This window comes from Mesoplodon densirostris, chromosome 4 (assembly GCF_025265405.1).
Source record: "Mesoplodon densirostris isolate mMesDen1 chromosome 4, mMesDen1 primary haplotype, whole genome shotgun sequence".
Taxonomy (NCBI): Eukaryota; Metazoa; Chordata; class Mammalia; order Artiodactyla; family Ziphiidae; genus Mesoplodon; species Mesoplodon densirostris.
The window spans coordinates 109,089,658-109,218,722 of record NC_082664.1 but is presented as its reverse complement, the minus strand read 5'-3'; the positions used below and the strand labels follow the sequence as shown (position 1 = coordinate 109,218,722).

Below are 129,065 nucleotides of genomic sequence, written 5' to 3'. Positions count from 1 at the left end.
AAAATCCGTGTGACTCGCCTTGTGATATTTGCTTTATTGTGATCTGGAACTGAATCCACAATATCTCCAAGGTCTGTGATGGATTTACATACTGAGAGCATAACTATATTGCGCTGGTCAGTCTGTCATTAAGACAATCTGAAATGTCCTTAAAATATTTTTTAAATGATCCTTTTATAGAGAAATATAAGGAGACTGAACCTATCAGACATTAAAATATATTTTAAGGCTGTGTTAATCAAAACAGGGTAGTACTCATTCAGGTAGAGATGGGAAGATCAGTGGAACTAAACAGAGGATGGCTAATCAAAATAACAGATACTAATGTTAACCAAAGAGAAATGCAGAGGTCAAAAACTTGGTAACAGAGTTGGGGGTATACATTGGGGCAGCTTCTACATAAATTAAAAAGTATGTATCTTCAAGGATTTTCAATGCCACATTGTTTATAAAAGCGAAAGACTAGAAATAATCTGGTTAAGTAAGTCATAATATATATAATCATAGTATGTATGCTCAGTTATATATACTTGTGGAAAGAATGGGCTGTATTCATGTTTACAGAAATGAAATATCTACAGTTAAAAAAAATGAGTATACTGGGCTCCTATTTGTTTAAGAAAAGAAGGTGGGGAAGGAGTAATACACACACATTTATATATGCCTTTGTGTGTTTATAAAGTATTTATGTAGGAACATATAAGAAAATACTAATAGTGGTTGCCCTGGGAAACAGATCTGAAGTAGAAAATTTGACTTCTCATTATATATCTCTTTCTACTCTTACTTGTTTTTAATTGGGTACTTTTTTTTTAGTTAAATTTTTTTTAAGGAAATGAAAAAAACAAACCTGATTCTTTATGTTCCTAAGGGTACATAAATGTTAAGTGCATTAAAAGTCATGCTTATAAAGATGTGTTTTTGACCTGTGTTTCTCTATAAGGTTAATAAGGAACCATCAGTCCCTTGTTATATCTAAAATGAGGAAAAAGCAATCTCCTATGTATGCAGAGTGTTGGCATTTCAGAGACGCTACATATATTCAATATAACTAACCCTTAGGTGTAAGCCAATTCCTCCCACCCTCACTGAAGCCCTACTATTGGTGAAGGTGACTTGACTCTGGCCATGTGATAACTCTCCTGGCTGTTCAGAGTACCAGAGCTGTCCTGAGGTAGTCCATAAAGGAACACAAAACTAGTGATATTTGCACGATGAGTTTCCAGTCTGTAACTCCACCTCTTCTTCAAGTAAACGCATGTGTGTCCAAGTGACCACAAAGTGTCATGAATCTAATTTATTGTTTTAACTTAAAATACAACAAATGCAGCAAAATACATGTATACGACTTGATGAATTTTCACAAACAACATACCTGTGAAACCAGTATCCACATCAAGAAACAACATTACTGGCACTCAGGGGTCCCCCTTGGATCCCCTTCTAGTCACTATCCACCGGTAAAGGTAACTATACCCTAAATTGAGACAACATAGATTAATTTTGCCTAGTTTTGTCATAGAGTATGTGTTCTTTTATATCTGGTTTCTTCAACATTATTTGGAAGCGTGTTCTAATTTATTTTTTAAATAATTGCCAAGTAGCTGCATTTCAGCTATTAGTAACAAAATACTTATAACTCCTCAAAATTGTCTATGGCACTCCCAATGTGCTAGGATGGTGAAATTGACAAACAGTGGTTGAAACAAAATAGAGACTCAAACAGGTTATACAGGGCCTTGTGCAGTTGGCCCCAACCTGTTCCTGTAGTCTCACTTGTGGTTCTCACCCCACTCACTGTCTTAGGAGCACCACCTTTTGCCTTACATATTCATTCATCAAGCCCCATCTTTTTTTTTTTTTTTTTGGTCAAGCCCCATCTTAAATGTTGGACCTGTGAAGCTTTCTCCACCTGTTTTGAACCATTAAATCTTACATGCTTTATGTTCTCTTCACTGCTCTTTCCTGTATTGTAGCATTTGTCACATTATGTTTTAATAATTTGCCAACAGTCTCCATTTGCCATGCTCTTTTTACATTGTCCCTCGAGAACAGCATCATGTCTGCCCCATTATTATAAACACACCACAAATGTTAAGCAAATGAGAAGAGATCCTCTCCAAGGACTTGATAGTCTTCTGGGGCAGACAGGTGTGCAGAGACCTAAAATCTTTAACGCATATATCAGTCACACTTCCTATATGCCGGCTGCTGTTCCAAGTGCTCTGATAATCCTCACAATAATAGGTACTATGATGATCCCTATTTTGCGGATGAGATTAACTTGGTAAACTGGTAAAGTGGCAGAGCCGAGACAGTGGATCTAGTCAGTCTAGTTCCAACCTTCTCTCCATAACTGCCTGTCTCCAAGCAGAGGGTGGTACATGTGCACTGTTAAAACTAACGTTGTACTGTGTGTGGTAAGTGGTACGAAGAGAAGTCATGCTGGCAAGCTATGCTGGGGTCAGAGCATCCAAGACCTTGTGTGCTGTGCTAAGGAGTTTTGACTGTTTTGTAGGCAGTGGAGAGCCAGTGTGGTTTTCAAGTAAGTGACTGGTTTTGTGTTTGAAGAAAGTGACTCCATAGCAACATATTGGCTAGGCAGACAAGTAGAAAGATTGAAAAGAATCCTGGGGAAGTCCCACTGGCATCAGGGGCAACAGGAATGGAAGAGGGGGAGCAAGGCCTTCTTGCTGAATGCCTGCATCAGGCCCCCTCCCTCCATAGACTCACTAAGACATGAGTAAAGGAGCAGTGAGACACACAAGCACTGACTGAGCAGTCCAAGAAAGCCAAATCCTGAGCAGGTCTTTGGACTGAGGAACAGCAGGCACAGCTGAGGACAGGGCTACCACACTGAAATGGGATTAATTAGACACATACTGAATGTTGAGAACCGCCACCACCCCTAAACTTTTCCCCCAGGAAATTAGAAGAGAGTTCTGTGGAACCTGACACAGATTTAAGAAGAAAGATCTAAAGATACATTGTGGGGCGGGGGGTTCCCCAAAGAAATTACTCGGCCAAGTCTCCCAACTGTGAAGCCCACAGTCACAGACCACCCATGGGCAGAGTTTCTAGTTGGCATTTATATGCCCAACTCTTACATAGGAGTGAACAGCCAAGGATCACGAGGCATTTGCGGAAGGTCTCCTAACATGACAGAGGCCAAAACAAACAAGACAGATTAGGCAAGGAGGAGATTAATCTAGTAATATCCTCAGAGATAAATGGTTATAAAAGATAATACATAAAAAATATTCAGGAGAAACAAACTTCTTATCAATGAATAATGCAATAGCAGAAATGAAAAATTAGAAATGTAGTAAGTTGAGGAAATCTAAAAAGTATAACAGCAGGATGAAAAAAATTGGAAAATAAAGAGAAATGACAAAATTTGAGGACAGTTCACGAGGTTCAATAACTGAATAGCAGAAGTTCTAGACAGAAAAGTGGAAACAGAGAGGGAAAAGTACTAAAGTAATCCAGGAAAAATTTCCAGAACCGAAAGACTCAGTCTTTCAACAATGTGTGAATATTATAACTGGAAAAAAATATACACCTAAATTTTACAAAGGAAGGAGAAGATCAGCCTGAGACAGGAGCTGTTTTCTCACTCACACGTGCACGGTGGAGATGCAGCTGCTGCTGTTCACGGAAATAGGGGAAGTAGATCATTACAGTCCAGAGGAGGAAAATGAGCTCCATCTTCACCTGAGTGACTTGGGCACTGTCTTCAGCACATGTTGATGCCCAGCAGACAGATAGAAATCCTGTGTTGAAAATGAGAAGATCAGCGTTAGAGCAAGACTTTGGAGTCATTTGCCTATGCATTATGAAAATCACAGGAGAAGGTCTGATTTCCCTGAAACTAGGGAGAGGAGGGGAAAGAGGTCTGGATGAAGAAGGAAAGTGAAAAAAATTACAGAGGCCAGAGAACAAGAAATACTTTGCAGAAGCTAAGGTCAGGTAGGGCTTTGAGAAGGGAAATGTATATGGAGTTTAGTATCTGAGAAGACACTGGGCGTTTTGACCATCAGTAAGCTGTTGGTCACTTGTGACAAACCAGCTTTAGGTGGACCCGGGGAGAGGAGAGGGAGAGGAGGTAGAAACCACCAGGACAGTGATTTTCAACTTATTTGTGTTCTCTGTGCCATCTGAATACTGGGATTTGTTGTGGCACCTGTGAAATGACTGTGTCATCACTGACTTGAATGCCATCCCCAGAGGCAACATTGTGGTCACCAAGCACCTGCTGGGACTCTGACCTACCTCCTGACCTCTCCTCAGGGCACATGTGGCCCACTCATGCTGCATTTAGCCCACTTGGACTGCCCAGGGGTTTGGAAAAACTTGACCTAAATACTGAACTTTAATTGGTCTTTTATGAATTGTCATTTGTGACACCATATAGAGTTGTCTTGCTTTATATTAAAATACTCATTGAAAATTGTGGTTGATAAAATGCCTTTTCTGACTATATTATTATAGGTCAGACTAGCAAACCAACTGTAAGTTTTTCTAATTATTCTAAGGAAAGTGGAGCTAAACAAAGCAGATCAAAGCCTTTACAGTTAACCCCATGTATCCCCTCCTAATTATACAGTTCATTAGTATATTTTTTAAGATATAGAAAAAACAGGGATCCCCTTCTAAATTTGCCATTGACATTAACCTTTTCAAGTAGATTGACTAAACTGTAGTACAGTTACTCACTGTGTTGGGTAAAATACATGTTTATATATACCCTGGATTGTTTGTGGTTTTTTTTTTTCTCTTTGGGACTTTAGCTATTTTTTCAAAGAAAGTACAGTTTTCTAATACTTAGAAGAACTGAGAAATGGAATGTGATCAGGGTATGATTTCCTTTCCAGTAAGAAAAGTTCAGGTGTTTTTAGTCTGGTTTGAGACAAGAGTCTACCTAATCATTGAAAGCCGCAGAGTTTAAAACATGGGTTTACATTAAAGATATTGTCTAGGAGTGGGGATTGGGATTGTCTGTGGCATCATGATAGCATGTGGGGTTTTTTTAAAGTGCTTTAGACCACCTGCAAGGCACATTTCTCCCTTGAGGCCCACAAAGTGAACACACCAGCAGCACATTTATGATTGCTTATGACTTTGTTTTTTAAGTTATTTAACAAACTATAATAAGGAAGCACAGGTTTTCCTGCAGCTAAACTTTTTTTTATTTGCTAAGAAAGGAAGTTTATTTTCCATTTCTAAATTGCTGACTTTGTTTGTTCATTTCTGTAAAACATAAGAGTAGTATAGCCCACTACTGTAAAATAGAATTGGATTTTTGACTGCCGATTTTCCTATAAATTCTTTTAAATTTTTTTTTCTGATTTTGCTATTTTTTTCTGTAATAAAGTGGAAAGATTCCCCTTACTAGATTGTTGACAAGTAAATCATTTTTGGTGTCATGTAGCATTCTTTGCTTGAATATGGCATATGTCCTCTTGTGTGTCACTTTTAATATGTATAATGAATGATTTGATGGTTATATGGAAGTGAAAATGAGTGGTGAACTAGAAAATAAAATTGATTGGCAACAGCTTTATACGCATGAGTTTTATTAAAAACTAAGAGTGAAATCAGAGTAACATTTAGGAGTAATCACAAACAGCCTGATTCTCTGAAAGGTCCGTATGGACAAAAAAGTATGTCAGGACACCTTCAGATGGGGATTTGGAAATGGATCTTGAACAGCACTCTGCACTTCCTGGATCGGCATGGAGAGAGAAGAAACAACCAAGATTCCATCAGAAGTATTTCTTTTAACAGCATTATAAAAAGTTAACAGTATTGTTTATTTTGTTCTTTAATAGTCTGTTATAGAGGGTGTCAAAGGGCCACCTGCAGCAAAGGTGTGTCATTCCAGGTGTTATAGGTCAGTGGTGACATACCACCATGGGAGGTTGGACTCACAAACACAGTAGCATGCCATGTGGGACAGTGATATGTAGAAGATATGCTAGAACTCTTATGCCATCTGTGTTATACACCCGGGCTGTGCAACTTGATTTGTGAACCAGCTGATGAAAAAAAAAATCACTGTAGTATCTCAAGAAAAGTGCTTTGGGACCATCCAAGACCAAGGTTTGCGGTTCCAACTATATTATGTGACTTTTAATCTAAACCTTTGGGTATGAGTTCTTTGGTCTGGTCACGTACGAGCAGCAGACAATAAATAAATGGACCTTATAAACAATCAAAAAGTTGTTCCCTTTTAATAGTTGAAAAGTTGTTCCTTTTTATTGAAGTATAGCATACATAGTTATAACCTTAAAATGATTTTTGTTATCATAAATTACATTTTTGCCATTACAGTTTATTCTTTTTTGTTATTTCCTTTGTTTTCTCTTGGGCTGCAGATGGGTTGTTAGTAATTTGTACTAAGTCTTGTAGTTATTTGGAAAACATACCTACTTTTTTAACTATACAAGTCATTACCTTTTATGCTTTCAAAACAAATGTTTGAAAATTCCTTTTTCATCAAAGCCAAGACTGAAGCCATAAGTGTAGACTCCATTATATGCAAATTTAGTTCACTTTCACTTTTCCTGCCCCCTCCAGTTTTCTGGCCATTGTTAATTTCATATGAATTCATAAACCAAATTGCTGTTTCCCCAAAATTTGTACATTATATAGCTTCTCCCAATTTTACTTTTGCCTTTTACATTCCATTTTATTATCACCATTATATTTATTTATTACTTTGTCTTAACTCTGTTTCACAATCTGTCCAATGAACTAATCTCAATTTTGGTTCCTCTCGGGTAACGTTTCCAAGAAGGAAGTCTAGGGTATGTCTCTCCTCAATTTTTCTAGGAAGGGGGATATATTTTCTGAGACCTCGTATATCGGAGTGTCTTTTGGTTGCCATTCCTTTGTTGACCTGAATAACTTGTTTGAGAACAGTTTTTGTGTTACAACTTTTCTTAAACCATTGCCATTTTGCTCTTCTTTTCTATCCTTAGCTTCTGGAGAAGAAAGCTGAGACCATCCTCATTTGATTATTTTTAGGTTAACTGATTTTCTGATGGATGCGTCCAAACTAATTTCTTGTCCTTGAAATCCAGAAATTTCCTGAGGTTCTGACTGCATCTGGTTCTCTTTTGAGTATTCTTGCCTAGAACAAGATGAGTCTTACATACCATCCCAGGTATGTTTTCTAGATTCTCTTTTGCCATTCCTTCAGTATTCTTTACATTTCATTTTTAAATCATCATTTGTAGATTGAGTTTCTGCTTTCTAATCTCCATGCTTACTTTCCTCTCTTAACACCCTCATCCTTGTTCTTTTTTCTGAGTGTTCTGGTGGAATATCTGAACTCTTTCCTTCTTCATACCTGATTTGATCTTCTCCAATGTCAGTTCAGCTCATCATCACCTCCAAAGCAGGTGTTAAATTATGGTTATTTTTCTACTTCCTTGAAATCTCCTTTCATCCATCTCTATTCATATATTACCTTCATCCCAACTCCTTGTTTTCTTATCTCATCCTGAGCTCTCCTTGATGCCTTTTTGTTTTTATTTCATGGAGAACTAATTAAGACTTAGCACTTAATAAGACTTACTTAATCATTAAGTTGCTCATTATTAAGAACATAATTTTCTACATTTTCTGTGCACTCAAATAGTAAAAATAGCTGTCATTTTCTGAGTGCTTAATTTTTCCAGATATTATGCTAAATGCTTTCTAGACTTTTTTTCCCCTCATTTAATCCTCAGGACACCCTGCAAGGAGGAATTATTATCCTTATTTTACTCATGAGGAAAATAGCATTTAAAAGGACTATTAAAAAGCCCAAGGTCACACATCCCAAAGTTAATAAGTTGAAGAGTCGTAGTTTAAACCCAGGGCTGTCTGGCTCCAAAGCCTGTTTTCCTTACTACACTATACTATCTTCTCTATAAATGATTTTCATAGGTTTATATTTAATAAAATATTCAGAGGAATAATACCCCCCCTTTTACTGGAGGGGTATTGTTCATTGCCCCATTTTATCTATCTTCTATTTATGATCTACCTCTGTTAATTCAACCTTGTAATGAGAGATCACTGCAGACCTGGGTTTATGTAATTATTCTAGAAGTTTCCTCTCCCTCTCCCTACCCCCCCGAATTGTGAACAGTCTGTAGGCCAGTTACAATGTTATTTTCCCCCTAGAAACGTTGTGTAGTTGAGTAGCAAGGGCACTGGGTTTGGACTCACGAAAAACCCAGATTCGAGCCTCAGCTGTACTATGTGCGAGCTGTGTAGCTTGGGCAAGTTACTTAGCCCCTCCGTTACATGCCTGTGTTACGAGGTCAGTGTGCCTATTAGGAGAGGTGTAGGCCCAGGTAAATTCCTGCCACCCAAAGCAAGATGTTGTTACTACGGTGCAGCGTGGTGGCCTGTTGGGGCTCCCTCTCGGCCCCACCCAGGGTCCCACGCCCTCAGGCCTCGAGCGGCCCGCGTCCCAGGATGCACCGCTGCGCTAACCGCCCAGCCCGGCTTACGATAGGAGCCTCGGCCTCAGGACAAAGGAGGAGAAAGGTGCGTGGGAAGGATGCGGCTCAGGGGCCCTGCGGCCGGGTGTGCACCGGGCGGGCCCGACCTCACCGCTGGGAGACGTCACTGCGCAGGCCGAGGCCGAGTCTGGGTCCCTGTGCCCATGCAGGCCAAGGCTGTGCCCCTGTCCCCACGCAGGCTGTGTACTGGGCCCCTTCCTCGCCCAGGCCGAGGCCGAGTCCGGCTACCTGTCCCCACGCAGGCCGAGGCCGCGTCCTAGGCCGAGTCTCTGCCCCTCCTGCTGCAGCCTCTGCTTACCAGGCCTTGCAAAGTCGGTTAGGCGCGTCCCAGGGCTACAGTGCCAAGCAGGTTTCCATCTTTGCCTTTGTCTTTGCCTTCATGGGTTTTTGTGAATTGCTGGGTTGGCTCCATCTTATCAACCAGGTGAGTAGAGGTCAAACCCAGATTTCTGCCGAGTTCTAAGTAAGGGAACCTCAGAGCCTGTCGGGAAGTGGACTGAACGCCTAGACTTGATTCCACAGGCCACTGTGGGCTTTGTACTCCTGTCCAGGACATCTTTCTGTGTGGGCTTTTTCTCAGGTGAAAGTTATTATCCCTATGTGACTTTAAACAAACTCTAACAATACCCTTTTATTTACTCTAAAAATTCAACAGAATTTATCAAGGACCCAGTATGTGCTTAGACCCAGTATGAGATCTGGGTGCTGGGACCTCAAAAATGAAAAAGGCACCCATCCTATTCCCCATAGTCATAGTTTGGAGGCCTAAATCACCCTCTGATATTTGATGCTTACTCCAATTTTTCTTTTACCCCATCAGAAAATGTCTGAAATGAGGGGAGGAAACATATCTAAGTAGTATGTGGAGTTGTAGAAAGGGTAAGTCGATCCAGTTAGGTTGGTTTGGGCACTGTAAATTGTGCCTCATAATCCATTAACAGGTCAGTAAACAAGTTTAGTAAGTCCAGACCAGCATTTTTCTAAAAGATTAGAATAGCCAATAGAGTACATCAAAAATAGTATGGATAAGTACTGTTGTGCAAAACTTTGGTTTGTTATATATATATTTATAGGTGTATTTGTACTAGGTTGTGATGCAAAATGTATTTATTGTGAATTACATTTTAAAAGTTAAGTTACAGGTTTAGATCAGGACAAATATGTTACGTATATACAAAGTACCCTTGCAGTAGTAATAATCTATCTTGATAACAATTATTTGCCAAGATTGGAACTATAAAAGAGTCAAATGGTATTTCTGCCCTAATTAGCTTCATGTTTGATATTTACTTTACATGGTATTAGCATGGCATGTATTTGGGTATCTGATCCATCACATTCATTATAGATCATTGCTGATGTGTAAGGAATGGAATGGCAGAATTGCTCCAATATATGAGATCAGACACTCTGGTGGTTGCCGATTATAGAAGCCACAAGCCATCACTGTTACTGTGAAAATATGCATGATTTATAGGTTATGTCTGTTGTTACCATGTGTGACCATATGAAGATCTTTGCTTTACATTGTCCTTGCTAAAAGCCAGTGATGAAGTTTAACAGTCTGAGAGTTTTCTGGTCTGTTCTAGTTATGATGTTACTTTCTCTGAAAACTTGATGCAGAGCATATCTGAGGTCAAAGGGTTTTTGCTATTGAAAGATGTTTTTCTTTTCAGCTTTGATAAAAGATTTTTTTTTTAATAAATTTATTTATTTATTTTTGGCTGTGTCGGGTCTTCGTTGCTGCACACGGGCTTTCTCTAGTTGCGGCCAGCGGGGACTACTCTTCGTTGCGGTGCGCCGTCTTCTCATTGCCGTGGCTTCTCTTGTTGCAGAGCACGGACTCTAGGCATGTGGGCTTCAGTAGTTGTGGCACGCGGGCTCAGTAGCTGTGGCACGCGGGCTTTAGAGCGCAGGCTCAGTAGTTGTAGCGCACGGGCTTAGCTGCTCCACGGTGTGTGGGATCTTCCCAGACCAGATCTTGAACCTGAGTTCCCTGCATTGGCAGGCAGATTCTTAACCACTGCACCACCAGGGAAGGCCCAAAAGGTTTTTTAAAAATTTGTGACTAAAATTTAAAGCTCTTAACTCTTACTGTAATAATTACTTTTTATATTTTGTGTTTGTATTTATTTGTTGAATGATTAGTTGGTTGATTTTGATTTTAAGGATTTAAATAACTATAAGTTTGGACTATAGTTGTTGAAATTAATTTCCCAGTGTACAATTCATCCTCTAATGTTTAGGCCAGACATTTAATTGTAAATGGCTAGTATTTTATTTTGCAGATGGACCTTGCAGACAGTTTAACATGATCAAGCAAACTATTATATTTTTATTTTAACCATGCTTACTGGTGTAGTAACTGCTATGATAGGAATTCCATAAATGTATGAATGAATGAACACTATAAATTTTTTTTTTTTTTTTTTTTTTTTTTTTTTTTGCGGTACTCGGGCCTGTCACTGTTGTGGCCTCTTCCGTTGCGGAGCACAGGCTCCGGACACACAGGCTCAGCGGCCATGGCTCATGGGCCCAGCTGCTCCACTGCATGCGGGATCCCCCCAGACCAGGGCACGAACCCGCGTCTCCCACATCGGCAGGCGGACCCTCAACCACTGTGCCACCAGGGAAGCCCTATAAATTATTCATGTAAACATTTGGTGATACATATTATTAGTTTTTAGTAAAACAATTTTTATACCTGGAAAGGTTGTGTAGTTGAGTAGCAACTTTAAGAGAAACTGGTTTCTTTTAAGAGAAACATATTTGGCAGGTTTAGTCCAGAGAAATTATAAGGCATCTATTTTAAATGAGATAAGTGAATAGAAGTCATCTTGTCCTACAGGACACTTTCAAACAGCACCTAACAGTGAAACAAGTTATGTGACATCTGAATTTCTAATTCAAAACCAGCCTAACACAAAAGAGGTTAAAAAGGGGGGAGGGGTATTATTTTTCCTTATTTGAGGTCTCAGGAGAAGCCAGTGAGGGGCATTTTATAATCAACTTAGTATGTGGTATTTTGCTCATTTCCCTTTAGTCTCTTTCAAAGTGTTAGACCCCAGCAATTGCTGTGTAGTTCAGCTGATCTGTTGACAGTTTCCCACAGAGAGAGAGCAAATGAGTGTGGACATTCAGGGAATGTACTTGCTTTTTCCAGCCATAGCCAAAGCTTGAGACTCTTAAGTAGCTAGAAAGCAGGGACCATAGCTGCCTTGTTCACTGTGATTTGCTATTTTTAGGCACATAGGAAGTGCTCAATAAATAATTGTTGAAGGAATGAAAATACCATGGAAGGAGGAAGAGCAGCAGCAGAAGGTACATATAGCTTAAAACATGGGGGAAAGAGTATTATCAGATCCTTAACTAATATTTATTGAGGGTCTCCTATGAACCTGGTAGTGTTTCTGGGCTCATGGGCTGTTTACAGCCTAGGGGAGACAAGGCACATACTGATCAAGTTGTGTTACAGGAGGATTTTGTGCAGTGCTATTAAAATATGGGTCTGGGCCTTCCCTGGTGACGCAGTGGTTGAGAGTCCGCCTGCCGATGCAGGGGACACGGGTTCGTGCCCCAGTCCAGGAGGATCCCACATGCTGCGGAGCGGCTGTGCCCGTGAGCCATGGCCGCTGGGGCTGCGTGTCCGGAGCCTGTGCTCCACAACGGGAGAGGCCACAACAGTGAGAAGCCCGCGTACCGCAAAAAAAAAAAAAAAAAAAAAAATGGGGCTGCACATAAAGTGGGGCTAATGGTGTCATTTGGATAATAAGTGTAAAGAGAAAGAGAAAGGTTGATTCAGGTTGATTTGAGAGGCAAAGTTTCCCAGAGGAAATGTGTGGGGCTGGGATAAGGAGGGATCACAGGTGGGGCATGAGCATAGCCACTGGCTCAGGCCAAGGGGAGATTGGTATTGGGGTACAGTTGAGAGTAAAGTGGGATAGCCTGGGTGGAGATTATATTTTGGAGGAGAGGTTAGGAAATAGATAGTCACGGAAGTTAAATTTCATGTAACCAGCATAAAGAAGCCATAAGTTGTGGAGCAAGGAAACATTTTGTGTTTTGAGAGTACTTGGTAGCTGCAAGCAGGAGGGCAGCTCTCCCTCAGAGACCAGAAAGGGACAGGAAGCAGCCCCCAGGATTGGAACCTCAGCACCACTTTCAGTCACACCAGGATGTTCTGGTCACTTTGGATGCTTTGGTGGCACAAAAGCAACTGATGAGGGGAAATGCCTTTGGCCTAGAACTCCACTTTAGGAGGGTTTGGAAATGACTAAAGGGTGACCAAGTCTGCTCAACTGCCACAGAACCACACATGCTCACTCCCAACCTCAAGCCTGTGTTTCTAATGCCCTGTGGAGTAACAAAGTCTTTTATTAACAAGGAGGCAGAAGTGTGAGTTCTTGTTCTCGGGAATGAGTCTTAGTTGCTGATCTCATGAAATTTAGTCCAGCTTGTGTTTTCCATAAAGCACTCCATCCTGATTTTTAAAAAATTGCTCCCCAAAATTCATAAGCTGAAGAGAGGTACCTATCCTTGGGGGTCTCAGGTTGCCAAGCATATCTCCCAGTTCTTTGTCGGCAGGTGGCATGTAGGGTATAGGGTAAGAGGGAGAATGGGAGGGAAAAGATAGACCGTAAGCTCCTTGAGGTCAGGGGTCTTGTGTTCATCTTTGTGTTTCAAGCAGCTTATATAATAAATGTGTTGAATGAATGATAGCTGGATGGATAAGGGGAATTTTGTTTCCTTACTGTCTAGTCACACATAACATGGTATCAATGGCCCAGATATTTATTCAAACACTCATCTTCTTCCTACCTCCTCTTCCTTCCTACCTGTTTAGTGCTGATGCAATTCATAAAGCACATGGAATGCCCAGCACAGTGCTGGATAAAGGGACTGTAGATGTTAAAGCTGCCAAGTCCAGCCTTCACAGACTGAGATAATCATGGGATTAATGATTTTGAGGATGAAAAGTTTATCTGCCCACTCCAGTCTGATTCCTGATGCCATACTGTGTAGTCTGAGCTCCTCATTTAAAATCCATGGCTTATGCTTGCTTGCACAAAGGATATGAAATAATAAATTTTGAAGTCCATCTCCTTTATTGTCCCAGTTTGTACCTGGGTAGAGCATGTAAATATACCCACACCACATACACATGTGTCTGTTTCCCTCTACACTCTATAATAGGGTTAGTGAACAGTTCTGCTCATTTGTGTGAGTATGCATCTGTGTCAGTTTGGGCAGTCATGCTATATTATTATTCTTGAGATCCTTAGCTCCTTCAAAAGACATAATGTGATGTGCCTGGCACTAGTATGAACCCAATAAATACTTGCTGAATGAGTATTTATTCACTGACTAACAAATGAACAAATACTCTGTTCAGAGAATGGTAATGGGTGCTACTTGGAAACTTTATACAGTCCTTATGCTCAAGATTTAATTGGAGAAACTAAGTCTACGTGCAAGAAATAAAATCTATTAGAGATAAACATAGGAATAAAACCTATAGATTAAATATATTAATAATAATTATTATTATAATCATAGCTAAAATTCACAGAGTGCTTACTATATGCCAGGTACTCTCCTAAGTGCTTTGATGGATATTAACTAATTTAATGTTTTCCTAACTCTATAAGGTATTGCTGTTATCCTCCCCATTTTGCAGTTGAGAAACCTGAGGAACTGAGAGGTTAAATGACTTGTCTGGAGTCACACAGTCAATAAGAGTAAGATCACATATGAGCACAATGTGGCACTGGGGCTTAGCAACAAAACCTTTCTGCAGGAGGCGAGTTGAGATGTGGCCTGCCCCATCACTGAGGCACAGACCATCTGCTGGCCATCACTGGGGGTGGCAAACGAAGCTGTGGAGAGCCCGCTAACATGATGATGTGTGATCTGGCTGGCACGTGACACCACAGCCTTCCCAGAGAATGTGCCAGCTGGATTCTAAAGATCCTTTGCTTCAAGTACTCAATATGTGACAGACTTAAGTCTTCAGGGGAAGACTCTCCCCCTCTCCTAACAAGCTCAAAGTAGAAATGGCCATCTTCTCGACACACAAATGCCGACTTTCAATTTTGAAAAAGCCCAGTGAATTACCTTTGAGAAAGTAACTACCCTTTGTGGTAGAGAGGAATATACGATGGTAAATAGCTAGATAACTGAATGTACTCTCTCAGCACTGAGTGTCCACTCTGCCAAGAACTGTTTGGACTCCTGAGGACTCAGCAGTGAACAAGGCAGATGGAAGTCCCAGTCCTCATGGAGCTGCCATTCTAATGGGGAGACAGACAGTAAAACAAATAAATAAGAGATAGTGAGGAGTGACCAGGGGAAACAAAGCAGGAGAGGGGATGGAGCTTTAGGAAAGGGAGAGCACTTGAGTGCAGGAGAACCCTTAGTTCTGATGATTCGCTCTTCAGTTTCCTCACTTTCTCATGAAGTAGCCTCTCAAATCACCTGTCAGAGACCCTTGCAACACTGGGCCAGGGAAAGTGTGGACCCTGGTGGGTGGGGTAAGGGAGACACAATTCAGTTCCTACAGTCTGTAATCTACTGTGGAGATTGAATCGTGGAGGCAGGGGGACTATTTTATGTCAATATTCAATCAGTGTAGGTATTTGTGCAGACATTTCCTTGTTTCATTATATCCCACAGGAGTTTTCCCATATACCTATTTAAAGAATACACGGTTTGGTAGCATTTTGAGTTAACATTTCTATCTCTGAGCAAACCTTTGCATTTGAAGAATCTGTGAAGACGATGAGATGAAACATTACAAGAAAACAGAGTTTGTTGATAGCAAAAGCTCAGAAAATTGGACTGGTTAGGTTAAGATGGACATGGCCAAAACTATTCATTATGTTTCTTGGAAGGGATTTTCTCCTTTGAGGAGAAAAGCAGATCAGTTCTATTAAACTTATATTTTCTTCTCTGGAAAGTTAGATTAAGGTTCAGTGTCAAACATAACATGCAGCTTAGAATATCAGAAGCTGCCCCACTTCCCTTTCCTCCACACCCACACCACGTGCCGCTGTGTACCTCTGCTCCTTGCTAGCAGAGCTATGGCACCACGTCTAGTTGTCTGCTTCCTGCTGGGGCCCACAGTCCATTTTTCTGTGTCCTGCTTCCTCTGTTTTCCTCTTCTGAGATCCTAAGTAGCTTTCCAGAATCTTGATTGGATTTGCCTGAGTCCACACTGCTCTTTTCCCCCGCCCCTCTTTTACTCTGTGAAATATCCTTTACGCTCTTTCTTACTTTAGTAACCTTTAGTGACAAGATTGGTCTGTGTGTAAAAACGCATCAGTTTTGTAATGTACCCCTTGTTGCTCCCCTCGAAACTTCTCCACTCTTATCAGGCTTAATTGCCTAGATTTAATTGTCAGAGGTAATATTCACTTTTTAAAATGCAATGATCATTAAGATTTTAATAAATGATTTAATATCTATAATGGAGATTCAAATATATAAAACTGATTCAATGTCTTAACTCCTAAAGTTTTCTCATAAAATGAAACAGTTAAGTATTGCCTAGAAGTGACACCCACACATGCATCTTGCTCTATCATGCTTCCTTCAGGTTCTCTGTTTTCTGTTAGCAATGAACTGATACATTTATCATGAAGCACAAGTGAGAAAGAGAGAAAAAAAAAAGAGAAAAAGAAAAGCATTACCTTAGGAGTCCTGGAAAGAACCATGTTTATATTTATTTATCTTCCTCAGAGGAACTCCCAGACATGAGGCTTACATGTCTGGGAGTTCCCCCAATCCACAGCTCCCCCAAGTCACAACTAGCAAACCTCCAGAATTCCTCTCTTCCATTCCTCTAGCTGTTGTCCCCTGTTGCATAGGTTTTTCATCTGTCTCTAAAGAAGGAGGAACTACACCTTGACCTTGACTCAAAAAGTACAACAGATGTGAAATTCTTTTAATGATAGAGAAGGTATTGAGCTATGTATAAATACTTCATATTTGATTTGAACATTGTATCTCATCAGTAGGTGACATGTATTTAGTTATACAATTGACAAACAAAAAAATGTGGTCCTACAACACTCTTGGCTTGTTTAATTCTGAGAAGGGGCATCCAGAGTAGAGTTCAGGTGTATCCTCTTCCCCAGATATCTGCAGAGTGAAATTGAGTGTTTGATGCCCACAATTTAACTGTTGACAAGTGTTAACTGTTGACAAGTATTGAACAGCTCAGCACTGTGCTAAGCTCCAGGAATATAAGGATGTGTAAGGCATGTCCCAGAGGGATTCCCAGTGTAGTGGGGAAGCAGATACAGAACCAACTAAGTTGTAATAGTAGAGTGAACATTGTAATATAGGTATAAACACAGAGCAGGGAGGGCTGAAAGCTACAGGACTTGGCAGGGGAGTCAGACTTTCATCACTCAGAGAGGGCAGAGAGCAGTCAATGGAAGGACATGGAAGCTGCCTGTTTGCTTTGCCTGGAAGGTAGTGGGAAGGGACAAGAGAAGATTCTGGAGGAGTAGCTATCTCCTGTGGTAAGGAGACCTATAGGAAAAGGTGGCTGGCGGAGCTTTATCAGCAGGGGAAAGAGACATGATAAAGAAAAAAACTTAATTGGGAAGATAATGTTACCGAGTCCAAGCTCGTACTGCTTACTGTACAACAGGCCAATAAACTGAGAAATGAGTTGTTGGGGTGAGGAGTAGCAACTTTATTCAGAAAGCCAGCAGACCAAGAAAATAGTGGACTAGTGTCCCAAAGAACCATCTTCCCTGAGTTAGAATTCAAGCTTCTTTTATACTAAAAGGCGAGGGGGTGCGTTTGGTTCTGCAATTTCTTGGTGCCAGAATCCTTTGTTCTTGCAGAGGTCCAGTCACAATGTTCCTATAAACTTGCAACAAGACAAATGTTATTCTCTGTTCTGCAACCTTTTATCTCCATGTGGATGGAAAAGTGTTATATATTTAAAGGTCAGAGCCTTGTGAATGAGCTATCCTGTATATTTCAGGCTATAGGCAACATTCTTAACTTGTAGCCAAAGCAATAGAATACAAGGTTTAAAGAAAAAGAAACAGATCCAACATGAAGTTAGATTTGTTCTTCCCTATTACAATAAGTCTGGTGGCAGTTAGAAGACAATAGACTAGAAATGGATAGTGTGAGGTAATTCTGCATAGTCTCCTGGCAAGATCTGATGAGGGTCTGAACCACAGTCTGCGCATTTAGTGCCCACTCTGCTGGAAGTTCACCACCTGCCAGATGAACTTTAAATTTTATGACCACCTTAATAGAAAAAAGAAAGTCTGGGAAGAGAAAAACAGCCTAGGAGAATTGAGTGAGCAAGTGTTGAGTGAAAGGGCCTTGACCAGGCTTCCTTCTTTGAACTGAATTCATTAGAGAAATTTGAGAAACTATGGAGTTTCAAAGCACTTGAAACTGGCATTTCCCCTCCTCTGCCTCTAGTCAGATTTTAATTTGCTCTCAGCTATTAAGCTGATAGAAGAAAAAAGCTGTCTTTCAGCAGTTGAAGTCAGCCAATGAGAAGAGCTTCGAATCAGGCATTCAGAGGAGGCAGTACCTCCTGCCCAGACCTCCTGGGAGACAAGGTTCAGCTTATAAGAGGGACAGGAATAAACTTGTTGAAGTTTTCTTACTTGTCAAAGCACCTTTAAATAATCCACGCCTGCATTAGTTTCATCTTCAGGCAAGAGAAAGTGAAAATGGCCCCAAAAGGTGCAACATCTCAAATAAACACTATAAAATGAGGGACACTTGCCTTTAAAGTTGAAGTGCCTCAAGCAGACAAACAACATTTATATTGTGCTACTAAAAGGTTTGTCTTTCCTTGTCTGTGATGATTGTTCTTTGAGACACAAATAAAAACAAAGCGAATTGCATCCAATTATTCTAAAAATAAAAGATGATCTGATTTTTTTTTCTTTTTTGGGTCATTTCATGGTTCAAAAAAGGGACTTTTTTTCAATGGCTAGGAAACAGGTGGAAAAGTTGCCTTTCTGAGACTGATGCTCCTTGGTAATGAGTTTTGTGGTGCAGTGCTGGTGGTAGTGGTGGTGATTTAGTTAGCAAAAAGCCCTGCCTGTGTTCCAGGCTTCTGGAGAGTACTACGGCTGTCAGACCAGCTCGGAGGATAGTGCAGGGCTGTCATCAGTGTTTCAGGTCTCTTTCTGCCACATAAACCCCTTCCTTTTAATACAAACAGCAAGACTATCCTGTTCAGTAGTTGACTAATGACTGTGTGCACTGAAATGCAATGATGATGAAGCAGTTGATGCATTTGTGACTCGGTGTCCCACTGAATTCCAGTTTTCTCCTCTCCAAGTGGTCAAACAGGAAACAACATTGCATCAGGAAGAATCTGAAGGTGCCATCCGGTAGCTGTGCCTCACGTCACTGACTGCCCTCAGTCAGAAATCTTGACCTGCAACTTTAGAGGGTGGGTCTCTGAAAGAATTTCAGAGCTTACACAGAGCTGAGGTGTGTTGCTCTCTCATGAGAGCAAAGCTGGCTGGAGCACTGAGAGTCTGGCGCTGTCTCTCTTCACAACCAAGGGGCATCTTTGTGGACTGAAGTTTCAGAAAGGTAGGCACCACGTTGCGGATGTTGTTACTATTTGAGAACCTTCAAAACCAAGTTGGCCTTGGCTGTGTGTGTGTGTGTGTGTGTGTGTGAGAGAGAGAGAGAGAGAGAGAGAGAGAGGGAAGGAGAGAGAGGGTGAGAGAGAGGGAGAGAGAGAGTGGGAGAGAAATGATGAAAATGTTTGTTTTTGGCCTGATTGTGGGAGAGATACAGAAAAGAGAGTTTTGAAGCCATTTGCTTGATGAGTTTTTCTTCAGAAGTCTTTAGTAGTGGAGAGTAAATGTTGAATTCAAACTTCTAACTTGTATTACTTGCTCTTTGGCGAGTTTAAACTGATTCACTGAAGGGACAGGAAGAATTGTTCAGAGAGTGGAATCGCATGAGGCTGAACACTCAATCAGCATAGCTTGGTTTATTTGGAAAGCCTTGACTCAAGCTGAAATGCAAAGGGTGACCGAGGATCTCCAGGCGGCATAGCAAAAGCCATTTTAGAATGTCTTAAATTTGGAACAAGGCAGAATTTGCTCATCTCACAGTAACAAGGTTTTCTAAGCTGGTTCTGTCTTAAGGGAGATAGTCTAAATGTCATGTCCAGAAGACATTAGGTGATTAATTCTAAAACTGCCAGCTTTGTGCAGAAAAACGAAACAAAAACAAAACTTTATTTTTTCTAACCCATGTTTAGTGAAGATGTTCTTTTAAGAAATTTTATTTCCTGAAAAGCCTTACACAGGGCAAAGGAAAGAAACCTTTGGGACTCACCAGATGATGAATATTAATTTATTCATTAATCTATAATGTCCAAGGTCCTTCTCTACCATGAATGAGGATTCAGACTTTAAACACCTTTCATTCCTCTCCCCTACAAGCCTTTTTTAAAAAGGGGGTTTCCACTTAAAATTTCATCAGTAGAATTGCTGGACAAAGGGACAAATTCTTGAAGGGGAAAATAGGCATATGTTCATACTGACAGTAATTGTATAGTCTTCCCATTAAAAATATTCTGTCTTTTCTAAAAGCAATCAAATTAATTTATATAAGTTTGAAGATAATTCTGGGTTAGCAATAATCTGCACTTAGTGGGTTCTTGCTGTATGTATATGCATTTCCCATTTAATTCATTGAGACAAGACTCATCTTACGCAGTTTTCAGATAAGGAAATTTAGGCTCAGTGAGATTTTAGCAGTATAATAGGGAAGAGAGAAAGCCAGAACTCTGTTGCCTTCCCACACACAGATATATATACAATCATATATATATATGATTGGAGCCTTCTATTCTCCTATTGTATTCCATCAGCCCTTTACAGAGTCCTTGTCACCTGGAGGTGTTTCTGAATCCAAAATAATATGCAGATATGTTAATTTGGTATCATAGCAAAAGAACAAGAGCCAATCTATAATTTGCTTCTACTCTTGGGGTGAAGGCATGATGAACTGGACTGAACAGACCTAGATTTGAATAGCTCCTTCCTGGTTACTAATTATGTGACCTAGGCAAGTCAGTGAAATTCTTCAAACCTCAGTTTCCTTATTTATAAGCTATTTATTATAATATCCATCACATGGCATTGTTTGTTATAAGGAATAGAGAGACAAGTTATGCAGTGTGTCGTCTGCATGACTGAAAAATAGTAGGCTTTCGATAAATAGTAGTCATTTCCCCAATTATTTGTTGATGCTTTGGCATGCCAGATCCTGTTCTGGGCATGGGGGTATCAGCAGTGAACAATGGAGGCAAGAACCTGCCCTCATGGAGCTGCCTGGTGCTTGTTTATTATATCATCGTGTGATTGACTTTCTTTGAATATCACGTTGTAATTATTGAGATCCTTTATAGTGGATACCATCCAGCTTTGACATAGCCTCTGAAGCAGGGTAGTGAAAGTCCTGTGCCAAGATTCCCCTAAAGCACAGTAAGATCAGGCAAAAAGCAAGAACATCAGATACTTGTTTTACCAAAGTCAGTTTGTTGTGCTAATCATTTCAGAGTTAGAGGTCAGGAAAGATGTGTTTTTATGCACACATTCACACATACACACACACACACACACACACACACACAGAGTTCATCTGAGTTTTCCTGGGTTCCCAAAGCCATAGCAGAAACCTTGCTGGCAGGATGCATGTGGGAGGAGGGTCTGGCTCCAAGAACTCATGGAACAGAGAGTAGTGTGGCAACCATTCATTTGCTTTGGGCCCCAGGCCATCTACTCAGGAGCCTTGGGCTTTCCAAGGCCTCCACAGTGTGAATTTAGGTGTGGATTTATGCAATACAAAGCTTGAACTGGAGATAGTATACCTTTATAAAGACAGATTCAGGACAAGAGTGATTGATTTATTTGCTGGCTAAAAGCCTGGAGTTAAGTAGGCCAGTTGGCATCAAGAATGGCATTTCGGCATCTGTCTCTAACTTTGAATCCCAGTGAACTATAGATCATAGCAGAGAGATAGGAGAGGAACACAGGGAAGCTCCCTCTGGAATCAAATGCAATTGTATTCTTCCTTTTCCTGGAAACACCTGCGCACACAATACCACTGACCTCATTGGTCTTACACATCATGAGTTTGTTTTAATTTAGTTGGTAGACCCAGAATGATTGAAGAAATCTTTGTGTCATCCCAGACAGACCAGAAATTGGCACTCTGAAAGGAGACTTTCTTAAGTGGCAGGACTTACTTTCCTAAGCCCAGTGCAACAATCAATCTCATCATTTTATGGGCCATACTATATATTGCCTTAAGATTGTGTCTTATAGCAAGGATTTTAAATGATGAAAATATAAACTAAGTTAAAAGCCTAATTAGAATAAATTAGGGCTTAGGTATAAAAACCTCAAGCAGCACGTGGATGGAGAGATTAAGAACCTTTGACCTTGGGACTTCCCTGGTGGTCCAGTGGGTGAGATTCCACACTCCCAATGCAGGGGGCCTGGGTTCAATCCCTGATTGGAGAACTAGATCCCGCATGCATGCCACAACCAAGAAGTCTGCATGTCTCAACGAAGAGCCCACATGCTGCAACTAAGACTCAGCACAGCCTAAATAAATAAATAAATATATATATATATTTTTTTAAAAGACGCTTTGACCTTATACAACACTGTAACAGCCTAAATTTTCCCAGGGATTTCTGTGGATAGGGGACAGATGTTCCATTGTAAATGGACTTCAGCAATCACTGTATTTTTGAAACAGTTAAATTATTTCCAAATTTCATTATTGTCAGATCTTAAAGTCTGAGGAAGCCCATTAACAAGTAGAAGAGGGCTGTGTGAGAGGGAGTTTGACTTTGAGACACATTTCCCCTTTCCTAAGTGGGAGGATTTAAAATTTCTCAGGCAGGGAGTGTTCACATGCTGCTCAAATATAAAGTTAAAGGGTTTTGGTTCATTTAAAAAACCATTTCCTCTTTATTTTTTTGCCAACCTGGTCACTGGAAAGTCTGTGGAGGGTATCTGTACAGCGTTCTAAGGAGTGTGAACTGAACAGACCAGAGGCCTTACGCATAGCTGGCATTTGGTTTACAGAAGTTCCAATTCAATGGAAACTTTCCTTTTTTTTTTTTTTTTTTTCCTGAATTTATCTTCAGGAAATACCAGGAAACTAATACATTTAACCAAAATTTCCAAATTCATCTGCTCAGTATTGGTACACACAAACACACACCACACAGACACACAGATGCACATACACACACACGACATAGACACAGATACACACATACACACACTACACAGACACACACACACGTTCGTGTGCATGTGCACAATATAAAAACAAAATCAAAAGATACATGCTTTTTGCATGTGTGCAGCAAAGGTTTAGTTCTCCTGTCATAGATTGTGCTGCCTTCTTCCATCCTATAGCTCTGCCTTCTGAAACATGTAACGTGTGGTCATTGGGCCTGGAGAAGGGAGAAATGGAAGCAGTTTTCTAGCTTTTTTTTTTTTTTTTTGCGGTACACGGGCCTCTCACTGCTGTGGCCTCTCCCATTGTGGAGCACAGGCTCCGAACGTGCAGGCTCAGCAGCCATGGCTCACGGGCCCAGCCGCTCCGCGGCATGTGGGATCTTCCCAGACCGGGACACGAACCCGTGTCCCCTGCATCGGCAGGCGGACTCTCAACCACTGCGCCACCAGGGAAGCCCCAGTTTTCTAGCTTTTTTTAAAACTGAGATATAATTGACATATTATACTAGCTTCAGGTGTTGTTACATAATAATTAAATATTTGTATATATTATGAAATAATCACCAAACATAATTCTCGTTAATGGGAAAACTGTAAAATTCACAGCTAATGCATATATTTAGGTTATTTGAAGAGATAAAATATTACATTAAGGGACTTGAAATAATTTTTATTTATATTTCCATGTTCTAAAATGAAGTGATTAGGGAGGAAAAAGCATATGCCATAATCCATTTGTTCTTTATAGAGTACTTGTGTTCCAGAACAAGGCTTATTTCTTTTATTTTGATTCATTTGCCAGACATACTTTAGCAGGTAGTCAATAAATACTTGTTGGTTAGATTGATCCTGACACAGGCTGAACAATAATTATTTCAAGATTCAAGCAAAAATTCTGAGAGCATTTTCTTCAATAATGAAGATGACTTGACATCATTTAATAACTAAATTGTCTTCAATTTCTTCCCCTCAAATTTTGTTTTCTTGCTTGACATCTGATTAAAAATGTAAAATATGCTGATGCTGAACAAATCTCAAACTGCGCAGATGGGCAATTTTCATTTGTGATGTTCCCACGGGCTCACTGTCACTTCCGACCTTGGGTCAGCATTACGGGCTTATAAGGAGCTCCTCCTGTTCCATTAGCTGTAACTGGCTTTCCCTGACTTGTTTCCAATGGAAATATGCTTTCTGTGGAATGCTGGTCTACAACCAATTGTGGAAGAGAAAACGTCAGAGCATTACTAGATGATGACTGTAAAATAATATTCAAGTTGGATTTTCCTAAGTAATTGTTTCACAGATTACACTATTACAGTGGTTTTCAAACCTCTTTTAATGATCACTGATGGTAAATACTTTTAGATCTCAACTCAGAACACACACGCACATTAACTGGAATAAAAGTTTCCCAAAACAATACTTGATATGTATTGATGTTTTCTCTTCTATTCCATTCCACTCTATAAAATTTCTGGTCATGATCTACTAATTAATTTTGTAGCTGGTAGTGGTTCTCAATACTGGCTGAAAGTAAGAATCAACTAGGAAACTTTAAAAAAAATACTAAAGCCAAAGGCACAACAGACCAATGAAATGGACTAGAGATTCCAGAAATAAACTTCCACTTTACATATTGGACACAATACATTTACTCCAATACATATTGGACCCTTGATTTATGACAGTATTGATAATATAGGGAAAGAATGATCATTTGAATATCCATATGGAAAAAAATTAACCTTGTTTCTAACCTCAAAATGTATAGAGATCTAAATGTTAGTATGGATGTGACAGGTAAAATAATATAACTTCTGGATCTGTACTGTTCCGTGCAGTGGAAGTTGAATATCATAATTCTTTTGTTCACTTTCAGAGCATCTTTTTCTTTTTGGTCAACCTTAAGACATTTATAATTAAATTTCACTGACATGAATGACACAGGGGAACTCTGAATCCTCTCTTACAGCATATGGAGCCAGCAACCTGCCCTGCGGGTCAGCCCAACCCCAGTTCCACCACTCTCATCTAGGTTCACATGTGGTCCTGCTTTACAGAATCAGACTAGTCATTCATGGTAGCACTAATGGCAACTGTATGTTTTGGCAGAAAAAAATCTGAGGAAATACCCAATAAGTCTTAGTTTAGAGAAGAAGATTTTAAATAGAAGGCTTAGAAACCCATAGACCCCAGATCAAGATCAATAGAGGAATAGCCAGCAGATCACACTGGCACATGTTGGACCTCCCCCGACCAGGGAAAAGGGAGTTGGCTCTGTGCCTGACATGGAACTGACCTGGGACCTTGGTACGTGTCAGCATGGTGTTTTCTCTGATTCACAACAGCTAATGGCAGAAATCAGAGACAAATGAAAATCATATAAATATATATTGGACAGAAATTTAAGGATGCCCTTTTGAAAAGAATATATATTTGAAAAGTCTGGAAACCTAGGGAAATTTTTATTTTTAAATATGTTACATTTTTCATATAATATACCCAGAATGTTTTTTCTTCCAGATACTTTTGCATTCAAAAGATCCCTAATTTTTTATAAAATAAAATAAATAAAATATATTTATTTATTTGGCTGTGCTGGGTCTTAGTTGCATAACGTGGGATCCTCGTTGCAGCATTCAGGATCTAGTTCCCTGACTAGGGATCGAACCTGGGCCCCCTGCATTGGGCGCATGGAGTCTTAACCACTGGACCACCGGGGAAATCCCAAAAGATCCCTAAATTTAAAGCCGTGGATTTAATCATTAATCTCCCCCAAACGTATAATTAATAAATGAAATATTTTCTCTACATTGCAGACTTTGCAGATACCCTATATGTCTCTCTATGTCTCTGTCTCTGTGTCTCTTTCCCCCTATCTACTTAAAATCTGGGTGTTCTGCATTTTTTTTTCTTTAAGGGGCTTCTTGCATTAGATAGAGCTAGACAGGAATGACTAGTTCTTTTCAGTTTTGAGATCTTATGAGTTACTTCCTCTTGGTGAGTAAATAGCAAGAGCTAGTGGCCATGGACAGAGGGAGAGTCTGGGCTGAGGAAGGGAGATGACCCATCCCTGTTTGCTCAAAGGAGGAAACAGTGACTATCCCAGCAGGTGCCCAATTTCCTAATCTCATGCCAGCACTTCTTGCCAGGGGGAAATCTCCCCTTTTATTTATTTATTTTTTTAAATGATTTCTGAGTTAAAGAAGGAAACTGTTGGGAACGTGTAATTGAGATTATTTTTCTGTACTCCTTCACTGCTTCCCTGCCCTCTGCTCTAGGCTCTCACACCCACTGCACCCCACCCTCATCTGAAGATTATGGGAATCTTTGTCATCTTGTTCTTTTCTAAGGGATGTTTCCTTCTGCAGTGTCAGCAGGAAACATTTCATAAGCATATATTTTAAATATTAAAATTGGAGGCTTGCTTCATCAGTTCTCTAATAACACCAAGTCCTTCCCTAAGAGTAACTTTCTTCCTCTTTATCAGTGAGTGAGACAGATGTTCCAGATTCCTTCTTGATCAAGGTGTGGCTCTATACCCTTTTGTAGGTTTCACTCTCTTTTATAAGAGATTCCTTTGGTGACACTGCCCCCGACGGCTACCGTGTTGTAAGAAATCCTGCTGACACTGAGGAAATGAATTACCCTGTCAAGAAAATGAATTATCCCTCAGAAAAGCTGCTCCCCCACAAACACTTGGTCGGGTAACCTCAATACTGATCAGGGTATTACAGGAAATCAGTGAATGATGGCTGGCTGTTGTGCCACCTGGAAGTCCATAGTGCCATTGATGAGGAAATGTAAATAGTGACCACAGTACCAACACCTGCGGCTTACTGGGCACTTACTATACACCGAGCGTTACAAAGTGATTTAGACACATGACCTCATTTCATCCTGACCTAAAGTTTACAAACATAAAAATCATTATACCTGTTTTACAGATGAGGTCATATAGCTGGAAAGGGGTAGGGTGGGCATTCAGATTCCCAAACATCTATTCTTGACAAGCCAATAGGCCTTGGGTTCCTATGCATCCTGTCCTGAAATTCTATCCCAGTGTGTTGTGGGGGGAAGGTCTGGGCATCCCCCCAGGTGAGTCTGATCATTGGGAAGGTTGGAACTAGGTGACTGTATACAAGACAGCCTCTCCAGGACTTGTCTCCAGACTCTCTGTTTAGCAAAGTTTGTGCCCATTATGTGGGCTTCCTTTACTGAAAGAATATGAAACCAGTTATCTTTTCCCAGTAGTGAGAGATGTGAACATAGTGGCAGGAAGGCAGCTGTGAAGGAGCAGGAGATGTCCCATTCCTCTCCCTTGGAGAATCTTTTTAAACTTAGCATTTAATCTTATTATTTAAACCAGCCTGACATGGGATTCTTGCCCCTACCCAATAAAGTCAGGATAATAAGATAGTATCAATACATAACATTGATTCTGTACTTTACCGTATTCAGGTAAAGTACATACATACCTAGTCACTCTTAATCCACAACAGGTCTTTGCAGTAGGTAGAATTAGCACCATTTAATTCAGACGAAGATTCAGAGATTGAGTTGTCCAAGACCCAGCTATTGACAGGTCTGGCCCTTGAACGGGCTGTCTGACTCCAGAGCCAAGGTTCTTTCTTTTTCAGCTGTTTGAAAGAAAGTGAGCTACTTGAGGCAGTGTATGTAGCACTGCACTCTTTTAAAAAATTCTTAAATTGCAGGCTTGCGATTTGTATGGTGGTCTTCCTGACCTGAGACTAAGTGAGTGGGGAGCTTCTGCAGAACCTGCCACAGTGCGCAGGAGGACTTTGCACCCAGCCAATCCTCCAGTTTCTCCAGTGGGAAAACCTGAGACAGAATCAGGGCCTGGCCTCGGGTTCCTCTGTGAGTCACTAGCAGCAGCGAGGTTCTCAACTCCCTTGCTTTTGCCTGCATCAGTCCCTTGTGCCTGAGACTCATAACAGCGTAATTTATGAAGCAAGATGTGTGACTCACCAGGCAAGGGAGGAGAGCTTGCAAGGAAGGACACGGCGGAGAGGAGCAACATATTTAACGGCAACTGGAAAGGAAATGCTGACATGATGGTAATTGGGTTAAAATTTCTTTACATTGCAACACCATTGCCTGGTTACCCAACTGTTAATTTATATTTTATTAGACTTCTAAAGTTAACTAAAAAGGGGGGCGGGAACAGGGGAAAGAGGGGAAGGGAATTCTACCTTTGAAGGCAGAATTATCAAATCTATGTAGCTTTCTCATAGATTTCTTCTCAATCATCTTGGACCCCTTTTCTTTGAACCCCAGGATTTGCATTCTTCTAAAACTTATCCATTGTGTAACTTTGCTTTACATCCTTCTTATTTCAGTCATACCTGTTTTTCTGCAAGCTCCTATCCATGTTACCAGTCTAAATAAACTTCCTCAGTCACTTACCTCTCTTGTTCCTGAGCTGGCCTTTGGCAATCTTTGTCAGTTAATGACCAGGACAGAGATGAACCAGAGATCCGATAAAGGTGAAGAGGCATCCAGGAGAATTACTTTTTGGTGAATACTCCCTCCTTAAATGGCTTTTTCTGCATTATCTTTATTATTTCCAGAATCTAAAGTCAGTTTATAGATAGGTCACAAGAGCCTGTCTTCCTGTTGACCAAGGAAGCACATTTTAAATTTTCAGTTACCTGTTTGTGTGTGTAAAAAGGCTGTGATAAGTTTTACGTAGGTAGCAAACTTGCCTTACTTCAAATCATCTATTAGTTTTTGAATATGAAACATTAACTTAAAAAGTTAACTTAAAAAGTTAGCCTCTTAAAATATATTAATGTGAAATAAACCACCTTAATAACACCTTTTAGTATGGGAAGCTGGGTGCATACTGGGAAAACAATAATTTAAAATCTTAAATATGCAGAGTTTTACTGTTCTAGCATATCAGTTATTTTTTCATGTTTCTTTCTAGTTTTTGTCTTTACACACATGCTCACACACATATGTTTATGATTAAAATAGTATATTATACGAGATCATATACCATCATATGATCATAGTATAGATATAATTTTGAATTTTCTTTTTTAAACGTGTCATAACACTTTTCATGTTTATAAATTTTACAATTTTAGCATTAATTGATTATTATTATATAGAGTTAACATTTAAAAATGTACTTAAACATTCCATATTTTAAAAATCCATTATTTACTAATACTGAAGTGTTATTTATTAACTATAGTTTAAAAAGTTTTCTGTCCAATTTACACATATTTCTAGGTAAGCATGAACATTTTAGTGACTCCTAAAATTTATTATCCGATTCCAAAAGGGTGGTATCATTTACGTTGCCACCAGTAACATAGGAATGTACATTTATATGTAAATGATATATATGAGACATTTATAGCATAGTTAGCACTGAGTATTATTATTTTTTTTTTTTTGCTGTACGCGGGCCTCTCACTGCTGTGGCCTCTCCCGTTGCGGAGCACAGGCTCCGGACACACAGGCTCCGCGGCCATGGCTCGCGGGCCCAGCCGCTCCGCGGCATGTGGGATCTTCCGGGATCGGGGCACGAACCCGTGTCCCCTGCATCGGCAGGCGGACTCTCAACCACTGCGCCACCAGGGAAGCCCCTGAGTATTATTTTTAAATAATGTCTTCTAATTTAATAGGTGTAAATTATAGGATTTTAGGACCTGGAAGTTCATTTAGTTGCTCTCTTCTAATTAGAAGGGCAACCTGGTATTTGATAGCTTGACTCCAATTTGCCGTTTAACAGGCATGTAATACAGTGATTTACAAATATTTACTCACTTTGTTATTTTAACAACCTCATCAGGGTGGTACAATTATTATTTCCGTTTTGTAGCTGGGGAAACTGACATTAAGTTAGTTGTCGAAGGGCACATTGCTAGTTAAGTGTCAGAACACAGGCAGTCTGGCTCCAGAGTCCATGTGCTTGACGACTGTGTTATACTGGCTCCCTTAATATCTATTTAGCATATACTGTTTGTACGCTTTCCGTATGCCAAGTTATGGGTGCTATTGTGAGTAAAAACAATTTTAGCCCCTTCCCTCATGGATCTGGAAGTCTGGGGAGGGCACCAGACTTTAATCAAATCAACATATATATAATTACAAATTTGATACATGTTATGAAGAAAAAGGATGGAGTGATGGTAGCATCTAACAGGAATATTTCTTTTAGCTGTAAGAGTGATGGCGGGGCAGGGGTCATGGAAAGTCTTGATGAAGATCTTAGAGATACTTAAATTGAGGCTTGAAGGATAAGGAGGAGAGAGTAGGGTGAAGATGGGTGAAAAGAGCATTCTAGGCAGAAGGAATAGTCTATGCATATGCCCTGAGGCAGGAAAGGACTTTCCCTTCTGCTCTAAGGGTCATAAAGTTGACCGGCTTGCTTGTGGGATCACAAAGTGAGGAGAAGGGGATGCACAAGTGAGCCTGGAATAGCAGGCAGGGGTCCAGTGGTCCAGGGCCATGCCACAAGCTTCTCACTCACAGAAGAGTGCACACAGGGGGAGGAAGGTGAGAGCTGCCTCCAAACACAGCTGGAGTTGTTTGGGGCAATAAGTTGCCGGCAGAGCCATCCCCAGGTGGGGTTTCTTGTGCACACAACAGCAAACGGTGACCCTGCCCGTGCTTTTCTAGGAATTAAACTTCACTGGCTCATTATTTGAGTTAGGAAGGGGATATTTATGTTAGGAACCTAGATCAAGGCATATTGTGAAGTCTTATTATAGAGCCAAGAGAAACATGGCCTGAAGAGAACAGCACCAGGGGAGAGAGCCTTCGCTTGAGAGAGAACATGACCCCGTACAGATGCCAAGTGCCCTGTTGGCATTTTAGGGATTTATTCGTTTTGCTGGAAATTTTTCCATAATGTGTACTAACAATGAAAAAGTATTGTTCTAGAAGAAAGTGATAGCTGGCTCATGGGGACATTAACCTATGCTTTGGAATCAGTGGAAGCAAAAAGGCAGAAGCACATCTTCCTAAAATCTCAAGTCAACTTTTACTCTATAAGCGAACTCTACATACAGTATTAGAAGGGCAAAATGAGAAGGCCCTTTCTTCTAATTTCAATTTCAGAGGTCTTTTTGATTTGCTCAATATAACTTTAGCCTTTGTTAATTAGTATTAGAGTAAGCACATAAAGTTTGTTGGACTTTTCCATCAAGTCAATCAGGATTAGAGAATGAAGGATTGACCAGTAGGAAGAACTCTAAAGAGTATAGGAATCACAGCTATAGGAAGCAGTCACGACCCCTGGGGCGGAGATAGAGTACACAAGGAAGAGGCCCCCAGGGCTGATGTGCAGACCCTGATGAAGAGGGCACTGAGGGGTCACTATGGAAAACCAGCAGAACTGGCTGGCTATGGAACTAGCCCTCAGAAACTTGCGGGAAATCTGCCCTCTAGGGTGCTGTTCATTGAGAAGTGTCTCGCTGGAGACACTCTGGCTACAAAACTCCCCAGGAAGGTGCTGGTGGATTCTGCTGGCTGCTGGGGGCTGCTGGAGCCTTCACTGGGAGTGCACCAGAGCCAAAACCAAAACTTCTTCCTCCTGCAGTGTCTCTCCACCACTCCCTACTTAGAAAGGTCCTGGGCCCGCTGACAAAGGGAAATAGGTAAAGGGACCAAAGAGACCAGACTTCACAGAGCAGGCAAACAGGGTCAAAATCTAATGACTTACATGAAATAAAAGTTTATTTCTCTTGTACATAACAGTCCAGATATGGGTGGACCAGGGCTAATGTGCTAATTGGCTTCAAAAATTGCTCCAGTTCTGTCATCCCTATTTCCAGCTGTCAGGAAGGAAGACAGAGAGAAGCCAGGACATGCAGCTTGGTCTTTAGGGAGATTACCCAAATCAGTTCCCACTCCTGTGTCATTGACCCAGACATGGTCACGCATGGCCGCACCTAGCCGTGCTAGAGGGAGGTTGGGAAATGTTGCCTCGTGTGGCAGGGCAGCCACGTGCCAGGTTAAACTGGGGGTGGGGGGGGTCTGTAACTAAAAGGCAGAATCAATGGATACTTAGGACATCCTGACACCCCTCAATGGCATCTTTGAGGCAATACCATGTTTCTGCTACAGATCTTCTGAAATTTTCCTTTTCATCTCTAAATTCGTTCTGAATTTCTTTGAGGCTTTAAATTGGTATAATTGTAAAATTCAATATGAGGGAATTAAAATTGTTTTTATCTTGTTGTAAGTTAATTACTTCTTTACATAAAGTATAGGGGTTTTTTTTTCCTTCTCTTCAGTTTTCTAAAGTTATAAGCCCAGGCATTTATTAGCTTTTTTAAACTAACTTAGTCATAATAAATATCCTTCAGAGTTAAGTTGCTCTGTCATTTGCATTGTCTTATCCATTTGAAATGGCGCAACTTAAAATGCTTTCAGAATTGGAATTTACAACTGGCTCAGTGCTTACACTGTTCACAGGAAGCAAGTAGCTGCTCATGTTTTCTTTTGTGTTTTATCTTAAAGGCATAAACCAGTTCTTTTGGCTGAGTTGGTAGAGTTAAGGTAGACTAAAGGTAGATAAACATGTTTACCTGACCTCCTACACCAAATTTTAAAAATTGTTCTCCAACTAATGAAAATGAAGTTGTATATAGTTATCAATAAATTAGATATAATTTCTGGCCATGGTGTCACGCCTTTATTGTTCAAAACTCCATTCCAGCCTCAGTAAACCCTCCATCAGTTCATTCAGCAAGCACTTGTATAGTGTCTACTGTGTGGCAAACTTTGGGTATACAGTAGTGTATGAGCCACACAAGGTCCTTGCTCTTCTGGAGCTGACTTTCTCTTCACCAGAGAACCCTGGTCCCTCTGTAATCCAGCTGGTCACCCAGTCACAAAAACTCTCACCAACTCTCATATCTTCCAACCATAATAATACTCAGAAATTGTGAACACTGATTCAAGAGTGTCTCTCACTGCATTGCTCAGGAATATGCCTTTAGTTCAATTTAACTTGTTTTCCTAACTTCCCATTTCTCATCACTGTCCTCTATCTGAGAGATATTTTCTGTTCTGTAGAGATACTTTCTTGTCACTCCCCTCTATCCAAGAGATATGTTCTGTAGAGTTATCTTCTAAACTGATGTGATGTTTATAGTAGGGATTAGATGGATAGTTGCCAGAAGCTGTCCAAAGACTCAGCCTGACTTGGAGTTCTTACCTCAGCAATGGTTTGAGTACCACATTTTTTCAGAACTTTACAAAAATGTTGCTTCAAATAGTGATAAACCTGTAACCCAGATTATTTTATTTCTTCAAGTCCTAAGGTCAGATTTAATGGTGTGTGTCTGAGAAAGTGGCTCAATAGGCTTCCTTCACCCTGATGGGTTCTGTATCCATGAGGTCAGAAAATAATGAGTCATAAAAACCTACATTCATTAGATTGTCTTCCTGCAAACTACTGGCAGCTGGAGTTGAAAATAGGGTTTAAAATTTCCACAGTATTAGTGGGAAAACACAGCTGGGCTATGATGCCACCTCCATTACTGAACTTCCCCAAAGTAAAAAGAAATAACTCCAGGTACTTTTCTTGTAAATATTTCCTATTTTTAAAAATAGCTTCAGATTCTTTTATATAAATAAAAATTATAGTTCCTTCAGATTTTTTTTTTATGTAAGTAGGAATTTTGGTACTTAGAGAATGTACAAAGGATGGGAAAAATTGGAGTTTGAGTAGCTGATGAGAAAAAAAGGGATGGAGAATGGCCAAGGAGTAAATGAATACATTTGCTTCCGAGAGAACACTAAGCAGAGACGGAAAAGTTGTCAACACGGTTGGCAATTTTCAGTTGCCAGAAAGGCCTAGAGTTCAGCCAAATGAATCAAGATGAGAGATGGGCTATGAGTTTGATGTGGGAGTCAGTGAGCTTCTCAGAGTGTTTAAAAGTGACTGAGTCACAGGCAGGGCTCCTGAATGACTGATTCATTGTTGCAAATGCTCAGGATATATATATTTTTTTAGAGCAGTAACTTGTGAGGTTTTAAAAACACAGGTATCTCTCCATCTCAATATTTTCTAATTCTCCTTCCATCTGAGGATTGTTTAAATATCACAATAGTTAGTTAACACAGCATACAGGTACCATTCCACTCACTGTGTAGGTAATGTTTGTCATCCACCAAGCATCTTTTTAAGGCTGAGTCAGGGAAGCCAGCAGCCTCTGTTACACTGAACAACCAAGAAATCCTTAAGTAGTGACTGAGTGCCACTGTCGCATTTGAAATGTAGGCGGAACAGGAGCAAAAATGGGAGAGAAAGAAAGAAAAGGGGACCAACAAGTGTCCATTGCGGGCAAGATGAGATCCAAGGCTAACCAGAGGGAGAAACTGACATGCTACAGGCTGCCAGTCCCTCCTCAGTTACTCAAGGGAGTTCCTGCTTCCCCATTTAAACTTTAGAAGGAAATCCTAAGAACAGGCACTTCTGCTAAATTTAAGGTTCAGACAGCTGAATTGGAGCTGTCCGTTTCTCCTGAAGGAGAATGGGAATAATGCTAGGTGTATCAGTCAGTGCTCTGGATTGTAAGCAATGGAATCCACCTCTTTCTTTACTACCTTAAACAAAAGGCTTCACTGAAAGTGACTCACAGCACCAAAAGAAGGGTGATGGACCAGACCTGGGCCACAGTAGAAACCAAGAGACTAAGGTGATCAGGAAAGCCAGGAAGCCGAGAGATGACAACTGTCTTCTCAGCAGCAACAGCCTAGGCAGAATGCCATCTGCTGCTGATGCTGCTCATCCCGGTCTGGTCCAGATTCAAAGTCCTGAGTAAAGCCTCCATTTTGCCAACCCCAGGCCATCCCAGGCCAACGGCTAGCAGATGGAAAATTGTCCGTCTTGGCTTTCACAGTGGGAAAGGCATGGTACCAACTCTACACACATTGCTGATTTCCTCTGCTACTAGGAGGGCTGGAAGCTGGGCTACCTCTGGAACAGCACGTCCTGTACACTAGAGTCAGGGAAAGATGACTGTAAAGGATGCCAGAGGTCCTGGGACAGGCTTGTGGCCTTAAGACAGCTACTGAGAGGCTAAGAGAATGTGACTTGCTTCTTGCTACTAGACTGAAATGGCAGAAAAGAGGAGGAGAGTGCCATTCCCAGTTCTCTCTCTGCTTAGCCCTGGATCTCGTCTTGGGAGCAAGTATGGTAGAGAGGCTGGCTGGAGGGTTAGCCTGGATGAGTAAAGCCCACTGCCCAGAGCTAGACTGTTGACCTGTGGATGTCTACTGAACACTGTATACCAAAGTCTGTCATCTGAGAGAGCCATTTCTCCTTCAGAGGAGTTAGTCTGTTTTTACTTTTTAAAGCATGAAATATTTTTTTTCTCCCAGAAAGCCATTAACTTTAAAATCATGCTGAAGTCTGAATCTGTATATAGTCTTTCCTTCACTATTTTTTTGGGGGGGTTCATGAACACAATCCTTTTTTTTTTTTTTTTTTTTTTGGCTGCACCGCACCGCTTGCAGGATCTTAGTTCCTTGACCAGGGGTCAAACCCGCATCCTTGGTGGTGAAAGTGCGGAGCACTAACCACTGCACCGCCTGGGAATTTCCCATGGACACAACCTTGACTCAGGTGAATTTGGGAGGTAAAACTCAAGACCCTTAAATGAGATGATAGGAAGCTTTAGCATGAAGTTCAGGCTGAGTCATGGATTAAAAGATGTAAAGGTTAAAGGAGGATGAAGCTGAGAAGGAGACTTTTATTTATTTATTTATTTTATTTAAAAAATTTTTTAACATCTTTATTGGAGTATAATTGCTTTATAATGGTGTATTAGTTTCTGCTTTATAACAAAGTGAATCAGTTATACATATACATATGTTCCCATATCTCTTCCCTCTTGCGTCGCCCTCCCTCCCACCCTCCCTATCCCATCCCTCTAGGTGGTCACAAACCACCGAGCTGATCTCCCTGTGCTATGTGGCTGCTTCCCACTAGCTATCTGTTTTACATTTGGTAGTGTATATAAGTCAGAAGGAGACTTTTTAACTTTTTTATTTTAGATATAACTCACATACCATATAATTCACCCATTTAAATGTGCAATTTAATGTTTTTTTTAGTATATTCACAGAGTTGTGCAACCAGCACCACATTCAATTTATGAACATTTTCATCACCCCCAAAAGAAACCCTGAACCCATTAGCAGCCACTCCCCACTTCCCCCCACATCCCCGTGTACACCCTAAGGAACTACTAAACTACTGTTTGTCTCCCTATTCTGAACATTTCACATGACCGGAATCATAAAATATGTGCCTTTTGTGCCTGGCTTCTTTTACTTAGCATGTTTTCAAGAGCCATCCATGTTGTAGCATGAATCCTTTCAATTCTCTTGAGTATATACCTAGGAGTAGAATTGCTGGGTCATATGGTAACTCCGTGTTTAACATTTCAAGGAACTGCCGGACTGTTTTCCACAGCAGCTGCACCATTTTACTTTCCCTCAAGCAATATATGAGGGTTCCAATTTCTCCACATCCTGCCAACATTGTTATCTTTTTTGATTATAGCCATCTTAGTGGGTATAATGAAGGGTATCTCTGGGTTTGTTTCTTATTTGCATTCCCCTCATGGCTAATGATGTTGAACATTTTTTCATGTGCCTATTGGCCATTTGTATATCTTCTTTGATGAAATGTCTATTCCAGATCCTTTGCCCATTTAAAAATTGGGTTATTTGTCCTTTTATTATTGAGTTCTAAGTGTTCTTCATATGTTCTAAATACAAGTCCCTTATCAGATATATGATTTTCAAATATTTCCTCCCATTCGATGGATTGTCTTTTTTTTTAACATCTTTATTGGAGTATAATTGCTTTACAATGGTGTGTTAGTTTCTGCTTTATAACAAAGCGAATCAGTTATACATATACATATGTTCCCATATCTCTTCCCTCTTGCGTCACCCTCCCTCCCACCCTCCCTATCCCACCCCTCTAGGTGGTCACAAACCACCGAGCTGATCTCCCTGTGCTATGCGGCTGCTTCCCACTAGCTATCTACTTTACATTTGGTAGTGTATATATATGTCCATACCACTCTCTCACTTTGTCACAGCTTACCCTTCCCCCTCTCCGTATCCTCAAGTCCATTCTCTAGTAGGTCTGTGTCTTTATTCCCATCTTGCCCCTGTGTTCTTCATGACATTTTTTTTTCTTAAATTCCATATATATGTGTTAGCATACAGTATTTGTTTTTCTCTTTCTGACTTACTTCACTCTGTATGACAGACTCTAGGTCCATCCATCTCACTACAAATAACTCAATTTCATTTCTTTTTATGGCTGAGTAATATTCCATTGTATATATGTGCCACATCTTCTTTATCCGTTCAGCTGTTGATGGACACTTAGGTTGCTTCCATGCCCTGGCTGTTGTAAATAGAGCTGCAATGAACATTTTGGCACATGACTTTTTTGAATTACGGTTTTCTCAGGGTATATGCCCAGTAGTGGGATTGCTGGGTCGTATGGTAGTTCTATTTTTAGTTTTTTAAGGAAACTCCATACTGTTCTCCATAGTGGCTGTATCAATTTACATTCCCACCAACAGTGCAAGAGTGTTCCTTTTTCTCCACACCCTCTATATGGATTGTCTTTTTTTGTGTGTGTGTGGTACACGGGCCTCTCACTGTTGTGGCCTCTTCCGTTGCAGAGCACAGGCTCTGGACACGCAGGCTCAGCAGCCATGGCTTATGGGCCCAGCCGCTCCGTGGCATGTGGGATCTTCCTGGACTGGGGCACGAACCCGTGTCCCCTGCATCGGCAGGCGGACTCTCAACCACTGCACCACCAGGGAAGCCCTGGATTGTCTTTTAACTTTCTTGATTGTATCCATTGAAACACAACATGTGTTAATTTTGATGAAATCCAATTTATCTATTTTTTATTTTGTTGTTTGTGCTTTGGGTGTCATGTGCAAGAAGGCTTTGCTTAACCCCAGGTGTTGAAGATTTACTCCTATATAATATTCTAAGAGTGTTATTATTTTAGCCCTTATATTTAGATCTGTGCTCATTTTGAGTTAATTTTTGTATGTCCTGTGAAGAAGAGATTCTTAACTCTTTTGAAGCAGCAGTAATTGATGTTTGGTGGCAGCACATGAAGAAAGAGTAAATAGTGTAGATTTTTTTTCTCAATTTGAACTACATATTCCAGGGGGCCACCCTTAACTTCTGAGTTCTTTCTCTCTCCCCATATATGTTTTTGGTTGTTCGATGTTAAAGTTACTAGGCTTTCAACAAATCTTGTTTCATTGCTTGCATATTATTTAGCATGGCAACCCCTATATAACCATTGTAAGCTGTTTATTTAGTAATATTTCACACTGGACAAAATAATCTTTACTGCCTGGAGTTGCATTTTAGGAGTGAGCAAACTATTTTGTATAATTATTATAATAGTATCAAAATAACTCACTGCCATTGCTATTTGTTCCCTGAGTCATAGTCTATTAAATTTGGAGCTAATAAAGTAATGAACATGCTAAGGCAAACTTTTAGGAAGAAATGGATCTCCCCTTGCAGGAGTAGATCGTTCTGATGCAGTGAGGGACACAGGCATGGTACAAGGTTTGTCCGTTATAGGAGAGACTCCCATGACCTGGACTCATTTCTAAGATCTGTAGGAAGTTTGAATTTTAGCTGTAGTCTTGCTCAAAGAATTGTTCCTGCTCTTGTTCAGTCCCAATCTGGCTGTGCACTTCAATGCAGATTTCCTCTCTTAATTCCCTCTGGTCAGTTATGTCAGATGGCCCAGGCAACCAGGCTGGAATCCTCAGCTCCCTTGCCAAAGTGTGTTAATTCTTCCTTCCTAACAACTCTTTCATCAGTTCTCACTGTCTCCTCCCGAGTCCAGATCCAGGTCAGTCCTGACTCAGTTGTAAGCTCCCTGAAGTCTAGGATCATCCCTTTCCTTTCTGTAGACCCAAAGACTGATAGAAAGTATTCAATAAATATTTCCTGATGACCTTTATTCCACCATATTTGCACAATTTTGCGACTGTATTAATGCTACTTACCCTCCTCCAGGGTAGAAGTTACAGTAAAATGATTAATACATGAAAAAGAAGGCAGCCCCTCTCCTTCTCCACACAAGGCTTGCAGGTGTGGGTGTGACTGGTTTCCTGCTACTTTGCACACACATGTCTGAGCAGGAGATGAGAAATGGAATAAAGTAGGGAATATCTCACCGTGGTTAGTTATTTGGTTTTGGTGTGGATTTTTCTGAAGCATATTGATGTCCACACTCTGGAATTCTTCCTCATCTGAAATCAGAAACGTTGATACTCCACTCTGATCCTCACCTCTGATTGAATCTTTCCGCTCTCTTGGGTCCCACTCCTACCAGACTTGTTCTTTGGCCTCTGGTCCCTTGAGTTTCGTATTTTTTCCCCTCCGTCTCATTTCTTTCTTGGCCTCTCTTTATTCTCTACCCAGTTTGGATCTCATGTGTAATCTCATAAATGGCGTGATCAGCAGGTTCAGCTCCCTGATACCACTGCTCTCTGCAGCTTCCAATTTCTGACCATATTTAGTGCTTCAAACTCCTAATCGCTCTTCAGTCTTCCTGTGTCCTGAAATGTACTCCATATTGCTGCCAGAGAGTGGCCATGTGTGTGCCCGGCCGGGGGTTCTGGAGGCTGAAACCCAGATCTCATTCTGCTGGCAAGAAGGGCTGTGTCTGCCCAGAGGGGACACCATCCTCTAATCGGCACAAAGATACCACGTGGGCTCTCAGAGGACCTGGCTGCCCAAGCAACCTTTCTAAAATATCTGATTATTTTATTCCTCTGCATAATACTCTTCCTGGGTTCCATTGGTTAAAGCCCAAGCTCCTTAGCCTGGATTGCAGACACTCTGTGACCAAGTCTGAACTGTCTCACCAGCCTTTTTTTTTTTTAAAGAAGATGTTGGGGGTAGGAGTTTATTAATTAATTTATTTATTTTTGCTGTGTTGGGTCTTCGTTTCTGTGCGAGGGCTTTCTCTAGTTGTGGCAAGCGGGGGCCACTCTTCATCACGGTGCGCGGGCCTCTCACTATCACGGCCTCTCTTGTTGCGGAGCACAGGCTCCAGACGCGCAGGCTCAGTAGTTGTGGCTCACGGGCCTAGTTGCTCCTCGGCATGTGGGATCCTCCCAGACCAGGGCTCGAACCCGTGTCCCCTGCATTAGCAGGCAGATTCTCAACCGCTGCGCAACCAGGGAAGCCCTCACCAGCCTTTTGATGAGAGTTGCCGTATGATTTATTACTCAAACTGGGACACTTCTGAAAGGAAGGGGCACTATTACTAATTATGCCAGGACAATAAACCGAGACTCTGAGCACTTGTGTGTGACCCAGCATCCCACACCTTGGATTCTTAGGCTGTGGTGGAACCACGCTGCTGGTGGTGTTCCTTGGGCACCTGGTATTTACAAATCAAGAGGTTTTGACAGAGTTATTTTGACCACCCTGCTGTGAATCTGAGGACATTTGACTTCTTTCTCTGATGAACTGTTAAAGGATTACATCAAAACATCCTCAAGGTCAAAATGTCAAGATTAAAATTGTCATAACCTAAATGATGAGATTGGAGCATCTAAATGTTCTTCTGTGTTTCTGGTTACTTGATCAGTGTACTTTCTCTCCTTAAAACTTCTATTCCCTCTTTGCCACTTTCCTGCCTTTCCCTGGTTTACTTCCACTTACCGTAATTTAAGACATCTTGAACATTGTTTAAGATCATCTGCTCCAGTGGGCTTTCCCGACGCGTCTTGGCTGGGCTCAGTGCTGGTCACCTTGTTCCCACAGCACCCACTACAAGCCTGTTTCACTGTACCTGAAAAAAGTGTGTCAGAGTCGTCTGTCAGGCCTGCCTTGCCCACAGAATATAAGGTCCTTAAGGCAAGAACGCTGTCTTTTTAATCTTTGCATCCTCAGTGCCTAGCACAGGGCTTGACAAATAATAGAATCTCTGTAAATATTTGTTGACATGGACTAATTTGAATTCTTTATTGTAATACAAAGTTAAATATGCTTGTCCTTTATCTCCTGGAGAAGTTCTTAGGATATTAGCGAAGGTTCATACGTACTTGGAGCTTTCATGAAGTTGGCCTTTGGCATGTTGAAGTTGTAGAGATTATTGTTAGATTAATTTTCATATGATAGAAACATATAAGAGGAAGACACATACCCATAATATTAACACGTGTTGTGCCAAGAGTGTGAACAGTGGTATGTTAAACTTCAGTTTGCCATGCCACAGCCGAAATTCTTCTGAGAGTGTTGGCAGAGTAATTCCTGTTTAATGCAATGAAGCTCCATGAAGCCCGGTAAATAACAGTACTCCGTTCTGTTCAATAATAGTACCCTGTGTTCTAAACTCTCTGGTTTTAGGTATTTTGAGTAAAGGTGTCAATGTTGTCTCAATTTTAAGTCTTTGTTCTATAAGTCTAATGTATTCTTTTTCCATCTCTCTAGAATGTTTCAGATGTTTAAAGAATGGTTTTGGTTGGAAAGATTCTGGCTTCCTCCAACAATAAAGTGGTCAGATCTTGAAGATCATGATGGGCTCGTCTTTGTGAAACCCTCTCATTTATATATGACCATTCCATATGCTTTTGGCTTGATAATTATCAGACATTTTTTTGAAAAGTAAGTAGTGTTTGTATGTCTTTCCTCCCCATTCCCCTTCTTTGCCCCACCTCTAGAATAAAGAATTTTGGTAAGATTCTTAAAGAATGTGTTGTTCAGAGGTCACCACTAATGGGCTACAGATTCTTGGGGGAGTTCATGAAATTAAATGCACACTAAATATTATCTAGACTGAACAAATAAAAATTAGAAACACAATCTCCTCAAGTACATTTGTTTTACAAAGAAGAAAATTGAGATCAAGAGAGGTTAAGGATCACAGAGCTTATTAGTGTCAATGACGGTACAAGAACTCAGCTCATCTTCCATGTACCATGTTGTCTGACAATGGATATGAATCCCCATGTCTTTGTTGGCAGTATTAGGAGAGTATGACTAGGGGATGCATTATCATTTTAGAATGCCTATAAAATAGCAAAAATGGCTCATTAAAGACCAAACTTAATATTGCTTTATAGCATAGTTTACTTTGAAGGTTTATTGAAAGTTTTAATAGCAGGCCTTCATTCCAAGGTATAAGGAAATCAAAGAAAAATATCAATTTGCTTTCTCAGAAAAAGTAAACTTCTTTTCTTTTTCTTAATTTAATTTAAATAGATATTACCTCCAACCTTTTATTAAAACTGTACTAGTGTTACGATAACTGAAGATAAATGTTCATCTATAATCTCTGTAGTTGTCTCTATTTCAAAAAACTGTTATTAGCACATTAATTTTTTTGGAGCAAAAACAATATTCAAATGTCAAGACTTGGATAAACTTAAGACAAAATCTGATAAAGATCATTTTGTCCAAGACTAACTGTAATGCAGATCATATGTTTATAACCATTTGCAGGGTCCTTATCTCAAGAGTTAGTTTGACCAACTCTGTTTCATGGATTGTCCAAAAGGTTTTTATACAAATAACAGCTTCACTTGGGCCAACAATGTGCTATTGCTATTGGGAGGAAAAGAAAGCCCCTCAATACCACTAAGCTCTAGCTGAGAACATTTGAAAATGTTCTTCCTTTTTGACAGTTAATTTTACTTTTACTCACATGTTTGGATTTGTCAAAGAATGCCTAAATAAAGTAGCATTGTGCCACTGCACTTCCAAATTAGCAAATTACTCTGCTGTCCTGAAATACTTGCTTTTCTTGCAGAGTGTCTGGTGATCTTTGAACTTGTCATCCAGGTCCTCTGTTTATTTGCACTGCAGATTTCCTACTTTTTGGTGGACAGATCCATTTTTAACATTTCAATCAGGCAGTGAACTAGAAAAATTTTTGTTTGCCAAAGCAGCATAGTTGTGGAGGACCAACTAACTTGTTATGCCCTCGTCTTAGCCTCTCCAACAATTATCAGGAAGGAATCCAATCTTCTTTTAATTCCTAGGACCATTCTTGCTTCTTCTCAAGAGGTTAAGTATAGTCTTTCGTAACTCCTTATAACTTTAACAACTCCCAATTACTCACCCTTAGTTTTTTCCATCCCATGACACTACAGAAAACTATGTGTTGCTCCACTAATCTCATATCTCTCTTTTTTTCTGTATTTCTTTTAATGCAATAGAAGGAAGGAAAATTTAACATGGGAGCAAGATCACGCTTTTTGACGTGTAAGTTTATATTTTTTCAGGGCTTCTATATCATTTGCCTTAGACTAAACCACTTAGATCATAAATAAAATATTACTTTCACCTTGCATTTGAATAGAAACTTATATTTTAAGAGGTACAGAAAATCATAAGTGGTGTGATCTCAGTCAAGAAAATGAGAGGTAAGTGAGCTGGCCAAGGTCACATGGTTAGTATGTCAGGAGTAGATCTGGGACTTAAACCCCCATGGTATGACACCAGGTTCAGGGTTGCTGGGTTTTTATCTTCCCCTGTACCAGTACTTCTTGGACTTTCACAATGAAATACTCCTGGTGGCAAAAGAGAGTAAATTAATATCCTTTGGGAGTATAGAAGACATGGCCTAAGGGAATGATAGCAAATGTGAACTTTTCTGAGCTATCAAAAATTCATATAAATTTGACACAGTGTTTCAGCATATCCTATGGTATATATATCACAAGAAAGCTTCCTTCTTTTGTCCTGGACTGTGTTTGTGTTACACCTCCTCATTCTAGGAAGTGACCAGGAGTTGTGATTTGTCTGGCTCATTTTTATCTTTTAGTACTAACCACTAACCAAGGAGCCATTTAAGATGAGGAAGTAAGGGCCCTTCCCAGAAAGGAGTAGAGAGACAGATGGGTAAAGAACAAACAATTAGATCATTTGAAAGTGACTGACATTTGCTTTGTATTTAGAATTTCCTTTCCTTACAAGTTTTACCTTATGTTTTACTTTTTTTGGTGGGGAGGGGTCTAGAATAACAATTTCTAACTAGTATATCCAGACTCTTCTATACATTCTTTTTTGTGTCTGAAGTATGATTTAGAGAGGATCTAAGCTACTCAAATTTAAGCACTTGTGGACTAAGCACATTATCTCAGAGTAAATTATGGTCCTGGAAGAGTCCAAGGCAGGGATGGGGGTGGTAAAATCAGAAGGTAATCTTTTTGCTTTTACTTAATGGTACAATGAATAGATACCCCACCTCTACCATTTCCACTGAGCAACATGAGGGCATGATGGGATTCTTTAAAGAAGGGTAGGTGTAGCAGTTAACAGGAGTTGAAAAAGGATTATTGCTAACCGTCTTCAATTGAAACAGTCTCAAAATACGTACATTGGACTTAAATGTTATCTGAGACTTGCATTACTTCAGATATTTTGTTCTCTCATATAAAACCCTCTGATTAAATCTGGTGAAAGAGCCTTTCAGTCCTTAGGAAATGGGAATCAATCTTAATGGCAATAGGCTATTGTTTCTGTTTAGGAGAAGTATTTAAACTTCACATGCTTAATATCTGCCTAGGCCTGCCTTCTTTTTTATTCTATAAAACAATATTGAAAAAAAAGTATGTGGAGAGTAGTGCTCTGGAATTGCTCGGCTTTTGACTCACAGGTAGTGCTGTGACTCACAGATGTAGTGCTAAAGGAAGAGCGGGCCATGTGGGTGTCTGAATGAGGCCATCTGAGGGCTCAGTTCTGCAGTAATAGCAAACCTGAGACTCATTCCCTGGTAATTAACCTAACTTTGAACCATTTACATGGGAACAGAAGTTCACGTTCTCTTTTCTTCCTCTTGGACTTTTCCCTTCTATTCTGTATCAATAAAATGAAAGTTCAGGAAATTTCATCTTAGTCTAAGTTCCTTCTAGAGCTAAGATCTGTCATTTCCCTCCTCTTTTCAGTTCAGTTTATCAAATACTTATTGTGCTTCTTTATTCTCTCCTTTTTCAAAATAGGTTTTTAATTAAGTACCTATTCATATTTATTTACACTTACATAAGATGAATTGATTGATTTTCTAGATTTTTTTGAAATGAAAGGATAATGCTAAAGTAGAAAACTGCACTTAGATACTTCCTCTGTTCTACTGAAAATGTTATTTCTGTCCTTGAAGCCTGGACATGTTAACAAACAGGACCATTATTTCTCTTTCTTCTTTAAATTAATGCTTTGACTGTAGATATGATCCTCATCTCAGCAAATATGCTATGGATATGTATTTTTATCCATTGTGTATGCTTATCCACCCTTTATCTCTCACATGACTCTCTAGAGGGGAATGTTATACTTTGTTTGGCTTTGAGATTGGTTGTATTCCCTTACTGAATAAATCTTCTTTTCTTAATCCTGCTTTGCTTTTTTATTTTTGCTAATTTCTTCATTTCTAATATTTGAGGAGATAACATTGAGTGAGTGTGATTGAGAACCCTGCCATATTAAACCATTTTGTATTTGCATTATTCTACTAGTAAAAACGAGTGTTTTCTCCAATAAAAATTTTTAACTAGTAGGTTAGATAAGTGACCCAATTCTATTATTTATCCAAAATCCTGTCATATATGTTTTTTGAATCTTTGTTGGTTTTAAGATCATCTAAGTTTTTGTTTTATTTGGAGTTTTATGCAGAGGGGGAATTAATCATATTCCTTGAACCACAGCATGCTGTCTTTGGTCTGTATTAGATCTCTTTTGATTGATTGACTGATTTGAATTAACATTTTCATTAATTACCTTTTATCCTCATTTCCTAGTCCTGTTCCCATTCCTGCTGTATGTATTTGATGGCTTTTTGTTTGTATAACCCAGTAAAACATGAGTATGGACATAAAGTACATATATTGTTAGTTGACATAAATGGTATGGTGATAAGACCTTCTTCCAAATCTTCTTTACTTTAATACAGCACTGTGCTTTATGATCTATCCACATTGCTCTGTGTACATCTGGTGCATAATAAGTTTGTTTTTATATGTCTCTGAAATGTATAGGTCATTTTCAGGAGAACTTAAGCCATCTGGAAGTTGGATTGGCTTATATATTTTATCAGAGTATTTTAGGAAAATTTTTTATTTTTATTTTTTAATTTTTGGCCACGCAGTGCAGCATGTGGGATCTTAGTTCCCTGATCAGGGATCGAACCCATGCCCCATGCATTGGGAGTGTGGAGTCTCAACCACTGGACCGCCAGGGAAGTCCCTAGGAAAATTGTTATTCAACTCCATGGTTATAAACAATGAATTTAAGGGTTAAATGATCATTCATAACTAAAATTTCCAGCATTTAATTAAACACAGAAACTTCTAAGTAAGTACTAGAATAGCCTGACCTGGCAGACAATGGAGCCTTTGTTAGAAATGAAGGAAGAATAGGGACATATCATGCTTTTAAAAAATCATCTTTACTGAGGTGTGATTTACATACAAGAAAGTTCATCCAAAATTTGATGCATTTTGACAAAAGTATACAGTCATGTAACTATCACCATGATTATGATATAGGAGATTTCCATTGACTGAAAACTCCCATGTACCCTATTCAGTTAATCCTGTTCCTACTTGCTACCTCCTTGCAATCACTAAAATGCTTTCTGTCAGTATAATTTTGCCTTTTCTAATATTTCCTATAGATGGAATCATATAGATTATAGTCTTTTGTGTCTGATTTCTGTCACTTAGCATAATGCTTTTGAGATTTTTTTCATGTCATTATACATATCAATGATTCCTTGTCATTGCTGAGTAGTCTTTCAACATATTGATATATTGCAATTTATTATCCTTTAATTAGTTGATGAAATTTGGATTCTTTACAGTTTTTGGCTATAATGAATAAAGCTTCTCTGAACATTTGAATAGAAGAATTTGGGCATATGCTTTTATTTCTCTTGTTAAATTGCTAAAATGTTCTTCAAAAGACATTGTTAATGTATGTGCATCTATACAATAGATTATTTGACAATAAAAAGGACTGAACTCCAAATGCGTCCAAATACATTGATGTATCTCAAAAACATTAAACTCAGTGAAAGAAGCCAGGCACAAGCAACCACACATTGTATGATTCCATTATGTTAAATATCCACAAAAGGTGCAGCTATAAAGACAGAAAGTAGATTAGTGACTGCCTGTGACATGATTAACTGGAAAGAGGGATTAAAGTAAATATGTACTAGGTATTATAGTGGGATGATGAAAATGTTCTAAAGCTGACTCATGGTGATAATTGTACAGCTTGGTAAATTTACTAAGAAAGAAAAAAATCACTGAGTAGTATACTTGAAAATGGTGAATTATATGATATGTAAAAGTGCATTAATAGTTATTTTTAAAAGATGTCAATAAAATTAAAAGATAAGACAGACTAGGAGAAAATGTGAACAAAACATGTATCTGATGAGGGACTTAAATTCAGAATATATAACTCAATAATATATTAAATTCAGAATATGTAACTCAATAATAAACAAAGAAATATCTTGACTTTTTTAAATGGGCAGAATATTTGAGCAGAAACCTCACCAAAGGAGATATACAAATAGGAAGTAAACACATAAAAAGATATTCAACATTAAAACCACTATACATTGAAAGTTAACAAAAATGTCAGAGTAAGGGCCTCTAAAAATTTTCTCCTTCCTAAAATCAGAAAACTAGCAAAAATTGTCAAGATCAACTTTTCAAAATTTAGAATTAGCCAAAGACTTGCAGCAATCCAGAGAGTGTTATTTAAGAAAAATAGCTGACTGTTGGAAAGAACAGCAAGCTTTGTGGCATTTTAACTTGCCCTATTTCTGTCCTTACCTTTCTTCCTCTGTGATAGTCTTGAAAAACCAACAGCCCACAATTTCAGTGGAAACCAGTGCCTGGCAGCCACTGAAGGAAGCAGAACAGAGCTGGAGCTCCTTCAAAGCATTGTTCCCAGAGAACTGTCATTATCTAACCTGTCTGGTGGTTCCCTGGAAGGGCATTACTCACAAGCTGTCTTTATTTGCCTTTTTCCTTGGGGAGAGGAGGGGTGCTTGTCTAAAACAATTAGATGCAATTGATTAACTTTGGAACTGCCTGAGGTAATGGATAACAGTTGGGGCAAACAATAAACTAACAGCTTTTCTTTTTAAAAGATAAGCTGGGAAATGATATGTCCATAGGGGGTTTTGAAAAGCTCTGACTTATTCTTGGAAATTAGAAGACCACTTGAATTTGTAGAGCTTTGGGCATGCCCAGGGCCATCCACATGCTCAGGTAAGACCTTAGTAGACCTTAAGTTCTCACCTCTGGATGACCTTGAGGCTCTGTGAAAACAGGAAGTGAAGGCTAAGGCAGAGTTGCCCACTATCTTAGTGTTGAAGGTGTGCCCTGAAACATACACAGAGCCCCTTAGTAAACACTGGAAGACTTATTGGTTCCAGGCATTTAAGGAAGTCTCTGTCTAATCATTAGGAGACCACTAAGCTAACCTAATAGATACATTAGTGCCCACACATGACAAAGAATACAGACTTTACAGATCATTTCAAAAATGTAAACAAACAAATGGACAACAACAAACTCTGAGTATGGGGACAATCTGATTTCCAGAGTTGTCACATTATATTATTAAACTTGTCCACTTTTCAACAAAAAATTTTAAGACATGCAAAGAAACAGGAAAGTATGGCCCATACACAGGAAAAAAACAGCAATCAATAGAGAGTGTCCCTTACAAAGCCTAGATGTTGGACTTCTTATTTGACAAGACTTTAAGTCAGCTATTTTAAATATGTTCAAAGAACTAGAGAAAACCATGCTTAAAAACTGAGGAAAGAATGAGAACAATGTCTCACTAAATTAAGAATATCAATAAAGAGATAAAAATTATAAATTATAAAAAGAAATCAAATAGAAATTGGGACTTGAAAAGTACAATAACTTATATTAAAAATTCACTGGAGGGCCTTAACAGCATATTTAAGCAGGCAAAAGAAAAAGTCAGCAGTCTGAGGAACAGAAAAAAAAAATGTAGAAAAAAAAAGAGCCTCAGAGACCTGTAGCACACCATCAAGCACAGCAACATATGCATAACAGGAACTCCAGAATAAGAGGAGAAAATGAACAGGATAGAAAATATTTGAAGAAATAATTGGCTAAAAGTTTCCCCAAATTTGATGACAAACATTAATCTATATATCTAAGAAGCTGAACAAATTCCAAGTAGGATAAACTTAGAGAGATCCATATCTAGATACATCATAAGCAAAATGTTGAAAGACAAAGAAAGAATCTTGAAAGCAGCAAGAAAGGAGCATCTCATCACATAAAAGGGATCCTCAGTAAGATTGAATTGATTTCTCATCAGCAACCATGGAAGCCAAAGGCAATGGGAGGACAAATAAAAAGAAAGAAAAAATTGTCAACCAAGCACAACTATCCTTCAAAATGAAAGAGAAATTAAGACATTCCCAGATAAACAAAAACTGGAAGAATTTGTTGCTAAGCAGACCTACCCTATGAGAAATACTAAAGGGAGTCCTACAGACTGAAATTAGAGGACACAGACATTAACTTGAATCCACATGAAGAAATAACACCAGTAAAGTTACCTACATAAGAAATAAAAAGAAAATATAAATTCATTTTTTGCTTGTAACATGTTTTTCTCCTATCTGATTTAAAAGGCAACTGCATAAAATAGTAATCATAAATGTATGTTGATGAGAACACAATTTATAAATATATAATTTATATGACAGTAACAGCACAGAGAGGGGAGATCATGGAGTTTTTGTATAGTGCTGAAATCATTTGGCTATTAATCTGAGCTAGGAGGTTATAAATTAAGATGTTAATTGTAATCCCTAGATGAACCACTACGAAGGTAATTTTTAAAAGCAGTAAAAAAAAAAAGAAAATTTAAAAAGTATGCCAGAATATCTATTTAACACAGAACAAGATAGTAATAGAAGAAATGAGAAACAAAAAGGCATAAGCTATACAGAAAATAAATAGCAAAATGGCAGATATAAATCCTATCTTATCAGTAATTAAATGTAATTTACATTAAAAGTAAATGAATTAAATACTCCAACTAAAAAGCATAGATAGGAGGACTTGATAGAAATATATGATCCAACTATATGGTTTCGACAAGAGAAACACTTTAGGTTCAAAGAAATAAATAGGTTGAAAGTAAAAGGATGAGAAAATATATACCACGCAAGCAGTAGCCAAAAGAGAGCTGGAGTGGCTAAACTAATACCAGACAATTTAACAGCCTTTAAGTTGTTACTAGAGACAAAGGACATTTTTTACTATAACAGGGTAAATCTATCAAGAAGATATAACAATTATAAATATATATGTACCTAGCAACATAGTCCCAAAAACATGAAGCAAAAATGAAGAGAATTGAAGGGAGAAATCGACAATTCAACAATAACAGCTGTAGACTTAAGTACCCATTTTCAATAATGTATAGAACAACTAGGCAGAAAATCAACAAGAAAATAGAAGATTTGATTAACATTATAAACGAACTAGACCTAACAGACATCTGTAGAGCACACCACCAATAATAGCAGAATACACATTCTTCTCATGTGCACAAGGAACATTCTCCAGAATAGACCACGTGTAAGCCATAAAACAAATCTCAATACATGTGAGAGGATTGAAATCATACAAAGCATGTTTTCTGACCACAATGGAGTGAAATTAGAAGTCCATAACAGAAGGAAATTGAGAAATAAGCAAATATGTGGAAATTAAACAGCATACTTCTAAATAACCAATGGGTCAAAGGAGAAATCACACGGTAAATTAGCAAATAGTTTGAGATGAATGAAAAAGAAAGCACCATACGGAAACATGAGATTCAGCAAAAGCAGTGCTTAGAGGGACATTTATAGCTGTAAACACCTATATTTAAAAAGAAGAAAGATCTCAAATCAATACCTTCTACCTTAAAAAACAAGGGAAAAAAGCAAACTAAATTTATAATAAGCAGAAGTTAGGAAATAATAAAAACTAGAATGTAAAAGTCAATAAAAACCACCACACATGCAGTAGAATTGCTAAAATTAAAAAGACTGGCAATACCATCTACTGGCAGAGATATGGAATAACTGGAACTCTGGCACATTATTGATGGGAATGTAAAATAGTGCAGACACTTTGGAAAACATTGGGCCAGTTTCTTATAAAGTTAAACGTATACTTGCCATATAACCCATCAATCCCATTCCTAGATGTTTACCCAAGAGTCATGCCATTTTTCATAAGTTAGAACTTCAAATAGGGACATAATAATTTCTTGAAGATAGTATCACCAAAGAAAATCTTAATAACAAAACTATTATTTATTTTAATCCCTGGTAGTCTTAAAAATGAAACTCTAAGTAGAATGGCTTATCCCAGTTCCTGGATCTTGTATATAAATATATTTGGGTTTACATAAAATGGATTTTAGAACTGTGCAAGTACAGTTGACCCTTGAACAACAAGGGTTTGAACTGCAGGCTCCACATATAAGCAGATTTTTTACAATAGTAAGTACTATAGTACTAGATCTACAGTTGGTTGAATCCATGGATGTGGAACCTCAGATATGGAGGAACCACTTACACGGGGGCTGACTATAAGCTATACAAGGAGAATTTTCAACTGTGCTGCTGAGGGTTGGCACCCCTAACCCCCATGTTGTTAAAGAGTCAACTATATTTTATTTTCTTAAGTTATTGCGTGTATAAAAGTTCTCAAATTTTGCTCTCTTTGAGTTTCTGTAAGGCAGATATTGGCTTTAGATAGCCCAATGACTGATCTTTCATTTGGAATCTAAAATTACAGCTTGAGTTTTCTGGTGACATTGTGAATTCATTCTCAGATTTTGAACTTACTTTTGTTCATATTTTTGTAGGTTTATTGCTTCACCTCTAGCAAAAACAATTGGCATTAAAGAGGAAGTTCGAAAGAAGATTACACCAAATACTGTTTTAGAGATTTTTTTCAAACATTCCACAAGGGAACCATCTCAAGTAAGTACAGATTCTTTGTTTTTGGATTTTAAAATCTCCTTTCTTAATGTTTCAATCATCTGTGGTTTACCTTATCTGTGCAAAAAATCTGTTTCAGTTGAGCAGCAAATGACTTGAATCATTTGAATTTTTTTTCTCTATTGATAAGTTATACAGCATTCCGAGCATAATATAAAATGACAAATAAATATTATAATATAAAACTACAAACGTTGCTAGTGTTGAATGCCAACAATCAATGCCATAATTTGGTTGTATATGTCAAAATTTAATTTTTAATGGTAGGGTATATACAAAGTATACTAATGAAAAGAGATCATTGTTAAGTCAGAGTTGCCCATATCTGACACTTTTGATAATTGTGACACCATCAATATACACTACACACACTATGAAAGTGTCTATTGGGTGGCTTTCCTGAGCAGGACACTTTATTTTATCCAAGGCCTCGAAATACTCAGAAATATACTGTGCCCCTACCCACTCCCCAGAGACAGAACAGTTAGGAGAGTCACAAATCTCTTCTCAATATGAGATGTACTTGATGAAATGTTATGGTGCACTGCATGTTTACGCCATAGAAAATGGCTTTAACCTAAAAGTTATATTTAAAAATAATAGTGTCTAGGCAAGTCTAGTTATACCCCCATATTTAAATGAGAGATGAAATAAAAACTTCTCCAAAAGTGGCACACCCTCTATGACGAATACAGACATCTCTCACCAGTAATTTAAAAGTCAAAAGTATGTGCTAACACAATTTTAAGATAGATAGATTTTTAAGGTCCTGAACTTATCTGCTGAATTCACTTGCTTTTCCTATGAGCCTTTCTATCACTGGTCTGGTGGGCTCCCTGCACAAAGAAGCCATGTTGAGGTCTGACCACATAGTACCAGGCATCGTGTTCAGAATTGTTCACAGCTAGCCAGCACTGCCTCTAACTTGTTCTGCCCTCAGCTTCTGTATGTGCCTTTTTTTCTAAAATGAGGACAGTCTGACAAGCCATCTCCACGTGTTCTTTGTTTCCTTGTGCTCTAAAAGACTGCAGTCATTCATCTAAATACTGTTGTTACCACTGGTGATAATAATGCATCATTTCATGTTTTTCAGACAGGAAATTATTTAGCTGTGTTTATGAAAAGTTAGGACTCTTTCAGAGAGTCCTTATTATCCTTCTCTGTTTCTCTCTGAGAATAACTAACCTTGGTAATACCTTGCATAAAACATGAAGAACAGTGGTAGCTATGTTACTTGCTGTGCTTGCTGTACAGCTTTTTAGGATATTTTAAAATATGTAGAAAATTCGGCTCTTATCAAGTTTCTCTGCTATGGAGAGAAGTTAGCCATGTGACAGTTAAAGAAAAACTAAGAAAAGCTGAAACAGATTTAGAGATTAGGTCATCTTTTCTCTTTATGATCGAGATGAGGAAACTAAGGTCAACAGAGGAAATGACCTGTCCTAGGTCATGCAGCTAATCAGTGGCTGAATCCCCAGCTGGATCCTGGCCCATGGCTCCCTGTTGAGTGCTGTTTCTACTATGCCCAAATGATATCTTTATCTGTGAATAGAATGTTAAAAATGTATTTCAGAGTCTGGAGCTGTGTGTGTGAGTATTTGTTCTAACTCAATTGACAGTACAGCATGGCTTAGTGTAGATATAATTTGGACATTTGCATCAAGTAAAAGAAATATTATATATCAGCCCCAAGTGTTAGAAAGCTTCCTCTACTAAACCATGAAGATGAAGGGACATAATTAAGACACCTAATTTGTATTGCTCATAGATTACAAAATCAAGGCAGTATTTGTATAACAGATCAAGATGACAAGTTGGCCAGTAAAATGCCCATAGAATAAAAGTACTAGAACTTAGGAAGATAGAAGAATATAGTAAAGGAAGGCAAAGTACATGCCTTAATAGTGATTTCAGATGTGGAAACAAAATAATACCACAATACGTCCACACATTAACTTGGCCAATGTCATACAGATAGCATTTTTGCTTAATTTATAACTGAAATAAGACAAGTTGCTGGGAGGACTAAGAAAAAATTTTGTGCTGATTCAAGGGATGGGTGGGTATTCCGAACCTGTAATCTCAAGACACTGCAGTGGTAATACAGGTACCTAACACCTGACTTTATTAAAAGAAACTGAGGGGCTTCCCTGGTGGCGCAGTGGTTGAGAGTCCGCCTGCTGATGCAGGGGACACGGGTTCGTGCCCCGGTCTGGGCAGATCCCACATGCCGCGGAGCGGCTGGGCCCGTGAGCCATGGCCGCTGAACCTGCGCGTCCAGAGCCTGTGCTCTGCAAGGGGAGAGGCCACAACAGTGAGAGGCCCACCTACCGCAAAAAAAAAAAAAAAGAAACTGAGGACACAAATCTGAGGATGCTTCTTCAGCTTCAATAGACTGTACCAATAAAAACAAAAACATTTCAGTATATACAGTATCAATTCTGGACTGGTTAGCACAGAAGGGTATAACATGGTATTGATGAGGTCCAAAATGCTGTACATATGAACCTCCATTGGGAGTTTTTTTTTTTTTTTTTCATTTTTAAAAATTTTTGGCTGTGCCATGTGGCATATGGGATCTTAGTTCCCCGAACAGGGATCAAACCCACACCCCCTGCATTGGAAGCGTGGAGTCCCTGGACTGCCAGGGAAGCCTCTCCATTGAGAGTTTTGATCTGCGATTTCGCACACTTCTTTTGTGACTGTGTATGTGCAGCTATGTGTCCACTGTTTTTATATGTGTGTGTCTCGCTCTGTGTGTATCTCAATGACAACTTCAAGATGTACTGAGAGAGAACCATGATAACATACCAATATCTCTGGCCAGCATATCAGTTTTCCTGCTGTTGGTAAAATGAAGGAACAGCAGAACTTATTAACTAGCCCATTTCCTCAGCAAAATCACGATGAGAACTGCTGCAGAACAAATGAGTGTGTAGTTCTGTAAGATGTCTAAAGAAAATGTGGTGCCATAAGGCTGACATAAAGCAGGTATTGTGGTCCATGGGGCATTCCGGTTTGCTAGCTTGTCTCAACCACAGATTCAAACATTTTTAGGGCAAACAGCTCTCTAGTCCAGTTTATTTTACGGGTGAGAGTCAAAGAATTCGAGTGGCTCCTCCACAGTCCCAGAGGGTTGGTTTTTGCGTCAAGTAGCCAGGCTTCATAGCCCCATTTGGTGCTCTTCCTTCAGACCACGCTACTTCTCCCTGAGGTTCTGCTTGAGAGCCTTTCCCTTCTACAGACACACACTCTATTGTGTCAGGCTAAAAACATGGATTGTGAGAAAAGACTCTGTGTGGAGGCGGGCAAATTAACCACCCTGTGCCTCAGTTTCCCCTTCTGTGAGCTGAGCATGTTAACAGCACTTACCTCACAGGGCTCTCAATTCAGAGATTGAATTGAGTACTTAGAATAGTGCCCAGCACACTGTCAAGGTCAGCTGTTGTTATTTGTAGTCTGTGCCTATCATATAGACTTTTCCAGGAGTGTTCTCAAATATGTGTTTGCAAATATCCCAACTTAAATTATCCCAAGAGAATGTCATTTGTTTCCTATTTATGCTTGTTTGTATTTCCATAACATCCTACACAATTTTCTGTACATAGTAGGTGTTCAGTAAAATGCTTGTTTCATGTATCATTAACAAAATACTACTAAAGACTTTTGTTTGCAAGATGATTTCTATCCCAATAATATTGTAGGTCTATGAGGCCAGTATTCCCAAGACTTTCAACCAGATTCATCTGTGCTCCAAATCAGAAAAAAAAAAAAAGCTTCAGATCATGTTTGATCATTGTCTTCTAGAAGCATTTATTCAGCAGGTATCTGTAGAAATGATGGGATAATAAAATTGGATTGTTCTCAGATCTGGGAAAATTCCAGTGTGAGGACAGGGACTTTGCTCACTGCTGAACACCGTCTCCACCTCTGCTCACTCCTGGCATTTCATTCTTTACACCTGCAAGAGGGAGACTTCAAAATGCAAACATTCTGTAACCTTCAGATAAATTCCAGGCAAGGCCCTCCTTGCTGTGGCCTTAGCCACATCTTTCCTCCTCACCTCTCTGTATGTTTCCACCCTGCAAGGCTTCTTTCTGTTCCTCAAGTGCCCCCAGCTCCCCCATGCTCTCATCTCCAGACAACCTCACATGCTGCCAGGACACTTTCCTTCTTCATCTGCTCCTTCTTGGGACATTTTTCAGGGTTCAGCATAAGTGTAACTTCCAGGAACTGCCTATGTAAAGTTAAGTCCCATGGTACACTTATCCTCCCCTATCTCAGCACTCATGATATTTTATTAGAATCCTTTGTTGCATTTTCTGACTTCCTTGCCAGACAGACTTTACCCTGTGAAGGGGAGGCCCATACTGGTCTTGATCATTTAGATCTCCAATAGAAAGCAGAATGCCTGCAGGAAGTAGACACCAATAAATAGTTGCCAATTCAGTCTTGTCAAAAACACAAAAACAAACCAAAACAACAACAACAAAAAACAGCAGGTGAACCCTTGGCCTACAAAATAGTAGGTATTAGAGAGGATAATTTACAAGGAAACAGAGTATAATATGGGCTATATCTTGGTTTTGTTTTGTTTTGCTTTCTTTCTCTAGATTAAGTAATAGGCTAGCAGTTTAGTAAGTATGTAGTTGCAATTAGTCCTTTGCCTGTCTTCAGCACAAGAGCTTCTTTAGGAATTTTATCTACTGTTGTCCTGTGTGCCTGAACAATTATGTAAACTATACACAATAACATAGCAGAAGCTCCACGACTGATCACAGACAGCTGGCTGTGCAGCCAACTGGCCCATGGTCAGGCTTTGTTTGGCCTTCACAGTCTTGGTCCATGATTGGTTTAAATTTACTTTAAACTTAAACATTTAAATTTAAACGTTAAAATTTAAAGTAAATTCAACATTAAAAAAAAAAAACCTAGCGATTTCACATCAGATTTCTGGGACTGCACTTTCACTCTGGGAGCCATCAGTCAGAGCTGGGTCACCACTGTCCCTTTGGGATGGGCCATGTGCTTTCCTGTTTGCTACATCCATATGACTCCTGCTTATTTCCTCAAAACTGAGGCTGAGGGACAATTTTATGCAATTTTATTTTTCTCCTACTAAAGTTAGGAGTAAGCTGAAATATTTCTTGTACTCAACATAGGAAAACAAAAGATCAAGAAGACTGGTCTCAAAAAAAATTACAGAGCTTATTTCCTTGTGGAAGTGGGAAGTACTGTAGGTTTAACATATAAAGCATGTCTGTGTTGAAAGAATAAAACTTAAAATCCCACCATGAAGCAGACCTGGTCCTCTCACTCATTTTGTGTTCTTGTTTGGCCCTGGGAGAACTTCAGATCTGTGACCTTTGAGCTAATCCATCATCCATATTGTTTTCAATTTTAAATCATAACCTACAACTACTGCCTTCCAGAAGAGAAGCAATCGTCATTATTATAGTCAGCAATCCTTAATCCTTTTTCACAATTGGAATTATTTCAGATTAGTTTGAAATAGGCTGTACATCTGATTAAATGTGAAAGTTTTGGATCTGGTAGAAAGATTGTGTGAAATAACAGAACAGACAGGAGCCTAAGTTCTTGTTTTCACTTTGCTACTAGTTTTAGGTCTTGGACAAGTTGTTAAAACTCTTGGAGTTCCATTTTTTTCATAAGAAAAAATGAAGAGATTGGGCTTGATTGACATCTTACACTACACTACTCTACCTGGAACCTAGGAGGCCCTAAATAAAATTGGCTGAATGAGTGAGCCATGTATCAACTTGAATATATGGGTTGCTACCAACTTACAGAGAATTGGTCTTTCTTAACAACTCAGAGTTCTGGGAACTAACATTCTCTCTGTTTTGAGGTGTGTGATTCCATGAGCAAAAGAAGCAAATGCACTGGCTCAAGGTCTAATGCAGAACTCTCTCCTCTCCAGTGCACAAGCACTTGAAACCCAATCTCACTGTCTCTTGACTGCCTGCCACCCTGACTCTACTCTTAAGCACTCATTCATTTGTTTCATCCCCTTTCAGACTGATATTTATGGACTGGCAAAAAAGTGTAACTTGACAGAGCGCCAGGTTGAAAGATGGTTTAGGAGTCGGCGGAATCAAGATAGGCCTTGCAGGATGAAGAAATTCCAGGAAGCTTGGTAAGAAGGACAGTTAAAACTTTTGAAATGGTACCATTTTATATGGAGCAGAATAGTCATCTCAGAAGGAATCCTTAGGTTGCAGCAGAAGAAAGGTTTGAACCCTCTCTGTCACTTACCAATCAGGAGTTTGATGCTAGTCACTCATCCACCTCTTGTGCTTCACTTTCCTTCTCTATGAAACAAAGTAAGCTATGAACTCTCTTAGTTGAACAGGAGATGTTATGTACTTCTCTTTAAAGTCCAGAAAAATCATAAAAATGTCTTAACCTGGTGTTTATCTTTTCTAGGGTATCAGTTGGCCCTAGCTCATCTGACTATCACCTGTTTCTAATCACATTACTCCATCACATTATAAGAGCAGAGAATGTCTGAGAGGGTGCTGTCCTCCTCTCTCAACACTTCTTTCTGTCTCACTTGGCTCTTACTCCACCCCTGCCTGTGGACTGGGCAGCCAGTTCCTCTGGGTTTTCGCCTGGTTTAGTAGGGGGTCAGGATGGGCTGGGCAACACATAGGGTTTTTGCAGAGCTGACTGCTTCAAAAACGTTCTGAGTGCAGTGAGACTGTACCACACTTATTTTTGGCTTCATTACAACTCTGTTTTTTTTTTCCCCCTCTTCTGCAGAGTATTATAGTATTGATACTTTAGGTTACTCCCTTGGTGGCAAAAACTGACACCTGTGCCAAAAAGAGGGTCTAGGTCATTGCTCTTACTTTGTTCCTCTTCTTTACATCCAGACAAATGCCTGTTAGTTGGGAAATTTTGATGCCACGTTCTATATGCCAATAACATTCCTTCTTTTTGCCTGTTTCTTAAGGTCCTCACATTGCCTAGTGATTTTCACCAGATGTTTTTGTTTTGATGGTAAAATGGATAGGGAGCTGGCATAAGACTCTCAAATAAAGAAACCAAGCCTATGGAAGGTTAAACTTTAATGACTTTTTTAACTACCTATGCATTGCCGAGTACAGTCATCCAGCTGTGAGACTGGTGATGTTTAGAGGCACAGACCAAGTCTTCATGGTGTCTCAAGATTTTTTTTCTCATCAGCAGGCTTCCATTACCTTTCCCACAGTGGCTAGAGGTATATGACCTGGTTTGTTTTCCAACTGCTTCTCTCTGAGTTTTAGCTCTTGAGAGATTGGTTAATATTGTGTTACCACTATGTCAGCTTGGCCCAAATGAATCTCTCTGGACCACCACACTACAAAACACTACAAACTGGAGCTGTTTTCACATTACATCTTCCTGTTTTTCTGCTATCATTCATTCATTCTTTCTTTCTATCAAATGATTCTTATCTTAAATAAAGTCCCCAGGCAGGGACTAACTCAACCTCTGAGCTGAACCATACTGCAGTGAAATTCTGGGAATTTCTTATACATTATAGTGCCTTCTAGTTTATAAATAACCTTGGTTTGATCCTCCTAGCAACAGTGTGAGGCAGTCAGGGAAAGTGGGGCCTTGTTTGAGAAATGAGAAACTGCACATCATGTAGTTTAAGGAACTTGCTCAAGGTCGCCAGGCTGTTGGGGGCCTGTTGCCCTCAGGTCTTCTGACTCCTTTTCTGATACTCTTTCTGCTCACTGTACTGCCCCTGCCACCTAATGCTGACCTCTCAGAAGCAGGGGACCCTATATGTCAAGTAACTGGGTGAGAAGGACCCAACATTGGGAATCTAGCTGTCAGTGAGTCTGCTAGAAGTCAGCCACAGAGTTCAGGCTAGAGAAGGGAATTTCAAGTTGCTATTATCAATCAGTCAGGCAATGCAGAGGGTCGTGTGGACCATCTTCTTGGTATGTGGCACTATCCTAGATCATATGGACTCGTAGGTATTAAGAGGGAAGTAAAAGTGGAAGGTATGGTCACTGGCCTAAAGCAGCTAATCAGGGAGATGAGACTATCACTTATGAAACCACAACATCTGTTGTTGTTCCATCCCCAATGGCACATGGGCCTGTATACCTGTGGTCTACGGTCATGTTCAGATGTGCTCTGGGCACTCAGAGGAGATGGCGTCAGCAGAGTTGGATACATTAGACAAAGGCTTTCTAGAGGTCAGGCATAAGCTGGACCTTGAGGGGAGGGATGGGTCGCATTTCCATAAGAAAAGAAAGCATGGGGGCTTCCCTGGTGGCGCAGTGGTTGAGGGTCTGCCTGCCAGTGCTGGGGACACGGGTTCGGGTCTTCGTCCGGGAGGATCCCACATGCCGCAGAGCAGTTGGGCCCATGCGCCACAGCTACGGAGCCTGCGAGCCACAACTACTGAGCCCATGTGCCACAGCTACTGAAGCCTGCGCACCTGGGGCCTGTGCTCCACAACAGGGGAAGCCACCGCAATGAGGAGTAGCCCCGGCTTGCCGCAGCTAGGGAGAGCCCGCATGCAGCAACGAAGACCCAACACAGCAAAAGTAAATAAAATAAAATAAGTTAATTTTAAAAAAAAAAAAGCATGATTTGAGGGCAGCATGTTTTAAGTAAAGCAAAGGCAGGAAGCAGTACAATGTATTCAGACAGGAGTGAACCCACAATTTTATAATTTAACTTTTACATTATTCTTTAGCAATGTCACAAATGTCAGGGAACTGTTAAAAGTTATTATGGATCAAATAAGTAGACTAAAGCAAAGTACCAAGCTCTTTAATTGTATAGGGACTGCACTTTATTCCCTAGCTATGGGATGTGCTACAGGAATCATAGCAAGAGATACCTAGCCCCAGGCATTTTGGAAATCTCAGGAAACTTAGTCTCCAACACAGAACTCTTACAAATTACTCTCCAACAGGCAGACACTTCTCCATATCAGGATGAATTAGTCTCTGAACATCTTAAGTTCAGTGTATTGTTTCCTTGGTAACTTTCTTTAAGGATGACCCCTAAGCCCTGTTTCACAGAATTCAGGATTTTAATCCATAGAGACTCCTTTATTTTTAAATCAAATTCCATATTAGCAGATCACTTTTCTTTGTAAAATAAGCATTTCCATTTAGCAATGAAAAGTTTAATAAAAACACTGAGTAATTTCCAAGTATCTGTTGTATATAGGCAGTGGCGCCCCCCGGTGGTGGAGAGAGGCGATCTCCTCCCGCTGGGTGGACTGCTGCTTGCCCAGCTGGCCCTCGGGCAGGTCCACTGCCTGCTCCATCCAGTTCCCCCACCGTTGAGCCCCATGTCCGTCCTGTCAGCGTCTCTCATGTCGCCCGAGTTCACTCTATCCAGATCCTCCCTGATCTCACCTGGCAGTCTCATCTTTCAACATCACCATGTGAGTCTAACCAATCAATTTCTGGGTTTTTTTCCAAGAGTTGTTTTTTTTTTTCCCCCTTACAATTATGTTTGTGTCAGCCATTCCTGGAAGAAAAAAAAAAGGACATTTTACTGCCTTAGGTTCATTTGAAGCAAGGAAGATAGCATTGACAAGAACATCATCATTCAGCTCATGGTTAGTGAAGTGCAGCAGCTCCCAAGTTTTTGATTTCAGGACCCCTTTGTTCTCTTAAAAACTATTACAGAAAGAAGTTACACAGATTGCCAACAAACACATGAAAAGCTGCTCAGCATCACTAATCATTAGAGAAATGCAAATCAAAACTACAATGAGGTATCACCTCACACCAGTCAGAATGGCCATCATCACAAAATCTACAAAAAATAAATGCTGGAGAGGGTGTGGAGAAAAGGGAACCCTCTTGCACTGTTGGTGGGAATGTAAATTGATACAACCACTATGGAGAACAGTATGGAGGTTCCTTAAAAAACTAAAAATAGAACTACCATATGATGCAGCAATCCCACTACTGGGCGCATACCATGAGAAAACCGTAATTCAAAAAGAGTCATGTACCACAGTGTTCATTGCAGCTCTATTTATAATAGCCAGGACATGGAAGCAACCTAAGTGTCCATTGAGAGATGAATCGATAAAGAAGCTGTGGCACATGTATACAATGGAATATTACTCAGCCATAAAACGAAACAAAATTGAGTTATTTGTAGTGAGGTGGATGGACCTAGATTCTGTCATACAGAGTGAAGTAAGTCAGAAAGAGAAAAACAAATACCGTATGCTAACACATATATATGGAATGTAAAAAAAAAAATTGGTTCTGCAGAACCTAGGGGCAGGACAGGAATAAAGACGCAGATGTAGAGAATGGACTTGAGGATACAGGGAGGGGGAAGGGTAAGCTGGGACAGAGTGAAAGAGTGGCACTGACATATATACACTACCAAGTGTAAAATAGATAGCTAGTGGGAAGCAGCCGCATAACACAGGGAGATCAGCTCAGTGCTTTGTGACCACCTAGAGGGGTGGGCTAGGGAGGTTAGGAGGGAGACGCAAGAGGGACGAGATATGGGGATATAAGTATATGTATAGCTGATTCACTTTGTTATAAAGCAGAAACTAACACACCATTGTAAAGCAATTATACTCCAATAAAGATGTTAAAAAAAATACAGGATGCCCAGGTGAAGTTGAATTTCAGATAAATAACAATTTTTTTAGTATAAGCAGGTGCCAATATTCATTGTTTATCTGAAAAATTAAAATTTAAGTGCACACTCTGTATTTTAACATTTTAACTGGCACCTCTAGCCTTCACCATCAACTAGGAAAATATCTTGGGGATTTTGGTGAACTTCACTGATCCCTGAAATAAACAAGGTTAATGACAGAAAAAAAAAAAAGAACTATTACAAACCCCAAAGAGCATCTGCTTGTGTGTGTTATACCTACTGATATTTACTGTACTAGAAATTAGAACTGAAACATTTATAAAGCATTAGACTACACAAGCACATATGTCATCAGCTCTCAGAGCAATAATACCATCACAGGACATGTAGCCTCTGGGAAGCACCACTTTACACTTGAGAGGGAATGAAAGTGAAAAAGGCAAATAACATTTCAGTATTATTATGAAAGTATTTTGATATCAGGGATCCCTGACTTTGAGAACCCCTGGCATAGTGTAACAGACCTGGTAAGACTGGTCCAGGAGGATGTGAAACTTGGATTTTACTCTTGCATCTGGTTGTTACTGTACGGCCTTGGGTGAGTTATGTGATCTCTCTCAACCTCAGCATCCTTTAGTCTTCATCTTATCTACCTTTTAGGGTTGTCGTGAGAACCAAGCAACAATACATAAAAGGGGCTAATTATAGTACCTACTTCTTAAGCTTGTTTTGAGGAAGAAAATGTGACATCACCCAAGTGTGCTTAGCATAGTGCCTGGCACAGTGTCAAGAGGTCAATACATGTTTGAGAAACAAATAATATGAGATATGCCACCTAGACTTATGGCTTCCTTTGGGGCTGGCAAGTCTCATCATCTCTTTTTTGTGCTTCTCGTTTGGCCAGAATAATCAAGGACCAAGGAAATGCTCTCTACATCTAAGCGTGGGGCTTTGCTGGACCAACAGTAAATACAACAAGTGGGATCAGGTCCCATCCAACTCATTTTTATTGTTCAACTTTCTGAGTAACTGAACCCTACTTTTTTCCTTCATCAAAACAAGCCATAAAGAAAAACTGTCATGTAGCTTAGAGACAGTGACAGTGTTCAGGAAACACCACTGGATTCAGGGTCCAAAGACCTACGTTTCTGCGTCGGCTGTGTCATTGCTCAGCGGGGTGAGCTGGGGGACGGCCTAGCCTTTATGAGCCTGGCTTCTCATCTACCAAGTGGGGATAGGCCGATAGTCCTCTTTCTTTTTGATCCCACAGGTGTGTTGAGGAGAGCACTATAGGCATTACACAAATGTAGGGAACAAATGTTATTTTTAATATTGTTGCTTCAGCAATCCTTAGATAAAATAGCACTAATTTTTTAAAACCTTTTCATTTTTCCAAGTAGTAAACATATACAAAAGTAGAAAGACTAGTTAAATGAGCTGTGTATGCTATGATGTAATCACCAACTTTAATAATTATCAACTCAGGGCCATCCCGTGTCATTTCTGCCCTCGTCTACTTCTCTCCCCTACCACAGATTGTTTTTTTGTGTGTGTGGATAATAATTTTCTTTCAGTTTTATTGTGATATATTTGACATACAGCACTGTATAAATTTAAGATGTACAGTCTAATAACTTATGAATGTTGTGAAATGATTACCACAATAAGTTTAGTTAACATCCATCATCTCATATAGATACATAAAGGAAAAAGAAAAAAATTTTCCTTGTTATGAGAACTTTTAGGACTTACTTTCTTAGCGACTCTCAAATATACCATACAGCAGTGTTAATAGTCATCATGTTATACATTACATTTCCAGTACTAAGTTATAACAAGAAGTTTGTAACTTTTGATCACTTTCATCCAATTATTATTGAAGATCACTTTTGAAGCAAATATCAGATATCGAATGATTTCATTTGTAAGTATTTTAGTATGTATCTCTAAACGACAAGAACTATTTTAGATATTATCATACCTTAAAAATTTATTTAATAACAACAAATATTCAATCAGTGTTCAGATTTCCTTGATTGTCTTAATTTTCTCTGCAGTTTATTTGAATCAGGATCTAAATAAGACCTGTGCATTACAACTGGTCTTTTAAGTCCCTTAATCTACTGTATAGGTCCTTCTCCATACATGAGAAAAAAATATTCTTTCAAAATCTGCTTTTCAGAGACATGACTAAAGTCTAGTGACATAGAAACCTTTTCACTGGGAATTAAATTGGGATGAAATGAGTACTTAGATAATACTAATATCAAACCATCGTTTATCATGTATCAGGAACTAGGCTAGGCATATTAATAATAACAGTAGCTATGACTTATTGTTGCTTACTTTATACCAGCCACTATGATCAATATTTTTCATAAGTTATCTTTGATTCTTTTTACATTTTGAGGTAAGTCTTGTTCTTCCCATTTTATTGATGAAGAAATTAAGGCTCCATGAGTTAAGTTACTTATCTGAACTTATAGCCATCCAACGAGTGGCAGAATCAGGATATCAACTTAGATTTTTCTGACTCCAGAATGTGCATTCTTTCCAAACTGTTATAGCAAGTGTTTTTCTCCTCAGTTGTCAGTCACCTTAACAAGACTTTTCTTTCTTTTGGCAGCTGGCGATTTACATTTTACTTAATGATTACCATTGCTGGAATTGCATTTCTTTATGATGTAAGTTGTCTTTCTGATATCTTTGATTGGAATTTGTCTTTAATTTTTAAAATTCCTGCCTGTGAATTCCTTGGGATATAATACTTTCAATAAGGTAACCAGCTTTTAAACCTCTACTCACTCTAATGCCTAGAGAAATAGCAACTCCTCAGTCTGTCTTTCAAAGCTTTTGTGAAGTTTTGCATTTGTAATGTTAGTTTTTAAACCTAATATCTCCCTATTTTCACTCATGCAACCCACACACCAACTAAACTGGACCACTGACAATCCACTGAATATACCTGGCACATCCCCACTTTAGGATCTTAGCACATATTATCCCCTTTGCCAGAAATGTCTTGCCCTTCCCCCTCTATCTCTACCCATCAAATTCCATCTAGTCCCATATCAAAGGCCACTTGTTTATGAAGACTTTCATTTCTTGACCATTAGAAATCAAATATCTCCTTACCATATTCTCTTTGCATTGTCTGTTTAAATAATTATTAAATAATTACCTCATTAAGTGATGTATAAACTTAATAGTAAATTGTTAAGCAGAAAAAAAAGATAGCTAGCTTTTAGAGATGTCTCTAAAGATTCTTTCAAGATTTCTCTTAAGATATTTTATTGCTATGGATATTTCAAGATATTTTTATTGCTACAGAAGCAGTAATCTAATTGGTTCAGAAATAATTTCATTAGAAGAGGCACTTGTTTGAAATAAGTAATTTCCTTTGTGACACAGGACTATTATTGGTTCCAGATTCACTAGAAGTCGTGCATGTCACAGGGGTGTTGTATAGGAACAAGTAGAAACACCTGTGGAGGGAGAGAGCTGCAGCTGGAGCAGCAGGAATGTGATTAAAGTGCATCTTACTGTGCACATTTCCTCCCTATCAGTGACATAAGGAAGGGCTTATGTCTCTGCTGAAATCAGCCTTTGACAAAGTTTCTCTTGGTTCCTTGTTTTTCCAGAAACCTTGGGTATATGACCTTTGGGAGGTTTGGAATGACTATCCTAGACAGGTAAGTCACACTGATTTAGTCCCTTCCCTCCTCAGCAGCTTGTCCCCTGATTTAGGTCTGAGTCCCTTCCTGCTCTCCGTCCACTTCAGTGAAGTCCTTGGTTCTTTCTATACTGGAGCTTACTTATCCTTGTTCCTTATTTACCCTTCACTTGTCTCATTCCTTTTCTTTGTTCATGGTTAATGTAATTATGTATTTGAGTTTAAATTTACCATTTTAGTATTTATTTTCTGCTTGTACTACCTGATACATTTCATTTATTGTACTCTTTTCTTACTGTTTTATGGGACAGTGAAGTTTTTTAAAAATTATTATTCTGTTTCTTCCCTTATATTAGCTTTTCAGTTATGCATGTTTTTATTCTTTTAGTAATTATCCTAGAGATTACCATATGCATCCTTCAATTATCAGAGTCTAATGTAAATGAGTGCTCTTACCTCTTTCCAGTCACTGAAAGATCATCAGACTACTCCTATCCCCTCCTTCAAATATTTAAAACCCTACAAGTCACTACAATAATTGATTTGTAAATCAGTCAAATTGCCCTTTCCGTGCTGTTCCTTGGCATCTTGCATTTCCATGCTTCCATCTGGGATTATTATCCTTCTGGCCATAGAAGCCCCTTTGGTTTGCTTGTCTGGAAATGTTATCATTTTACCCTATTTTTTTAAAGGGTATTTTTGCTGGGCATAGAATTCTAGGTTAGTAGTTATTTTCCTTAAGCACTTTAAAGAAGTCATTCCATTGTCTTCTGGATCCCCTCAGTTTCTTTAAGAATTCAGTTGTCCATTTTATTTTTGCTTCTTCACATGGTGTCCTTTTTCTCTGATTTTAATATTTTGTATTTGTCTTTTAGCAATTTTAATATGATATGTATAAATGAGGTCTTCTGTGAATTTATCCTGCTTATTGTCCATAGTACTTCTTTAATCTGTGGCTTGGTGTCTTAAGTCCATTTTGGAAAATTCTTAGCCATTGTTTCTGTTCTTTTCTCTCTCTCCTCTCTTTCTGGAATTCCAATTACAAGTGTGCTAATATATTAGACCTTTATGCTAGGTCCCGAAGCTCTCTTATGCTTTCCTTAATATTTTCCATCCTTTTGCCTTACTGCTTTGGTCTATAGGGACACAGTTCTCCACAGACCTCTTGCATTTCTGCATGTCATATGAAGTGATACACGGACTGACTTTTATTCTGTACTGTCTTTTCAAAGATGTTTGTATGGCAAGCAACCTTGGAAGATAGAGAAAATGTCTCCTCTGGAGCAATTGGTATGCATGTCACTGTCCATTATAAAGATTTAGGTTCCCTACCTCAGTGTTCCTCTCTGGTAGCAAAACTCACTGCATGTGCAGATGTCACCTGACCCTCTTTGTTTAGCCATGGGAATTGGGATGGGAGAACTGGCCCAAATACTGATATTCTGGCAACTGTATTAGTATGAATAATAAGCTGTCCTTTATCTCTGACCCAGGAGTCTCATATCTTCTATCAGCATTCATGAAACTATGGCAAGCTAACTTGCAAGTAGGGTAAAATCTCAGACCCTTCACAGTTCTGGATATTTTCTACTTTCATGTCCTCCAGTTCACTAGTGCTTTTTTCACCAGTGTCTAATCTGCTCTTAAACACATCTTTTGAGTTCTCAATTTTAGTTATACTATTTTTCATTTCTCAAATTTTCACTTAATTCTTCTTTTAAGGAGTCCAGTTCTCTACTGAAAATTCCCACTGATTTTTAAAAATAACTTTAAATACCTGGTTAGTTTTTAAAGTTATTTTAAAGTCAGAGTCTAATAAATCCAATATCTTGCTCACCTGTGGGTCTATTTTCTTTCTTACTCCTGTCTCCTTATGCTTGATAACATTTGATTGAATGATAGACATTGCATATGAAAAATAATGCTTAGAAATGGTATTATCTACCTCCTGAGACGACTTACTTTCACTTCTGTTAAGCAGTTAGAGTAGAGACAGATCACCTTAAATTTTATCTGTGATTGAACTGATTTAATATAGACTCCAGTCTTTGTGAAGGCAGATGTATTTACAACTTACCCATATTCCTAGGGTATTCCCTTACAGTGGTTTTAAATAAAAGATTATAGTATTTACCAGGACTCCTTTTCCCTGGCTGGCCCTGAATACCAGTTTGCTTCCTAGCACTATGAGATTGCCAAAAGCCCTACTTAACTACTGCTTCTTAGTCTCTGGGCTCTATACTGCTTATAAATTAGCAAATGCAGACTTTATGCTATACATAAGTGTGGTTTTCTTTGAAACTATCCTGCTTAGGGTCTGTAGTACTTTTTGAATTAAGGATGCACTTGAAATAAAGGATTCCATTTAATGCATTTTTCTTCTCTTTGAAATCTTGGCTCCACAGGTTCTGGATGCCTTGGTTGTTCTCCAATGCCTTCAAACAGATATTTTTTTTTCTGTACTTTATCCATATTTTTAAGTAGTTCTCACTAGGAGGGTTAGTCTCATACAGGCTTGTTTGTGATAGAAGAAAGAAGAAACTCTTATTCTTTCTTGGCCTTATCAAGGATGATGAGTTGACCAGAAAATTATTCCATTTAATGTGTTAGCTTTACTCTTCACTTCTCAGGTGTGTCAGTTATATGCTGGTGTATAATAAATTATCACCAAAGCTTAGTGCCTTAAAACAACAACCATTTATTTGCTTATGATATGGATTAGCAATTTTGGCTAGGCTCAGCCGACCAGTTCTGCTCCATGTGGTGTTAGCTGAGTTCATTCATGCATTTTCAGTTAGTTGACAGTCTGGCTAGGGCATATCACATGTCCCTGGTGCCCTCATTTATATTTTTGTCAGTGGACACCTTGATGCTCTACTTTGTGACCTCCAGCAGGATAGCTCAGGTTTCTTACATGGTGCTTATGAGGTCTCTGATTGCATCATAGTTGCTATGTCCCCTTGACCAAAGGCCAAGATTCAAAGGCCTCCTGGTGATGTTAGAGGAGACTGTGCCAGGGCATGAATATGAGAAGGTGAGATTCATTGAGGGCATTAATGTTACAACCCATCACACCAAGTAATATAATGTCTCAGCTTAGCTAAAATAAGCACACCACCCCTCCTATTTTAAAGAAAATTCTAGCCATGGAAATTTCATTGTTTTTTTCAGGAGACATTTTTAAAGTACTTAAATAATTGTATATATTTTATTACTGTCCCATTTGAGAATGGGCCAATTTGGATCACCATCTTGTCACTACAAAAGAGGTTAGGACATCAGATTTGAGTAGTATTCAAGAAATATAAAACAAGGTATTTTGTGGGACAAGCAGAACAGCTTTTCCATTGTTCTTAAGTAAAGATTTTAAAATTACTTTTCTAATTTAACTCTCACTCAACTAAAAGAATGCTTTTACACCTGTTGTAGTTTTATTAAATTTTAAACAAAACATTTAACTTGACTTTGGAATTCTTGTCTCCCTTTTTAGAAACAAAATGCCTCAAAATATTGTCTCTGATTTCTTCTCAGAAGTTGAAATGTAAAACATTATTATTTGGGAGAATTTTGTGGAATATAAATAGGTATAAACAATAGTTTTAATCCTTAAAATGAGTTGTTTATATGGTGACATTAAAGTCGTGAATTACTCTCGTTTTCCTCAGCCCTTGCTGCCATCTCAGTACTGGTACTACATTTTGGAGATGAGTTTTTATTGGTCTCTCTTATTTAGCCTTGGCTCTGATATCAAGAGGAAGGTAAGTGTCTTATTTACAAAACTACTTATCCATTTTTTTCAAAAGTTTTTATCCCCCTGCCCCAAATCCTGATCTTTAAATCATATTTTTATATATGTTCAGTTCCAGTTCATAACTTTTTTGCTTTTATAACACAAAGAATAGTGCAAATATGCTCATACTTTGGTGCCTTGGTAAGTATTTGTAGTGAAACATTATAGAAACTTTAACTTTGAAGCTCTACACTTGTTCAATAAGATAAGAACTCTCCTTTATGATGTCTGTTTCTTTCTTTTGGTTTGGGAATTTAGTATTCTTCAGTGCAAAGAAGAAAAGTGCTAGTAGTTTTAATTCTACAGCCATGTCCTTTAGTTGATTACAGACCACTTTATATAATTCTTTTGATGTATTCAGTGACTTTGAAAACATTTTTTCCTTAATTTATCCAAGATCCTTGTTAGAAAACATCGCTTCAAGCACTATTAGCTTTCCTTTATTTGTAGGGAAACTGAGTCACAGGCATACTAAATGCATCCTCTGAGGTCACAAAGTGTGGTATTTTAGGAACTGTTTGGTTGTTACTGATTCCTATTTGCTGGTACAGAAAATCATATTATACCCTCAATGCAGTCACGGATTTCCTCATATACGTTAGCAGTACAGATCAAATGACAAATACTCTTGGCATGTACTTTATATGCTACGCTCTCTATAAAAGATTGGTTTGTAGCAAAATTTGGGTGATAAATAAAATTAAGTTGAATTCAGTATTAAGGAAATAAAACCAAGTTTGCTTGACTAAATGATGTTTGAGTGAGCGATGGTGTACAATCTATCACTAAGGGGCCCAGTCAGCTGCTCAACTGGAGATCTGAAAAGAAACTTACAGAATAAACCATAAGAACATACTGTGAAAAAATCTGATTGAAATGATTTCCTTTTTCAGAAAACTTAATAATAGCTATAGTTTAACTGTTATTAACTTAATTTAGGCTAAGAATATATCAAAATTTAATTGATTGAGTCATTTTCTCAAGGGATAGAATTGAAAATAATCATTATTTAGAAGGTCTTCATAGACATACTCAGGTAGGTTGATCCTGTAATGATCCTATCTTTTTCCCACTTTTGATCCTTTTATTTTTTTCAGTAGTTGCTTTCTCATTATTGTTTACAGGTGCATTGGACACCTTTTCAAAAATTAAATGTAGATATATGTCATATATTTGTAAATACACATCTTCAGAGACATAAAATTATTAGGAGTTGGGTAAAGCACAGGCTCTGGAGTCAAATTGCTGAAGTTTGGATCCCTGACTTCACCACTCATTAACATCTTGAGCTAGTTGGTTACATTTACTAAACTATATCTGTCTCCTCATATATAGAGTAGAGCTAAAAACAGTTCTTATCTCCTCCAGTTGTTGTGAGGATTAAACAAGTTAATTCATACAAAGCACTTTCTGGTGTATAGTAAGTACTCAATAAATTAGGCTGTTATTATTATCATGTTTATTCTTTTACTTTGGCTACAAGGAAACTGAAGTCTTTAAGTTTTTTTTAAACATTTTAATCAGTATATTCACAGACCATACAATTAATCTATTTAAAGTGCATAATGCAATGGTTTTGAGTATTTTGTAGAATTCTGCAGTCATCACCACAGTCAATTCTATTTCCATCACCTCAAATAGAAATCCTGTACCCTTTAGCAGTCACTCCCCATTTCTTCTAACCTCCACAGCCCCAGGCAACCACTATCTACTTTCTGCCTCTATGCATTTGCCTCTTTTGGATATTTCATATAAATGGAATCATACAATATATGTTTTTTTGTATCTGGCTCCTTTCAGTTAGCATAATGATTCATTCGTGTTGTAGCATGTATCAATAATTTTTATTAATGAATAATATTCCATTATATGGATATACTACATTTTGTTTATCCATTTATCAATTGATGGATATTTGGTTTGTTTCTACCTTTTTGGCTATTATGAATAATGCTACTATGAACACTGATGCACAAATTTTTGCATGAACATATATTTTTATTTCTCTCATGTATATACCTAGGGGTGGAATTGCTAAACTATATAGTAGTCCTATGTATAACCTTTGGGGGAATTGTTAGACTCTAACAAAGCAGCCATGCCATTTTACTTTCCTACCAGCAATGTATAAGGGTTCCAACTTCTCCACATCTTAGCCAACACTTGTTATTGTTTGTCTTTTTTATTATAGCTATCCTGGTGGGTGTGAAGTATTTTGCTACTGTCGTTATTCCACTTTCATTTGTTCCTTATTTCATATACAGTAACTCTTATTTTAATAGTTGTGTAGTTTTATTATATCTGTCTTAGAATTAGGCAGGGAATTAACAATAAATGTAACTGTACACAGGAATATGCTTGTGTGTGTATGTATGTCTTTGTGTGTGTGTGTGTGTGTACATATATCCACTGTAGAACAGTGGGAAGAATAGCAGATATTAGGACTTAGATGACAACTATTCAATGCTATCTCAAAGTTAAATGACTTAATCAATGAGGATAACACTTATTCTATCTCCCTCACAAGGATTGTGCTTAAGAATAAAAGTGAAAGCATTTTACAAAGTTCAAAATATGCAGATGTAAGTTGTTAGTTTTAAAATTATTATTATTATTATCTCTTCCAGTGATTGAGAAATAACTGCATTTGCTGAATGGTTTCCATTTCCCCTCATTATATAGGATTTTCTAGCTCATGTCATCCACCACCTGGCTGCTCTTAGTTTGATGAGCTTCTCTTGGTGTGCTAATTATATTCGCAGTGGGACCCTCGTGATGATTTTACACGATGTGGCCGACATTTGGCTGGAGGTAAACGTTTGCCATTAAAAAGCTAATAACAATACCATGTCTTGGGTTAACTGTGACTCCTCACAGGAAGAATTGTCTGTGAGTGATTTAGCAGAGCTCTCTGTCCTGAAAACACCCAAAGTCTGCAGATGTCTCTAGGTCCCCAGATCTTTCAAGCTCAAAGGAAGGAAAGCTTTCAGTTTTTAGTTTCTAACCTTCTTTCTCCATGGTACTCGAGAGAGAGGTTAATTTGTGGGATTCCACTTATGCAAGTTGCATGCAGATATTAGCTTAGGAAGTAAGCTGAGGTATCTGAAGAAGGAATGAACTCTAAGCTTGTAAATGGAAAACTTGGACTATGACATTGTAGATTTTTAAAGTTGATCGGCACTGTATATTCACTTAAGCAAAGCTAAATACGCACTGAATGCTTGCACCTCCCTGCGTGGACCCTCCTCCAGCTTTAAGGAATGAGAGCCGATGTTTATTTAAATGACATTTATTTTCTAAGGAAGGAATGTTTCAGAGCAGGGGACATTAAAACATGAGTCTTCCTAATCCCAAACTACACAAAATATAAGGAACAATGCAAAATTAAGATTGTTTTCTCTACATGTTTCTGATGTGCTTTGGTTCCTGTTTACCCTGAGGCAGTGGGTCCTGCTGTACTTAGAGCCACATTGTTCATCATTTAAATATACTCATTTATAATGAAGCCGGGGAAAATGATGCTAACCCATTTGCATTCAGGATTGCCTCTTCAAGGGCTAATAATTGAATGTAAGTTGATATGGAAGAAATTAAATTTAATTTAATAAAATCTTGTTCTTCTAGATCAGGGTTCATCAAACTTTTTGGTAAAGAGCCAGGTAGTAAATCTAGCTTTGTGGGCCTCATAGGATCTCTTGGCACATATTTTTCTTTTTTGTTGTTTTTTCTTTTCTCTTATACCCCTTTAAAAATGTGAAAAACATTCTTACCCTTCTTAACTCAAGGGCTGACCAGCTTTAGCCCATAGGCTAAACTGTAATTTGCCTAACCCTGTTCTAGATATAACCAGAAGTCATTTGAATCCATTTCAAAGCAACTGGCTGTTGTTAAAATATTAGCTGTGTACAGAATTGTATTTCTTGTATGTAATCGTAATTAGACATGTAAATACCATTCTAATGGTCAATATTATTTTATGTGCTTCAGGGCAGCACGTGGCTTAGCAGAAGAAGGATTGTGCCAGTTTTTCCATGTGTTGCTCTCTGAATGTAGACATCTCTGCTATAATTACCTCCTTCTCCAATCATATCTCAGAAACCCTGCCTGAAAATTAAGACCAAATTGGCCATGAGTTAAAAATTTTATGCTACTCTATTCTTCTAACCCTCTAGTTCAATTGCCTTTGGTGTGTGTCCACCGTAAAAACAGCTTCATTGTGTTACTTTAAAAGGGAGCGTTAGGTGTTGGGACTGGGAATAAACACCGTGTTATCCCTGTCTACCCTGCAATTGACATGACATAGCTCCCTAGGTGACCTGGACAAATCACTTAATGGTTTGTTTCTATCCTCAGCTATAGCATGAGAAGTCATATCTACCTCTTAGGGTATATTGTGCAGTTTAGCTCACTATCGTTTGAAAATGTTCTGAGGTCCTTAGGTAAAAAACAGAAGAAAAATGAAACGTCAAACTCAGGTCCCTACATGGGTAAACTATGAGAACAGCTTCATGTTGTTAATGATCATCAATAATTCTTGATTCACAAGTCATGATCTAACTTGAGGTTCAGTGAGCGAGGCCAGTACCCTCCATCAGCTGGTGGTAGAAACAGCATTGAATAGTGGCGTGGGGCCGATTTTTTTATATTCTCCAGGAATGCCTATTCCATAGCTTCCTCAAGTAGTTTGTTTTAGTGTTTGTCCTCTCAGTCAAGTTCTAATTGAACCCAGACATGGTACAACTTTTATGCCTGTTTAGACCTTCCTAAAGATGGAGACTATTAATCTTTCATGTTCCTTAAGACAGTTGTTGGGTAATTTCTTAGTTCTTTCTTTGCAAGGAAGAACAGCCTCAGCATCTACAATTTTTACTCATAAGCAACCTTGTGCCTTCTTCATGCATCTTCATGATCCTCTCTAGTTTTCTGCATGTTAAGTTTGGATCCAGGACCCAACACTTTAACACTATCTTGACTGATACTTAGCAAAGGAGAGGGGTTACTCTCTGATATCCATCTTTGCACAGCCCAGAATAGGCCACATGTGCATTTGCCCAAAGGAGTGCTACTTTACCATTAAAAGTGGGGGCAAAGTAGCACTCTTCATGCCTATGCACATCTCTAGCTTCCTGCTCTGGCCTACCTTCTGACCCTTCAAACAGCTCCCCACTCCATTCCAAGCCCTCTAAACTTCTGGCCTTTCTCCCCATACGCAAGTCCTACCCAGCTGGCATGCCAGCCTTCTGTCTCAGCAATGGAGGCTGTTCCCTTTTGGGCCCCTGCCAATCCCATAGTCTGATCGCATTCTTACCCCATGGTAAGTAGGGAAAATGCAATGTAAACCATTCCTGAAATGTAATAAGCTGCTTCTCTTGTTCTAGATGGGCACTGAGGTTCCTGGGTGATTTCAGTTCTGAAACTGGCAGGGCTGAGCCACACCACCCACCTGCCCACCTTCCACCCTCAACTTCAGTCTCTTTCCCATTCAGCCTTGGGCTCCTCTGGATAATGCAAGAGAAAATCCTCATTACATTAGTACCACATTAAACAACATTTTCTGTAATTCTTTTCACTCAACACAGATAATATGAGTATTACAGTCTAGCTTAAAGTAAGTAGGGAAAATCAAGTGCTTGAAACTTTACTTCAACCAGGGCATGGCCCCAAGGGCTGCCTCCTAACTCCACTTCTTCTGTCATCTGCCTTAAAGTAACTGCCTTGATTGCAACATGCCCAGCCCAGTCCAGGACTTCACTCATATCCCAGCCTTTCTTCAATCCAGCTCTCCTCCCAGTTAAATGGAGAAATTCAATAAATGCCCAGATAAAATACATGCTAAAATTAGTTATGCTAATTTGTAGTGCTTGTGAAATACAGGAGTAATATTACAGTCATTCTAACTAATTTTTTAAACATTATATTATGCAAAGTTTCAAACATATGGCAAGGTAAAGAGTATAATGGGCCCAATGGACCCATCATCCAGCTTTAACAGTTATCGTTATGGCCAATCTTGTTTCAGCTATTTCTCATCCATAACCCAACCCCCACCAAGATTTTGAAGCAAATCTCAGGTATAATTTAATTTATAAATATTTAATTTAAAATTTTTACATGAATATCACCCTATCTGAATGCAATTTCTTTCTATTTTCTCAGTCTGCTAAGATGTTTTCTTATGCCGGATGGAAGCAAACCTGTAACACCCTGTTTTTCATCTTCTCCATCATATTTTTCATCAGCCGCCTCATTATTTTTCCCTTCTGGTGAGTAGACAAGGTGCTGTGTGTGCCTTTGGTCACTGTGCTGAGGTGGCCTTGCATGTTGTTCAGGTTGGAGCATTGCCCTTTCTTTCTTTCTTACACTGATCTCCAGCTATTTGTGCCAAGTTCAGCTGGAAAAAAGAATGTGAAGGGGCCATTTTTATAGATAATTAAAACCACACCTTCCAATGTGAAAAGGCTTGTTACAAAGGGAGATTAAAGATGTGTAACCAATGGGAAGCAGCAACTCTTATTCTGTGTCTGGTTTCATGAATCTGGATCTTTCTTTGTGATTAACAGCTTTTCCAGTTATTCAGTGAAATGTCATTGGCCAATTATCAGCTCTTTAAAAGAGAGGCAAATTCTGTGTTAAAATTACAATAGTTATAACCACCATTAATTGAATGCCAGACACTGGATTAGGCCCTTTATACATCTTGGCACTAGCTACACAACAAATCATAAAAATAGGTATCATCACTTCCAGTTTGCAGATGAGGAAACTGATGCTGATTTCATTTTCCATGATCACTGGTCCTAACAGTGATTTGGACCACTGGCTCTTGGTCAGTCTGTTGATTTTGTTTAGCCAAGAGCTGGCAACGTAAAACCTATGTTGTGTCTCTCCTGACAATCATTCCTTTGGCAAGCATAATTTTCCATGTGTTGATTGACAGAAACCAGAGGAAAAATGTGAGGAAGACATTGATGGTTTGGAAAGAACAGCTTAAAACTAACTGTAGTTTGGGGATAGTCTAGGAGTTTCAGATATTCTCAACAGAAAAACTAGTGCTATTGGAGGTACTAGGTTCCAGCGGAATGAAATGGGGACCCAGGTTTCAGGCCTGATCCCTTGTGGGTGGAGGGCACCCTTAACTAGCAGCATGCAGGGAAGACTGGTAAGAGAGTGTGGGTGCTGCCTGCCCTGTGGAAGCCAGGTGCGTTCTTTAACCCAGGATTGGGTGTCTTGATTAGACATTTTTTTCTGGAGAGGAGCAGCATCATGCAGTGATGAACTTCACAGATGCAAGTCAGTCCTGGCTCCAGACTTACTACCTGTGTGATCTTGTACAGGTTAGATCATTTTTTCTGTGCCTCAGTTTCTCATCCGTAAAATGTAAATAAGGGTTGTCATGAGGCTTAATTGAAGTAATACATATGAAATAGCTTAGAACAGTGTCTGGAACATAGTAAGGATTCAGTAAATGCCAGCTGTTATTACTAAAATTATTAATGAGTCTCTGAGAATTTAAAGTTTATTCTAGAATCAAATCTGAGATACATTTTTAAGATACTCTTCTTGGTTGATGAATCATATTACCATCACTTTTGCTTTGGCTGATCAAGTGTGTTTATGAAATTAGAATATTGTACAATAGCAATTATTGATAGGGTAAGTATTGACTTGCAGATAGCAGTTGAGTTGTGGCTTTTCAGTGTGACTTTCATGGTGCTCTAAATCCAGCATTTGCCTGTTGGTGACACTTATTTTGTTCAAAAAGTACCATGTGTTCCAGTTATCTATAGCTGTATAACAAACCTTTTGAAAAATTTAGTGGCTTAAGACAGTAGTGAGCAAACTTTTTTATATAAAGGGCCGTAGAATAACCATTTTAGGCTTTGAGGGCCATATATGGACTCTGTTGCATGTTTTTCTTTGTTTGGTTCTGATTCTTTTACAACCCTTTAAAAATGTACCAAACCTAGCTTAGATCGCTGGCTGTAGAAAAACGGGCTGCAGGCTAGACTTTACCAACATGCCATGTTTTGCAGGGCTCTTTCTTAAAACAACAATACATTATTATTACTATTTCTTATGGATCTGGGAGTTGACAGGCCTCAGCTACATGGTTTTCACTCATGTGGTTACAGTCAGATGGTCACTGGGCAGTCAAGGTTGGAGTTTTCTTGAAGGCTTCCTCACTCACAAGCTTCAGGTGACATCCATGACATCAGCTGGTTGATGCTGATTGCTGGTTGGGACCACTGCTGGGCTTGTCAGATGGAACACATGCCCATGCCCCTCCACTGGCCGGACCTTCTCTTAGCACAGCCAATGGATTTCAAGGGTGAGCAGTTCAAGAGAGAGCTTGGCAGATGCTGTGTCTCCTTTTATAACCCAGCTTCAGAAGTCACAGCATGTCACTTCCAGCCTCATTTTCTTCATTGAATCCAAGTCACTAAGGCCAGCTCATATTTAAGGGAAGGAAATTTAGACTCCATTTCTTGATGGGAATAGTTTCAAGTAATTTGTAGAGATTTTTGTTGTTGTTGTTGTTGTGGTGGTGGTGGTACGCGGGCCTCTCACTGTTGTGGCCTCTCCCATTGCGGAGCACAGGCTCAGCGGCCATGGCTCACAGGCACAGCCACTCTGCGGCATGTGGGATCTTCTCGGACCGGGGCACAAACCCGTGTCCCCTGCATCGGCAGGCAGACTCTCAACCACTGCGCCACCAGGGAAGCCCAGAACAGGAGTTTTACATCACGTGTGTCTTTCCCTTTCTTCTCCTTTCCTTTTATTCCCCCAGCCTCAAGCAGATTTGCTTTCCCCTCATGAGTTTCCTTTTGTGTTCATACAACTGTGTCCCCAATTCTCCTTTCCTCCTGCTCTTTTCAGGGATCTAATTTAGCAAGTTTTCAGTCAGTGTCAGCAAGAGTGAATTACCTTGATTTTCTAAACAGTGTTACTGTCAACATTAGGTAGACATTCCAGTTGGCACTGGCCAAACTGCTTTAATCTAATTGCCTGTTTACCCCCATTTATTTGCATTTTTCTTCAAAAACATTTAAATCTCAGGCTTATGTTATTCACATTGTATTCCCAACTATTGTATCAAAATAATGACTTCTATATTTGTGAATTATTGGATGTATCTATCTACTTGAATATTATACAAATACCACCCGAGATCATTCGGTTAGAAGGACCCTCCAAAGGTCAGATAAACGGTTCCCCTGACTCCTGACAGTTTTCCTCCATAAATAAAAAGAGCAGATAATGATTTAGTCCAGGCTGATTGATCTGAAGGGAAGGAGCACTGTTTCAACCGAAGTTTCCGAGTGGCAGTGATGGCTCATTGCTTTGTTTCTTGAACTCACCACTGCTAGATGTTGTGAGGAGCTCATGGATGAGTGAGATGCAGCTCCTAGCCTGCAGCAGTTCATGATGGCAGTAGAAGAAATCTTTGTATCCACCACCTTTTTCATGTATTTGAAGGCCATTAATACTGACCCATATTTTTTGGATATTCCAAAAAGAAAAAAATAAAACATTTCCTGCAAATCAAAACTGCAATGAGGTATCACCTCACACTAGTCAGAATGGCCATCATTAAAAAGTCTACAAATAATGATTGCTAGAGAGGGTGTGGAAAAAAAGGAACCCTCCTACACTGTCGGTGGGAAGGTAAATCAGTGAAGTCACTAAGGAGAACAACATGGAGGCTCCTTAAAAAACTAAAAAATAGAGTAACCATGTGATCCTACAATCCCACTCTTGAGCATATATCTTGGAAAAGATGAAAGCTCTAATTCAAAAAGATACATGCACCCCAATGTTTATTGCAGCACTATTTACAATAGACATGACATGGAAGCAACCTAATTGTCCATTGACAAATTAATGGATAAAGAAGATATGGTACATATATACAATGGAATATTACTCAGCTGTGACAAAGAATGAAATAATGCCACTTGCAGCAATATGTATGGACCTAGAGATTATCATACTAAGTGAAGTACAATAAGACAGAGAAAGACAAATAATCATATGATATCACTTATATGTGGAATCCAACAAAATGATGCAAAGGAATTTATTCACAAAACAGAAATAGACTTACAGACATAGAAAACAAAGTATGGTTACCAAAGGGGAAACGGGGAGAGGGATAAATTAGGGCTTTGGGATTAATAGGTACACACTACTATATATAAAATAGATAAATGACAAGGACCTACAAAGGAATTATATTCAATATCTTATAATAACCTATAATGGAAAAGAATCTGAAAAAGAATAGATCCACTTATGTATCACTGAATCACTTTGCTGTACACTTGAAACTAACACAACATTGTAAATTAAATAGACTTCAATTTTTAAAATGGTTAAGAAAATAAAAAATAAAACATTTCCAATAGTGAATAATACTCAAATAAATAGCTTCCTTACCTCCAAGGGTACATATGCTAGTGGTAACTTTATTTTCCCCACCAGTGGTTCACAGGACTTTGGGCTTCATCTTTTGATGATCCAGGTCTCACTGGTATAGAAAAATGGTACCCTGAGAAGCCTCATACAAAAGAGAATTTTGTGGGCAATGAGGCCATATAAACCCTTGAAACTCTTAAAACCCATCTCCCAGAGAGAGGAGAGTTTTAAGAAAAGACGAGACACAACAAAGCTGAAAGCATACAGCAGTGCTCTTAGCCGATGTCCATCAGAGAGAGACAAGAGTGAGGACACGATGGTCCTTTCTTTCCTCCCAAGGCCTGGGGCCTCCGTTCTGAATGGTGAGTCATGGGCAGAGCAGGGGTCTGATGGTGCCAGGGTCAGCTTCCTCGCCCTCCTGGGATGGCACAGTGCCCTTCCCACAGTCATCAGAGGAGAGGAGGGGCTGCACCGTGCCAGAGAGGCTCTGTTGAAGTATCTCGGAACTGGACTTTCCAGTCACACAGCTTATAGAGGAGACAGCAAATGACACTGCAGGTGTTTGCTCTGCATCTCATTCAACAAGGAGCCCTCAGGGGAGCTCCTTCCCACACCCCACAGGCTTGGCACTTCTGTTGCTGCTTGTAAACTTATGAAAGACAGCTACAACAGTCCATAGAATTTTCGAATTTTAAATTCATAATTTAGTCCAACCCCTTTATTCATTTATGTGTTTGGAAATAATTTTAAGCTTACAGGATAATCTCAAGTATATCACAGAGAACTCTTACATATTGCCTTTACCCAGATTTACCAGTTAACGTTTCCCCCATTTGCTTTGTCATTTTTTCCTCTCTCTCTGTTTCTCTTTCTCTTTCTCTCTCAACACACACACACACACACACACGTGCTCACACATGTGGGTGTGTGTATATATATACATATATATATGTAAACATATTTTTTCTGAACCAGTTGAAAGTTGAAACCATCATGTCCTTTTAATCCTAAATAGTTCAGTGTGTATTTCCTAAGGACAAGGACATTTTTCTACAGAATCACAGTATAGTTATCAATTTCAGTTCATCCATGTTTCAGTTTTGTCAGTTGATCCGATAGGGCCTTTCATTGCTTTTTTCCCCTCACTATTGGATTTGGCCCAGGATCACATTCTGCATTCAGCTGTCATCTAACGGGAATGGTCCTTACCCCTTCTTGCCTTTTGTGTCATAGATATTGTTGAAGCATTGCAACCCTGTTTGTTTTTCACGTGAGAAGTTAAGATAGTTCCAGGATCACACAGCTAGTTATGAAAGAATCAAGATTAGAAACAGGACATTTGAAACACAAAAGAGATATGTTTCCAGTTAAGTTACTAAATTTGATAATTAAGAGCAGGCATCATTGCCTTACCTAAGTATTATTAAGTTTTCTTCAACTACTTGGTCACTTCAAAATATAAGCCATTTCTAGAATGTTAGGTGAGCAATTACGCACCTGTAGAACCAGTATTTGTTATCCTGAAAAGGCTTAATGCTCACACCTACAATTAGCAAGAAAAAAAGACCTTTAACTTTCATTAGAAAAATACAACTTTTGGTGGCTGCTTTATCCAGCCCAGCAAAACCAACTACTATTTATACCAACAATGTGATTTTTTTCAAACCATGTAAACTTTAGTGATTGAGTAAAGAGTAAAAATGGGGGGAAAAACCCAAAACAGGAAAAAGGCCGAGCTTTGCAATCCACGGGCACCATGGTAGTGCATCCGTTTGTACAGGTTAAAGGCCAGCGTACAGAGCAGAATGAATTGAGGAGTATTCTCTGTGAAAAGGGAGATTCCACAGGACCCACAAGGTAAATGTGCAAGTGTTTGTGGGTTCACTCGTGTGTCTGCACACTTGATACACAAAATTGAGAAAGGCAGATTTGTTTTTTTTTCTTTCCCATTCTCCTTTTAGCAAAGGACAAGAAGAAATCAAGGCTGAGAGATTGGACCATCTTTTAGTAAGGGCAGTGAGACCCATAGAAAGAGGCCCTGAAAATGCAACTGAAGCCCCATAACTGCTATCCTCCCTTCTGAACTCCACTTCTTGGGCCTCCAGTCCCCTCTGTCCTCCCACAGCACAGGGTCCCCACTCCTTAGCCGGCTCCTCCCCTCCAAAGCGGCCTCCTCCTTCTCCCTGATATGCAGAAAATCCAGCTATTTCAGCGGCACCCTCCCTGGGTGTTGCCCTCCCTGTGTTATTAATGAAGCCCTCTGCAGTAGGAAAGGGGGTGGTGGTGGAAAGCTATCTCATCATAATGATGGTAATAGTAATGTTATAACTACCATTTCTGAGTGCTTACTATATGCTAAGCTCTTCCCATTTGTCAACTCATTTAATTCTCACAACAACCTGACAAGGTGAGACCTGCTTTATTACAGAAGAAACTGAGGCCCAGAGAAGCTACGTAACTTGCTGCAGACCCCAGGGAAGCCATGACCCAAATCTAACGGGCTCCAGCGCCCATGCCATTGACCTCTCCTCTCTGCAGTGGCTTGGCTGTCTCTGAAGGCATTTGTGTTTAATGGCAGTCTCTTCTGTTTCTAGGACTCTGCAGTTTGCAAAGCTGGCTGTGTGTTTCTCTGGAGTCGCTCATTCAGAGATGTGGGGTTAGTTCTACCCAAGGAATGGGAGGTTGTGCAGGTTACCAGGCCAGAAAATAGCAGCCTTAGTCCTGGAGCCCAGCTCTGATGATTCTAGGCCAGGTGTATCGCTCTTCTTTCTAAAACTGGCAAAGCTTCCCAAAGCTCTTACAAGGAAGGCCACACCCTTGACCTTGACTTTCAAGGCTAACAGGAGATGGCTGCATTCACCAATCCAGCTTTATCTTCACCCCACCCCCACCTCCTGCCACTCCTCTCCCTGAAGCCACACTGGTCTTCTTTTAGCCCTTGAATTTTCCATGATGCCTCCACCTGAGAGTTTATATGTCGTTTCCTCCAACTGGAATCCTCTTTCCTGTGTCTTCCCTTCAACTAGAGGGAAGAGGGAAATCTCCATTCAGTCAGAACCCTGCAATATGCTCCCTGTCCTTTTCTTTCTTTCTTTGCATGGACCACAGTGAGTTTAATTTTATGTTTAGGTAATTATTCACATTCTCTGATAGAATGCATGAAGGAGATATTTTTTAGTAGATTCCTTTGTTAGTTTTGACACTGACAAATTCCCAGTAGGAGACCTTGTATGGGACCAGGCCCTGGAACAGGTGATGGGAGGATACAGAGATGAAGCCATCATGGCTGCTGCCTTTGGAAAGCTTGCTAGCTAATGAGGAGTCAACTAATATAAGAGCTTTTACTGCAAGGCAGGGTGAATCATCCAAATGATCTAAAGAAGCTGGTAGCAGGGGAGCCCAGAGAAAAGTTATAAATTCAGAGGTGATCAGAATAGCACAGAGATTTTGGTATGGAGAGGTCCATGCTTTGATAGGTGAAAAGAATTTCAATTGAAAAGGGGAAGGGCATTATAGGCTAAGTGAGTACAGAATAAGGTACACAATTGCTTAAGGACCCAGCAAATCAGAATAGCAAATTGGCTTTATATATATTATTTCCCTGTGGATGCAGGCACCAAAATGTAAGCCCTACTAGTTCAGGAATTTCAGTCTGTTTTATTCATTGCTGTATTTCTGGCTCCCACAAAGTTCCTTGTAGCACTTTGGTGCTTAATAAATATTTATTGAGGGCTTCCCTGGTGGCGCAGTGGTTGAGAGTCCGCCTGCCGATGCAGGGGACATGGGTTCGTGCCCCAGTCCGGGAAGATCCCACATGCCGCGGAGCGGCTGGGCCCGTGAGCCATGGCCACTGAGCCTGCACGTCTGGAGCCTGTGCTCCGCAATGGGAGAGGCCACAACAGTGAGAGGCCCGTGTACCACAAAAAAATATATATATATTTATTGAATGCATAAGGTAGGTACTCATTGCTTCCATTTTACAATTGAAAATATGCACAAATAAGTGACTCAAGATTACATAGAGCCAGAATTTTAAGAAAATATGGAAAAATATATTTTAAAATGTTGGGGGTGATAAAAACCTTTTAAAGCATAACATGGAGGAAACAATTGTTTCATATAAAGGAAACAATTGATAACTTTTGTTACAAAAATGTTTTAAAAATTGATTTGTCAAGAAAAATTATAAACAAAGTTGTAAGAATCAAAACCATGTGATGTTATTTAACATGATTAAAAAGTAATGTTATAATCCTTTAACATATAAAGAGCACTTAGGAGTCAACAGAAAAAGTAAACACCCCAAAAGAAAAATGGACAAATGGACAGATACCATGAAGAAGCAGTTCACAAAAGCACAAATCACAATAATTTTAAAAACTCATATATATATCTTCACAAGAAATAAAAATGTAAATATATAAATAGTGTGATATTGTTTTTGGTAGCAGCTGACAAAGTACAATGTTGGTCAAGATCCAAGGAAGCAGATACTCTCATACACTGGGTGCAAGACTATGAATTGGCACAGTCTTGCTGGAAAGCATCTAGCAATACACTCCAAAATGTAAACTGAGTATACTCTTTGATTCAGGATTTTAGCACTTCTAAGGAAATATCAAAAATTTTTACCAAAATGTCTTTACAAGTAATATTCTGACAGTGTTCTTTATTGTTTTCACTGTTGTCAATTTAATTAATACTTTTGCCTACATAATCTCCAAAAGAGTAGTTCTCAGTTTAACCAAAGCACTTTCCATGATGCCAAAAATTAACGTTTGGTTGCCATCACTCTTGCAACAAAAGTACTTGGACAACTGCCAACTGCAGAGCGCTCAGGTGGGTACCTCAGTATTACACAGATGCAGGCAAGAACTCAAAGAAGCCTTCAGGAAAACTTGTTAATTCTTTGATTTTCCTCAGCAACTTCTCCCCTCTTATTTTCTTTAGCAAATATCCAGAACCACCAGTAGTCTCTGTAAATCTACTATTCAACTCCTCACCCTCAGCAAGGGTTGCTTTTAATCACATGTCAAACAATTGGCTGGAGTGGAATTCTAACCCAATGCTTTCAGCACCATCTTGACTCCCTTTTTTTTTTAAATTCATTTTTGGCTGCATTGGGTCTTCATTGCTATGCACGGGCTTCCTTTAGTTGTGGCAAGCGGGGGCTACTCTTCGTTGCAGTGCATGGACTTCTCATTGCGGTGGCTTCTCTTGTTGCGGAGCACGGACTCTAGGTGCGCAGCTTCAGTAGTTGTGGTACATGGGCTCAGTAGTTGTGGCTCACGGGCTCTAGAGCACAGGTTCAGTAGTTGTGGTGCACGGGCTTAGTTGCTCTGTGGCATGTGGGATCTTCTTGGACCAGGGCTCGAACCCGTGTCCCCTGCGTTGGCAGGTGGATTCTTAACCACTGCGCCACCAGAGAAGTCCCCTATATTATTTTAAGTGGTGTCAATCCCTACTCTGTGTCAATCTACTAGGTTAACACTACCACCTCCCAAAGTCCTTCAATCCATTAGGTCCTTTCAAAGTCCTGCTAGTGTTAGAGGGTCTCCCGCAGAAGTGGGGGGGGTGGCTGTGGCTCACCGTGGGGTCAAGGACACTGGCAGCATAAGCTCTGGGAAGCATTCCCTGGTGTGAGCTCTCCCAGAGTCCACCATCAGCCCCACCAAAGAGCCGGGCAGGCTCCAGTGCTAGGTCGCCTCAGGCCAAACAACCAACAGGGAGGGAACCCAGCCCCACCCATCAGCAGACAAGCGGATTCAGTGTTCTTTATAATACAGTGAAAATTTGGAAACAACTTAAATGTCTATCCATAAGGGATTAGCTAAATAAGTTATAAGATCTGTAAATGGATTTCTACGCAGCTATTACATAGGATGGTATATAGTATGGGTTGGCAAACTGGCTCACAGGCCAAATCCAGTTCACTGACTGTTTTTGTTAATAAAGTTTTACTGGCACACAGCCACACTCATTTACTGTTATATTGTCTATAGCTAGTTTCGCACTACAATGGTCACTTGAACCTTTGCAACCGAAACCAAATGCCCCAGAGGCCTGAAATATTTACTGTCTGTCCCTATACAAAAATGTTTGCTGACCCCTGATCTATAAATATGTTCATTGTCATGGAAAGCTCTCTGTAACGTATTACTGAGTGATAAAAGCAGGGTAAAAAATCACAACCATAGTGTGATCCCTGTTATATGAAATCATGTGGTAATGTGGAAGGGGGAGAAACACCTTAAATAATGTATTTTTAGGAAAGATGTCTTAAATTATGTTCACCAGACATTATATATATTGGGTTTCCTGTGAGTTGTGAGATTTTAATTTAATTTTTACTTAACCTCTTTATATTTTTCTGTAATTCCTAAGTTTCTAAAAAAATTTACATAAGTAAAATGGATAAATGGCTATTGTTTTTGTTATATTGAGTTCAGAGTTCATATTATTTCTTTTTTAAAAAATTAATTAACTAATTTATTTATTTTTGGCTGCATTGGGTCTTTGTTGCTGCGTGCAGGCTTTCTCTAGTTGCGACAAGTGGGGGCAACTCTTCATGGCAGTGCGCGGGCTTCTCATTGCGGTGGCTTCTGTTGTGGAGCATGGGCTCTAGGCACGCGGGCTTCAGTAGTTGTGGCACACAGGCTCCGTAGTTGTGGCTTGTAGGCTCTAGAGCCCAGGCCCAGCAGCTGTAGCACATGGGCTTAGCTGCTCCGCGGCCTGTGGGATCTTCCTGGACCAGGGCTTGAACCCGTGTCCCCTGCATTAGCAGGCGGATTCTTAACCACTGTGGCACCAGGGAAGTCCCATATTATTGCTTTTTGAATAAAGGTCTTATACTAATAACTCACAAAGAAAGGAAATAGAGCTACTAAGCAGACTGTCAAAAGGAACTGTCAAAGGCTGCAAAAAATGCAAGTTGAAATTGTTTTGGAGGGAGGATGGGGCAGCCTGCAGGGGCAGCAGCTCCTGCCTTCTCTGCAGCTCGGTAGCCAGGGGTGGAAGGAAGCCCCAGGTGAAACCCCAAGTCAGCCCCCACACTGTATCCTGCTGTCTCATGTCTCCCCCCTCGTTTTTTTTTTTACCATTTGGTTTGGGGTTCTATCTGTTCTTGTTTTTTTTTCTTCTTCTTTTCTTCTGAGCCGTGTGGCTGGCAGGGTCTTCGTGCTGCGGCCAGGTGTCAGGCCTGAGCCTCCAAGGTGGGAGAGCCTAGTCCAGGACATTGGACCACCAGAGACCTCCTGGCCCAATGTAATATCAATCAGTGAGAGCTCTCCGAGAGATCCCCATCTCAATGCTAAGACCCAGCTCCACCCAATGGCCAGCAAGCTCCAGGGCTGGACGCCCCATGCCAAACAACTAGCAAGACAGGAACACAACCACACCCATTAGCAGAGAGGCTGCCTAAAGACATACTAAGTTCACAGACACCCCAAAACACACTGCCAGGAGTGGCCCTGCCCACCAGAAGAACAAGATCCCGCCCCACCCACGAGAACACAGGCACCAGTCCCCTCCACTAAGAAGCCTACACAAGCCACTGAACCAACCTCACCCACTGGGGGAAGACACCAAAAACAACAGGAACTATTAACCTGCAGCCTGTGAAAAGGAGACCCCAAACACAGTAAGTTAAACAAAATGAGAAGACAGAGAAATATGCAGCAGCTTAAGGAACAAGGTAAAACCCCACCAGACCAAACAAATGAGGAGGAAATAGACAGTCTACCTGAAAAAGAATTCAGAATAATGATAGTAAAGATGATCCAAAATCTTGGAAATAGAATGGAGAAAATACAAGAAACATTTAAAAAGGACCTAGAAGAGCTAAAGAGCAAACAGACAATGATGAACAACACAATAAACAAAATTAAAAATTCTCTAGAAGGAATCAATAGCAGAATAACTGAAGCAGAAGAATGGATAAGTGACCTGGAAGATAAAATAGTGGAAATAACTGCTGCAGAGCAGAGTAAAGAAAAAAGAATGAAAAGAATTAAGGACAGTCTCAGATACCTCTGGGACAACATTAAACACACCAACATTTGAATTATAGGGGTCCCAGAAGAAGAAGAGAAAAAGAAAGGGCCTGAGAAAATGTTTGAAGAGATTATAGTTGAAAACTTCCCTAACATGGGAAAGGAAATAGTCAAGTCCAGGAAGCACACAGAGTCCCATACAGGATGAATGCAAGGAGAAACACACCAAGACACATATTAATCAAACAATCAAAAATTAAATACAAAGAAAAAATATTAAAAGCAGCACGGGAAAAGCAACAAACAACATATAAGGGAATCCCCATAAGGTTAACAGCTGATCTTTCAGCAGAAACTCTGCAAGCCAGAAGGGAGTGGCAGGACATTTTTAAAGTGATGAAAGGGAAAAACCTACAACCAAGATTACTCAGCAAGGACCTAAATGTAAGACCAGACACTATAAAACTCTTAGAGGAAAACATAGGCAGAACACTCTATGACATAAATCACAGGAAAGTCTTTTTTGACCCACCTCCTAGAGAAATGGAAATAAAAACAAAAGTAAACAAATGGGACCTAATGAAACTTAAAAGCTTTTGCACAACAAAGGAAACCATAAATAAGGAAAAAGGCAACCCTCAGAATGGGAGAAAATATTTGCAAATGAAGCAACTGACAAAAGGTTAATCTCCAAAATTTACAAGCAGCTCATGCAGCTCAATATTTTTTTTTTTTTTTTTTTTTTGCCGTACGCGGGCCTCTCACTGTTGTGGCCTCTCCCGTTGCGGAGCGCAGGCTCCGGATGCGCAGGCTCAGCGGCCATGGCTCACGGGCCCAGCCGCTCCGCGGCATGGGGGATCTTCCCAGACCGGGGCACGAACCCGTGTCCCCTGCATCGGCAGGCGGACTCTCAACCACTGCGCCACCAGGGAAGCCCCATGCAGCTCAATATTAAACAACCCAATCCAAAAATAGACAGAAGACCTAAACAGACATTTCTCCAAAGAAGATATACGATGGCCAAAAAACACATGAAAGGATGCCCAACCTCACTAATTAGTAGAGAAATGCAAATCAAACCTACAGTGAGGTATCACTTCACACCAGTCAGAATGGCCATTATCAAAAAATCTACAAACAATAAATGCTGGAGAGAATGTAGAGAAAAGGGAACCCTCTTGCACTTTTGGTAGGAATGTAAATTGATACAGCCACTATGGAGAACAGTATGGAGGTTCCTTAAAAAACTAAAAATAGAACTACCATATGACTTAGCAATCCCACTACTGGGCATGTACCCTGAGAAAACCATAATTCAAAAAGAGACCTGTAACACAATGTTCATTGCAGCACTGTTTGCAATAGCCAGGACGTGGAAGCAACCTAAGTGTCCATTGACAGATGAATGGATAAAGAAGATGTGGCACATATATACAAGAAATGAAATTGAGTTATTTGTAGGGAGGTGGATGGACTTAGAGTCTGTCATACAGAGTGAAGTAAGTCAGAAAGAGAAAAACAAATACTGTATGCTAACGCATATATATGGAATCTAAAAAAAAAAAATGGTTCTGATGAGCCTAGGGGCAGGATAGGAATAAAGACGCAAATGTAGAGAATAGACTTGAGGATACAGGGAGAGGGAAGGGTAAGCTGGGATGAAGTGAGAGATTAGCACTGACATATATACACTACCAAATGTAAAACAGATAGCTAGTGAGAAGCAGCTGCATAGCACAGGGAGGTCAGCTCAGTGCTTTGTGACCGCCTAGAGGGGTGGGATAGGGAGGGTGAGAGGGAGGCTCAAGAGGGAGGGGATATGGGGATATATGTATACATATATCTGATCCACTTTGTTATACATCAGAAACTAACACAATATTGTAAAGCAATTATACTCCAATAAAGATGTTAAAAGAATTGTTTGATTTTTTAAATTAGCAAATTTTAAACCCACTTAATACTGGTTAGGGGGGTTCAATAAAACCCTTCTTTCATAAATTGCTGGTCGCCTTCTAAATTGTTATAATTTTGGAAAATAATCTGGTAAAGTTTTAATAGCTTTTAATATAACCTTGAACTTCTATACTTTTAATGTATGCCTTGGAATAGTATTCTCACCTTTAGGAACATACACATCTAAAGAAATAAACTTTGATTTGGGAAAGACAATATACACCAAGTTTTTCAGGTAAAATGTTTTTGATTTAAAGTTAAATGGAATTGAACATAAGATCCCACGCGTGCTACTTTTACTACAGTGTCAAAGTCTCTATAGGACAATAGTAAGTGCTGCTCAGGATGAGCAGCAACTGGAGCTCTCGTATGTTGCTGGTGGGGATGCAAAACAGCCACTCTGGGAAACAGCTTTTCAGTTTCTTATAAAGTTAAACATATACTTGCAGTGTGATACCCAACAATCCCAACCCTATGTATTTACCCTTGAGAAATGAAAACTTATGTGCACACAAAAACCTGTACATAAGTATTTATAGCAGTTCTGTCCATAATTGTCAAAAACTGGAAATAATACAAATGTTCCGTAATGGGTACATCTACACAATGGAATGCAACTCAGTAATAAAAAAAAAAAGGAGCAGAGTCCGCCTGCCGAGGCGGGGGACACGGGTTCGTGCCCCGGTCCGGGAGGATCCCGTGTGCCGCGGAGCGGCTGGGCCCATGGGCCGTGACCGCTGGGCCTGCATGTCCGGAGCCTGTGCTCCGCAACGGGAGAGACCACGACAGTGAGAGGCCCGCGTACCGCAAAAAAAAAAAAAAAGGAGCGTGCTGTTGATACCCACAACTTGCATGAATCTCAAAGGCTCTATGCTGAGTGAAAGAAGGCAGTCTCAAAAGCTGACACACTGTATGATTCCATTTGAATGGCCTTCTTGACAAGACAAAATTAAAGGGATGGAGAATAGATAAGGGGTTGCCGAGTGTTAGGCCTGGGGATGTGACTACAAAGGGACAGCACTGGTGTTTGGGGGATGATGGAACTGCCCTGTCTCCATAATGTGGTGGTAGTTACACAAATCTGTGCACATACTGTAATTCGTAGAACTGCACACCTCAAAATAGTCAATTTTACTATATTTTAATTTAAAAATAAAATTAAAATAAATATATGTAGGAAAAAATAGAAGATAACACACAAAAATTACAGTATTATTTGTTTAAAATCATGATTTTATGGGCAACTTTCTTATTGTTCCAATTTTATATGAATAAATTATTTTTATAATTCGAATAATATACTTACAAACAAACCTATCCAGGAACTCTAAAATCCTAGCAGTGTATGCAGTTTGGGAAGACAACAAACAGCCTTCATACTGCAATTGTATCTGAAGGCACTGTGCATTCTGGTCATTGAGGGCAGTTCAAATTGTGTCCAGGAGTCTGTTTATGAAATTAATAAAGTATGCAATTCACTTTAGAAAGTGGAAGTAGAAGTAATAACAGAATTTTTGCTTCCTTAAAAAGTCTCTTTTATCCACAAAATTTACTCTTGTAGAATTCCTCACTCACTCTTTTTTTCCCTCATTCACTTTTGATGCCAAATAAATGAGATTGTGTCAAAAGGCAATAATAACCCCATATACACATGCATTATCTCATGTTATCCAATCCTGAGAAGGTGAGTGGGGTTAGTGTATACTCATCTCTTTGCAGAGAGGAAACCGAGGTAGAGAAACATTGGAGTGTAGGCAGCGTGGCATAAAAATTCCATTTGCTTTAACTTTTCTCCCAGGAGGCAGGCTGTATTTTTTTGTGGCTTGCCAATAATGATATATAAGGTAATATTATCATATTGTTTTCTCTTGAGACTTTCCTGGACATCATTAGGAATGAAATAAGTGTTGTATGCCTTGGGAGATAAAGTATTTGTTTTCTCACTGAAAATTCACAAGTACTTTGACTATAATGAAATACTCTCATCTGTTTGGTTTTTCAGGATTTTGTATTACACGCTGATTCTGCCTCTGCAGTACCTTGAGCCTTTCTTTTCATGCATCTTCCTCAACCTACAGCTCATGGTCCTGCAAATTCTTAATCTTTACTGGGGTTACTTCATCCTGAAGATGCTCAAAAGATGTATATTCACAAAGGTAAGGGCTGTTCAAGTCTTATTGCTCTTAACAAATAGATTTCATTGCCAGATTAAAGGTGAGGCCCAGCTGGTGGAACATTCTACTTAATTTATAGTTAACCAGAATTTTTTTTCTTGATTTGATCATTCTTGATAAAAGTTTCTCCAAACTATAGATTTTTCATTAAGTAGATTTCTAAGGTGTTCTTAAGCAATTGCTTTTATTAGAGGACAAGGCTTTTTTTTGAAAAATTTCTGTCCAAAAATTGAATACGGCTTCTTAAAGAATGTCCTAATAAGTCTAAATTTGCTCCAGTTTGGGGCAAGCTTTATGGTGATAGCTGGGTACTGTTTCGGATCCTTGGTTTGTTTACCTTTGCTGAACATTCAATTTGCACATAATTCTCTCCCCCTGAGCTTTCTCTTCCTCTCTGAAACTTTGTCCATCATTTGCCTATACTTTTTTTCTGAAAACATCTTCTTCCCTAAGAAATTAATAATACATTTTAGACAATAGAAGGGGCTTTTCTGTTTGTTTTGTTTTGAATTCTAGTTTTTAATTTCAAAACAGGGGAGGAGAGGGCTTCAGAAATGAGTAAGACATAATCACTGCCTTTGGGGAAACAGCCCAGCATATAGTCGGGGAATATTCACCTACTAGCAACTTACATATATTGTACAGAATGTCCTGTGCTGAAGAGAGGTCCCAGAAACTTGCTGAGAAAGACAAAAGAGAAATTAGGGGACCAGGGAAAGTTTCATTGAATAGATGGAATTTGACTGGAGTCTTTAAGGCATGTTAAAAAAAAATCAAATCACAGCTCCTTCCTTGCCTGGAAATCATACATCCAAGGGAATTTTAATTAAGAATCTTTCAAGGTAAAAAGTTACAGCTGGACCACTTTGGGTGTTACCTAATCCATGTATAACACAGCATTGTGTCGTGACCAGAATGAGTGACTCATAGGTAACAGGTATGCTGGTAATTTATCAGATAAGCTCATTTTTTGATCAACTCTCTGATTAATTCATTTTCCTGCTTTAGCAATTGTGCCTCAAAGATCACTGAAGAGCTGACAAATGAAGTGGATGTGGTCATAATTGACCTCTAGATCTTCTAAATCTAGACAGAGGTATAGGAAATTGGGCTACATCTGCATTAATCTCAAGCCAAATCCTGAAAGTTTTTTTACTTTTTTAAACTAAATTACTGACTTGAGCTTGTTTTCCTGAGAGTAGATTCTTTCCTTTAAAGCTGGAGTGCCAAAAGAAAAAAAAAAAAAATTCATTGAATGGTTCTAGTTTATTAATGTTCTAAATAGTTTTTCTATGATCTCTGCAAAAGTTATTTTATCCCTAAGTGACAGATATAGTTCAAGTGACTGAGATAAACTGAAGAATTTGAGCAGTTAGACAATTTGCACATCCAGGGGTTGGACAGAAGGCAGGTCACTGAACTGAGCCTGCCTGACCTTTGGGTCCAGCCTTGCTGGAGCTCCTGTCCCTAGGCAGAAATGGTTCCCTTATTAACTGGTGAGTGACAGTAATTATGGGCTTGGAAGGGATCCAGGCAGAACAAAACTTGGAAACCAGAAAATACTCTTGTTTGGTTTCATCATGATTTTCATATTTCTGATCTCTAATGGGTTGTACCAAGCCTGATAAAAACCCAGTGGGTTGGGGAGCTGTGGACAGGAATTCCTGATTTCTCATGCTGTACTTTGGAAAAGCTGTTTCCAATTGCAATTTGACAGCAGCAGTGGAGGCCCCCGCGGCCCTAATCCTTGCAGTCCGCATGACTTCAGCTGGCTTGCATGTGCACTCTGTTTTCCACAGCAGTGGCAAATCTGGCTGTGAAATCAGCTTCTTCCTCCAAAGCCATAAAGCCGACTTTTAAAGAATGCTGTTTGAAGGCATAGTTGCATTGCAAAGGGGAGGAGAGGGACAGAGGCAGGAGTTGAATTTTTAGAGGAACAACTAACAAGTCAGTTTTCAATTCTATTTAATAAATATTTAGCATTTCATACACACCACAGTTGTTACCAAGGTGACTAATTCTTGATATTTAAAAAATGGAATTACAGAGGCTTGTAGGCCTCCAAAAAAAATTTCTTTTTAATCCTATAACAGCAATTGAGAATTTGTCTTTTCAAGTTCTTTATGTCTGACAGGGCCCTAATAAGTAATTTTGAAAATGTAAATGAATAAATAATTTGGATGGCAAGTTACAAAATAATTTATTAATCTGTTTATGGTCTCTATGAATTTGCATGGTAGACTGAAAAGACAGAAGTGATTATTCTTAAAAACAGCGATTTTTTGAAGTATTCACATCTTATTTTCCCTAAACAATAATATTGTCGCATGCATATGATGAGTGAGGACCTTCTACCATTTGCTACCTTAAAATAACAATATCACTGTAATTTCAGGCCACTAACATATACACACCATAGTTAGCAGTCATCTTGCTGTTTGAGAACAAGAGTTGACACTGAAACTTAACTGGTTCCTATAAAGTGGATGAATTTGTGATGAACTACCAGCCCACACATCACATCCGGAAGTATGACGGGCTGACATATTCAACCTGTCATTCTCTTCGCAAACATGAGAAGTGCTTTCAGAGGAAATTAGAAGAAGCATAGCATGCTTTTGTTTAATATTACTTAAAAGAACTTGATCATCCTTAAGCTTTTATTTTCTTCTTTCTAAATATCATACTGAGTGCTGGCCAGCTCGAGCATGTTTCTGTGACATCTTAGACTGGTTCATCGCCAAGACGTGGAGGTGGAGCTGTAGCCTGAAGCCCTTACAGCCAGGCTAGAGAAGCCAGCCCCTTGGCCACTGGCTCCAGCCATCTGCTCTCGACAGGCAGTGTCTCTTAAGTTCACAGAATGACATTTACACATGCTGAACTGTTTCAGTTAAAGAAAGGAACCCTCTAATAAACATGAGGAAACTGAGGCCTCAACCAAATTCACACAGTAATTGCATGGCAACGCCTGAGTCTCTTAACTTGTAATACTTCACCTTTTCTAATTATTCAGAGAAGAAAATTAATTTAAAATACTTGTATGGAGTAAAAAATAGTGAGTACAGAAACAAATTGAGTAATCAAGATAGTAGATTAAAAGACAGACTGATCCTTCAAGTTATTTTTGAACTTTTTAAAACCATAAAAACAGTTTTGTAATTATTTTTTAAGTAATTTTTTATTTTTAATAATTTTTACTTCCTAGTGAAACATTTAAGGTAATAGCTAAGACTACAGGCTCTGTGTAGATTCAAATCTTAGCTCTCCCATTTATGGCTGTGTGATCTTGGGCATATTATTTCTATTTAGTGCCTCAGTTTCCTCACCTGTAACATGGGCCTGATGATATTAGTGCCTCCCTTACAGGAGAAAGCCCTTAAAACAGCATCTGGCATCCAGTGCGCACATGATAAACATTAGCTGCCATCATCACTGTCACTGTTACAATATACACGGGTTCCCTGGGCAGAGACCTTGTGAATTCCAAGTGGCCTGACAGTTTGCTCTCACTCAAGCTCTCTCTTCCATTTGCTTAAATAAGGCTGCAGCTGATGTCAGGGGTCAGAGTCCTAGACTTTCTACCAGTGGCTCTAATGATAGTTTCCTAAGCTGTCTTCTGCCAGTTGACTTTCATGACTCACATTCTAGATGGTACTTTTTGACACATTTTCTCAGATATCAGCATATTAGGGAAGAAATACAAAATCTGTAACTTCCAAGAAGACTTCAAGTCCCTTTTGTTAGTAGGCAATAGTGGATGTAAAAACTGCCATTTGCTGAACAAGACATTATAAAAATACCACAAAGGCTGACTACTGAGAGTGTTAGAAAAATGCTATTGGTTTATATTTCCATATTTCTGGATATTTATATAGATTAACTAGATTAACAATCTATTCAAGAAACAACAGTGGAATTTGTAAAATTTGATAACAAAAATAACTTTGCAAAGTTGCTGGGCTCAAAGAATTTCAAATTTGAATATTCTATACTACATGTTCAGCCCAGCCACAAAATAAAGAATCCCATAGGATTTTAGAGCTAGAAGAAGACCACTAAATGTCTACCAGGACACCAGGACCCTTCTCACAGCCTTGCTACTGCGGCTTACCACTCGTGTTCATGTAGATGGTAGTCTCTCTTGTATGGAGGAAGAGAGAGCTGAGTGAGGAAGGGACGTGCCTTACCCAAGGTCACACAGGAGTGGGGACTCCTGAGACTAATTCTGTGCTCTCTGCCTCCCCAGGAATAGTGTGCATCTGTGTGTGTGTGTGTGTGTGTGTGTGTTTAGTGTGGCTTACACTCCATTCCCACAAACTTCATGATCTTATCATAAACTTTGCTTGGTTACCTTACAAATAATCAATTAATTCCAGCTCTTCATAGAGGGTTCTCTTTAGAAAATCTCATTAAGGATATTCCCATTAGGGGATTTTCTGGCTTAAATCAGTCATAAACCTATTTTGTGTGTTTTTTGTTTTAAATAAACCTGAAGTGTAGAGTTGTTTAAAGGAGTCATAGTAGACTAGGCAATCATCTGAATGGTTCTAAGATAATAAAGAAAGGGGGGAAAATGTATCATGTGTAAGAGCCAAGCCCTACAAGTAAACTGGCCTCTTCCCAGCTCCATGCCCCCAACGGAATTCTTGTTGCTTTGCCTTCGACTGGGAGGCCTCCGAAATAGACCCACAGGTACAGCCAGGGCACCAAGGTGGTTGCTTGGGAGAAGACCCAACCTCACACTCACAATGGAGATAGAAGCGGCCCAGAACTGGAAGGAGGGGGTCACCTGCTAAAAGGGAAAATGGAGGCTCAGAGGGAGAAAGGGACTTCGTAAGGCCGTGCAAATCAGGACTGGAACCCCCAGCAACCTTCTCAGTGAATACCTCTTTTCTACACCAGGATAACGTTATGCAGGCATTTTCTTACACTGGCATGGTCATAAAACAAGATTTTATTTCAGTTTTCTTCAATCCACCCTCTCTTCCTTTGGAGGCATGGAAAGCAGCTGGGTGCCGGCAGCTGAGTGGGGCCTGTTCCCTCTAGAAGATTTCAGATGCTCGGTGTCTGTTTAAAAATGGCAGACCTGGGGCTTCCCTGGTGGTACAGTGGTTAAGAATCTGCCTGCCAATGCAGGAGATACGGGTTCGAGCCCTGGTCCGGGAAGATCCCACATACCGTGGAGCAACTAAGCCCGTGCGCCACAACTACTGAGCCTGTGCTCTAGAGCCCGTGCTCCGCAACAAGAGAAGCCACCACGATGAGAAGCCCGCACACCACAATGAAGAGTAGCTCCAGTTTGCCGCAACTAGAGAAAGCCCGTGTGCAATGAAGACCCAACACAGCCAAAAATAAACAAATAAATAAGTTTAAAAAAATGGCGGACCTCCCTTCCCTGCAATTGCCCATGAATTATGTAATTTTACTACAGTGATTTTCCATACTTACTTTATCACATATTGGCTCCCTTTGTGTGTGCTCTTAACTTTTTTGTCTTATGTGTTTTCTAACAATGGTTTTCAAGATACTGTTCTTGGAGTTACTGGACTATGCAGGTCGTTTGATGGACAAGAGGTTAACTGAAGCTGTTATAAAAGGAAGGGACTTGTTCAGGTGAGAGCTGTCCCATGAAGCATTTTTGAGGATAGCAATGGGTACTTAAATCCTGCCTTTCTTTCCTCTGTCCCAAATGTTGACCTGATGCTCCCTTGATGGTATTTCGCTGAAGCTGAAAAGGAGGGTGAGCTATGGGTGAAAAGTAAAGAGGTAAAAGAAGCTCTGACATCTCTTGTACCCACGGTTTTAAAAATAATTTCACAAAGTGCAATGGGTTTTTATATATTCCTGAAAGGAATGGATATTCTTCATTTAGTAGAAAAACAGACACACAAGCACATGCACGTAAACACACATACACACACAGATGTTGTATATGGAACTTGAGTTTCTGTTTCTGTATCAGCCTAGACAAGGGGACAAGCACAATTCATGGCTTGTTAATAAATCTACTCATTCACACCAATATGTGAAAGCTTTATTAATGGCCTCTTGGGGCAGAGAGATTGGTAAGAGCAGGTGTGGGGGGAGAGTGTGCCCTGGCCAACACTGTCCCTGTTTACCTCCCAGTTTTCTGTGGCTGCACCCCTCCCTGTATGGGGCGAGGTCCCACCCCCCACTACAGAAGTCTCAGAAGGGAGCTTTATGTAACACAAAAGGAACCCTATTCCTGAAAACTCATTCTGTTTGTAGATATGGATAAAATTAGTTCCTTTTAAAAACATTTTCATTTTGATTTATCATGTGGGCTTTAGTGCTTGAATGATTTATGATGCAGATGGCTTTATCTGAGTTCTGTTTTGGGGAATAACAAGCGTGCCATCTGTGGAACTCTGACTCTCAGTGGGACTGTTTTCTGCAAATGGTGTCTCCTTGCCACACGCGGCAGACTCAGGAAATCTTAAAGCGAGCAGCACTGGGCACGTACCCTCTTCCTGTGGCTCTGAAGCACGTTCTGCAGGCCTGCCCTGAGACCTGTCATTTCCTCAATGTTGCTCGAAGCAGCTCAGGCCTGTAGGTATACTTCTGTAATGTTTTTGGTGTGAACCTGGAGACTGTGGTCAGATCTTCTAAGGGAATGGGATTGGCAGTTCTTACTCATTGGCTGGGTTGGGACCTCTGACCCAGTCTCTGGAGTACTGCGCTGAGGCCTGGCCACAATGGGGACACAGTCTAAAGTCAGTACTGGGCCCACCCAGTAGCTACACCAGGTGGCTACTTACATCATGATTTGACAGAAGCCAGTCAACCTCCCTGCACCCCTAACAATCAATTTACTCACTTCTCTGGGTGTGAGATGGTGTGAAGAGTGTAGAGAAAGTCCAGCCTCCTTGAGACCCCAAGATCTTGGCTGTCCAGAAAATGAATAATGAGGGGAGGGTAAAACTCAATGAATGCATAGAAGAGACTTAATCAAACTTTGTCTACTTTCTGTAGCCATTGTTTCTTCCCCATATCAGTTGTGAGTATTTGTGTGTGTGTGCACATGTGTATACACAGAAGGCTTTTAGGGGTACTCTGGGATTCCACACCTGTGAGGTAGGGGAAGAAGCTGGACTGGGCAGAGGGAGAAATTAAACTGTGGTGCAATTGCTACAAAGGCCTCAGCCAACCCTACAGAGCACTGTAGAGCTGAGTGGCCCTTCAGAGATATCCCAGTTGAAGCAAAGGGGCCAGACCTCTGTACCCCCATATTAGCCTGTTACTGGACGTGGGCTGCCCTGTGGAAAGGGGCATAACTCTGGTCAAGGGAGCTCCTTTCAGCCAAGGATAAGACCAGAGAAAGGACACAGCTGGGATCTCCCATAGCTGGGAGCTCCCATAGCTGGGAAATTAGAGCTGTGGTCCTGAAGGGGTTTCTGGGCTGTGCATCATGGTGTCCACATGGCCTCCAATCTCTGCCTGCCGTACCCCGAACCTAACGCCAGCCCCCACAAAGAGGATTGCATTTACCCTCTGTAGGGAGGCAGACTAAAGATCAATGGGTATGGCTTCCCAAACACTGAGATGTGAGGCCTTAGAGAAGTTATTTATTTTTTCACCCTCTGTTTTCTTTCTTTCTTTGTTTTTTAATTGAGGTATAGTTGATTTACAATATTATATTAGTTTCAAGTGTACAATATAATGATTCAATATGTTTATAGATTATATTGCATTTATGGCTATATTTCCCCATGCTGTACAATATATCCTTGTTGCTTATTTATTTTCTACATAGTAGTTTGTGTCTCCTGGTCGCATACCCCTATCTGCCCCTCCCCCCTCCCTTCTCCCCACTGGTAACCACTAGTTTGATCTGTGAGTCCATTTCTGTTTTGTTATATACATTCATTTGTTTTATCTTTTAGATTCCACATGTAAATAACATAGAGTGTTTGTCTGACTTATTTCACTAAGCATAATACTCTTTAGGTCCATTCATGTTGTTGCAAATGGCAGAATTTCATTCTTTTTTAATAATGGCTGAGTAATATTCCATTGTACATATATACCACATCTTCTTTATCTGTTCTTCTGTTGATGAGCACTTACTTAGGTTGCTTCCATGTCTTGGCTGTTGTAAATAATGCTGCTATGAAAATTGGGGTATATGTATCTTTTTAGTGTGTTTGTTTTCTTCTGATATACGATGGGAATTGCTGTGGGATTGCTGGGTTATATGGTAATTGTGTTTTCAGTGTTTTTGAGGAACCTCCATACTGTCTTCCATAGTTGCTGCACCAATTTACAATCCCACAAACATTGTACTAGTATTCTAAATGATAATCTTGCTGGATAGAGTACACTAGTTTGCAAGGTTTCCCTTTCAGCACTTTAAATATATCATGCCACTCACTTCTGGCCTGCTAAGTCACTGCAGAAAAATCAGCTGATAGCCTTATGGGGGTTCCCTTGTATATGACTTTGTTTTTTTCTTGTTGCCTTTAGAATTCTCGCTTTATCTCTAACTTTTGCCATTGTAATTGTGATATGTCTTGGTGTGGGTCTGTTTGGGTTCATCTTATTTGGTTCATCTTCTGTGCCTCTTGTACCTGGATATCTGTTTCCTTCTTCAGGTTTGGGAAGTTTTCAGCCATAATTTCATTAAATACATTTTCAACCCCCTTTTCTCTCTCTTCTCCTTCTGGGATACTTGATGATATCCCAGAGATCCCTTAAACTATTTCCACTAAGAAAAAGAATTTTTTTCTTTTTGCTGTTTTGATTGTGTGATTTCCATTTTTCTATCTTCTAGATAACTTATGTGTTCTTCTGTATCTAGTCTGCTGTTCATTCCTTTTAGTGTGTTTTTTACTTCAGTTATTGTATTCTTCAGTTCTGACTGGTTACTTTTTTTTTAATATAAATTTATTTATTTATTTTTATTTATTTGTTTTTGGCTGCACTGGGTCTTCATTGCTTTGCGCAGGCTTTCTCTAGTTGCGGCGATCAGGGGATACTCTTTGTTGTGGTGTGTGGGCTTCTCATTGCGGTGGCTTCTCTTGTTGTGGAGCACAGGTTCTAGGCATTCAGGCTCCAGTAGTTGCAGCACACAGGCTCAGTAGTTGTGGCTCGCGGGCTCTAGAGTGCAGGCTCAGTAGTTGTGGTGCACAGGCTTAGTTGCTCTGCAGCATGTGGGATCTTCCTGGACCAGGGCTCGAACCCGTGTCCCCTGCATTGGCAGGCGGATTCTTAACCACTGCACCACCAGGGAAGTCCTGACTGGTTATTTTTTGTACTTTCTAGTTCCTTGTTAAAATTTTCACTGTGTTCATCCGTTCTTTTCCCTGATTCAGTTAGCATTCTTATTACTAATGCTTTTAATTCTTTATCTAGTAAATTGTTTATTTCTGTTTCATTAGTGTTGTTTTCTTCAGGGGTTTTCCTTGCTCTTTCAATTGAGACAAATTCCTCTGTCTTATTTTGCTTATCTTCCTCTCTCTATGAAATTAGGTGAAATAGTTACCTACTGTGGTCTTGAAGGGATGTCCTTATGTGGGAGCATCCCTATATAGTCTGCATGTGCCCAGTGGCTTTGGTGGGAGAGTTGGATCTGCCATGAACACAAGTCATGTCTTTCCTCAGGGTGTACTGGCAGCTATCACCTTGGTAGGAGGTGGGCCTGGAGAAGGAAGGGCTAGGACCAAAGCCAGGTGTGAGGTAGGGCTTCGTCTCTGCTCAGTCGATGTCACCCCCCTGTTGGGGGTGGGGTCATGTCCCAAGTTTCTGGAGCAGAAACCCTGAGGGTCAGGTGGAGCTGGCACAGCTCTTTTTAAGTGTGTGCTGTACACCCCTCCCAGCACTGGCATACTCAGCCCCAGCGGGAAGCAGTGCTGGAGCAAGAAGGGCTGGTGTGGGTATTTAGTGAGGGGCAGGGCAGGGGCTGTGGCAATCTGGCTGCCATCAGAGATATAATCTGCCTCTGATGCACTGTCTTTGCAATCGCCAGGAATGGCTGCCTGCTCCCTGCTCAGATGCCGCTTAGGGTTTGAGCTGCCACAGCATCTCACAGCTGAGCTTTTTCCTTGGTTGTGGCTGCCTATGTTCCCATGTGGAGTTACAATGCAAGGCAAACAGTGCTGGGGTGTTGGGTCAGCTCAGGCTGGGGTGCGCACTGAGGTGGTCACAGGAGACCAGTCAGCCAGCCATGTGGTCTCAATCCACCCTTTCTGCCCTGCTTTGGGAGCAAGCAAGCATTCCCACACTCCTCATGAGCAGAGTCCAGGCTTCCCTCAGCCCTTCTGTTAGTACCACCAGCCCTCCAACTAGCCAAGGGGTCTCATCTTCCTTTTGTCGGACCCCAGAGCTGAGGCGGCCAGTATGTGGCTCAAACTGCTCACTCCCCAGGCAGGGTCTCCACCCATGTCATCTCCCTTTTCTCTGAGTCCCCTCCCAGAGGCACAGGTACCGACCCAATTGCTTCTTTTTCCTTCCTGCCCGATTTCGCATGTATCTTTCTTACAGCCTTGGTTGTACAGGACTCTTTCTGCCAGTTTTCAGTTAGTTTTCAGTGAGAATTTTTCCACGTGTAGGTATATTTTCAATGTGTTCATGGGGGGAGGCAAGTTCTGCGTCCTCCTACTCTGCCATCTTGATGTGAGTCTCCACCCTCCGTTCTGTAATTCGAGTTGATAACTGCCTTACCTTCCTTACAGGGTTGTGGCAAGGATAAAATGCTATGATGTAAATGAAATTACTCTCTAAACTGTGAGGTGTGGAGAAGTATGTGGTAGTGTCATAATCATGGAACCAAACATTCCATGGTTTCCGAGTCAGTCTCAATCCCAGTTGTATTTTCCTGTTCCCCCCTCACTCCCACGACACTCATTTCTCTCATGCTGTATATCCTTTTTGAGCTGCGGAAAATAGGTTACTGAACGCTAGCCCACCCACTGAGGCATTGAAACACTTTGCTTAGGTGCTTGGTGAGAAAACCTGCCACTTGCAGGTTTCTGGAGTGGGAAGGGGTGAGTAGGTGGTCACTGCCCTATGAAGGGGTTTGGAGTCAGGCCAGGCCTTTCCAAGAGGTTTCAGAAAGCTGTTGGGAAGCAGGTGCTGGAGGTGGCAGATTTGGTGCCTCATCTGCTTGCTCTCATCACCGGTGGAGAAGGCGGCCCTCCTGGCTCCCAGTCTTCACACAGGTCCCGGCAGTGCTGACTGCCTCTCTCCCCCATGAGGGATATGTGTTCCAGAGGCATCCTTGAAATCAGCAGGTCTGTCTCTGGCTCAGGGCTTCTCAGCAGTGAGTGGCACTAGAGACATCCTGTGCCAGATAATTATTTGTTGTAGGGGGTGTCCTGAGCACTGTAGGATGTTTAGCAGAATCCCTGGCCTCTACTCAGCAGATGCTAGTAGCACTCTCACCTACAGTATGACAACCAGAATTGTCTCCAGATGTTGCCAGATGTTCCCATGTAAAAATACCCATGATTGGGAATCACCACCTATATGCACATATATCCTTTTCCCCTTTCTGTAAAGTAAATCATGTTTTCTTCCTCAAGCACAGAAACAGTATTGTTTATAGAAGTTTCAAAGGCTTTCATTGCCCTATTTATTTACTTACTCTCTCCTGTCCTTTGGGCTATCGTTGTCATGCATTTAATTATATATAATAATATATAATGTTTATATAAAAATATAAATATAGGGCTTCCCTGGTGGCACAGTGGTTGAGAGTCCGCCTGCCGATGCAGGGGACACGGGTTCGTGCACTGTTCCGGGAAGATCCCACATGCCATGGAGCAGCTGGGCCCGTGACCCATGGCCACTGAGCCTGCGCGTCCGGAGCCTGTGCTCTGCAACGGGAGAGGCCACAACAGTGAGAGGCCCACATACCGCAAAAAATAATAATAATAATAAATAAATATATATAAATATTAATTATATATTATAAATTGCTTTTTTGCTTTAAACAACTAATTATTTTAAAAATTAAAAAAATTTTAATGTCTTTTATATTTCCCTACATGTATATCATTTCTGGCTCTCTTCATTCCTTTGTGTAAATGTAAGTATCTGTCTGGTATCATCTTTTTTTCTGTTCTTTTTTCCCCACGAAGACACTCATTTCTTATAGTGCAGGTCTGCTTGTGATTAATTATCTCAACTTTTGTTTGTCTGAAAAAGTCTTTAATTTTTCCTCTTTTTTTCTTTTTTCCCTTTTCTTTCACTACTTTGGAGATGCTGCTGCATTGTCTTCTGGCTTACATACTTTCTGGTGAGAAGTTGCTATCTTATTATTTTTGTTACTATAAATAATGTGTTTTCTTCTGGCTGCTTTTGAGATTTTCTCTTTAATACTAATTTTCAGTGATTATGACATGTCTTGGTGTGCTTTTTTTTTTGCGGTACATGGGCCTCTCACTGTTGTGGCCTCTCCTGTTGCGGAGCACAGTCTCTGGACATGCAGGCTCAGCAGCCATGGCTCACGGGCCCAGCCACTCGGCGGCATGTGGGATCTTCCTGGACCGGGGCACGAATCTGTGCCCCCTGCATCAGCAGGCGGACTCTCAACCACTGCGCCACCAGGGAAGCCCTTGGTATGCTTTTATACTTGGGGTTTGTTGAGCTTCTTGAATCTGTGGGGTTTATAATTTTCATCAAATTCAGATTTCAACAAAATTTTCAAAATTTCTTCTGTCTTTTCTGTCTTCTTCTAGGACTTCAATTACCAGTTTATTGGCCCACAAATCATTGGTGTTCTATTCATTTTCAGTCTTTTTATTTCTGATCAGTTTCATTTTGAATATTTTCTATTGCTACATCTTCAGTTTTTTAATCTTTTCTTTTACTGTGTCTAATCCACAGTTAAGCCTATCTAGTGTGTTTTAAAATTTCAGATATTGTATTTTTCATCTCTATAAATTACATATGGTCTTTTTAATATCTTCCATTTCTTTCATTATATTCATGTTTTTCTCTACCTCCTTGAATATATGGGGCTTATTTATTTATTTATTTATTTATTTATTTATTTATTTATTTATTTATTTATTTATGGCTGCGTTGGGTCTTTGCCGCTGTGTGCTGGCCTTCTCCAGCTGTGGTGAGTGGGGGCTACTCTTTGTTTTGGTGCACGGGCTTTTCATTGTGGTGGCCTCTCCTGTTGTGGAGCATGGACTCTAGGTGCGTGGGCTTCAGTAGTTGTGGCATGCGGGGTCAGTAATTGTGGCTCGCAGGCTCTAGAATGCAGGCTCAGCAGTTGTGGCTCACAGGCTTAGTTGCTCTGCAGCATGCGGGATCTTCCTGGACCAGGGATCAAACCTGTGTCCCCTGCATTGGGAGGTGGATTCTTAACCACTGCACTACCAGGGAAGTCCCTGGAGCATACTTATAATAATTATGTTAGCATCTTTGTTTGCTAATTCTGTCATCTCTGATAGTTCTGGGTCTGTTTCTATTGAATTTTCTCTGAGTTATGTGACATTTTCCAGCTTCTTTGCAAACCTGGTAATTTTTGATTGGTTGTCAGACATTTTGAATTTACTATGTTAGATGCTGTATATTGTTATATTCTTTCAAATAGTGCTTTTTTTATGTAGTAAAACTAGTGTATTTTGGTTTTGTATGAAGTTAACTTACTTGTAATAAGTTTGATCCTTTCAAAGCCTGCTTTTAAGCTTTGTGAAAATGAGAGTAGAATAGCCTTTAGTCTATGGCTATTAAGTGGAGTTCTTCATAGTATTCTCTTTGCTACCCATGTACTAAGAGTTCTTTCTACTCTGGCTGGTGAGAAGACAACAAATGGCCAAGCCAATGTGGGTTCCAGGGTTTTTTTTGCCAACTCCTTTCTAGTAGTTCTTGGCCTGGCCTCCAGTAGTTTCCTCATACACGTGCACAGATCAGTACTCAGCCAAAGACTGAAGGGGACACCACTGCAGATCTCTGGAGCTCACTCTCTGTGTAACTCCTTTTTTACCAGCAATCTGCCCCATAAATTCTAGCTTCCTTGGCTTTGGTGAACTCTCTGTTTCCTCAACTCACTGGCACCACTGGGCTCTGTTTGGGGTCTTTGCTGCGCTTCAACTTAGAAGCTTCCTCCAGGCAGTAACTGGGGCAGTTGAAGGGCTTCCCTTCTTCATTTTCCTTTTCTTAGGAATCACAGTCCCAAGCAGCTTACTGAACAGTATTTAAAAATTATAGTTTCATATATTTTATCCAGTTTTCTGTTTGTTTAACATGATAGAATAATCTATTCCCTATTTTTCCATAATAGCCAAAAGCAGAAGTCACAGTATTTTATTTTCTAAATAACAATACTTAATATGCTTCCTGAGATGTCCTGTTTTATTTTTCAAACAAGTACAACTGTTTGGTGATTCCTTCTTTTTTCCTTATTTTTCTCTCTAGGTCAATGCTGTCCAATTAAAATATAATGTGAGCCACACACATACCTAATGTTAGGTTATCTAGTAGTGTCATTTTAAAAATAATAAGAAACAGATGAAAGTAATTTAATAATATATTCTATTTAACACAATACAAACAAAATATTATCATTTCAATTTTTCCTGATGTATATTTTGTCTGGTATGTATTTTAATCAGGGAAGGATTAAATCATTATTTAAAGCTAATATAATGATTCAGCAATCAGTACAAACAAATCATTAATGAGATATTTTTCATCCTTTTTTTCCATACTAAGTCCTTGAAATTCAGTGTATATTTTACACTTACAGCTTCTTTCAATTTGGACCGACCGCATTTCAGAAGGCACATGTGGTGAATGGGTGGCTACTACATTGGGTGTTACAGCTCCTAGCTCTAGACTAGCAATTCTGCTTCTCAACCACTGCATATGGGACAGGTGGTGGGATATGTTCTCATGTGTGATTTGTTCTCACAGGGTCCCTGGTGGTGTATTCAATTGTAACATGCTGGCTGTACCTACTACCTTTTCTTTCCACTCAAGAAAACTTTCCAGTTTGTGAGCAAGGGAGGAAGATACTATTCTCAGGATCTTTTTTTTTTTTAAGCCAATTCTTTGTCTTGTTTTTCTTTCTTTTCTGCAGGTGCCTTACTTTTCTAATCCTATTTCCTTCTTTCTCTTCACTACTCATCTCCAGGTACGACTCTTCTCTGTATACCTGGTTTTCCCCCACAAGCTCTGCTTCTCCAAAGCTGACACTTGTATCTTGTACACCTTGGGGCCCCTTCTCTTTAGCAAGGGCTATGAACTTCCAGGTCATTTATGGCTTTACTTTCTGTTTCTGGGGGGGATTTTGTCTGTGCTTCTTCTAAGTCCTGTACTCCCAGGCTGCTTGTTTTTCTAACCTCCCCCCAACCCCGCCAACCTTTCCCAGCCACAAACTAGAGGGCTGTGGGAGCTAATTGGAATTTGTATTTTTTTTTCTTTTTTATCCAGATTCTCCTTTAAATCAGCACCAGTTTCTAGATATGGTCTGACTAATACAAAAATCAAGCAGTTCTGATGCCTCTTTCTGTGAAAACTATGCTGCCATCAATGCATCCTAGTTTTGCTTTGAGTTGCTGGTAGTTCACATTAGGTTGTTAATTCATATTGAGCTTGAAATTGATTAAAACCTCTAAATCTTTTTCACATCAGCCAACCCACATTTCTGCTCAAGATTGTATGTTGATGATTGTGACTTTTGTGGAAGTTATATTCCTTCTTGTTAAACTTCATTTTGCTTGACCAGCTTATCATTTGAGCCTTTTGTTTAACAATGGGAGGGCTTCCCTGGTGGTGCAGTGGTTGAGAGTCCACCTGCCGATGCAGGGGACGTGGGTTCGTGCCCTGGTCCAGGAAGATCCCACATGCCGCGGAGCAGCTGGGCCCGTGACCCATGGCCACTGAGCCTGCGTGTCTGGATCCTGTGCTCTGCAACGGGAGAGGCCACAACAGTGAGAGGCCCACGTACCGCAAAAAAAAAAAAAAAGAATGGGAAAGCATGACATTTGGTGATGGGTGCTTAAATGTTTCAGAAGACCTTTTGTCTAAAAGGCCTATTAAAGAAATTCAAGATTATTCTATATAATCTAGTTCATGAAAAAGGGTCATTTTTGGCTTGATATATATTTTAATCAGGAGAGGATTGTAATCATATTTAAGACTAATGAAGAATAAGGTATTATTCTAGATCTCACACCCAAAAGAAGATATCCCAGGATTTCCACTTTTCGTTTCAGTTCAGCTCATTACATACTGACTATGTTAACTATAGCTTCACTAGAATGACCTGTAGAACCTTAAAAAAAATACTCACAGCCAGGTTCTAATTCAGACCAATTAAATCAGAATCTATGGGGACTAGACCCAGACACTGGGGGTTTTGAACAGTCCTCTTCTTCCCCCAACATAAGTGATTCTACTCTGCCTCTCAGTTTGAGAGCCACTAGATCAAGTGGAGAAACCCAGCTGTGTGTGTGTGTGTGTGTGTGTGTGTATGTGTCCTCTCCACTCTGCACAAGTGTCCATGGACATCCCTCTGATTGCTGAGTCTGCTTTCTAAAAAGCAGAGATGGCTGCACTCTTCCCCACATCTGTAGAGTTTGCTGACATGACCTCAGCAAATACTCCCATCATGAAAATTTTAACAAGAGCAGTAGACTTCATGTTACATAGAGGTTCTATGCTGAAAAATCCTTATAAATAAAAAGTCAGACTGTTGAAACAGGCATCAAGAACTTTGAAATTCTTTACTTTCTAGAAAACTAGAATTCTCTAAATAGTACATTTCTCTGGAGAATTAAAGACATGAGTCATTACATAAAGTGAGACATACTGGTAATTTTATATTGCCTTTCTGGACTAAAAAGACTCATGACATACAGAGTCAAGGAAGTCAAAATTGTTTGCAATCATGGGATTTTAAAATGTGAAAGACTCTTAGGCAACCCTCTGCTTCAGCTTCTTTCTACAGAGAGCAGCAATCTAGAGAGGGTCTGTGGCCTAAGCACCCACCTGCTGACTGCAGTGTGGTACCTGACTGTCAGCTGAGGCATCACCAGAGCTGGTGTGACATGCAGCCTTTCAGGCCCCACTAGATACTTTCTGAATGAGAATCTGTATTTTATCAAGAAACTTAGGTGATTCATATGCACATTAAAGTTTGAGAAGCACTGGTCTAGAAATTTCATATTACAGATAACTGATAGGAAATGTCCATATGTAGCCAAGTTTCAAAGAATCCAATTTAAATTTAATGCAGCTCCTTTGAGGAGAAAAAAAGGGGAAAACTGTTTTTTTCTGTGACCTTGTCAACTTGGATAATAAGAACTAATATAACAAAAAGGAATGTATTTTGACAGTAGTTCAGAAAATTAAACTCTGACTGAATGCACTTTCTTTTTCATACAGTTAAAGCTAACATTTTCTTTCAAAACAGCATAAAGTGCTTATTATATTGTCCTTTGTTTCATTGCCAACTGTGGATTTAGATGTGGAGCCATTCAAAAAGCAGTGGGACATTATGAGTCATTCACGACCTCCTGGGCTTTTGACATTACTGTAAAGCCACAGATTCCCGAGCACAGAGTTTAGTTAAGGCATTTCAAAAGCACAGCTCTGCAATTTTATTGAAACCATGGTTGCAGATGTCATTCCCAGAGTGTATGGAAGTGCTGTGGCAGAGATTATTCGTAATTTTATCCTATTAACATATTTTTTCTCATTGTCAAAGTTTATTTTGTTTGGTAATCCTTGCAATAATTTTTGAGGACTGCAGACCAGGGCCAGCTACTTACTTTCACTAATAGGCAAATCATGATTAATTCATAAAAGTACATATATTCTGGAATCTAAAAATATAAGATAAATTACACAAAAAATAAAACTAAAAGCATAGACATCATCAGGGCTTGACTTTAAATTTATTGTACTTTTTTTTTGGTGGATATGAAAGTGGTAAGTTGTGTATTAATTGAGTGATGCTGGTTGTGTTACACACATAATCCAGTGTAGGGCGGTGGCCATGGATGGGAATATGTTCTCATAAGATATGCAGGATAGTGAAGGGTTTTGGTGCCATGTCATATGAGGATAAACTGTAGAAAATAAGAATATTTAGCTTGAAGAGGGGTTAACTTCAGCATTTGAAGGAAGTACCAGACCCCTTTTGGATAAGGAGACAGATTTTAGCACCATATGAAAAATGAAGCAGGTAATGAATTACTGGAAATGTACAAGCAGGAGAATGTACATCTTTTGCTCTGGTTGTTAAGAAAGGCATATCAGCATCAAGCAGAAGTTAGATTAGATGAGCTTAAAAGTCCCTCCAAACCTGGAGACCTTTGGGCACCATTCTTTCTTATATAATTACCCCTCTACATCTCAAATGCTACCACTCCAATCCAAGCCACTGGCATTTCTCTCCTGGTCTATGACCACAGCCTCCTAAGTGCTCCACCTTTGACCACCCTGGATTCTTTCCAACTGTTTCCATACAGCAACAGAGAACACTGTTATAGATAAACCAGTTTCCACAGAAAGCAGATTTCTGAGGATAGGCACCTTGCCTTTTTTTGTCACATATATTCCCAATACTTCAAACAGTGCTACACAGCAGTTTCCATTTGGACTTAGAAGTAACTTGAAACTTTTTACCATGACCTATTAAACCTGTAATCTGGTCCATGCTTACTCCCCGACCTCATCTAGGTCATGCTCCATCTTTCTTACCATGTTTTAGCTGCACTGGTCTTTCTGATCCCTGAGCATGCCATTCATCTCAGGACCTTTGTACATACTGTGTCTTCTTCCTGAAATCCCTACCCCATCTTCCCTGACCACTCCTCCTTAACCTTCAGATTACAACCGTTGAGTTCCATTTCCTTAGCAAGGCCTTCCTTCCTTCCCATTCATCTAAGTGAGATCCCCAGTTTACATATCATGGTATTCTCTGCTTCCTAACACTTACAAATGTGTGGTTGCGTATTGTTATGTGTTTGATACCTTAGGGTTTGGCTCTTTCAATAGAGTATAAGTTGTTTGAAGACAGAAACCATTATATCCCCAAAGTTTTACACAATGCACATGGGCTCAAGAAATATTTTTTGAATCAGTGGTTCTCACCTGGGGTGGTTTTGCTACCCGCCTTGCCCCCTGGGACATTTGGTAATCTCTGGAGACAGTTTTGGTGGTCACAACTGGCATCTAGTGCACAGAGATCAGGAATACTTACTACTAGCCCTTCTACAATGGGCAGAACAGTCCCCACAGAATAAACTGGCTGAGATCCCTGGAATAAATGAGTAAACTCCTCTCTCTTTTGGTTGATTTCACTTTGTGGCTGATGCTGATCTCAAATTATTCCTTGCTTTCCCACCTGAGAGTGTCATCCTATACAGAGAGAAGTTAGGTTTATGCAAGAACAGCCAAACACACTATTTCTTGAGGAGCCAAGCTCTCCATAATTATCGGTTTAGCATTTCTTCAGGTGTTGGCAATTTAAAATTAAGTGATAATCACAAATGGTTGCCAGCCATTTCCTTTAGAAATAAGACACGTGCATTTGGAAAGTTCTGATGGATTGAAAGAATGAGACTGTAGCTAATTGTTCAAGTGTAACTGAGAGAAAATTATGACTGATGGCACTACACCTTTCTGTTCCTGCATGGCTTTGTACAGTGTGGGTTGGGAAGGGCATTGCGGGTGAGGCAGTGTGAACTGTGCCGAACACTCGTTCCCCATTCATTCTAATTCACTTAGTGACCAGTTCTCTCTCCTTACTTTTCACCTCTTTAACCTCGCTGAATGTTGGGTCTAAGCCAGCAGAGCCGTTCATGTCCTGGAGGCAGCCAGTTCTCACCTCCTGCCCTGCACACACACCTTTCTCTCCCAGGGGCTGCAAGGCTTCTCATCTTTAGATCAAGCCTCTGCATTTATGAGGAAGTCTTCTAAGGTTGCTACTTAAGGAAACATTTCATTCAGCTCTGTAGTCAGTCTAGGACACTGCTTCCCAGCTTCCTCACCTCAGGCACCGAAGAAATTGATATTTGTACAGCACACTGAGGGAAACTGACAGGACTACCCAAAGCAGGAGGAGACTGGGGCTCTGCTAGTTGCCCCAAGGCCTGAGAGAATCAATATCTCAGCATATCTTTTAACCCTTTCCTGGCACATCAGTTGGGAAACACTGATGTAGAAAAGCCCCACTATACTATGGCTGCTCAGCTATGAGCCAGTTATGTATTTCCTTTTGAAAGTTGGCTGGTGGATTGGAGTTGTCTAAAAGCAAACCATATTTCTCTATCCCTAGAGAGAGGCAGGCATGATATTTTTAAATTTTTTTAATTCAGAAATCTTGCCAACAACAGTAGTCTGGCTCCTCTGAGCTGTGGAAGCAGCACTGTCAGGCAGGAGCTGTCTACAGTGGCCATCGCAAGTCTTGCAAGGCAGTACTGCAGGGCACTGTAGGTCAGCAGGGGTCTTTCAGGACCCAAACCTGTGTGGCTGCATCTCAGAGAGCCAGCTGTGCTGCCCAGCTCAGCTGACTGCTGTGCCCTCAGGCTCTGAGGTCCTAGGCAGGGACTCGCCAACAGAACAGTTCAGCTCAGAGTCTGGATGTGACCACAGATATTAGATGTAACTTGGAAACCACTAAGACAGGAGCTCAGGGATCTGTGTCAAAGAGTCCCTCTGAATGTGATAAGCTAGGAAACAAGATCTCCCATAAAGGGCAGGACTGAAGATGACCTGGCAGTTTTGCCTGGAGCAGCTGTGTGGATGGTACTGCCATGTGCTGAAATACGGAGGCCAGAGAAGGTGGTGCAAATGGAGCCTCGAGTCTGACAAGGCCTTAGGCAGCTGAGAGGAGATGGTCTGAAGCCTGGAAGAAAGGTCCATGCTGAGATACAAATTTGGGATCACCTGCATTCAGATGGGATTTAAGATTCCCATCCTGTGGTATTAGATTCATTCATTCACATGCTCATCAAATATACACTGAGTGCTTGCTGAGTGCTGGATGACATCACCTGAGAGAAACTAGAGGAGGAAGATGGCACATTCTGGTATATTCCACCCCATCCTCTCTCCCTCCCTCTGTGGAAGGGAAGCTGATGTCCTTCCACCCATGATTTTATATGCATATTATGTTTGGATATAGCCACAATTAAAGCATTGCTTTTTTGTTTTTAAACTTTACATAAATGGTATGATTTAGTTTATATAATTGTACAACTAGTTTTCTTCACTCATTATGGCATTATTCATATTGACAAATATTACTGTGGACCAGTGCACTTACCTCCTGTATAGTATCCATCACAGAATAGTCCACAGTCTACGTATCCTCCTGTTTACATCTTTATATATGTCTCCTGGTGGCACATATGGGAGTTTCTCTATAAGTAGAATTCCTGAGTCAAGTTTACCAGATGCTGCCAAACAATTTGTCAAAGTATATGGGAGTCTGTCTTGCCCCACATCCTCACCAACTTTCGGCATCATCAGACATTTTAATATTTACCAGTTTGATGAATAAGAGATTTTATCTCATTTTAATTTGCATTACTAAGCTTGAGCATTTTGTATAGTTTATTAGTCAATAGTTGTCTCTTCTGTGAATCATCTGTTTATATCCTTTGTCTGCTTTTCTGTCACATTGGATATTTTTCCTTCTTAATGGTGCATATGAATTCTTTGTTGGATGCTAATATTTGAAACAAACTTTAACATTTTGTTATTAATACACATTTTTCTGGGCTATATATTCAATACTTAATCTTCTGTCTTTCCATGGTTATTTCCTAGGTGTTGCTTACCTAAATCCTAATGATTTTTTTTCAAAATGGTTTTGAATATCTTTGCCCAGTTAAAGTTGTGGAATCTACAGGCTATTGAATCTAAATCTGCATCTAAAAGATGCAAAATGTGTAGAAAATACACTAATTTTAGTGGTTTTAATCCCCAAAGCAAAGTACATTCATGAAATCAAATCATTTTCTACATCACAAGTTGGTGATTACCACAGAGCCTTTTACATTTATTTTAAATTTACTTTTAGGTAATATAGAGAATATGAAAGAAATCCATGCATTTTTATCAAGAGCCACATAGTGTAATCTGAGCTCTTCTCCACCAAGCTGAGTCACTGAGCTGAGTGGGTTCAAGTCCTGTAGTTTTTATCTCTTCTGGAAAATGAATCTGCCCGACCAGATACTCCCCAGAGTCCATCTATCCCTAAAATTTACTTTTTCTCTTAGAAGCTCATTTTTTAAAGCCTGTAAGCCTTAGCAAAGTGAAATAATTTCTTAAGGAAATTAGGTACATTGATAGCAGCAAGTGTAATGAAAATAAAAACCATCAGTGGAAAGTAGAATATATTTTACACCGGTGAGTTGGGACAGTTTAAAAAGCAACCTTTGAGTCCGGTTCTGAAATTCAAGTGAGGAGGCATTCTATGTATACAGACCAGTCACAAAAATTGGTAACCATGAGTAAGCCGGTTTTAGGGCATGTTTTCGGTACTGCTTTGACTTGCACTCATGACTGCAGGGAGCTGGGACAGTGGCCTTGGTCCTGTACTCTGTGTCTGAGAGATTTGACACCAGCCAAAGCGAATTACTGTGTGATATTACAGGTTCAAGCATTTTTTCACAAGCCCCCCACGGAAAAAAAAGGGTCAATAGGAGAAGTTGGAAGTGTGTCCATTGCTTTAAGACACTCCCGTGCTTGGGTGAATGAGTCTTTGAATGTGGTTCAGTTAAGCTCTGTGCCCCTGCTCCTGGAACATGCCCTTCAAAGGGGAATGTTGGCTTCAACCGACTTTAATCTGGGGAAGATCATTTTGGTCCCAGTTTCCGGGTTTCTGTTTCTCCTAGCATATGGGATGCTTTCAGACTGATTGCTCGCCTTCCTTCAGAGTGACCCCATCCTCTGAATACGTGTCTTCTCTGCCCTCCTGGAGTGCCAGGCTGATGACATTTGCCAATACTGGTGCCATTAGTGATGTGGGGGTTCCAAAGCCCTTGTTAAGACCAGTAACAAGGTCTCTCTTCCATAAGTAACTTGTTCTTCATTCCCTTCACCATCATTTTGTGTAACTGAAGGGAGTTGCTGGGGAGAGGAAGGAGGTACTTTTAAAAGACATTGCAGAAATTATATTCATGCATTTCCATTTGTGGAATGAATAATATTGCCAATAATGTATTCTAGAGGACCCAGGTCATTTCTGGAAAATGTCCAGTTGAATATTAGATATCTTTTCTAATTCCATAAAGAAAGTTATCTAAAGTTATCAGAATAGTAATATGCTGTCTGTTATGGCACTGCTAACCCTTCACCAAGGGCAGCCGGCGGGCAGGTAACAGGAAGCATGTGTGCTGCGATATGCTTGGCATGTGTGAGAACTGTGCATCTGGTGGCTTCAGCCCTTGGCTCCCTTCACTCTTCAAAGAAGGGTTTAGATCCTTCTTTCTAACATGGATTTTCTTGGGCCCTTAATGAATTGTGGGAGGGTTCAGGGCCAACAAGTTGCATGAGACCAGTTCTACAAGCCCAGGGACAACTAAGAAATAGGAAAGTAAGGGGTGCTGGTGTGCAGAGATAAAGCAAAGGGAAGGGCAATACAAGAAAAGAAGCTGGCTGATTCCAAGAGAGAGACTCACTGCTGCTGGTGCAAGCAGAGTATTGGCATCCCATCAAAGCGGACAGGTAGAGTTCTAGAAAACACTGTGGCTTGACCTTTAGCAGGTGTTTAGATTTTGTTCCCCTAGAGCAAGGTTGACTTGTTTTTGATTTCTATTAAGTATTGTAATTACTGGAAAAGATTTACCATTGTGAAAAGGTACTTTGCAGAATACGGATCGTGGTTTATATCTTAAACTTTTCTGATTTCAGCTGATTAGCAAAGCCTCATTTTTTCTAGCACACCTTAGCCAGTGTTTTTCAAACTGTAGGTTGCAGATCATTAATAGGTTGCCAAATCAGTTCTGTACATCATTTTGAAAATGAAATAGGGGCTTCCCTGGTGGCGCAGTGGTTGAGAGTCCGCCTGCCGATACAGGGGACATGGATTCGTGCCCCGGTCTGGGAGGATCCCACATGCCGCGGAGCGGCTGGGCCCGTGAGCCATGGCTGCTGAGCCTGCGCGCGTCCGGAGCCTGTGCTCTGCAACGGGAGAGGCCACAACAGTGGGAGGCCCGCGTACCGCAAAAAAAAAAAAGAAATAGAATAGAATAAAGCATGCCAGTGTTTGTCTCACCCCGTGGGTGCCCTGTCTCTCCAAGTATTCCAGCAGGGGTTTGTAGAGCACTGTGTTTCGAGGTGTCTAAGTTATGATCAGGGTTTTCACCCTGTCTGCCTCTCGTAGCTGTGTGGCCTTGAAAAAGTTACTAACCCCTCTAAGCCTCATTTTCCTCTCCTTTAAAGTAAATAGAATAGGTCCTATGACCTAGGGTTGCTGTGAGGAGGAAATGGTATTGTTCATACTAACTGCTTAGTTCAGTGCCTGGCACATGGACATTTATAGCATGGATAGTGCCTTCATTTATAATTGCCAAATCGTGGAAGCAACCAAGGTGTCCTCCAATAGGCCAGTAGATGCATACCTGTGGTACACACATCCGAACAATGGAATATTCTTCAGCAATAAAAAGAAATGAGCTATTAAGCCATGAAAAACCATGGAGGAACCCTACATGCTTATTACTAAATGAAAGAAGCTAATCTTCAAAGTTAAATACTATATGATTCCAATTACAAGACATTCTGGAAAAGACAAAACTATGGTGACAATAAAAAGTTCAGTGAATGCCAGGGCTTGGGAGGGAGGGAGGGATGAACAGGAAGAGCACAGAGGATTTTTAGGACAGTGAAAAAAAGCCCTTTAAGGGTGTCATTGCTGTTATTGTTATATTACAGATAGCATATACAAGATGAAATTGAATATAATATGAGGTTTTATTAATATTTTTGAATACCATTCAATTTCCAATTTGCATTATTCAAGTTTTTATAATGTGCAACCACCTATACATCTATCTAACAAACTCTTACTACCAGGAAATCCTTTCTGAGCTTGATTCATCATCAAGGGCAGTGGTTCTCCATCCTGTTGGACCCACACCCTCTTCACTAGCCTGAAATTAAATTCCTAGGTAATATCACTCACCTAAAAGCATAATTTCAAAAAGCAATATAATGCCACAACATAATAAAAAAGAAATAAGATGAAAGACATTTCTGATAAAATGTGCATTTCGTGTGTAACGTGTACATGACTGCCCTAGAGAATGTAATGAAGTTGGCAGATGCTGTGCTTGCTTATATGGAGACGCAGCACGAGTGGGGCAGCTGCAAGTGCAGACTGACACAGCCTCAAATGCCACTGGTAGGGTTGCCATCAGTGACATGGCTTTCTGAAATCGTGAAGTTCTGAACAAAATGAAGTATAGTCTTCCTTGGATTTATGTACATAGTTGCAGTCCTGAAAAATTGAGAATATATTAAAACCATGCAAGAATTCTTGTGCTTGAATGTACAATGGAATTAGATTCTAGGCTTGGATAATTACAAATGCAGGTCTGGCAGGACATTTGGGTGTCATGCACATTGTAAGGGGTGTGGCATCCCTAGCCAATGCTCATTAAAAGTCAGTAATGCTCCCCAACCTTTGTGACTGTGAGGATGTCATACATTTCTAAAAGCCTGAATATGGTCCAGGGCCTCTTCTCAGAGGTGAGGGTGCTGGAGGATGTGGCTTCAAGCTATGGGGAGCATCCTCAAGGATGAATTTATTTCTCAGCTAAAGCAGCTATTCAAGTCCTGGAGAAAGGAGTGGGAAGACGCTAGTATGCCTTTCTGGGGAGAAATTAGTTTCTTTGTTTTGATTCAGATTTCCCCTTGTTCCCTACAAAAATCTTTTGTGGAAAGAAAAGGAGAGCTAAGAGGCACCATCTATGAAAGCAAACATCAGCCAAGCATGGCCCTTCCCTGAAAGACTCCGTCTGCAGGGGGAGCACTCTGATCCTGGCTCCCAGCAAATCATGGAGAAGCTGCGTTTCTCTGTTGCATTTTAACTGATGAGATGCCAAGTTTATTCCTCAGTATTTACAGCGAGCCTTGTTTATTTTGGGACCCTTTCTGTGTTGTTGTGAAAAGAGCAGAACATACAGAAAAGAGCCTATGAAGTTATATTTCTGTGATTAAGACAGCAGAATGTGTGTACGTTGTTGTTGATGTTGTTGTTGTTTAAGCAGTGTTTGCATGAAGCTTGAATGCAAGGAAGTATTTGGTTACATATACCCCACGAATCTCCAGAGGTGGTCAGTTTTAGTCTTCAGGTCACAAAAGGGAAAACTCTTATGGTTATGAATGTCATCTTGAAAAATGGTGTGTAGGAAACAGGCTCCACCTTCCATACTTCTTTTTCTTTTCTAGGCTGGGTTTAATAGAGATGTTTCTGAACTGGCTTAGAGGGTCAGGGGTCAGGTCCAACACTGGCCTTGCAGAGAGCTTGAGTTCTTGGTATTGTTTTAATAGTTCACAGCATCATTATCTTTTGCAATGATGTCTGATCTGTAGCAATTCCATCTGCATTCGTTGGGACAGTGTTATTCTTCTAGGAGTTTTCCTCACAAAATTCCTTTCAGAACACTGTAAAGAAGAGGAGGGGCCTCCCTGGTGGCGCAGTGGTTGAGAGTCCGCCTGCCGATGCAGGGGATACGGGTTCGTGCCCCAGTCTGGGAGGATCCCATATGCCGCGGAGCGGCTGGGCCCGTGAGCCATGGCCGCTGGGCCTGCGCATTCGGAGCCTGTGCTCCGCAACGGGAGAGGCCACAACAGTGAGAGGCCCGCATACCGCAAAAAGAAAAAAAAAAAAAGAAGAGGAGAAGCATATTACTCTTAATTAAGAACTGTCCTTGAAGTAATTCCTGCATAAAGAAAATAGGAAACATCCTATTCCCAACAATAAAAATATTCTGACAACCAAAATGTCCACATGAGCAATACTTTACTTAGCAGATGTTTATTGGGAAAACTATAGTGTTTGCGTTCTAAAAAGAAATACATTTAAGTTTTATTTTTAAACTTATCATCAGTGAAATTTATTTTTTCCTGTTGGTGTACAGTTCTGTGAATTTTAACACAAGTGTAGATTTGTGTAGCCATCACTATAATCTGGATACAGAATAATTCTGTCACCCCAATAACTCCTCCCTCCACCCCAGCTCTTGGCAGCCACTTATCTGTTCACCATCCCTACAGTTTAGTCTTTTTAAGAATGTCATGAAAACTACATCAGTATGTCTTTTGGTAGGTATAATTGTTTTACAATGTTGTGTTAGGTTTTTTGGGGGGTGGGGTAATAGTTGTTTTACAGTGTTGTGTTAGTTTCTACTGTACAGTGAAGTGATGCAGAGTTCCCCGTGTTATACAACAGGTTCTCTTTCATTATCTATTTTATACATATTAGTGTATATATGTCAATCTCCATCTCCCAATTCATCCCAACCCCCTTTCTGACCGGTGTGAGGTGAACTTCATTGTAGGTTTGATTTGCATTTCTCTAATAATTAGTGATGTTGAGAATATTTTCATGTGCCTCTTGGCCATCTGTATGTGTTCTCTGGAGAAATGTCTATTTAGGTCTTCCACCCATTTTTGATTGGGTTGGTTTTTGGGTTTTCGTTTTATTTTTGATATTGAGCTGCATGAGCTGTTTGTATATTTTGGAGATTAATGCTTTGTCCATTGATTCATTTGCAAATATTTTCCCCTATTCTGAGGGTTGTCTTCATCTTGTTTATGGTTTCCTTTGCTGTGCAAAAGCTTTTAAGTTTCCTTAGGTCCCACTTGTTTATTTTTGTTTGTATTTCTATTACTCTACAAAATGGGTCAAAAAAGATCTTGCTGTAATTTATGTCATAGAGTGTTCTTCCTACGTTTTCCTCTAAGAGTTTTATAGTGTCTGGTCTTACATTTAGGTCTTTAATCCATTTGGAGTTTATTTTTGTGTATGGTGTTAGGGAGTGTTCTAATTTCAGTCTTTTACATGTAGCTGTCCAGTTTGCCCAGCACCACTTATTGGAAGAGATTGTCTTTTCCCTATTGTATATCCTTGCCTCCTTTGTCATAGATTAGTTGACCATAGGTGCATGGGTTTATCTCTGGGCTGTCTGTCCTGTTCCATTGATCTATATTTCTGTTTTTATGCCAGTATCATACTGTCTTGATTACTGTAGCCCTGTAGCACAGTCTGAAGTCAGGGAGCCTGATTCCTCCAGCCCCACTTTTTTTTTTTTTTCTCAAGATTGCTTTGGCTATTTGGGGTCTCTTTTGTCTTCATACAGATTTTAAGATTTTTTTGTTCTAGGTCTGTGAAAAATATCACTGGTAATTTGATAGGGATTGCACTGAATCTGTATATTGCTTTGGGCAGTATAGTCATTTTCACAATATTGATTCTTCCAATCCAAGAACATGGTATATCTCTCCATCTGTTTGTGTCATCTTTGATTTATTTCATCAGTTTCTTATAGTTTTCTGAGTACAGGTCTTTTACCTCCTTAACTAGGTTTATTCCTAGTTATTTTATTCTTTTTGCTGCAATGGTGAATGGGATTGTTTCCTTAATTTCTCTTTCTTACCTTTTATTGTTAGTGTATAGTAATGCAAGAGATTTCTGTGCATTAATTTTGTATCCTGAAACTTTACCAAATTCATTGATTAGCTCTTGTAGTTTTCTGGTGCCATCTTTAGGATTTTCTATGTAGAGTATCATGTCATCTGTAAACGTGACAGTTTTACTTCTTTTCCAATTTGTATTCCTTTTATTTCTTTTTCTTCTCTGATTGCCATGGCTAGGACTTCCAATACTATGTTGAATAATAGTGGTGAGAGCGGACATCCTTGTCTTGTTCCTGATCTTAGAGGAAATGCTTTCAGTTTTTCACCATTGAGAATGATGTTTGCTGTGGGTTTGTCATATATGGCCTTTATTATGTTGAGGTAGGTTCCCTCTATGCCCACTTTCTGGAGAGTTTTTATTATAAATGGGTGTTGAATTTTGTCAAAAGCTTTTTCTGCATCTGTTGAGATGATCATATGGTTTTTATTCTTCAGTTTGTTAATATGGTGTATCACATTGATTGATCTGCGTATATTGAAGATTCCTTGCATCCCTGGGATAAATCCCACTTGATCATAGTGTATGATCCTTTTAATATGTTGTTGGATTCTGTTTGCTAGTATTTTGTTGAGGATTTTTGCATTCTATATTCATCAGTGATATTGGTCTGTAATTTTCTCTTTTTGTGATATCTTTGTCTGGTTTTCATATCCGGGTGATGGTGGCCTCATAGTATGAGTCTGGGAGTGTTCCTTCCTCTGCAATTTTTTGGAATAGCTTGAGAAGAATGGGTGTTAGATCTTCTCTAAATGTTTTATAGAATTCACCTGTGAAGCCATCTGGTCTTGGACTTTTGTTTGTTGGAAGGGCAGGTAACCTTGTGAAACAAACTTTTTTCACTTAACATAATGCTTTTGAGAGTCATCCAACTTCTTATAAATGTCAGTAGTTTGTACCTATTTATTGGTAAGTAGTATTCCATTGTATGGATGTACCATTCATTTACTTGTTGAAGAACATTTGGGTTGCTTACAATTTTGGGCAATTATGAATAGAGCTTTTATAAACATTTGTTTTTGTGTGAATATAAATTTTCATTTCTCTAGGGTAGATACTCATGGGTAGGAATGCTGAGATATACAGTATATGTATGTTTGCCTTTATAAGTAAAAACTGTTTCCAAAGTGTCTATACCATTTTGCATTTCCATCAGCAGTGTATAAGAATTCCTTCCAGTTACTCTTCATCCTTGGTATTCTCAGGATTTTTAATTTTAGCTATTCTTATGATAGTTTTATCTAATCATGATTTTAATTTGCATTTTCCTAATGGCTAATGATGTTGAATATCTTTTCATTTGTTTATTTGACATCCTATATCCTCCTAGAAGTGTGTATTTTTAAATATTTTCCCATTTTTTTAATGTTTTTTCTTATTGTTGAGTTTTGAGAATTCTTTATTATCCATACAATTTGGATATGGGATTTGTAATTACTATCTCCCAGTTTGTAACCTGTCTTTGTATTCTCTAAATAGTATCTTTCATAGAGCAAAAGTTTTTAATTTTGATGCAGTACAGTTTATCTTTTTTTTTTTTTTTTTTTGTGGTATGCGGGCCTCTCACTGTTGTGGCCTCTCCCGTTGCGGAGCACAGGCTCCGGACGCGCAGGCTCAGCAGCCATGGCTCACGGGTCCAGCCGCTCCACGGCATGTGGGATCTTCCCGGACCGGGACACGAACCCGTGTCCCCTGCATCGGCAGGCAGACTCTCAACCACTGCGCCACCAGGGAAGCCCCAGTTTATCAATTTTTTATGGAGTATGCTTTTTGTGTTTTGTCTAAGAACTCATTACACAAGCCAAGGTCGTAGGTTTTCTTCTAAAAGTTTTATAGTTTTATATTTTGCATTTAGATCTACAATTCATTTTGTGTTAACATATGTGTAAGGTTAAAATTTACTTTTTTGCCTATGGATTTCTCCTTGCTCCAGCACCATTTGTTGAAAAGACTATCCTTTCTCCATTAAATTGCTTTTGCACCTTTGTCAAAACTCAGTTGGCAGCATTTGTGTGGGTGTATTTCTAGATTCTCTATTCTGTTCCATTGACCTATTTGTTTACCCCTGTGCTAATACTATCCAGTCTTGGTTACTATAACTTTATAGTAAAGTCTTAAAATTGGGTAGTTCGAGTTTTCCAATTTTATTCTTCTTTTGCATAATTGCTTTAGCTATTCTAGTTCCTTTGCCTCTCCATATAAATTTTAGAATCAGCTTGTCTATATCTATAAGAAATCTTGCTAAGATTTTAATGGTATTATGTGGAATCTGTAGATCAATATGGGGATAGTTAACATTTTTACTGTATTGAAACTTCCAAGCCATGAACATATTATGTCTCTTTAGTTATTTAGATCTTTGATTTCTTTCTTCAGAGTTTTGTAGGTTTTACATGCAGATCCTATACATGCTTTGTTACACTTGTACCTAAGTATTTTATTTTTTGAAACTATTGTAAATGTTACTGACTTTTAAATTTCTGTTTTAGTTGGACATCGCTAGTCATGTTAGTTTACTATGGCTGCCATAACAAATTACTACAAACTTCGTGGCTTAAAAAAACAGAAATTTACTCTCTTACAGTTCTGGAGGTCAGAAGTCTACAATCAGTTTTGAGCAGAAATCAAAGTGTGGCAGATCTGTGTTCCCTTCACACACAGCGGGGAATCTGTTCTTTGCCTCTTCCAACTTCTGGTGGCCGCCAGCGTTCCTTGGCTTGTAACTACATCACTTCAATGTCTACCTCTATCTTCATATTGCCTTTCCTCTGTGTTGAATCCCCTCTGCCTCTCTTATAAAGACACATGTGATGGCATTTAGTGGCCACCTGGATAGTCCATGATAATCTCTCATCTCAAAATCCTTAATTTAATCATATCTGCAAAAAACTTTACCATGTAAGGTAACATTCACAGATTCCAGGAATTAGGACCTAATAAATTTGAGGACATTTTTTAGCCTACTACATTAGTGTCTAGAACTCAAGATTGTGTGTGTGTGTGTGTGTGTGAGAGAGAGAGAGAGACAGAGAGAGACAGAGAGAGACAGAGAGAGAGACAGAGTGAGAGACAGAGAGAGAAAGAAAGAGACAGAAAGAGACAGAGAGAGAAAGAAAGAGATTTTATGTGTTGACCTTTTATCCTGCAGCCTTAGTGCTAAACTCACATATTAATTCTAGGAGTTTTTTGGTTGATTCTTTGGGATTTTGTACATAAATAATAGAGACACTTTTATTTCTTTCTTCCCAATTTGTATGACTTTTATTTCTTTTTCTTGCCTTATTTCATTGACTAGGATTTCCAGTACAATGTGAATAGGAATGGTGAAAGTGGACATCCTTGCCTTATTCCTAATCTTAGGGGGAAAGCATTCAGTTATTCACCATTAAGTATGATGTTAGCTTCTATTCCTTCTTTGTAGAGAAGTTTTATAATTTTTTTATCATGAATGGATGTTGAATTTTGTCATATGATTTTCTGCATCAATTGATATAATCATTTTTCCCTTCTTTAGATTATTAATATGATGGATTACATTCATTGATTTCCAAATATTGAACCAGCTTTGCATTACTGGGGCAAACCCCACTTTAGCATAGTATAATTTTTTTATACATTGCTGGTTTTGATTTGGAATATTTTATTAAGGATTTTAATGTCTATGTTCATTAAAGATATTGATCTTTAGCTGTATTTTCTTATACTGTCTGTCTGGTTTTGGTATCAGTGTAATTCTGGCCTCATAAAATAAATTGGGATGTGATCCCTCTTCTTTTTTCTGGAAGAGATTGTGGAGATTTGGTGTTATTTCTTCTTTATACATTACATGGAATTTGCCAGTGAAACCATTTGTGCCTGTTATTCTTTTTCAGAAGATTTTAAACTACATATTTAATTTTTTTCATAGTTTTAAGACTACTCAGGTTACCTCTGTTTTCAATTTCATTGATTTCTCATCTCTGTTATTTCCTTCCTTTTGCTCATTTTGGGCTTATTTTGCTTTTCTTTCTTTTTTTTTTTCCTAGTTTCGTAAGTTGGAAGCTCATATTATTACAGACTTTTCTTCTTTTCTAATATAAACATTTAATGGTATACATTTCCTTTTTTTTTTTTTTTTTTCTTTTTGCGGTATGTGGGCCTCTCACTGTTGTGGCCTCTCCCGTTGCGGAGCACAGGCTCCGGATGCGCAGGCCCAGCGGCCATGGCTCACGGGCCCAGCCGCTCCGCGGCATATGGGATCCTCCCAGACCGGGGCACGAACCCGTATCCCCTGCATTGGCAGGCGGACTCTTAACCACTGCGCCACCAGGGAGGCCCTACATTTCCTTTTAAGCACTGTTCTAACTACACTGAAGAAAATTTGATGTGTTTTTATCTTAATTCAAAATGTTTTCTAGTATCCCTTGAGACTTACTCTTTTGATCCACTGATTATTTATAAGGGTGTTGTTTAATTTCCAAGTGTTCTGAAATTTTCCCATTATTTTTTATATTGATTTCTAGCTTAATTCCATTAGGACCTGAAACATACTTTGCATAATTTTGATTCTTTCAGTTTGTTAAGGTTTATTTTATGATCCATGATATGTTCTATGTTGGTGAATGTTTGGTTGTTTGAATATTGTGTTTTCTCTGAAGGGAGCCATGTCTCTAAACTGGGCCCATTTGTTTGCTTATTCACTCAAGAGTCTTTCTGGAAGGTTGTCACTCACAGCCCATTGTTTCTTTTGTTTAGAATGTCCAGGACGTGAGAAGTGATGATGAGGATGAGTATGAAGAGGAAGAGGAGGAGAAGGAATAAGCCACCAAAGGCAAAGAGACAGACGTTTGAAGAATGGCCTTGGGGCCAACAGGCACCTCATTCCCAATGGTCAGCATGGCTGTTAGCTTGAAGCCCGCATAGCTCCTGGCACACGGTGTGCTGCAAGGGTTGCTTGGAGCTGGAAGCGCTCTTTCCTCCATTGCTGTGGCCTCAGGACCCACAGGGACCACAGATTTTGCCCTTCCCTCTTTCTAACCAGCACCTTCCCCCCCTCCTAAGATGTATTTAACAAAATGTTAATTTGTGTTAAAATGTTAAATATAAGCATCCCCATGGATTTTACTGGAGTTAGGACTCAGATTTCAAAGATGTCTCCTGAGAACCCTTCCACTTCTAATTGTTCTGTTCATGAATTTAGACGTTTGGAGCCCACTTTGTTGTAGGCCTTCCCCTTCCCACTTTGCCTATCCTCAGGATACTTTGGGAAGTGCTAAGTCAACCCACTTTTTCCAGGTGCATTTGGCCACAGAGAATAGCTTATTTCCCAAAAATGAGCTAAAGGTGGCAATGGAATGGTGGTGGCAGAACCAAACCAGGGGGCCAAGCTTCCAGAGCTCATGGACCCCTTTCTGCCATGGGCAGTGTTTAAACCTTCCATGCCATGTGCTTCGTCTCTCCAATGGGAATAACCAGCCTTGCCCCGCCCCCTCACAGGGTTGGAATAAGGATCAAATGAGATAATAATGGAAGTGAGAGTGCACACTGTAGGCTATGGTGTTGCTGTTACCTGACCCTCTTTTCACTGTGATCACAGTCCCGTTTGGGAGAGAAGCCCGGTGAAACTTGGCACTGAACAGCCCTGAACAAAAGGCACAGTCTTGAAGAATTCCTTTTAAATGTGTCTGGAAATACCTAAACATGCAAGTACCCAGAAAGCTGTTTCCAGTTTATCTGGTAACTGTTTATTTGTTAGCTTCCCAAAGGTAATTCTCAAATCCCCCAGGGTCTCGTCCCTCAGGCTCCATGGCCAAGGGGAGGGAGTTTGGGCCCCATTCCTTCTTGTCCTTTGCTGATTTCTCACTTATTTCCTCTCTGAAAGGTATGCTTCCCTACTGTGGCCCTGAGCCCCTCCTTCAGGCCAGCAGAGCTACCCAGCAGGCCATAGGGTCCACCTGGGGGCCTCTCTGGTGACACTGGACCCAAGTCAGGTTGTTCCCCTAGCCACTATCACCGAGGAAGCCCAGTTTCTGGGGCATGCGTTTGAGCTCCTGATCAAAGGAGGTCTTGGAAAAACAAAGAGACTCTGAACTTTAAACCCCTGCTCTCTAACCCAATCAGAGTGCATGACAGTAAAGCAGAACAAAACAAAGGGCTGGAAAACACCCCTGAGAATGTCCAAGGACAGGTGCTTGAGTCAATGTCAGCTCCTGGGGCTGCCTTACCTCTCTGGGAGGACAGGTAGGGGCTGGAGGGTCAGTAGCCACCTCTCGACCTCCACAGGGATACATCTCCTGAGGCCAGCGTGCAGGGCAGACCTCAGAGACTTTCTCAGGTTACTGACTGAGGAGAGGCAGAGCCTTGTAGGGGAAGAGCCTGAGCAAAATGTGCAACTTTTCCCCACCCAATCTCTCATATTCTTGGGTCACATTTTGCATCTTCATCCTGTTTTGCTCAGGGCCCGTATTATAAAGCCAAGTAAGTGGAAGCTAAGACTGTGGGGACTAGTAAAGCCCACACAGACTCCACCAATGGGGGCTGCAGCCTCTGGAGCACAAAGGACACTGTATAAGGTAAAGGTGTCTGCTTTTTTTTTTGTTTTTCAGTAAAAAGATGTTTTTAAAACCTTCAGGCTAAACAAAAACAAAAACCTTCAAAATTCTTTTCCAACAAAATCTCTTTTTGAGGAATTGTTAGAACAACAGAAAAACGTGTCAGGTTTCTCTGCATAATATTTGCATTTATGAGTACAATAACACTATATGTGTAATATATATTATAAATATCAAATGACTCCAGTCACTTTAGAGCATAGCTGTTGAATTATTATTAATATTTATATATATATTTTTTTTGGTGAAAGATCACACTAAGATATTATTTTTATGTTCCAGTTAACAGACAGTTTTTTCCTTGATTTATTTTTGTCTTGTCTCTGTACCAAATAACTTCTTGCTTTAGGTAATAAAAGTGTTTAGTTGTTGCTCTATCCTCCAGTTCTTTTTTTTTTTCTTATTTGAACATCGAAGGTAAAATAGATATGCCAATTTCAACTATCTGTGATACAGCTGGAAGCACTAAACTATCTCTTAAGAGGTAGAGATGCATATTTTGTAACATTTTTAGGGCTTTTGTGGTTAATTTTAAGGGTAACCTCTCTTTCTACAGGAAACAAGAGCTCATAGTGTATACCAGATGACTTTATAAAAATGTAGTCCACCATGCCACCAATATTATTGTAATGGTAATGACTTACAATAAAACAGAGACAGAGCCCAGCATGTGTGGTGACTGAGTAGATTCAGCATACACATTGTTTGGCTTCTTAGAGATCATTACTAGTCCTACTGAGTGGTGGAAACAAAGATTTGCCAGTCCTCTAGAAACACCCTGTAGGGAATCAGGGGGAGCAGTGAGGAGAACAGAGCCAAGTTAGGACATTACGGCCGCTGGCCTTGGGGTACCAGACACCAGACAGGAGAAGTAACAGGTCGGGCCTGATGGGGCTGAGTCTCTTGGCTGTGCACAGTGTAGACAGACAGATGCTTGTGGGCTGGAGACTAACCTGGGTCACAGCACCTGAGCCCTGTAGCACAAGGCCCTGTAGAAGTGCTAAGTGAGGGGCATGGTCCTAAAGATATTTTCTCAGCCCCCTTTTCTATACCTACCTTTCAAAGGTGGAGGAGGAAATAGGGTCTATTGATGGTTCAACTGGCTGTCCATCAGAATTACCTATTGAGCTTAAAACACACCTTGCCTGTTGCATGCTCCACATTTAGATTCAGTACTTCTGGGATAAGAAAAAGGAATTTGCATTTTAACCAAGTCCAGGTGCTTCTGAAGAGCAGTCAGGACTCTGTGTGACCCCACTTGGTTTTATTCCTACTAGCAGTTTTATGTGCTAATAAATGAGAATATACAATGATACAGAATATTTACTCCAAAATAAA

At 39.8% G+C, this 129,065-nt stretch overlaps 1 protein-coding gene across 1 annotated transcript; it reads left to right on the top strand.

Annotated features, from left to right (window-relative positions):
* Window positions 1-27,790: 27,790 nt before the first annotated feature.
* On the top strand, window positions 27,791-127,919 carry CERS3 (ceramide synthase 3). Its single transcript, XM_060095097.1, has 11 exons — window positions 27,791-27,876; window positions 41,306-41,479; window positions 51,752-51,869; window positions 57,926-58,044; window positions 65,131-65,188; window positions 66,146-66,196; window positions 69,843-69,935; window positions 72,650-72,778; window positions 76,124-76,230; window positions 92,333-92,486; window positions 125,872-127,919. Exons 2-11 carry the CDS (start codon window positions 41,307-41,309, stop codon window positions 125,935-125,937), a joined length of 1,068 nt encoding a protein of 355 aa, XP_059951080.1. The 5' UTR covers window positions 27,791-27,876; window position 41,306; the 3' UTR covers window positions 125,938-127,919.
* Window positions 127,920-129,065: the final 1,146 nt, after the last annotated feature.

What these genes read in the sequence shown, in the direction of transcription:
- CERS3 (XM_060095097.1), top strand. Translation starts at nt 41,307, where the DNA reads ATGTTTCAGATGTTTAAAGAATGGTTTTGGTTGGAAAGATTCTGGCTT. An exon ending in GGAATGACTATCCTAGACAG is followed by an intron (nt 66,197 to 69,842) that starts GTAAGTCACACT and finishes CGTTTTCCTCAG; the next exon opens with CCCTTGCTGCCATCTCAGTA. An exon ending in CTCATTATTTTTCCCTTCTG is followed by an intron (nt 76,231 to 92,332) that starts GTGAGTAGACAA and finishes TTGGTTTTTCAG; the next exon opens with GATTTTGTATTACACGCTGA.